General features: G+C 38.4%; 9 protein-coding genes and 3 long non-coding RNA genes across 14 annotated transcripts in view; 6 read left to right on the top strand and 6 right to left on the bottom strand.

Moving 5' to 3' along the window:
- The window catches only part of LOC116698498 (guanine nucleotide exchange factor VAV3-like), a 49555-nt gene extending 3306 nt beyond the window's left edge, over window positions 1–46249 (bottom strand). Inside the window, 27 exon segments of the mRNA XM_032530442.1 lie at window positions 1757–1810; window positions 5332–5461; window positions 5848–5891; window positions 5894–5934; window positions 8434–8550; window positions 8701–8735; window positions 8986–9051; window positions 11432–11562; window positions 12868–12892; window positions 14604–14626; window positions 15443–15538; window positions 15999–16096; window positions 18521–18630; window positions 24805–24937; window positions 25138–25223; window positions 27209–27295; window positions 28435–28503; window positions 30580–30675; window positions 31434–31533; window positions 32180–32283; window positions 32376–32444; window positions 32896–32988; window positions 33484–33601; window positions 34297–34362; window positions 34684–34742; window positions 41849–41965; window positions 45770–46249. Coding sequence (XP_032386333.1) covers window positions 1757–1810; window positions 5332–5461; window positions 5848–5891; window positions 5894–5934; window positions 8434–8550; window positions 8701–8735; window positions 8986–9051; window positions 11432–11562; window positions 12868–12892; window positions 14604–14626; window positions 15443–15538; window positions 15999–16096; window positions 18521–18630; window positions 24805–24937; window positions 25138–25223; window positions 27209–27295; window positions 28435–28503; window positions 30580–30675; window positions 31434–31533; window positions 32180–32283; window positions 32376–32444; window positions 32896–32988; window positions 33484–33601; window positions 34297–34362; window positions 34684–34742; window positions 41849–41965; window positions 45770–45973 — 2371 coding nt within the window. The 5' untranslated portion in view covers window positions 45974–46249.
- On the top strand, window positions 20159–36708 carry LOC116698501 (uncharacterized). Its single transcript, XR_004334225.1, has 3 exons — window positions 20159–20229; window positions 23358–23365; window positions 36696–36708. It is a non-coding gene; the product is annotated as an uncharacterized LOC116698501 (long non-coding RNA).
- LOC116698499 (uncharacterized) lies at window positions 25588–27567 on the top strand. The gene is made up of 3 exons (XR_004334223.1): window positions 25588–25600; window positions 26458–26464; window positions 27466–27567. It is a non-coding gene; the product is annotated as an uncharacterized LOC116698499 (long non-coding RNA).
- Window positions 46250–48920: 2671 nt separating the features above from the next.
- Window positions 48921–56702, top strand: dcaf8 (DDB1 and CUL4 associated factor 8). 2 transcript variants are annotated; one of them, XM_032530435.1, is made up of 13 exons: window positions 48921–49191; window positions 49678–49751; window positions 49908–50003; window positions 50265–50911; window positions 51487–51627; window positions 51797–51891; window positions 52085–52195; window positions 52327–52457; window positions 52999–53106; window positions 53306–53436; window positions 53713–53832; window positions 55893–56009; window positions 56450–56702. In XM_032530435.1, exons 2-13 carry the CDS (start codon window positions 49715–49717, stop codon window positions 56555–56557), a joined length of 1842 nt encoding a protein of 613 aa, XP_032386326.1. In that variant the 5' UTR covers window positions 48921–49191; window positions 49678–49714; the 3' UTR covers window positions 56558–56702. The 2 variants fall into 2 exon arrangements, with proteins under 2 accessions (XP_032386326.1, XP_032386327.1); XM_032530436.1 differs by lacking the exon at window positions 48921–49191 and adding an exon at window positions 49233–49511.
- A 2546-nt stretch (window positions 56703–59248) lies between these two features.
- Window positions 59249–68310, bottom strand: ndc1 (NDC1 transmembrane nucleoporin). 2 transcript variants are annotated; one of them, XM_032531148.1, is made up of 18 exons: window positions 68147–68310; window positions 67426–67546; window positions 67244–67345; window positions 66375–66549; window positions 66159–66285; window positions 65377–65485; window positions 65088–65139; window positions 64785–64917; window positions 64301–64393; window positions 64136–64217; window positions 63844–64005; window positions 63482–63742; window positions 63077–63192; window positions 62501–62551; window positions 61843–61906; window positions 61470–61570; window positions 59965–60125; window positions 59249–59849 (listed from the first exon to the last, which is right to left on the bottom strand). In XM_032531148.1, the coding sequence occupies exons 1-18, from the start codon at window positions 68183–68185 to the stop codon at window positions 59786–59788; spliced, it is 2013 nt and encodes a 670-aa protein (XP_032387039.1). In that variant the 5' UTR covers window positions 68186–68310; the 3' UTR covers window positions 59249–59785. The 2 variants fall into 2 exon arrangements, with proteins under 2 accessions (XP_032387039.1, XP_032387040.1); XM_032531149.1 differs by lacking the exon at window positions 62501–62551.
- A 168-nt stretch (window positions 68311–68478) lies between these two features.
- Window positions 68479–70571, bottom strand: LOC116698914 (uncharacterized). The gene has a single exon (XM_032531150.1). The coding sequence runs from the start codon at window positions 69691–69693 to the stop codon at window positions 68716–68718; it is 978 nt and encodes a 325-aa protein (XP_032387041.1). The 5' UTR covers window positions 69694–70571; the 3' UTR covers window positions 68479–68715.
- Window positions 70572–70856: 285 nt separating this feature from the next.
- yipf1 (Yip1 domain family, member 1) lies at window positions 70857–74985 on the bottom strand. The gene is made up of 10 exons (XM_032531152.1): window positions 74745–74985; window positions 74313–74436; window positions 73933–74090; window positions 73746–73826; window positions 73531–73618; window positions 73310–73426; window positions 73030–73196; window positions 72658–72840; window positions 71858–71964; window positions 70857–71440 (listed from the first exon to the last, which is right to left on the bottom strand). The coding sequence occupies exons 2-9, from the start codon at window positions 74344–74346 to the stop codon at window positions 71878–71880; spliced, it is 915 nt and encodes a 304-aa protein (XP_032387043.1). The 5' UTR covers window positions 74347–74436; window positions 74745–74985; the 3' UTR covers window positions 70857–71440; window positions 71858–71877.
- Window positions 74986–75046: 61 nt separating this feature from the next.
- Window positions 75047–78663, top strand: lrrc42 (leucine rich repeat containing 42). The gene is given in 9 exon segments (XM_032531153.1): window positions 75047–75807; window positions 75894–76025; window positions 76076–76079; window positions 76115–76232; window positions 76370–76455; window positions 76536–76649; window positions 76782–76866; window positions 76971–77018; window positions 77021–78663. Coding segments are annotated over 9 exon segments (1221 nt in total). The 5' UTR covers window positions 75047–75418; the 3' UTR covers window positions 77266–78663.
- A 644-nt stretch (window positions 78664–79307) lies between these two features.
- tmem59 (transmembrane protein 59) lies at window positions 79308–83117 on the bottom strand. Its single transcript, XM_032531151.1, is given in 9 exon segments — window positions 79308–79864; window positions 80755–80872; window positions 80992–81016; window positions 81019–81111; window positions 81567–81639; window positions 81757–81909; window positions 81994–82088; window positions 82545–82650; window positions 82866–83117. Coding segments are annotated over 9 exon segments (972 nt in total). The 5' UTR covers window positions 83022–83117; the 3' UTR covers window positions 79308–79711.
- A 1023-nt stretch (window positions 83118–84140) lies between these two features.
- On the top strand, window positions 84141–87862 carry tceanc2 (transcription elongation factor A (SII) N-terminal and central domain containing 2). Its single transcript, XM_032532228.1, has 4 exons — window positions 84141–84604; window positions 84701–84842; window positions 86394–86587; window positions 87360–87862. Exons 1-4 carry the CDS (start codon window positions 84506–84508, stop codon window positions 87546–87548), a joined length of 624 nt encoding a protein of 207 aa, XP_032388119.1. The 5' UTR covers window positions 84141–84505; the 3' UTR covers window positions 87549–87862.
- cdcp2 (CUB domain containing protein 2) lies at window positions 87648–97824 on the bottom strand. Its single transcript, XM_032532227.1, is given in 8 exon segments — window positions 87648–88219; window positions 88345–88403; window positions 88406–88522; window positions 88686–89039; window positions 89865–90206; window positions 90934–91281; window positions 91530–91632; window positions 97708–97824. Coding segments are annotated over 7 exon segments (1593 nt in total). The 5' UTR covers window positions 91597–91632; window positions 97708–97824; the 3' UTR covers window positions 87648–87913.
- On the top strand, window positions 97058–105019 carry LOC116699567 (uncharacterized). The gene is made up of 4 exons (XR_004334455.1): window positions 97058–97389; window positions 97620–97757; window positions 102849–103081; window positions 103784–105019. It is a non-coding gene; the product is annotated as an uncharacterized LOC116699567 (long non-coding RNA).
- The last annotated feature ends 39160 nt before the right edge of the window (window positions 105020–144179 follow it).

The following is a 144179-nucleotide window of genomic DNA, read 5'->3' as shown; positions in this document are numbered from 1 at the left end:
ATATGTATACGGTGCTGTAGCTATACAGTTTCTCTACCTTTAATATACAGTGGTATATTATCATTATACAATATTTCTTTAGATTTTTGTAGTTTGTATATGGTTTACAATGGTATGAAACACATTTCCAACAAGTGTTATGCACAGTGAAATGCCTATGGCTTTTTTGTAAGAATAATAATGCAGTAAAGAGTCTTGACTTCTGTGCCTGAGTCATACTATGTGTAAAAGCAAAACCACAGAATCACAGACGGAGATATGAGATAGAAAATATAGATGACAGGTTATGGGTTATCATGGTGATGTGTTCATTAAATGTTAATGTTCAACGTAACACTTATCAGGTTATACAAGTTTATTCCTACATATGCAGGTCAGGACTCATATCACTTGTGAACAGAGGTGTGCATATTTGTTTCCCTTATCTGTGGAAAAACAGGTGACACAACTGGGAAGATATGCAGGATAAAAGGAATAAATCTACTCCCTCATGCACATACAGGCCTATCATGCAAAGAAGAAGATCAAGCCCACACATACATGCATGCATATGCTCGTGCACACAAAGGCAGATACAAACAAAGTAATCGCAATAGACTTTTGAGCTGAATTCATGCCATGTTGGCAGAATAAGAAAAATTGTGAAACCTCCCGCTATTCTAACTTGGGAGCATTTACTCATTAATCCAACATGGTTACTGCCATTGCTAACCTTGTAGTCAAAAAATGATATCCAATTAAAAAAACAGATGTGTGTGTGTGTGTGTGTGTGTGTGTGTGTGTGTGTGTGTGTGTGTGTGTGTGTGTGTGTGTGTGTGTTGGTGTGTGTGTGTTGAGAACCGTTCATTGAATCTGCTTCACACTTGACGGCTGTATTTCTGGGTACCAAATGAACTCGGCGTTGAATTTTAACAAACTGCTAATAAAACTAAGCGACCATATAATAAAGGTTGAAGAGGGAAAAACAGCTACCTGTGTGCAGATGCATGTTTCATGGCTCTCAACCAAGCATGTTTTCCGCAGTGGGGCACTGTTGATCAATACAACTATTTGTAAAGTCACTTTTTTGAGCTTGCCAACTAACTTATAACATTAATTATGTTAGCACCATCAAAATACCTCCACTGTTATCCATGATTTAGCCTTACTTTAAAAGATGCTATATCCATTGTTTTCACGGCCTTGGCTCCTTTAGAGAGGGTGGAACGATGGATGTGTTAAGAGAACAGGAGGAACAGCCTACAAACTACCCTACATACAAACGATGAAAATAAATGTACACAACACATGGTAGATTAACACTAAGGATCTTGGTCTCTCAAGCATGTCGTCTTTTGCCGGCGGTTGCACAAATTCTTCCGGCTACTCTGCGCGCTGTGTATAAGCAGCTTCCCAGCAGGCCTAAGCCAGGCTCCCTGTTTCCCTAACGTGGGCCACAATGCCTACTACAAAATTAGGCGACACGCCACAACTATAGATGATTATTGTCTGTTCAGTTTGGAGAATCCAACTCTAATATAATGCTGAAGAAAGCTGCAGCATTGCAACTGCTAGTTATTTTATTGTTCCACAATAAAAGTGTTTGTCTCTTTTTAATTAGCTGAATTGATATGTTATTATCAATTGTTATGTTATAATCCCCCCCCCATCATTAAATTACATTATTTAACAAAGATAGGAAAACCTTTACGGAAAACTGGAAATGTGGGCATACTGCAAGGGAGATCCACACAGAGAAGAAAAGATGTACCTGTACCTGACCAGAAAGGCGAAGAGGAAGGCGGAACAAAGCTGCAGCCGCCAAGAGGAACTAAAGAGAAATGGAGCAGGGGGGGGGGGGAAGAGGCCGTAGTGGGAGCAAAGAGAAAACATAAGCAAAGTAAACACAAGTTTGACGGGAAGAGATTATGACAGAGGGGAAAGGAGAGAGGGGAAAAGTTGACAAAGTTAAAGAACAAGGAAAAAACAAGGACGGGTAGGAGAGGAGAGTGAGTGAGAGAGGAATCAAAACAATGAAAGCATCAGACAATTAGTCGTTTCACCTGGCACATGTTTTTGTGTAATACTGACCAATAGAAGGTGGGTTTAAAGTAAGTAGTTAACATGCATAATTAACTTACTTTTGGATATAAACAAAAGTATGCGGACATTGGTTTGAGGAGTTTTTTCACTATTTGGGCTATGCTTCTTTGTACCAATAAAGGAAGTCTTAATGATACAACACACACTGATATTTCAGACAATACTGTGCTTCCATTTGTTTGATAACAGTGTGGAGAGGGCCTTTACTGTTTCAACATGACAATGACAATGCCCCCTTGCACAAAGCCAGGTCCATAAAGAAATACTCTCTTTAAGTTTGATGTGGAAGAACTTGTCTGGCCTGCACAGATCCTTGAGCTCAGGCGCATCCAACACCTTTGGGATGATTTGAAATGCTGTGACCCAGGGCCAACTCTGCATGAAAAAGACACTGCCTCATCGTTCCTTTGAACAAGGCCAGTCCAGCCTTGCAGTGGCATCGCCAATGCAGAGGGCCCTGGGGGGAAAAACGGGTCTTCCAGCAAAAATAGTCTAACCAAGCTCTACTTTTGTTGCTATGCAACATAATGTCACCCTACAAGGCTCTGCAGTGGCCAATCAAATGTGAACATTACATGTCTACAGGTCTTCTTGCCATTATTGCGATGAAAGATTGCATTGGTGAAAACTTTCCGGAGTTGTAAAAAAAAACCTGTCTCAGAGTATCATAAACATATGTGCAGTGCGCAGAGCCAACGACTTATGCTCCCATTCTGAAATCCCAACTGAGCCAGCAGACCCTCCGACTGAGAAAACCACCTGCTGTCATCACAACAATATGGTTCCTTCTTCTGTCTCCCCCAGAGGGATATGTAAATGCCAGGCCAGTATGTTTCAACTGTTTGTCTGACCAGAGTGCATACAAACAACTATAAACATACCTGCAGGAAGTATACACCGTATAAACAGTCACATAGGCTACTGTATGTGTACATACATAAATAAATAGTACTGTACATACTAGCATAAGCTAGCACTAGGATTTGATACAAGAAGATGATAGAGTTCAGTGTGGTCAAACTAAATAACCTATAACCTATATTTTCAGTATTTATCTAATGAATCTAATAATTTCAGATCTCATTTTGACAGATATTGCATAACTCATGATCATTAACTTTAGACAACAGAATTGTCTAACCCGATAACACTGATAATTTACTACAAAATCAAAAGCACTAAGGGCTAATTAAAAATGCTGGCTGGCGTTTCCACAAACAAGTTACTCAATAATTCTGCATCTTGTGATTGTTTGCTCAGCCTTGCATTCTGTTTTCCTTGCTAAGAGGTATCTGTTTTGAAATTCAAACCATTTTGTGTGTGTGTGTGTGTGTGTGTGTGTGTTTTGTTTTGGCATGACATCTGTCTTTCCACGGAGGCTGTTTACCAGACACAGAACGTGGTGCCCACACTAAGTCTGTCTATGGGGGTGGACGACTTAAGGCAATAATAATCTATCCCAGAATGTACTGAGGCAATGGCGGGTCTGTCAAGGCTTCCTCACATAAGGAAGCACGGTGAATGGCAGCGATGCACAAACACACCTCTTGCAGAGCTGCTTTGAAGCCTGATGCGCTGGGAGACCGACGCCGCTAAAGGAGGCAGAGGGACAAGGATGTAGCAGAATTTTACATCCGAACAGACAGAAACGGCTAACTTTTAACTTTGTTCCAGCGTTCGTCTGCTTGCGTCTGCTGCAGCGGCTGTGCTTGTTTACACAAACACCTTCTTTTTTAGTTAAGACAGTTTACCTCCAGCTGCTTTATGCTCTTTTACATCAGATCATATTTTCAAACTTTTCCCAGTTTTGTGAAAACAGGCACAGTTGGACCAGGGGTATCCCCCAGGTATGTGTCAGCAGGCGGCTGTCACACAGTTTTCTCCGCTACCAGCCCAAGTGAAATGTCATGTCCTGTCAGGAAAATTGTGAAGCCATCTCGGAGCTGAGCAGCATGCTCATTGTGACGTTTGGAGTAGCAGGCTCCTGGTGCTTGCCTGGGGCATTGAGCCCTGACTGGGACCTCTTTGCCAAGCCTGGTGAGCTGCCGAGGCTCCTTTCTCTTTCTTTTACCCCTGTCTGTCTCACTCCCTCCTTTGTCTTTTGCTTTGCCTCTCTCTCTCTCTAATCCCATATTTTCCCTTTGTACCCTGTGTCTCTATTTTACCTCATTCACACTTGGCATTAACATGCCATCTGTATTTGGATATCTTCACTGGGTAAGGAAAAACACATTTATTCAAAGCACAAATGCACATGAAATACATTGCAATCTACGTATATAGGATTTGATCAGCTTGATCTTAGTCTGGTTTACTGGATGTACATTGTGGGTATAAAACCATCTTGATTAGAGTTTCGCCCCATAATGTTAGCTACAGTAGCTGTATCGGGATTTACCTCCTCTAATAGTAAGATAGAAAGTTAGCTAGCTAGCTAGTTTTTGAAATGTTTGACATCTTACATCACTGAACAAAACTACAGTAAGCACTTTTTGCTAGTTAGTAAAAAAAACAACTAAAAAAAACAATAGTAAACATTTCTTGTACACCACGTGCCATGTCATAAGGAGATGAAGTTTTGTGTTTGTAGTCAAACCTAAAGTACATTATACATAAAAATGCTGTATTTGACTTAATTGTGATAAGGAAAAGATGATCAACCAACAAAAACGGCTGCTTTCTTCCATCCAGCATTGTTCTGCAGGTAATCATGTAAGGTAGGCCTAATTATGCCGTGATAAATATTTCTAGCATGTCACATCTAAAGACACGACTGCCTCCGGTATAAAGACACAGTTTCAACTGGAGTGTTGAATCACCCAGCAAATGCTCTGTCACCATCATTTTGTAATGTAAGGTGGGACATTTTTCTACAGTTCTGTAGAGGTGAGGGCATTCAGTACGTTAGCTGGTCTGTAGTAATGACATATAGCATGGGAGAAAGGCCTACTGACTTCAGCAAACTGTTGTGTTCTGTTGTTTCTAATTGATGACCTGAGCAATATCAGTTCCCATTGACTGTTTTGGTCATACAAAAAGGCTTTACATGAACGTCTACTTCCCAGAGAAAAAACATCTCACCTGCCTTTATCCAAATTGAACTGTTGTAGCTAAACCCACCCCTCCGGTACTGCAAACAGGTCAAAACAAATGCTTTTTACGTTCAACTGTAACCTGATCAATATCTGATCTGGTAGCATTTCCCTCCGTCTCAGGAAGGCAACCTGAATGTTTTTGAAGCAGACTCACCACTGCCAGCCTTGGTAATGGCATTGGGCATGTTTCCATTGGACAGTTCCTTATAGGGGACCTGCAGAGTGGTGTCAAGACTGCTGAAACCCTCCTTTAGAGAGTGCTGCTTGTAGTATTCCACCAAGTCCTGTGTAAAACAATCACAATAAAACAAAACACACCCTAATCATTGATAATCCAGGATAAATCTAGATGGTATTGTGTACAAACATATATAAATAAAAGTAAATACATGTGCGCAGGTCTTTGTGTGTGTGTATATATAATATAATAATAATATATATATATCTAATATAGTTATATATAACTGTAGTGTGTGTATATATATGTGAGTGCATGCACAAATTTAGAAACTAGTAGACAAATTTTTTCACTGTATAAAATAAAAGTAAACCTTTAACTTGCATGCTGAGATATATCTCAAGGGACTGCAATGCAATTTCAAAATTATACTTATTGATATTTAAATAGTTTATAGGTCACAAAAATCCATACAAAGTTAAAAACCTTTACCAGCACAGTCTTGAAAAGCCGACTCTCTGCGATGTAAAAGCACCATCCTTGGTCAGAATCTTAATGTGCTTGACTTTATCGTTGAACCTGTGGAGGATGAATAAGACATGGGCTGCTAATCAACTATACATGCTTTCACATCAATGCAGTCCCAATGGTGAACCATCACGAAGGTCTGTCTGAGGTGACTGTCGGTTACCGCACTGAGATGAGCCAAGTAACTTTGTTTGACAAGAACACCTTGGGTTTTTGCTGCTGTGGAAATCAGATCCAATTCACTCACATCAGATAATAATAGAAGCATCATGGGATTACCCAGTCTTACCCTGTAAAATGAATTCATACTGTATACCACTGTACTTGTGACCCTTCTTCGCAGGTAATGCGGACATGTGACACAGGTAGTGGACATGATTATAGGCATTTTAACAAACCATGTTTTCTTCTTTGTTTCATTTGAAATCTTTTTATAGGAACACAGTTCAGTACATGTGAGCACCAGGTGAGGTCTTTTGTAAAGCAGTGCCGTATGTATAATCCCTAATACACAAATATACTTTATACTGCATGCCTCACAAACGGCGATATGCTAGTTACACCAGAGATATATTTGCATTGTATATCTCAATGCAGTGTATATAATTGTGTCGCAATTTAACAGGTACATTATGAATATAGGGCGAGTAATACATGGACAGATGAGCCCTGTTTGATGAGTCTTTCCTTCTTACTATAGGCTCCAAGGCCCCCACACACACACACCAGACACACACAGTGTTTGACACTAGGCAGTTCCAGTTGATTAGTAGCAGCTCTCTTTATAAAGCTTCATTATCTCAAACGGCCATCCTGATAATGATCTTGAGCAGTGAGACAAGCTATTAGGATTGCAGTGGCCCTGTACATCAAAGCTTTGAATGAGGGACAGTATGAGTCCACCAAACCAAATGGGCTGGAATGGTGTGTCACTGGCTAAATAGTCCAAAACACTATTTCAGAGTGCACACTCAATCGTTATAATCTCCTAGAGCCGTCATGCCAGGTCAGGAGGACTAGATAGTCCTTTTTTTTAAAGATTGAACAAGCTTTGATGTAGCCTGAAAGATAGTCACTATTTAAATGGCCAGTGTTGTATTTCAAAAGACAGATACCAAGGCACTCAACTTGCAGATAAAGCAGCCACTTATTTAGGCCTAAAGGGATGGATGTTTTATCTACAATTCAAGTGCGTTGCTGGCCTTCTTTTGAAATGCATTTCTAAGACTAATAGCCAAAGAGGAGCAAATAGTATGATGCAAAGCTGCCAGGCTCTCCTTGAACATATGTCTGAGACACAGAAAATAGATAGATGGTGAAATAGATCCAGTTCAACTTTTTTCTCATGCTGCATTCAGTTGAGATGTGTGAACTAATCCAACAATCAGGGTAAACTAAAATGAACTGCAACAATGTTTAGGTTTAATGTAAAGTTCAAACAAACTGTCACAGGAAGGGCAAATTAGAAAAAAAACTTTTCTCAGTTACCTCAACCTCTTTGCCCAAGTTAGGGGATATTTACCTTTTTGTACCTGAGCCGTAATATAATTTTGGATGTATTGATTATTAATTGATTAAAAAATAACAACAGCAACATCAACCATTTTTATAGAGACTATTTCTTCTGTGCTGGTTAGTTCAAAATGAATCAACAATTATCCAGGGCAAATATTAACTTGAAAACATTTTTCAAGGGCCACATTGAAGGAATAAAGCTATGTGTGTCTATACACAACAATGGCCGATTCATTGTGTTCTCATAAATGTGGATGGTTTTCATCCTCTGACGGCCAAAATAATTGAAATGTTCATTATGCACTGTATTTAACAAATCCAAATGTCATTTCTTCAACAATGTTATCTGTTAACGTTTAAAGTTATAAATGCACATGATGCATGCAAAGCCTTGAATTTCATGGGCCCCAAGTTTAACAAACAGAACAATGGTTTAAATCTATTCATGTTTATATAACAGAATATGATGAAATCTTACACCGGGTTTGGTTCCTCCTTTATTTATGCAGCTCTGAGACAGATATCTCAAAACTTGGGCAAAACTATTTGCTTGCTACAACTAGACAGTGTGAGTGAGAAAATGTGTTTTTTGCAATTTGGGTGAAACAACCCTTTAAACTTTTTCTCTGTCCCCCACCATCTACATTTTAGGATCGACTGTGATTCATCAGACCAGGCATACTTTTTCCATTCTTCATGATTATGTATTCACTATAACTTCTTGTATTTCATTGGCATGAGTGGAACACAGTATGACCTCCTCCTGCTGTGGCCCATTCACTTTTAACATTTGATAAGCTGTTTGTTTTCAGATACTTCACAATTGTTATACAGAGCTGTTATTTGCAAGTGGGCATTTTGTTTGCTTGAATGATTCTTGCCACTCGCCTCTCAAAATAAGGAGTTTTTTTCCCACAAGACTGCTGTTGACTGCATGTGTTTTGTTTATTCCACGTTCTTGGTAAACTGAAGTGAATGAAAATTTTTAGAGACTTGCTATGAAAATAAATGGAAAAAAGCAACCATGTCACGTACTTTATGCTAATGGCATATTCAGTGCACTCTTTACTCCTGTGTCGAACCAGATAGGTGCTGCTTCCTCGGTCCAGAAGCTCCACCTCAGCCTGGTATCTCTCCATAGGCCCTGCAAACCTGAACCACCCATGAACAACTACTGCACTTACACTGCAATCAATCATTCTGAACATGAGGATGAGAACAGTCAATACAATCAATAAAATATAGTAAGAATGACTTGTGGCCACTGTTAGCAATCTTCAGTCATTTGTTTTCATTGCTTACCAGAGTTGGGCAGAGTAATCGACAGGTTTTGGAACCTGGCATAGAAAAGAATTGCGGTTATTTTGTGTTTTAATGGAGTTGATGCACAAGGGTGGAGATCATTTGTGGTAATGCGGTATTCAAGCCACATCTAAAGGGCTAAAATCATTCTTCTATAGCAGAAAAAGTGCAATTTAAAAGCACTATATTTCTTTGCCAAGACATCAATAGTAGCCATTACCCACTAAATGCATTGTAATCTCACCAAATTTGTCTTATTGATTATAAAAAAATATGCACACTTACACATGGGCAAGGCCTCACAGCATCACTTGGAAAGAAGCCAATCTTGCTTGTCGCCAGAATTTTCCCCTGCAATGGCAACTGGCTGTTAATCGCATTATATTTGTCTCAAAGCAACTACTCTCTCTTTCTCTCTCCGTCCCTCTCCCTCCCACACTCGTTTCAATAAATCCTCAGCAATTAGCACACAACAAGCAGTGCATCTAATTTGCAGCCCAAGTTAATTATGGTTCAAACTCTGCCGGCAGTTAGATTTGTACTGCATCAAAACAAGAGCCTCGTTTAGCACTAAATAATGGATCTTATTCTAGTTTTTGAATATCCAAACAGCGTGAGCTCTATGGCTTGCACCAATGACTAACAATTGAATTTTAGCTAACCCGCCTCAAGCACAACACAGGCTTTATATGAAAATCATTAATTCCTTTAACAAACATTAAGTAGACAGACTTTTTTTTTCTCCAATTAAATAAAGCACTTTGGTTAAACAAATTACTTAATTGTTATACAAACTTGCTCCTATGTAAATGTTCAGTTTATTGCCTAACTGTAATTCTCTATAATGTACATTATCTCATAGACAGTAATAAGTATCAGTATATATTGTATCATCATTAGGCTCAAAATAATGTAAGTTTCGAGATCTGAGTTTGAGGTCAATTTGAAGTCCATTGAGTCAATCTGAGAAGACAGTGAGTGTTGAGGGCATGTGGAGCTCCTTATTCAGCTTCCTGCCCTGTTTATGCTTTCCTCTTCACTCCTCTTTATTAGAGTATGAAATGCTTTTTGGGACCGTGCAAGTCTCGGCAGTAACTAGATTGGAAAGCGAATCTTTGCCTATCTCTATGATTCATTCTGTGTAATAACATTTCATCAAAGGTTTTTTGAGAGCTCCTCTCTATTTGTTATGCCTCCGATAAGCGTATGATGAAGATTAAAGTTATTACTCTGTTGGCATAAACAGGCAGCAACCAAAGGATCAAATGAAATTACAGTGATTGATTGTATTGTTCTGCCAGTGTGTTGGGGGATAATTGCCTCCTGGGAAACAGGGGATATGAATTCTCAATGTTCTGTAATTCCATCCTCTGGCGCCACTGGGAACGCCAAAGATTACAGGTACCCTGTGGAGTTTTCATTGTAAACAAACAGGGTTTTCTTTAGATTCCGTGTTTTTCAATACCTAACAAACTTGTTGAGACAACTTGCAAAGCCTTTTTTTCCATGCTTTTTTTTTTTTTTTTTTTTTTTTTTTTACTTCATTCTACATTTCTGAACTCACTCTTACCAGCTGTTCATATGCCTTACTGTGGTCAATTTTTGCAGAAATGTACTTTTTTTTTCACACAAATGGACTCTAAACCATAAATACATTTAAACAGACAACATTTTATCATGACGGATACAGTGTCTTAAATACATTTGTGATGCAAGTGTAATTGCAAAGTCAAAACAAATAAGCTAAATGTACTTTTTGGTGGATGGCCTTGTTGCAGGATCATTATGCATACGACAGGAATAGACACAAATGTGTATTATTCAATTCCTTTAATTATCCCCTCTCAGCATTCATTGTAACCATGGTAGCAAACAATGCAGTGCCATCAGGTCTGCAGCATGACATTCTGCTAGCTGCTCTATCGGCTTACAAGAAGTCTCCTGGCATTCATGTCCTCAGTCTCCACCTTGTGCTCTGTCACAACAGAGAGAAACACAGAGTATAGGAAATCAGGCTAACCGCCAACTCCCAGCCGTGCCATTGGCAAAGACTGCAGTCTGATTGGAGCCAAACCAACAGGAGGACGAGGCTTTAATGCCGCCGTAAAGCAGAGTGAGAAACAGCTAGGGAGGCTGCCGGAAGACCCCAGATAAATTGCCCATCCTTTCAAAAATAGATAAGGTCAAGCGCTGTCAACCTTTGGCTGACCTCATGAGATGGTTGCTAAATGTGCCTGTACATGAGGTTGTGCACCAACCATTAAAACATCCTCCAGAGGCTCCAGTGTGTGCTGTTTTATTGTCTTACTGTGGCACTCAATTAATCAGCTGTAGCCACTAATTGGTTAGATCATCTGATGTAGGCTGATTCAATCTGAGATACAGATCTTCAACTGATATTTCTAATTACTGTGACCTCATAATAATGTCATATTTATGGCTTATCTGACAGGACACAGAATGTGATAAAACAACCACAATGTGATTTATAAACAATAATGGCCAAAGGGAGATAAATTGTTAATGTCACCTCATTAATATATTTTGAAAGCTTTTTCAGATAGCGTGATATCCAGCATAAAAGAGAGAAGAAATGACATGCACCAATTTAAACTCATGACACTGCGAAGACATCGCATGCACCGAGCCAACCTAGTGAGTTGTAACATGGGATTTTTTCATAGAGTCACAGATGTTGAGATAAAACGAGGATGAGCTGAATGACACGCACCTGCCACCAAGAGCTGTGCAGGTCGGCAAACATCAGTTCAATGACATCACCCTCATGAATGTTTAGTGGGGGCCCACACTGGGGACAGGGGATGCCACTGTAGTCTCTGATCACAACCATCCGGGGTAAACCTAGCAGACAGGAAAACAAACACGTTTATACTCAACTTTTTAAACATTTTTTCAGAGTCCTATACAGAGGAACATACAGCGGGTCAGAGTCCTATACAGAGGAACATACAGCGGGTCAGAGTCCTATACAGAGGAACATACAGCGGGTGCGAGAGCAGTAATACCACATGTAGCCTGATTTATCATTACTCTTAGGTAATAGACAAAAAAAATCTCAGAGACCCAAACTATCTGCATGATATCAATTGAGGTGGGTGGGATAATTTTGGGGTGTTTGTTTCCATAATTATTTTCATTTCTTGCACTAATCATATGTACAAAGTGAATAATCTGACTGTCATTGTCCTAAAGGTTTTAGTACAATTGATCTCTAACATGTACATAAATGTGGGCGTCCTGACAGTCAGTTTTATTGAGGTATAACCCATAAACCATCCTAAAAAGCAGCTATTTACTCTTGCAGGAAATTAGTCTCTTTGATTCCTGTGTGGTGCAGCTCCAATCTTTCCTTAGCATGGCAGACAAACACACCCACTGCATCCAGCTAAGGCAAAGACTAAACACCCCTGCCAACTTAAAAGACACAGTCACTTACTCTCGACAGACTCACACATCTAGCCCCCTCAGACACCTCTCCCTTCCAGCCATGGCTCCCTAATGACCAGCCCGAGGAAACTGTTAGCTGCCGGTGACCTCAGATTAATGGAATATCTCACATTCATGTTTTTAATAAGAACAATAAGCATGGCTGTCTTTCTCACTAAGCCCCTTATGAAAATTGATTTATCACAAAGGCCAAGCTCAGCGGTTGAGGCAGAGGCATATAGGCTGCTGGAAGTGCTATTCTGCCAGTTTTTCTCCCGCCATAGTCATCATAATGATTCCACCCACTCCAATTCATCTCAATGCCGTCTTGAGTTTAGGCATCACGGTATTTTTGTGCATCGGTTAAGGTTTGCTTCAGCATCCTATTCTTCATTGGTTCCAAAAAGGAACGAATGTTATAAGGAACTGCACATTTTCTCCTTTGAAGCCTGTCTGTGAGCAGGAGAGATATGTGTCAATGCAATTCTAAGACAACATCTTTTTGAGTAATATTTGATGAAAAAGGTGAGGGGAAGGGGGTTATGATAACATGGGTCTATCTCTTCTAGGTCTCACTCTGGCCTCTGACTAACTATCTCCTTTTCATCCTGTCTGTTTCTGTTTTGTGACAGAACTAAGACGAAAGCAGCTTAATAAGAGGTACCACGTAAAACCCTTAGCAGGTTCACGGAAGTGGTGAAGAGGTCAGGCCATACTGACCTGGGTCTGGTGGTGTTGTGCCTTCCTGTGGATGGAGAGAGAAAGTAAGCAAGACAGAGAAAAAGAAAGAAAACAAGGAAAGAAGGAAGAATTATTTAAAAAAAAAAAAAAAATATTGAGAGGCTATTCGTAGTCCTTGTGCATGGTCATCCTGACCTGAAGAATGAGTAATACTCCTAATACAATCATCTGTGAGTGTTGCACTCACTGTTAGATCTGTGGTATAACCATTTTAAAAGGGAAAGACAGACATCAAGAGTCACATTTAGAAGTTCTGCTTCTAAACATTTTGTCTTTTTGGGAAAAAAAAGTATAATAAAAAATACATAAATACTTGTATCCTGATTTTGTCCACAACCCACCTCGGTAGAGTGTTTATGTTTGGCTGTGTACAAAGGTTGCATTTTTAGTACAACTTCTGTGACACCTTTACCAAGATCAGAGGACTTTCCTTCCCATTAGATCATGAGTTCTGCTTACGGGGGTTTTTTAGTGTCAGCAAATCTATAACTAATTCCAAAAATAAATGTATTGAAATCACTGTATGTGTCCAGGAAATGCATAGTGGTGACATGGAAATCTCATTCCCCTCTCCCCACTGATAAATGGTCTTTGGAAATGAACAGTTGTATTTCTCTTGAAAGAAAGATCACATATAATCATAGAAAAGGATACAACACCTTTCTGAAAATATGTCAGTCTTATTTAAATATATACTGTAGGTACATCACTGACACCACCATAGGGATGTGATTATTTAGGCAGAAGGCCTTTTTAAAGAATATAACACTGTGTTAGTGCAGTCTCTCTTTAGCCCATTCCCAATGTCCACTTTGACAGACTCATGCACACTTTCCGTAAGTCCGCATTTCTGCAGACTTTTCCTAAGGGAACACATAAAATTAAATTGTAACGTTAAAACACGGGTTACCAGTAGAAGCCTGGAAGAATAAAAAAGGGTGTTCGGTCTGGCATATTGGGTGCGCTTAAATGCCTTAATTTACCCAGATAAACTACATTAACAAGGATTTAAGATGGTACATTAAAACATATTAAATCAGAGGAACGCAAGCATAGACAAAATTACACTTGTCTATTTATTATTATCTATATATTATTTGTCAACCATTTATCAAATGTTCCTTAATTATGTCGTTTTGACAAAAACAAGTACATTTATTTTATAATTACCTCTTGTCCTCTCTGTTGGGCAAGACCCTGGAAGGCATTAAAATCAGGCAGTCGGCCCTTTAAAGCTACAGTGCCTAATTTCTGTAGGCCCCATGAGGAATTCTAAGTAATGACAACAAAACTGTCGCCGCATCCACATGATGCAAGCCATCCATGGCCGTGGGTTTATATTGGAAGGATAAGGAATCAGGGTTTCTTTCTTTATTTTGTGTTCTGTAATTTGCTAATTATTCTGAAAATAAAGTATGAAGTATTGAATTATATACTGTATACTTTTTTGTTTAATTATGGTTTATAGTTTTATTATGATTTATGTCAATATCTGCAAGCTCATTTAAAGACGTGTGTCACCAAAAAATGAAATGATAACCAACCCCCAGAGCAACAGCAGGAGCTCTGATTGGCCAGCTGTTAAGTGTTGACAGGGATTTGGCCAATCAGAACTCCTCATGTGTGGGTGCATATTATCTGATCTGCTATGCTATGCTTCACAGTATGTTCACATTGGTGCCCCATCCAAAGTAGAGAAACAGTCCAGGTCTTACCTTAGGCTTTGGCTTGGCAGAATCTGCAGTCAGGTGAGAGACAGACACAGAGAGAATACAATATGAGTGTGTGGTGGCTTTTTGACATACAACTTCAACTGTCAACCTCTGCTGGCCCTTATCACCTCAGAATGCATAAAGACCACAGCACTTCGGCTGAGAAAGCTTGTCAAAGGCCTGAGCTGCCTTTAGCTGTCTGTGTATTTAGGGAGGGTGATGTATGCCTGGAATACAGCCCCAGACTGGTGATAAAGCTTGACACAGGGGTAAGATCTGGTAAATATAACATAATTTAGCTAGAACAGCTAAACATCATGTGTAATTGGCAGTTAATCTAATAACAGAATTTAGATTTTTTTTGAGTTGGAATGTAAGGGGAGTTACATCATCCAGAGAGATACCATTTTTTGTAGAATATAAATATTTACAACGAATTCCATAGTTTTTAGATAAAATGGTAATACACAAATGTGCTCAGTATATTTCATAATAATCTGCCGTTTAGATTTTTAGATTTTGCGTGATTAAGTGGAATGTGTGGCCTGATGTTCTTTTCTACAAAATAAAATGAACATAATGTACTGTGCAGTGAGAGGCAGAAAACCCAGTTGGCTTATTTAAAGCCTCCACCTAAATAATTAAAAAAAAATTACAATAGTATAAAGAACACACAATTAACATACAGAGAAACATTAGAGGAAAGGGCATCAGGTCATGTCCTCTGAGGGACACAAATATACAAAGCGAATATTGAAATGTTTCTAATAATTGTCATGATAAGTTGTTACAGTACAGACAAAAGTGTTAAACACAATCAGTTTTGGAAGCATCTATCTCACCTGTTTTCCCACAGATTCCCAGTCGACCCAGGCACTCCTTATGAGCCCCCAGCCCACATTTAAGACAGAGATAACCCTGGTTAAAGATGCCCCTGGACACAACAAACCACAGCATATATTTCATGTACAACTGTGTCTTTAAGAGAAATACCTTGGCATTTAGAATTTTTCAGGCTTCTGAAGATAATAAAAATGAAATGTCCTTCAGCTTTCCAAAACCATAAAACTGAGACATGCAAATATTCTGTTGCAGTCCTTAGTTATTTCAATTAAACCCAGTGTTAATAAGCCATTTCCAGTTAAGTTAGAGGCTAAATTCAAAAGAGTGCCTCAGGAAAACTTATAAAAGACTGAAATGTAAAATGTCATTGTGGTCCTTTCATACCTTCAATATTGAAAAAAAGTATATTTTCCTAGGAACAGTACAATAACACATGAGGTCTATGATTTATAATATATATTATATATAATATGTGTAGTACAGTTCATGTACACCTTGTCTCAGCCTTGGTCTGCAGGGACATCATCAAGTTCATATGCCCAAATATTACCTGAGCAAGAAAATGACAGAAACTACAGGAAGTGATCCTTTCAAATGTGTGCAGCTTGAACTGGTGGGTGTTGTGGTTAGCTTTCTCTGGTCGAATGTTTGATCTGAGACAGGAAATAAAAAACAAAAATGGGTTAAAAGGAAGTTAAAAAAAAATAATAATCTGCAGCCATGCTAACAACTCTGCGATGCTGTTCGTTGGCACAGGTGTGGTGTGATCTAAATGGTAACTTCAATATGCTGTCATGCTCCCACTGACCATTCTAAAATGTTTACCATGTTAACAATCTTAGCATGTCTTAGCATGCTGACATTTGCTCATTAGCACTAAACACAAAGTACTGCTGAGGCTCATGGGAATGTACACAGTAATTAGGTAAAATATTGAACAAGAAGAAATCGCTAGATGAAAGGTCAGGGATCAAAACTACAAATGTCAACTAGAGAAAAAGTCAGGAGATCACAAAAGTCATTAAGATGCATAATCTGGGGCGCACCTGGTAGAGCGGGCACCCGTATATAGAGGTTTACTCGTCCATGCAACAGTCGCATGGAGCTACGATTTGTTTCTTTATTACATGCGAGAAAATAAATGATCTGAGAGAAGAAAAAAATGTGTGTGAGAGAAAAAGTTATTACACTGATTACACTGAAAGCATTTTATGAGAGAAAACAGATATTTGAGAGAAAACGTTGTCATACCAATAGCAAAAAAAATCTCTCTCAAAATACTTTTTTAAAACTCTCAAATATATAGTTTGCTATCAGTGTGAAAAAAAGATTCTCAAAACTTAAGTCTGCCGGTCTGCTGACTTTGACTTGATCTGATCTCCAGCGGGACACAGAGAGCTCCAGACCCGGTAGCAGCGGCACAACCCCCCTGGAGCTATATTTGAGAGTTCAAAAAAGAATTTAAAAAAAGAAGTATTTTGAGAATGATTCTTTTGCTATTGGTATGGAAACTTTTTCTTTCAATTGATGTTTTTTCTCTCAGATTATTTATTTTTTCCATGTAATAAAGAAACAAATCTAGCTCCAAACAGCCGCGGGTATGACTCCGACCCTTTGCTGCGTGTCATTCCCCCTCTCTCTCCCCTTTTCAAGTCTAAGCTGTCCTATACAAATAAAGCCCTAAAATGGCCACACAAAAAATCTTTAACGATGCATTCTCTGGAGACCACAACTGTCTGTAAAAAAAAAAAATTGTATGGCAACCCCATTGATATTTGTTGAGATATTTTAGTCCGTCAAAGTAGTCTGACGATGTCTCAGGGGGAGAAATTGACTTTCAATTTGCTTAATATACAAAACATTCTTAGTCACGTCTTAATCAACTAAATAACACTACTTTTTGGGTCAAAAACAATCTGCAATGTATTACTAAAGTAAAACCAATTTTAACCCCAGCACAAAATCCAATTTTGAGCTGCATGTGCTCAAATGTGAAAGGGGAAACCTGCACAACAGACATAAGCAGCCTTTCTGGAACATTAACAAACACAACTAACACAAAAAAAAACATCTTTTTGTGTTGAACACACCATCCAAACACCACTTATACTGAGTGCTCCCATAGGTGAGTCCTTCATCAGGAGCGCACATCCTCTTTACAGATACAATTTTCACTTATCTGAATGGACCCTTTCTGGTTTCATTACCCAATGCACAGAGGCACACATAGCTATTATCAGACACAAATCTTTTATCTAAGCAAAAATAGGGGAAAATGGTGATTTCTTCTTTAACTTTTGGAAATTACACATTTGAGCTGGTGTCAAGGTCCTAGTGGTCATGTCAGTTCTGTGTACACAAAACCTAAACACTGCTTTACTTTGCTACAGTGCATCATCAAGTATTTTATCAGGTATAATCCAGAACACTAAGGGAAAATATATTCAGGAGGGCCATGGCAGTTAGTCAGCATGCATATCAGGAATATTGTTTTTATACATATCCACCCCAAACACAAAAGCATTTGTTCTGTCAATCAGACTGTAATGTAAACACAACACTGTATACTCGTGAGTCAAAATAACGAGGGATGCAGACAGCAAATCTGCCTGAGAAAAACTACCCACTGTTACAAAATAATACAAAAGATATACCTCCATAAAGCACTGATTTGAAGAACCATCAAGGTAGAGTTGCATAGAGTTCTATGTAGTTTTTTTGCCAGCCTCTTTGGAACAGTTTGTGTCTGTCTGCATGACTGCACTATTTCACACCGTTTGTCCTTGATAACAGCAAAGACCTGATCAAACAGTGCACAGGAGAGAGTCAACACCTCTATCGGCATTGGAATAACATGCATGCAAAACAAAGACAAACCACACACCAACAACACACCACAACCACACCACACCACACACACACACCACACACAGCACAGAACACCACACACCACCACACAACACACACACACAACACAAACACACACACCACAACACACACACACACACACACACACACACACACACACACGATTAGAAACTGTCCTCACTGTGGTGTTCATGTCTCTGTGTACTTACATAGCCATTTCAAACTGATCCAGCCACTTCTTCTTCAGCTCTCCGGTCTTAAAGAAAAATTCAAAGCCTGTGTGCCCCTGCTGGTGAGTCACGTAGAATCCGTAGCACCACTGTGGAGGTCAAGAAGAAGACAGCAATCAAACTGAATGCATTTTCTTATGAATGTCCTAACTTATATTTTTGATTTATATAGACCTCTAAAAAAGTAAAATACTTGGTAGCCTACAAGTAATTATACTTTCAGAAGACATACATCTTTCTAACATACTGCTTGTAGCATGTCATGAAGCAGGTGACAAGGAAAACAGCCACATCCACCTAAATTAAATTAATGTCTGTCAACAATGGAGCAAACTTTAGACAACGATTAACCTTTACAATCAGAGATCACACGTACAAATGAAATAGGATCTACCCCAAAGAAAAAAAAAATCAGTAAAATAAAATCTCAATTTAGCACAAGACTATTATTGATTAGATATTTATTTATATGTACATGTATAAAAAGAAAAACGTATAAAAGTGCATTCATATACATAGAAGCGGAACTACCATGGCTACATTTCTACTGTAATGAGTATCTCTCTATCAGAATGTAAACGGCGGGTAGCTCAGTAGCTCAGTGGTTAGCACCGTTACATCACAGCAAGTACAATCTGAGTAAAAACTGAGTTTGCATGTTTTTATTTGTATCATAAATCTCAGATACTCATGGCAGGTTGTGTGTAGGTTTAAATGTAAACAGTACACACTACTCTGTAATAAGGGGTTACATAACTAGATACACTCTTTCAAATACCAGAGGATGTCTACCGATCTAAATGCTATGTGTTGTGAGGCTATAAAAAAAGAAATAGCTTAATGTGTAAAAACTGGAAAGAAAATATGCCCAAAATAACGTGTAATTGCATGTTGATTCAATGGTCTTGACATACCAGCTACAGTTGGTAACTTATGAAAAATAAATTATTTTCATATTTGCTAAAACTGTCACTATATCCTGACAGTAGAATATGAATCAGAAATGTTTTTTAAAAATCCCGTTCCTCTGCCTTCTCATGGAATTACATAAAAGTAACTGCCAAACAGTCAAGTTGCATTTTACCACCATGTCAGTCCAGGCTCATAATATATGTAGTGAAGCTTTTGAAGCAATTTAATGAAAAGGTATTAAGTGTATTTTTTAGCAAAACACAGATGCTTCACATACAGTACATATTCAACCCGGCAGCACAAAAGAGCTATACAATCACCACAGTTTGAAGGTAGACACCCAATATTAGTGTCACCAATTCAGTATCTGGGCAAAATGTAAAATGTGGTCACAATTTCTTCTTCGGTTTCTGAGTTGTGTCATTAAATATTGACCAGAAATGTTTTTGCAGAACATTGTAATGTCATAGTAAAGTTGACCTTTGACCTTTAAAAATTAGCATAAGAATGCTTGAGTTATGGCTAAAAATGCATTTTCTGAGGTCAAAGAGACTTTGCCCTTTGACCACCAAAATCTAATCAGTTCATCCTCGAGTCCCAGTGGAAATTTGTTGGATACAGGACAGATTCCTTCAAGGCATTCCTGAGATATTACATTAATAAGAATGGGACAGACTTGAGGTCACAATCACCTTGACCTTTAACCATTGACTTCCAAAATCTAATCAGTTCATCCTTAAGTCCCAGTGGATGTTGGTGCCAAATTTGAAGAAATTGTCCCCAGGGTTCCTGAGATATTGCTTTCACGAAACTGGGACAAACACACGGACGTATGGACAACCCAAAAACATTATGGCCCTCATTTATGAAACGTGTGTGTGACCCAAAACAGGTGTAGGACGGGTGTACGCCGATTCCCATGCAAAGCTTGGCATTTATATAAACTTGAGCGTAGGCTACAATAAAAGCTCACGTCTGGTCTGAACTCGTGTACGCAAGTTTTTGAGTCAGTGTGGACTTGCAGTGCAGCATGTAACAGGAGATGAAGAAGCTATCAGTTGATCACTTATCGGCAAGATCTTGCTCTTTTAGAAGACCTCTATGCCCCGGTACAACAGTGCACACATACACACACGGGCCACGATGGAACGGATTGATAAAGGGCAGATGGCTCCGTCTTGCATCAGTGGGGTGGACCCTACTATACAAGCCAGAAAAAGTCTGCAACAGTTTTAGCCTGTAGGCCTCTACACAACATCGCACAGCAAAACAGGGCGCCGTAAATGTAGTGAGTGAGCCAGAAGACCCGATGCCCAGAGAGCAGTGTCCAGCACAGCCCCAACTGGGGGCGATTCTAAGGAGACAGTTATGTTTGGCAAGGATATTCATTAGAGGAAACATGACAATGTACAACTCTTTTATTTATTCTTCAGGTTTTCATTTGTCTTCATTAATGGCCAAGTGATTGATTTCTTTCTGCCATCAACAGACATATTTCGGCTCGTTTTTCCAGCTCCTCTGCTGTCAGGAGACAGGGTCGGCGTGGTGGTCCAGAATGGGGGGTGGAGGACACGCGCTCTCCCTCACAGCTTACAGTTGCCTGGCTCTGACTCATGAAAAAAACGTGTAAAATAAAAACACTGCAAAAACTCTGCTACTGTGTGTTTATTTTAATAAAGGTACACCTACATGTAGGCCTAAGAGATTGCAATATAAGCGCATATATATTATATATATTTTACTATAGCATACATATGTCAAGGATGTATAAATTAAATAAACTTCAGCTGGAGTCCGATTTACTATGGCAACAATGTTAACCGCATCAGTAATCTCTTCATTCTGCATTCTTCCTACAGCCTTCAATTCCAGTTTTTAGGCTGTCAAATAGCACACACGTTAGTGCAAATGAACCTGAGATGTTAGGGTTTCAATCTCTACCTCTAAAAAGTGCCGCTTAGCTGGATTACGTCTCGCCATGTCGTTAATAATAGGGGAAAAGCCTCAAAACCGAGAATATATTGGGGCGTGATATTTAAATTACAATTGCTTCCAGCCACTGCATTTATTAATGAACGACCATTCTTGCGTTCTGACTGGTGTGATACGACCGTTTTGAATCCCACGTGAAGGCTGTTTAAGATGATTTCTGCGCTCATATCTGCGCTGGTTTCTACATTAGGTTGATAAATGAGGGCCTATGCCTTCGGCCAGAGGTGCCAAGTAACGAAGTACAAATACTTTGTTACCTCACTTAAGTTTTGGGTAAAATAAATTTTGGGTATCTATACTTTACTGGAGAAATTATTTTACAGCAGACTTTTTACTTCTACTCCTTACATTTATTTTCACACAATTATTTGTCTACTCCTTTCTACTCCTTACATTTTAAAAATAGCCTTGTTACTCCTGTTACAGTTTAGCTTGATTTCATTCCGGCTTTCATTGTTAAAAAACAAACAAAAAAAAACACCAAAAAAAATACCTATCTAGATAAATCGTGGCATCTGGAAAGAATGAATTTGATTGTGGTGGGATGAGAAGTATAAACATATACCATTCCGACACCCTTCTGTTTTGTATGCGATCCATTGCACCTGCACATGACACAAATCACGTCACACTCAATGTCCGCGGCAGAGACTCAAGACAACTTGAGCGAAATTTCCCAGCCAAGCACCAGCAATGAGGTTGGTATCCAGGAAGACCAGCCAACCCCTCTACTGTACATCCCTGGCTGTACCTGGAAGAATTTTTTTTTTAATTTTCAAAATGGTTGGATGCAAAAACAACTCCTTTCGAATACGTTGCAACCTCCGTGCACTTAAGTACCAAGAGCTAACTGTTTCCAAAACTCGTCTAATTTGAAAAAACATATTGATAATTTTTTCTCCCCTTTACATTACTTTTACAGTTAAGTAATTTTGAAACCAGTACTTACTTGAGTAAAAAGCTTGAGTTACTAGTTACAGAAGTCTTTTTAAACCCTAGTATCTATACTTCTACCAGTGTAATGAATGTAAATACTTTGACACCTCTGCCTCCAGCCATAATAACCATTTAAAGCAGAGGAGTCTCTAACATAGCATCAAACTAGGCAGCACTGATCAAAAAAAGAATCAAGATTATGTTACTGTATTGCCCATTTCTCATCTCAAATGTTTTCAGAAACATTCTTTAGTGTACCGTTTAGCTGTAAAATAAGAGTTTTGTCCGGCAGTGGGCAGTGCTTGGTTTTGGCTTGACTTGGTCACAAACAATCTCATTTTATAGCCAAACAGTACACTAAAACATGTTTCGGAAAAGAAATTGAGGTGAGAAATAGACAATGCAGTAACAGAGTCTTGGATGATATTTGATTGCATTTCCCTGACCCTGCATTAGAGACTCACCGGCTCTGATTGGTTGTTTATCTTTGGGTGTGGTGGAATCTTGCAATTGGCATTAGGAGCTCCAGGGGGAGGCCAGAAGAATGTGATTTTTTCACAGATTATCTGTCTCATGTACTACTGTGAAAATAGACTGGCAGTGTCAGCAAATATGACAAAAAGTTATTTAATAAAAGTTATCTACTGAACCAAACACCGTCAATAATCGCCACTGGCACCAGGCTCACAGGTAAACTTACAGTGAGTTGGCTGCCGTTTTTTCTATCAACATCAAGAGAGCAGGGGCAACAGGAATTTAACCAGAGTTCTGTCCAAAGAGGACTTAAGCTGTGATGACAGCGTATACTTTATAAAACAGGATGACACTGAGGAAGAGTCTGCTAATCTGCCTCAGAGGAAGACAAAGAAGCCGCTCAATCTTTCTTTTCCAAATACAGACCTGCTCCACTGCCATAACCCCCCCACCCCCACTCTGACACAAATCCCCTCTCCAGTCCCCACCACTCAGGACCAAGCTTTTATTGTAAAGTGTTTTGAGTACTTTGAAAAGTACTATATCAATTAAATGTATTATTGTAATTATTACATCCTAAATTTAGGAACACAAACAACACTTTTAAGCCACAGTTGCATACGTCCTCAACAAAAATTCTGGGTGTAAACATAACCATTGTTTGCTTGTTTTTTTATTCAACAACACATTCACAGCTTGGCAAGTTCTCCAACCACTGGCCACCAAGTACCTCCTACCACTGCATCACTTAACTTACATGCCTTGGGCATATTTGGTAAAGATTTTTAATCAATTCCTAAACCTCTCCATTTGTGTCACCCTAATCTGTTCCATCTTGTTGTGTCATATCTAATAACAGGGGAAGTGGTGGGGTTTACCCATCAGTGATTGGCCAGCCTTGCAAAGTCCTGAGTGTTTTAGAGCTCTGCTGAGTGTTAAATCATTGATGACTGTGTGGGTGCTCAGTGGCAACACATTCACACTCAGAAGTTTCATTTAGCACAAAATGATATATAGCTATAAGCAGCCTTGAAGGACTGCACACATTCATCACCTGATATTAGCATCTCTGTCCTGCGGTCGATTGGGTGTGTGTGTGTGTGTGTGTGGTGTGTGTGTGTGTGTTGTACACACATTTTTCTGTATCTCTGTGGATATGTGTCTTTTTCTTTGTTCCTGTGTAGTACAAATGAATTCTTACATGTCTGTGTCCTTTTTGTGCAACAACATTTTGGAAGAGAAACAGGAAAAAAAATAATGACGTGTCTGAACTGGTTTTGTGTTGTTACATGTTAAGTACAAGATTGCTAATTTAGAAATAATGATAGAGACAGCTCTGGATAATGCCAAGCACACACCATCAAGACCATCGCCATATATGTTAAATACAAATCACTCCATACACATGTCCTATACAAACGCACAACACCCAAACACACACACATTATGATTAGACTACATGAGGATGATAATGGAAACCAAAGAACCATGCCATTCTGGCACACTCTCAGTTTCACATTAGCAATCAGCACCAGAGTGAGAAGACACCATCTGTGGGCATACATCAACAATCAATCAATAAGACATCAAGTCCCCTCCACAACAATCCAGCCTGCGAACGTTCCCACAAGGTGAAAAATAGCATACTGTATAAACTGTGTGGGGTGACTGACCCTACACCAGAAAGGGAGATAATATCATTCTAGATTACTCTTTTTAAGCATTTGACATTTCATTTTGCAATAAAATCTGCAGCCAAACAGATGTTTAATAGCAACATTTACATACAGTAGCTTGCTGATATGAACCATAAAAACTAATCAAAATGTGAGGCAGATAGAGAGCCAATATATAATGCAACGTAAAGTGCAAAAATACCAATATACAACTGCAGCATCTGTGTAATTATATGAATGTAGAAATACATTGTGTTTTTGCAGCTAACTGACCTTTTTACTCTCTCTGTCCGTGGTGGGGTTGTTTGTGATCTTGAAGTAGTTGAGATCGAGTATGTCCTTCATCTCATAGTTGTCTCCTCTTCTCTTGCAAACAATGACAGCCACATCAAATAGAAAGATGTGTCTGTAAAATAAGAACACAATATGTTATATAGTTATATATACACACACACACAACATTCTGCTTTTGCACTCTATCAATACTTATGGTAAATTTATTCAAAAGCTTAGTTTCAGTAAATCAACATTTAATGTGTGTTCTTTCCTGACTGCAATCCTAAATCTTTTTTTTTTTTCAAAACAATGAAGTTGAAGTAGAACAACCTGTCCTGTTTCCTCTTGTCAACACTGGAGACCATACGCACTTCACCGTCACCTTTTGGTCGACCATAGCTGATTAGATTCTGATTCTGAAAGTAAAATAGGAAAAGGTTAACATGAATATAAAATATGTATGAATTATGAAATGTATTAAATAAATGCATTTAAAACAAATGTTTTGATATGTCAAAAGCATAAAATATTTATATGCTGCCTGGTTACACTTTTGTTTAAACCAGCTCCTGGTTCTGTCAGCTGATTCCTTCCTTTACCGCCGCATCTCATCCTGTTCCACTTTCTTATTACCACATTTTGAAATGGCATCTCTTTCCTTATGTAGGAGGTGTTTTCCATATATGTCACCATATTCACTATATGCTTGTGGTGTGACCCTATAGACAGGGTTACGTATTGTATTCCATGCTGAAACCACATTGTCAGAATGTCTCTCAGAAATATAAAAACTGTTTAATTTGATATTTTAATTCCTCAGAGTTTTTCTTCAATCCTTAAGCACTATTTTGAAAACAGGAACTGGAAATACATTACAGAAAATACTAGACTAACCTGAAGCATTTTTATAGTGCTTACACCTGATTGGTGTGTCTACAATTACAGTTTGTTCCAAATGTTAACACACTAAACTGACATGTGTAGCACAAGTATTTAAACTGACACACAGAGAGCAAAACCTCTTCTAAAGTTTCCAAAAGTCTAAACACATGTTCTGCTTTACATCCATTTTGCAATTCAAAATGGCACTTTCTGAATGCATTGAACACGGTTCTCTGCATAAGACACAACAATCTGACATAAAGTCGCATGTTTGCCATTTAAAAACACCATCATTCAAAATGACACTTCATGAGGTAATTGGCCAATATACGTATATGTGCCACCTGGCCAAACACCTCAATGGTTGATTAAAAATACTTTTTTTCTATAAATATAAATCTGCTGTGCATATGTTGCACTGACTTTTTTGGTGACAAAAAAAATGTTTCAACGGCATGTTTGTGTATCATCAAATAATGCATGTGAACAATCTGAAGAATTTTCTACACTTTTAACTGTTTTAGTATTATGGCAAAGCATACTAAAGATGAGTGTTTTTCATTATACCCAACAGTGTGTAGTTGCTTGGCAAAAATCTGGTAATATGAATAAAGTATGTGCCATTTGGTACAAAAGTTTGATTTTGATTATGCTATATGTAGTTTTGGTTGTATTGCTTATTTTACAGGATATATGAGGTATTTTGCAGTTTTGGTGTGTGGTTTTGTGAATTTGTGTGAAGTTTTTTGATAAGACGAGCTTAGTTAGCAAAATTGTGTTTTAGCGATTGGAAAAAAACTGTAAGATATCATGTGTTTACCCACCTAATTGCTGTTTTTCACAGATTGGCTCATAGGTGTGTTAATTTGACAGTCAGTGCTTTGGAATTGTAAGGAAGTGACATCATGATGAAGTTCTGTGTCTAATGTATACAAGTTTGTTTAGTGTTTTGCAGTGTTTTGTATTGTATTGCAAAACATGTGAGGCTAACATTGTGCTTACAGTGGTGCACATCTGGGCCAATGTTCTGCTCCTTGAGTGAAAGGTTTTAATAAATGTGTTAATGTGGCAAAAACTGTAATATGCAGCTGCTATGAATAACTCATTTAAGTGGTTTAGGGCTGCAACTTAACAATTATTTCCATTATTGCTTAATTTGCTGATTTTTTTCAAAATTAATTGTTTTCCTCAAAGCCTTAAGTGACGTATTCAAATGTCGTGTTTTTGTCTGGCCAGCAGTCTGAAACCTAAAGGCATTTGGTTTATTATAATATATGATGAAAAAAAGGAATACATCCTCACATTTTAGAAGTTGCAACCAGGGAATATTTAGCATTTTTAACTAAAAGGTAAAGTTTAATTTTGTCTTTATTTTGCTTAAGAACTAAATTCTTAACAAGGAAAAACTTGACTTGCAAATCTGACCGTCTACAAAAAGTAAATAACATGATTTCCTGATATTTTGCAATCATATAAAGTCAACACAAACAGCTGCTGATAGTAACTATTTTTGATTTACCAGGTTTTCAATAGACCTCTGGTACTGGTCGATCTCCCTTAAGGTCTCGTTATCTCTCTTCACCTCGTTGACAAACTGAGCCAGATCCTGGGCAACACACACACACACACACACACACACACACACACACACACACACACACGAAAACACACAATTTTGTTAGGTTAGTTCAATCTAGAGGTAGTGAAATATGTTGTACATTTGGACATTATGGGAAATATTCAAAACACTAATTTTCCTGCTGAGAGTATCAATAGATAGAGATTTATTGATCCTTTCCAAAATTCATCTTGCACCATACAGCTCGTCAGATAGACAGACAGAAAGACAACACACAACAACAACAGGACCACTATTGAAATCCCACTCTCATATCTGATTGCTCAATATAAACCTGGAGCCAGGAGACCAGTAGGCTAGCTTAGCATGAAGACTGGAAAAAGCAGACCTGTTCAAACCAAAGTGTAAAAAAAAATGTAAAGTTGTGATTTTTTTTACAGCGATTAGTTGAGCAAACATTGCAAATTATTTGGTTCATACCAAGATTAAAAAAATAAAAAATAAAAACTTTTTGCAGTGTACAACCCCCTACGAGCCACAATTTGGGGTTTTTCCACTTAATATTTGGTACAGATACAAACAAGATATACTGTGTTAATCAGTGAGCTTTAGAGGTGCTGGTACAGGTGTATTTTGTAGAGCCAACCCAGTTGTTTCTCCGTTTCCTTACTTTATACTAAGCTGAGATAATTGGCTGCTGGCTAGCTTCACATTTAACATAATACATAAAAGTGTTTATCGTTCTCATCTTAATCTTGGCAACAACAAAAAAGAAGCAAATAAGCGCAATTCATAAAATGTTGACCTATTCTTTTAATTTTGTACCAAGCTCCTGTGAGCTGAGCACACATGTAAATTATATAAGTATGAATCAAGCCTTCAAGTTGTCTAAAGCTCTGCATTTCCTATATTTTTGTCTTCAAATCAGCAGCCTATTTGGCCCTGGCTACCTTCAGGACTGAAAAAGTAAGCGCTCACTAATGTAAATGTGTTATCAATTCCCACCCATTTGTAGCAGACAAATATGAGTGATGACTTATATTTTTGTCATCCAATACAACTTGATAGTTGGATGGCAGAGACTGTTTCCACTAAATCAGCCTGCTATTGGTAACAGACTAAAATCACAATGATTACAGTCCATTTACCATAAGCACTGCACTTACTTTCATGGCATCAAGAGCAATCTTCAAATTGTTCTTATCAGCAGCATCGGGAGTGTGTTTGACTAGTTCCTGTTAGAGGAGGACAGAAAGGAAAGGGTAAATCATGTTCACACACAAAACTCACTCAGGCAAACACATTTAGCATGGGTAGTCATTATGAAGATTACTTTTATATGCCACCATGTAGTTTTTATAATAAAAAGCACCATGTATACTCTTGTAATCAGAAGACAGCTAATGTTCTTAAATTAATCTTATTTGAGGGCAGAACAAGGATCAGTTGGCCAATGTGCTTCAATATTATAGTCATTCATGTTTAATAAACTGAAAAATAAAGCTAAATAACATAAATAGGATTTCTATATGCACTGAAAAATTACTAAAATGTGTAAACACATTTTTTTTTATTTGTTTTAAGCTATACAGCTTTGTACAAATACTGTCAAATGTAATTTTACAGCCAAGAACAGAGGAGAAAAAAAGGACGTTTTGACCACATCATCCAACACCCACATATATGTCTGTTTTATTAATCAACGCATGGCAGTTATTGTAGGGAGTGTAACCTGCACAGAGGCTTCCTGAAGTCTCTTGTGGACATCTTTGGTTCCATTAGGATGAAAACAGCAGTCAAACAGAAAAATAGACATGAGACTAATAAGCGTATACTAGTCCAAACAGACATTTCCGCAGATAATATTACATATCATAAATATGTAGCAGTAACTTGATATATTTTTCCTATGTGTGGCACCAGTTCCACCACTGTATCAGGATAGTATATTTCAGCAGCATTCTTTATTTTTTGTTGGAGCTTTATTCTTTTTATTTTTGTTGCTTAATTCTAGACGGATGCGGCTTGTTAATGGCATGCTGTCAATACTGTATTTGCTGTGTTACAGGTGCAGTGCATAGTAGAAAACTATATTAATCAAATTATAGCAATATGTGCATTATAGATAATATAAAAGTTGGGTGGTATGTTTGCCCTTCATTACCTCTCTAATAACATTACAAAATGGAGAGAAGAACTATTTCTCCACAGTGCTACAGTGCTGCTTCCTTGCTGAGCAGTATCCACCGTCTCTTCATTTCACCTCTTGCTGTTCCCTTTCTATCTTTATACCCACTTCCCAAAGTCTCTCCTTAAGAGGAGACTAAGAACACACATGGTCCCCACCATTTACCAAGGAGGGCTATCCCTCCCTATACCCTCCACAACAATTTCAAAACAGTTCTCTAGTCATTGTTCTCTCATGTACCCTGCCAGCTATAGTCTAACCTCTGCATTATCCAAACCGGGGAGATGGTGCCACACAGTTATCAGTGAAATGGGGGAGGGGGTAGAAGAATCAAGTAATGTAATGCTAATTTTACTGGTAAATCTATTTCAAAAATCAGGTAACTGACACTTTCCTCTTGTTTGAGGAAAATTCTGTGAGCCGAAATATATTGAGATATATTGACATAATGTTACTTCATTCATTAATCTAGAGGGGTAAGATATGAAGAGTGAATGCAATACCTAAATGACTTTTCGAAATAGAGGGCTTTTTTTTCCATGTGAATCTGCTGAGAAACTGTAAAGGGAGACGAACAAGAAGCAAAGTTGTGGAGAATGTCGCCCTCAAGTGGTCACTTTTCTACTTAAAGAAGGCCATCAAGTTGAATCAACTGAGATACTATTAACAAAACCTCTTAGAGGTCAATCTCAAAGCAGTAAAACGTCCTCTCATTTATATATATTTCAAAATACAATAAAAGCAATACAATAAAATTGGCATGTATGTAATATCCTTAGAGAAGGCTGCATGTTTGAATTCCTTCAACAACAGGTCAAATCTGGGCAACGTTTATACTTATTATATAATTATTCATGCCTCAACAAACACTGCTGCCTTGTCCTGGAGTTAAAGGCAGTAAGGCCCAAATGTTCAATGTGCTTCCACTTGCATATTTATGCAGTATATGTATAAAGATAATACAAATACTGTACATTACCAAATATGTCTAAGTCCAACGTAATTTCAGTGATTAACACCTTTATTTAGTTGTCTGATCTCCAAAATAAACTGACTTTTAAAAAGACTCAGACATGTGGTCTGACACTCTTTTTTTCAAATCAGCAGATTCCAGTATTCCTACCTGTAGAAGTAGATGGTACTTGAGGACTCGCTGCATTGGGACGACCAGCAAATCCCTCAGCGTAAACTTCCCATTGTTGGCTCTCTTTGAGCACTCCTGCAACAAATAGACACATATTTACAACAGCGTGAGCAATAGTGCATCATTGCACAGATAACTTAGGTGTTGTTGAGACTTTTTTTTATAAGGACAGGTCAACCAAGAGACAAAACTATGTTTAGCTTACATCTGTTCCTGTTTGTTTTTTGGCCTAAACTTCAAAACTTAAAATTTTCATTTTCAAATTGAGTATGCAATATTTTTGTATCCTATTGTGTTTCAAAGGGCATGCACCAAGCTCACAGCTTACTGAGAAAACATGATTCTACCCATTTTAAATCCATATTATTTACTATCTTACATTTTATTTTATTTTAAATCCATCACATAAAATCAGCTATTTAACTCTATTAAAAATATCTATTTTAAGGGTGCCCAGACAGCTCAGTTGGTAGAGCGGGTGCCCACATTTAGAAGTTTACTTTTCAACGCAGCGGGCCAGGTCAATTTCGACCCGCGACTCTTTGGTAAATGTAATTCCCCCTCTTTCACCCCTTTCATGTCTTTGTCCTGTCAAATAAAGGCCTAAAATGCCCCAAAAACTATTTTAATAGTTTCTTATCTTTCTTTTTAAAGCTGGAGAGAACATAATGTGTGGTATGGTATGTGTAATGCACAAAATACACACTAGGGGCTGCTGGAGAAACTGGATGTGTGTTTCAGAGGTGTGTGTGTGTGCGTGTGTGTGTGGTGGGTGTGTGTGCTGTGCGTTGTGTGTGTGGTGTGGTGTGGTGTGTTTTATTCAGGTGTCTCACCTCCAGCTTTAGGCGAACATCTTCTTTCTCTTTGCAAATGAGATCTAAAACTGCAATAGCTATCTCCACCCGACTGCAGTATACCCCATAAATGAGCAGTCTAAAATTAAAAAGAAAGACAGTAGAGGAAGCACAGTCAGAGTCTGGTTAGGACAGTGTGTGTGGTGAGCCAGTTACTCATAAGGTGCTATCTCAGAATTACAAAGTGTAACTCATGATAAATTGCAATCTTGTTGCTTGCGATACAGATTATATCAAATGATTCTCTGAATGTGTTGCAAAAATGTCATCTACCATGATACGATCAAGACGGAAATCCTTCCTTTTATGTGGGAAGAACTATTTCTAGTAATTTCCGTTTTAAATGAATTTAATAGATAAATTAAATAGAAAAACTGGCCTTTTTAAACACATGTAACAACATGCAGAGGATTGTCATGAAAACAACCTGCATGCAGAATATATCCACAATTCAAAATGTCTGATGTAAATTAAGTATATATGTCTGCCTCAGTACTGCAAAACAATGCATGGTAATGGTCCTGGCCAGTGAATGGATGGCAAATTATAAGGGGAAAGTACAACGATCTAATGAATCTAAAACAAAACCTTCTGTACATGTAAAGCTGAGAAACATGACTCCACAAAAGGGAAATACATTTCTGGAAATGCTAAAGCAGGGGCAACTTACATACTGTAGCGTTATTGCAAACTAACAAATATAAATAGATGGCGTTCATGTATACCTCTCTTTGTAGCTGATAAAAATCTGGTAGAGATTTAAGGCATTTTTGTTTAAGATGGAGTCCTGCACGTCGACCATCAGGCTCTTGTGAACTTTAACCAGGTCCTGCATTAGAGAGACAGAAGACATAGATATCTGCACATATATATATTTCATTTCCATGTCATGTGACAAGAAGGGAAACGTATGGGACTTACTGGAATGTTGACAAAAACTTTGTCAATTTCAGCTGCAGAGAAAAACATCCTCAAAGGATTCAGGAAATACTGGAGAGAAAAAAAAAAATTGGAAAACTGAATGAAATATCTCAGCTTTTCTCTTTCATAAACTGATTTTATAACTGGATAAACCATATCAAAAGGTAATTGTAATATATAATAATAATAATAATAAATAATAATAATAGCAGCTGGGGTGTTCACATACTGAAACTAATAAAAGTCATCACAACAAATGTCAGATAACAGGACCATAGCAGGGCAACTTGAGAGAAATGCTAACTGGAAATGTTCATAAAAAGCCCCTTTTAAATGCCATTTATGATGGTAAAAGATTTGTGCTATTTCTTAACTTTGCCCACTCATCACAAATCAAAGATCTACACCAAAGTTGTACAGAAAATTTTATCAGATTAATTAACAAAAGAAAGCCATGTGTTTGTCATAAAACAATGTATGATTTAAGTGCACTATAGAACAGGATGTTTGTGTACAGTACCTTCTCAATAGACTCCAAGGTCTCTGTGTATTTCTCCTCGGTCTGTTTGATCTCTGTGAGGCAGCAGCTACGGACATCCACCTCTGCCTGCTTCAAGAAAGACGCACAACTTAGAAAATGTTGAAAAAACATTACTTCCTTTACTTTCGTTTATCTGTAAAGACTATTGTGAGTCGGTGTATTCAGAATATGCACTCAGGATACTAAAATTAAATATTTGCATTCAGATCACATCACCACATTACAAATCTTTGATAAGTTTTCTTTTTTTTCTTTTTCTTTTAGTGAATCAATTTATTTACGGGTGACATTATTTTTAAAGCAGCATGTGTGCACCGTTCCTCCTGCTTGCATCACATACAGCACTAAGATGCAACAGGAAGCTGATGAATAGATGGTCCACATCACTCCGAGATCTCAGCTGAGTTCCACCCCTGCAGGTCTGGGCAATTTTCAACAAAATAATTTCAACATAAATTACTGGGAATGGGAGTATTTCCCTCTGGTGTGCATAGTGTCTATATTAGTTTTTTCTAAAGAGTGGTGTGTGTGTGTGTGTGTGTGTGAGTGTCTGACTCATTGCAGTACCAATGGGGGTTGATGTTCAGTCCTCATGAGGTCTTCATAGATCTCTCCACCTGCATAGTCTTCTTCCAGCCCGTAGATGGCTGCATACAAGTCGTCCTTATCCTCGAGGGCATTCTCACTATCATACACACGCACGCACACAAATTAACATTTATAAAATGTAATGATTATCATTCACAATTTACTTCATGTATTGTGAAAGCTGTGGGACAACAATTTTTGGATAAGATAACAAGATAAGTTGGTAAATGGTATACAATTAGAAACATACAGATGTAAACCGAAAGCAACACACTTTCTGTACAGTGTCTACGTGATTTCAAATTGTTTTTCTATTGTTTTGAAAAATTAAGCAATGCAATCATACATGAAGAATTAGGACTTTGGCTGATCTTTTTCTCATGTTCAATAACTCATCATGAACAAATGTGTTGGAGATTGAAATACTTAGAAAGGTATAATGCACAATTCAAAAAAAGCATGCGCTTTAATGTGACATAAAAATAAGACATGTATTGGTTCTATACATATTAGATTACTCTTATTAATCTATATCTATTAAAAAAATTAATTGTCAACAGCACCCATCCAGAACCTTGATGTGGGTGGTATGCAAGCACTCAGCAAAAACATTACTCATTTGTTCCCTCTGACAGTAACAGAGAAATGGAGCCAAGCCTTTTACCAGACCATGTGGGTGTCCAGACCCCTGGAGAGCATGGATGATGAGCAAAGCTGATTCTACTACAGAGTGAAATAACCATGTTCTACCAACACCAGTAATGGCCCCACAGAGAGGAGTCTCATACATACTCAATCAAGTCTTCCAGATTATTGTAAATGTCCTCGTCTTGTAGACTCTCCTCTGTTGGAAATGGCCTGGAAATGACAGCAAAGCAGCGTGAGGCTCAGTGTGTTTGGGCTGGAAACTAACTTTTGATGTGACATAGAATAGTTCATTCCAAGGAAAGGTTACAGTCTGTTGAACATTCCCATATCTTTCTTTTCGGTCTTTCAGGGTATACACTCTTTAATTGCGTTCTCTCTGATATGCGTTTCTATTACTCTAAAAAGCTAAATTATTTATTGCTGTTAGTGGTGACAAGAGTGTCATTTCTGGTGACAAAGTAAAAACCCTGGTTAAACAGGAAATTTGTAAGTGAGACGTGGCTGCAGTGTCAGTAAGGTAGGTTGACTTACTTGAATCCTCTTTGCTGTGCAACTGCTGTGTAGGAGAGCTTGGACAGAGTGTCCATAACCTGTTGAAGAAAAAAAAAAAGCTAAGTTAATTTCTATTTGTGAATGGCTGAGAGAGAGAAAGTGAGTGGCAAAAGGAACAGACAGTGAATGCTATAATGGCTAAAAATTATAAAAATGCAAAGTGGTAACTAATGTAATGTTTTCAACCTTTCATCAATAAAAAACAAAACACATGCTAATAAGGAAGGACGCTATTTTTTATTTAATTGTAATTTGAGATATACAAAACACCTCCTTGACCCTGATAAACCTATAAGCACCAGATGTAGATATTCTGTCATTTTTTAGGAATGTTTATGTAGTAATACCTACTACCTTTTAACAGTGGGAAAACTCCAGGCCCAGATGGACTTCCAGCTGAACTTTACAAGAAATGTAATGATTGTCTTTCGTCGTATATACACAGAATGTACACACATGCCCAACTCAACGGTATTCTCCCCCTCAACCCTAACAGAAACATCACAGTAAATTACAAAAAGGGAAAAGTTGCACAGGAAGTAGGCCAATCTCCCTTTTAAACTTGGATGGAAAACTATTTGCCAAAATCTTAGCTAAGAGGACAGTCCAAACTAGTTCACGTAAATCAAATATGCTTCACACCCAATAAAAACTCAACTTGTAATCTGAAGTGATTCTTTAATATAATTTACACCAAAAGACGAGGAAGTTAAGACCTGGTCATACACTCCCTTGATACCGAGAAGCCATTTGACCCGATTGAATGGCCGTATTTGAGGTCCTACAAAGACTTAATATTGGAGACAGGTTCCTGGCGTGGACTGGTCTTCTGTATAAATAGCCAACAGCACAAATCCTTACCAACCAAACAATATCTCCCTCTTCCAAGTTACTCACAGGAATGAGGCAAGGTTGCCCTCTGTCTGTATTAGAAGCACTTGCCCAGTGTATAAGACTAGATCCCAAAATTCATGGCTACAATGCAAGAGCCACAAATAAGATTTCCTTATGCAGAAGAGATCTATATAAAACAAACCCACAAATATCCCCCAAAAAATTAACTGTGTGGTACATTTGCTGGATCCAGAATTAACTTGAGTAAAAGTATGTTAATGTCCATCCATTCAACTCCCACAAATACACTAGACCACTTTCCATTGAAGATATCAAGAGAGAAAAAAAAACAAAACAATCTAGACATTGAGGTCACAAAATGCCACTCCTCTCTCAAGTCAATTTGCAACCTCTGATAGATTTACATTTTGGTCTTAACCTCAATCACTTGTTTTACCAATTGACAAAAAAACTGTTACGGTGGGGTGCAGTGAGGACCCAAACGCAGAGATGAGGAGACAGTCAGGAGCAGGTACACAGGGGTTTATTATAACACAGTTTAGAACAAAGGGAGCACAAAAGGCAAAACCCCAGCAAAAATCCAAAAGGGCAAAAGCTAGGCAAAAATCAAAACACGGACAAAGGTCCGGGAAAAAAGGGGAGGAAAAAAACAACATGAGGAACACTACATAAAAACACTCACAGGGACTCACAGGGACTCTCAGGAACATCACTGGTACATGCAGACAGGCCAAACCAACAGGGCAAAAGGATTTGACAAAAGACAAAGGGAACATAGAGGTTAAATACTAGCAGTAACGAGGAACAGGTGAGACGTCAGGTGAATCACATTAGGGCGGGGCAGGACAATCAGACAGGCACAAAGCAAAACTAGACAAGACAGGAAACCATACTATCAAAACAAAACAGGAAGCCAAACAAACAGACACTTATCGGAAGCTTTCAACCCTAAACAGGTCCCTGTCTACGTTGCCATTTACCAATAGTTTTATCTCCTGTACATATAAATCTTTACTATGGATAGCCCTTCCATCTTCTGAAAGCTTAAAACTTACATAAAATTAAATGGGTATTCAAATACCAGACAAAAGAAAACTTAAACATATACAAATAATGCCAGACACTGCCTTTTTCAGTTTAAGATATTGCACACGCTTCACTTTTCTAAAGTGAAAATACAGAGTATCTATCAAAATACATTGCCCATGTGCAATAAATGTCATACCTCAGAAGTAACCCTCTTTCACAGTTTTGTATCAAGTCCCAAAATAACTCCCTTCTGGATCTTCAAAACCTCAGACATTTTTAATACTCCATTAGAACCAGAGCCTTTACTGATTGTCCTTGGAACATCAGAAACATTGTAGCAACAATTCTTTTCCTACTCAATATGAGAGTTGTAAAATACATATACCGGTACCCACTGTATTACTATATCTCTTGATCAAGTAAGATGAGTAGAAGTAGTAGACTGAGGAATGGGTAGGGTATGGGGGAATGAGGATAAAAAAATGTTATGCTCATTTCTTTATTTTATTTTTTGGGTTTTGCATTGTTTGCTTTAATTCTGTTTTTCGTACCAAATATTATCTATGTATAGATTAGTAGTTGTAATTTTTACTTTTACTGTTTTTAAAAAGTGAGCACTGACTTGACTAATTTACTGTCTGTACAATAATCTTTGGCTCAATAAAAACATTTTAGAGTAAATGTTCATGTACATGCCAAAAGTTTGGAACCACCTTCTCATTCAATGAGTTTTCTTTTTGATTTTCATGACTATTTACGTTGTAGATTATCACTGAAGGCATCAAAACTATGAATGAACACATATGGAATTATGTACTTAATAATAAAGAGTGAAATAACTGAAAACATGTCTTCTATTCTTGTTTCTTCAGCCACCCTTTGCTCTGATTACTGCTTTGCACACTCTTGGCATTCTCTTGATGAGCTTCAAGAGGTAGTCACCTGAAATGGTTTCCCAACAGTCTTGAAGGAGTTCCCAGAGATGCTCAGCACTTGTTGGCCCTTTTGCCTTCACTCTGCAGTCTAGCTCTCCCCAAACCATCTCGATTGGGTTCAGGTCCGGTGATTGTGGAGCCGCAGCACTCCATCACTCTCCTTCTTGGTTAAATAGCCCTTCACAGCCTGGAGGTGTGTATGGGGTCATTGTCCTGTTTAAAAATAAATGATGGTCCAACTAAACGCAAACTGGATGGGATGGCATGCCACTGCAGGATGCTGTGGTAGCCATGCTGGTTCAGTATGCCTTCAATTTTGAATAAATCCCCAACACTGTCACCAGCAAAGCACCCCCACACCATCACACCTCCTCCATGCTTCACTGTGGGAACCAGGCATGTAGAATCCATCCAGTCACCGTTTCTCCGTCGCACAAAGACACGGCGGTTGGAACCAAAGATCTCAAACTTGGACTCGTCAGACCAAAGTCCAGATTTCCACTGGTCTAATGTCCATTCCTTGTGTTTCTTGACCCAAACAAATCTCTTCTGCTTGTTGCCTCTCCTTAGCAGTGGTTTCCTAGTTGCTATTTGACCATGAAGACCTGATTCGCGCAGTCTCCTCTTAACAGCTGTTCTAGAGATGTGTCTGCTGTTAGAAATCTGTGTGGTATTCATCTAGTCTCTAATCGGAGCTGCTACTAACTTGCGATTTCTGAGGCTGGTGATTCAGATGAAACTTATTCTCAGGAGCAGAGGTGACTCTTGGTCTTCCTTTCATTTTAGCGCTTGATGGTTTTTGCGACTGCACTTGGGGACAGATTCAAAGTTTTTGCAATTTTCCGGACTGACTGACCGTCATTTCTTAAAGTAATGATGGCCACTTGTTTCTCTTGCCATAATATGCATTCTAGCAGTTGTCCAATAGGGCTTTCAGCTGTGCATCAACCTGACTTCTGCACAACACAACTGATGGTCCCAACCACATTAATGAGGCAAGAAATTCCACTAATTAACCCTGACAAGGCACACCTGTGAAGTGAAAACCATTTCAGGTGACAACCTCATGAAGCTCATTGAGAGAACACCAAGGGTTTGCAGCGCTATCAAAAAAACCAAAGGGTGGCTACTTTGAAGAAACTAGAATATAAGACATGTTTTCAGTTATTTCACACTTTTTAGTTAAGTACATAATTCCACGTGTGTTCATTCATAGTTTTGCTGCCTTAAGTAATAATCTACAATGTAAATAGTCATGAAAATAAAGAAAACGCATTGAATGAGAAGGTGGTTCCAAAACTTTGGCCTGTACTGTAAACAGATAAAACATAAAAAAATAAACTGCTTCGAAAAGTTTAAAGAAAAAAATGCAAAGTGGTAGTAGCTGTGGTGGTGGTGGTGGCGGTAGCTATTGCATGCACAACACGATAGCAACAACAGCAAAGAAAAAAAAAGTGAGAAAAGTCTGATCAACAGATAATTATTGCAGCTGCTACACAAAATTACACAAGATTATACATTGTGTGTATTTTATGTGTCATTACAAACACAGCAAATGTAATCATTGTATGCTTCTATCTCCAACAAATGTCCAGATTACCTTCATAATCTCTCTGGTTGGTATGAAGACTTTTCAAGTAACAATGCTGCAAAATAATTACTCTGTTTGCAGGATTTGGATTTACAAGCGTGGTTAAAAAGGATAGTTAATGGGGTTAGCTATAACAGCCTGTCTATCTGCAGTTTATCTCCTCTTCCTGTGTGAAGGAGTGCTGTGGCTTTGGCTTAACCCAGGTGTGCTTGTGACTTAAAAGAGTCGTGTTTGTAGTGTGAGAGACCAGCTTTTAAACAGCAAAAGACTTCTGCATTTTCAAAAGTTATTTACAGCAGTCAAAACTTCAGTCAAAGCAGTCTTTTCTGCAAATAAACAAATATTCTGCCTTTTTAGTGATAAAATGTCACTTCTACTTGCAGCCCTAATATTTTGTTGTGTATACCATAGTTAATCCACAACAAGATACCTGAAACACACTCTGCCCCAAAAGGTCACATTCATTCATTTAAGAAAATGAAATGCTGAAAATTGATTCTCCATTATAATCTCAATTGGCTTTTTCTTTGACAACATTTTGAACTGAGAGTTAACATTACATGAATGGTCAGATTTATGTAATACTGTATATTCCTGCCTGCCCCACACATCACACCTGTCATAACTGATTTAACACGAGTTGAGCTGAAGTCCAACCGTGTGGTGAGTGTGGCTTGTTTCGTGAGCATCATGAAAAAGAAAGCAAAAGGAAGGAAAGTTAAAAACACCATTTCGATATATGACATTGCATTTTAACTTTCCTTCATTGTGCATGCCTGACTCTCTGCTATTTTGTTATCTAAATTTGACATGCAGTAGTATTACCAACAAATTACTTAAAACTCACAGGGTCTCATGTTTAAGAACATTACACACTGTGTGACACAGCAAATTAAAAAGTATCTTGTTTGTTTAATCTGTACAAAAAAACGAGCAGACAACTAACAAAGACTCCAGGATATCAGACAAAGAGTGTATAATATTATAATTATTGAGCTTTAGGAACAGGTGGATTTTGTAACCTTTGGACAGAGCCCGGATAGTTGTTTTCCCCCTGTTTTCGGTCTTTATGGTAAACTAAGGTCATCATCCCTGTGGCAGTAGCTTCATATATAATCTATAGACATGAGAGTGGTATCAATCTTCTCATCAAACTTTCAGCATGAGACTAAATAAGTGCATTTACCAAAACACTGAACTATTTCTTTAAGAAGAAAACAAAAAAAACACCCATTCCTACAATGTAAAATGCCCTTCTTTATTCACTCTGATTTAATAAGCAAAGATTTTGCTTTTACAGTGAAGGTTGACATATTTTTATGTAGAGGGCTGAAATAAACACATTACTGGCCTCCAGGCTGCTGCATGTAGTAGGCATGGCTGCCAGGGTGAAGCCTGTAGTAACTCAGCAGAGGAATGTAGGTTAGAGAGCTCTCATTAGATATTCAGTGGACTAATACTCAGTCTACGGGCAGAGTTGGCACAATTCAACCCCAGTGGATTAGACTGGCTGAGATTTGAGATGTTCTCTTTTGGATGTTTTCTGGAAAATAGGGAAGTGATTGAGCATTTCTTGTTTAGCCTCACAACCCTCCTTGGAGCCAATTCAACCCAATCGCTGAACCTGCAGACACCCAGTTTTTAACTAATGATGGAAAAAATGTAATGATGTGGCACAATCTTCCCCCTCCAGAAGCTTATTTGTTCAATGGACAACTCTTGAACATGACTGTGATTATGCAGCCCAGCTTGGATTTACTGTACATATTTGCAGGCAGCACCTCCCCTGCGGGATTATCAGGAGCCAGATTAACTGGAAGCTTCTTTAGAACACAACACACTGAACTGAAAGAAAATGGTTTGTGTGGGAAACTGCACGAAAAGCTCAATATGCAATTCCTCACAACCAATGACCAAGAGCACCAATAACAAATGTCTATTCTCTGCAGGGAAGTGAATTAAAAACTTCAGTCATGTATAATATGCCCGATTAAAGGACTTTAGATATATAGTACATGTTGCTTGGAGAACATTTCTTTTACAATTAAAATTTGCTTAAAAATTAACAAAATATAGCTGGAGTTCTCAAACCACCTGCCATACTGTATTCATTATTTAAAATAGATACAATGTCTGCTCTGACAAAATCATTTATAAGAAGAGAGTATAGTACATAAGGAATAGTAGTTTACCCAAACTAAGCCCCTTTGAAAGGACGCTAACACTTTTACAGACGAAATGTTCTGTTTTTGAGATGTTCTAAATTAGAAAATATATAATTCAGTCCAGAATAATACAAAGAATATAATACAACTTTTAAATTATATTACTTCTCCCTTCTCCAAAGAGATGCTCACACAACTCATAATGCTCCTAGGCAAAGTTATGCACCAAATGCACTGGACTAAGGAAATGTGGAAATAAGGCCTGTTCAGAAGGATTGTGCTTTTTTCAGTTGACTCAGGCTCCTGTGCTGCAAGCAAGAGTCCACTGAGTAGCAAAGGAGCGCACTACACTACAAACCCACTGACCTGGTACACCGTGTACACACCATAGAAATTTCAAGTTTTTAGGCACCAATGTTTTTTCATGTAAGAAGAGCTTTGACAATATAATACTTATTTGCTGTTTTGCAAACTATGACACAGTTTTGATGTTTCTGTCACCAACTTCCCCCTACTGTTTCTAACTGTATAACATCTGAACAATGCAGAAAAATGGATATGCGTGTTACCTTTACAAAGTCTCGAACATCGAAGAGATCAAAGGCTTCAAATAAGTCACTTTTCTTCATCCCAAACACCTCACAGCAAGATGTCAGGAATGTGCGGATGTTCTTTAAGCACAGGAACTGCAAAGGGCACAAATTGACACATAATTTTAGCATCCCTCATCGCCATAGAGCATTTTTGCATTTCCTAGAATCATGTTGAAACAAAAACATATGTATATTTTTTTTAATTAATTAATTAATTCTATAACTAACATTAATAGGTCAGTTCCTCCAGTTTTTCCATGCTACGTTTTTTTTACTTTTGTGCTGTAAAAGGAAATTTTGAAATGCCTCAGATTTCTTAATGTCCACCGCATTGCAATAAGAAATTGCTAAACTGAATACTGTATACTGTTTTTATTGAAGTATTTTTAATTAAAGAAATAGTCCCTTTATCTGCTGAGCTGGTATCAGCATGGTATATGGATTCTCCATACTGTAGTAGCAGTGACATCATTTGTGGAAAGAGATGTTGCTTTTCAATGTTTTAAATGTAATGTTAAGTACCACAAATAAGCACATACAGTATGTGCCTAAATTGCAGCAGTCTCAGACAGATATCCGCATAGCAAGATACCACTGACATAAGTTGCATGGAAAGTGTGTTTTGTCATTTGGAAGAACCGAGACTTTAGTTCTGTTTACCCTTAATTACCTATAATAACACTAGAATGTGAGCACAGAGAACTTGAAGTTGCCTTAATAAAAGGGAACGTGTACCACACACACACACACACAGCTAACTGAAAGTGAAAACGGAAAGTTTCACGGTGCGAAATGAAACCACTAACGATGTGCTCTTTAGGTGTCACTTCCTATTAGGATCTGTATCTCAGTGGGAAGAGTGCAGTCCAACAACAATTAGAAAGACAATGTGCTTATGGTTATGGGTTCTAGCTTGAGCCACTTAATAATTTAATAATAAAAATCCATCTACACAAATAGCACTGTCAAAAAACACCTTATAAAGCATGCAAACAGTAAACAAGTGTGCCAGCATTTGCCTTTTGCATCATTAGGTGATGACTAAACTAGGAACTGCGTGTGATAATGTGAAAGGAGAGCTGATTACTGTGAATACATAGGCTCCTTTTTATCACATAAGCTTATCGTGGAGACGCCTGTAATCACTCCACCGCCCCCCCCCCCCGGGGCCCAGTTTGTCTGTAGAGGAAGTGTATGAACATGATGGTTTTGCACCACTCCTGATTACAGCCACAGCCCTTTGAATGTTCACTTTCTTCAGTTACTTTGACAACAAACAATTCATCCTTGACTTCAGAGATGAAAAAAGTAAAAAGTGCAGCCCTTTCTTGGTGCAGTATGTTTAAAATGATGGAAGGAGGGTTAACATAGGGTTGCTTGATGCTGTGTTTAGCGAGGATCCTGTTGCTGTTAATTTGATTTTGCACTGATTATTAAGCTTTTATTTTTATTTTTTGACATTTTGTATTATTTTGTTTGTGTTCATATATATTGATGTTTAGCAGCATGATTTCTCTGGTGCTGAAGTCTGTCTTGAAAGATTTTCTTTGAATATTAGCTTTACTTTACTAATAGCAGATATTATATAGAGTGCCTATTTATTCATGATCCATAGGTATGCATTTTACTGTCACACTTTATGTTTTGCATTGGACCAAGGCCTAAAATGAGAAATCTAGCACTTCTGGGTGCATTTTCAATGGACGGTACACTGCACTCTTCACTGTCTTCCACTCCGTTACCTTCATGGCCTTGTTTCCATTTCCAAGATCGTAGGTCAGCAGGGCACAGTGAAAGGGCCATTTAAAATCTGGAGCTCACTGGCATACATGCCTTTTTTAACCATATTCAGATGGCCTACAGCTGCAGGCCAAGGCTATGCATTGTTCGGCGCATTATGCCCAGGGTTTGCTTTTACTGTCTCTCAAGAAGATAAAAGATGAGTTGATGTGCACTGACAGAGGACATACACAGCAGTATGTAAGACAGAGCACAATCTAATGCCCAGTTAGGAAACTGGCTTTTACTTATTACAAAGCAGAATGTTTGAAGGCTAAATTGGTCATTTTTACTAGATGTCTTAATTTGTTCATGGCAGTTTGTGGAAGTTCAAATTAAAAACTGTTTGACTCTTTTTTTGTTTACTAAATTTTCTAATTTCTCAAAAAATAACCGTCTAGTTACAAATTATCAGACCTACCTATGTTAAAACTTTTTTGTGTGATTCTTTTTTTTAATGGGTCCTTTTACCCTAACAGGTTGAGATGCCAAGATGTTGGAGATTACATGAATCAAAAAAGAATCAAAAGAGTCTGACTAGATGATACATTCGTCATATGTATCATACTTGTAAGGCCTGAGTATTTTGTGAACTACAAAATATTTTAGTTGAGTTTATCTGCACCTATATGGAGAAATATTGCTATAAATGTCTGCCTCACTACGCGTTTCACTGCGTTTAGTTATTATATATTTTTTGTTTTATTAAACCTATATTTAACCACTGTGATAAATAGTATATACCACATTTTGGTAATGAGGCAATTCAAAGTGCTTTACATAAAATGAAAGTTCCATTAAAAAGATTTTTAATAAGAACAATTAAAAGAAACTCAAAGAACGTCAATTCAAGAGCAGTCCCAAATGTTTAAAAAATGTTAATGGGAACTGGAGGTGTATTCTACAATCCAATTAACCATGTGCTTTGAAACCAATATCTTCACAATTAACCACAATACAGCCTATAATCAATGCAAAATACAAGTCTTACTTGACCACTACAGTACATACTGAAATCATGCTGACCTTACTTGCAAATGTTTCTTTAATTACAAACAATTTTTTTAAGTTGTTTATACAAAGACAGTCTTGCTAAATCTACATAATAATAGTAAATTTTAGTTTATTTTAAGTAGTTTGAGTACGATATTTTTATCACTGTGGTTAACTTCAAATATTGGGCTTAAAACTCAGTTGCAAGCAAACTACGAGTTGCAGCACACATAGTTAAAGTTCCCTAAATAATGGGTGGATCAAAGCCAGGATTTTATCAGGCCTCTCCAGTGACAGAGGGAAGAATTAATTGGGTATGGTAAATTGGGTAAAGAGAGGTCAAGCCTGGGACCATCCCTTTGGGTTTCACAGTCTGATGGGCATTTAGCATTCCCTCAATTGCTTAAAAATACAGACATATATAAATGGATTATTTATCATATATAGAAAGACTGATGAAGATGTATCCACATTAGATCTCCAAAGAGGTCACTCAGAGCCTCATTTTGTAAAATGTTTACAGTGAGTCAGTTTGACACAGCGCTAGATGAGACCGGATTTATGGTCCCAAATTCTGGACTTGAATGCAATGTGTGTGACAGATGCATGGGAAATGAAGCTTCCCATCCTGCAAATCCTCACTGTTTTAATGAAGTACCTCAAAGGGACAAAAACTCCCCTGACATATATATATATATTTTAGAAATTTAAATCTTAAGAACTCTGGAACAAGACTTCCAAATTAGTGTTGTTCCATGCAACACAAAAATGATATGCTGATACTACTTGTTTCTGAGGTGGTGTGTTTAGATACCTTATGTGGACTTATCATCACTTGGTAGCACTGCCTACTGGTTTATGTCTACCTCACACACTTCACAGTCTAGTGTTCATTAAGTGCCAATGATTTGGCTTCTTCTACTAAGAACTAAATTGATTCTGGAGCGAGTGATTATTAACTAACCCAAATCAACTTGCATTGACATATAACACTATTACGGCATGACTTTAAATCCCATTAATGTCTGGCGACACTAATTTGGATTTCACAGCAGTTTTACAGTTCCTCTGCACACGTTGCAACCACAAGTTGATTTGAAAGCAGCGTAGAAATGCTAAGTCTACCTGTGACATCTGTGGCCTGAGGTTGATCTCCTTCAGGTTAATAGTGTGAGGTCTCAAGTTGTTCAGCAGCTGGCACAGCAGCACCCCGTCCCGCAGAGTTTGCGCCAGGTCGAACACCTGCGCAGTGTCCGCAGTTACCCGGTGGTTCGGGGGCAGCACTTTGCAGCTGATCAGCCACATCGCACACTGCCTCCAGTACTCCATGTCGTCGGTGAGCGGTGAAAACAGAAGGTTAATGCCAAATGTCAAAACTTCGTCCCTATTGTAAGTCTGTGCACGGCATGGTAGCTGCGCTCCTGCTCAGCCCCGTCCCCTCGTCTCTCCAAACTCCAGCATCGCCTCTGGAGGACAGAGAGAGCTGCTGCAGTTTAAGAGGGTGGGCTGCCGTCAAACCTCCTCTGCTCGTATGTCAACTTCCCTTTCTTCTTCTGTGATGTCTTCACACTGAGGTGGTCGTAAAATAGTTCCGTTATGTTGATACTTCGGAAATGAGTGGCCAACAATAGTCTACACCTCATAGCTACTGAAACAAGTCCTACCTTCCCTTTCTCTGTAAATCTTCTAATGTTTTTTCAGAAAAGTGAACGCAGGTTATTTCCACTTTTTATATAGGCTACGTGCAAAAGTTTCCCTGATTTCACGGTTAACGTGCATGTTAAAACTAGCCTATAGGCCAGGCCTAGTTTTTAGATCGTTTGTAACCTTTATAGAAGGCTCCTCCTGTAGGCAGCAGTTAAGAGTAGGCTATCTTTTCACATTCACTTAGGCCTCGGCTGAATGGCTGTTGGTTTTATTTCATCCATAGGGCTGCAACTAGTGGTTATTTTTATTGTCAAATAATCTGTAGATTATTATTTAAATGATTGCTCCGTAAACTCTATAAACCCCTGACAATTCGGTTGATAAATGACTCAAGTGATCAGCTGTTGTGTTTTGTCAGTTGACTAACCGGTGAACAGACTAAAGTTTCAGCATTTATTTGATCTTTCACATACAGTGTATCTCGATTTATTCAATAAAAATGTTTGTGTTGCAAAGTAGGCCTAATCATTTTCCCTCACAGTCTCTCACGCTCATCTGAAATTGTATGTGGATTACAAACAGCTTTGACAGGTGACTATAATCTGAGTGCTTTGTGGCGTGTAATGCTAAATTGTGATCTCTGTTTCAATATATAGTAGTCATATAGCGTGTATTTCTATGAGTCAGATAATAAATAATCAAGGGGATCTGACAGAGACAGGGAGGACATCCTCCCTTCATGGGATCCACTGTGTCATTAAGCCCATGACATAAACACAGGAAGGAAGCTGGCATGTGTGTGTGTGTGTGTGTGTGTGTGTGTGTGTGTGGAGGGGGGGAGGCCCATCTTGTTTCACCCTATAAGTAAGGGAGCCAGATGTTTCCTCAGTCATTGCATGCTCATAGACTTTAACTAAATAAGAGCAACTAAAGCTGACAACATGGTTTAAATACAAAAATTCCCTATGATACAATGCAAATACCCACCCATAGGACACATCCGATTCTGTCAGCAGTATTGTTTTTCAGTATCAAAAGAAATGGAGGGTAGTCCATATTCATAATTAAGGACTAAAACTCATGGGTGTACTCTTTGCGCAAACACTATACAAAACCAACATCTAATCTAATGTCAGCATATCATTTGATGAAATCAGAGCTGTTGTGAATTGTCCTGAAACCAAGGTTAGTAAGAAAGGATTAGACATCATTTGGAACATAGGCAAAATGTTGCAATGAAGTTGAAAAAATTAAAAAGGAGGCCAGCAGCTCCTTTTTTGCCCAGAGCACCCCAAGAAGGTTTATCTGGACATTAAGGGAAATATAAAATGACACAAAAAGCTTCACTAATTCACTAAGTCACATTAGGCTAGGCTACACATAGTCATTTCATCCATCCATCCTAATCCGCTTATCCGGTCTCGGGTCGCAGGGGCAGCAGCTCCAGCAGGGGACCCCGAACTTCCCTTTCCCAAGCCACATCAACCAACTCCGACTGGGGGATCCCGAGGCGTTCCCAGGCCAGGTTAGATATATTACCTCCATCCAGTCCTGGGTCTTCCCCGAGGCCTCCTCCCAGCTGTAGACGTACCTGGAACACCTCCCTAGGGAGGCGCCCAGGAGGCATCCTTACCAGATGCCCGAACCACCTCAACTGGCTCCTTTCGATGCAAAGGAGCATGCAGCGGCTCTACTCCGAGCTCCTCACGGATGACTGTGCTTCCCACCCTATCTCTAAGGAAAACTGACCTGTAGATCGAGAGCTTTGTCTGTCTCAGCTTTCTTTTCGTCACAACGGTGCGATAAATTGAATGTAATACCGCACCCGCTACGCCGATTCTCCGACCAATCACCCGCTCCGTGGTCCCCTCACTCGCGACCGACCCCAAGATATTTTAACTCCTTCACTTGGGGTAAGGATCGTTCCCTAACTGGAGAAGGCAATCCATTGGTTTCCTGCTGAGAACCATGGCCTCAGATATAGGTGCTGATCATTTTAGTCATTGCATCCATTGTTATATAAAAGTGGTTGCTAAAAGTAAAACCAATAAAATAAAAAAAATGCTTAGGCCTTAGGCTACTATGCATTATTGCTTTATGACGCGTTTGTAATGTTTCCCATAACAACTTAATTCAGCACTAATATATGCAGCTTTTTGACAATTCCGGCTTCATTTCCGAATCCCAGTGTTTTGAAGCAGGTGAGAAAGTAGATTTAAGACAGTGATCATTATTGAGTTTTGGGCTAATGTTGCAAATTCCTAAATCACACATCTCTCAGAGAAAGGGAGTAGGTTCCCAGAAGCTATTTTTTACCCCCAGGGCCTGCTGAGGAAAATCGTTTCTTTAAAAAAAAATTAGATTTAGAAAGTAAATTCTTAAGTGATGAATTAAGATTAGGCCTAATTCATGCGGAATTTGTTCAGTTTGTTAAAATAAGTCACGCTTTAACCTATACAGTAGGCTACGCCTATTAACAAATAAGTGATTATTATCATTATCATTATTAGTAATAGAAGTAGCCCAGTACTAGTAGTGTTGTCATTACTAATTGTTATTGTCATTAACATTTGGCGTCGCGCATCTCTTCCGTAAACTTCCGGGAGGGACAACGAAGTGAGCACGACACCGGAAATGGAACCAAAAAAAGGAGCTGAACCGTCAAAACATAAACAACAGACCACTCAACCTTGTGGGCACGCAGTTAGCTTGCATTATATATCTTTTACAAAAAAAGCTTCATGCACGCATTCCTAATGTCGTGTATTTACGGTCAGAGAATTCCGTGTCGAGGCACTTAGCTCAGTGGCTAAGTAGTGAGGTGGAGAAAATATATCTGCAATAAAGATTAACGTTAGGTCTGAACTAAGAAGTACGCCTCGTCGGGCCTTCGAGTAGAGGTAACGCAAGCTATGCTAGTTAGCCACAACAAGCAATGCTAGTTGCTTGCTCGTTTTTTTGACAACCAGCTTTTTGGTTGTTTAGCAGGACTGACATTAGTATTTAGTTTTTGACTTAGCCTCGCGCAGGCTTGTTAGCATTTGTTTGTCGAGCACTGCAGAGGACATTGCACAGTTAAGCACCACAAAGCAAAAAATGGCATTACTCAGGCCTCTCAGCCAGCTAACGTCACCAAGCGAGTTAGTTTATCGTTACATGCAGTGGTAGGTAAGTTGTAAAATTAGCCTGGCTGTAAATTTGGAAGCTACAGAGCTAAAAGGTAACTTGTTCCCCGCGGCACACAGTGTGGCGTCAGTAACGTTAGTTGACAACAGTTCAGCGAGTGCAAGAAATGATGTCGTCTTACTTAGGCATGATAGTTGTTGTTTTTATTTGAGCCATTGTTGTTTTGTTTGTTGTCAACCTACATATTGTTCTGTCGATAGCTTCTCCTTCGAGTCGACGCAGGACAAAGGAGACAGAATGGCTGAGGCTGACGACAAATCCACTGCGCTTAATGGTAAAGGATCAGTGCAAGAAAATAACTAGTATTGGTCAGTTATGGTCAGTATTTGTACTGACCATAACTGGTCAGTATTTGTACTGACCATAACTGTGTGAGCTGTCATGCTCCTTAGCACAGACAGTTAATCGGAGACTTTTTTGTTTCTACAAGGTGGCTCTGAAGATAAAGAACCAGGAGAATATGAACACAAGGAGGCAGATGCCTCTGGAAGCAAAGAGGGACAATCCCAGTCTTCTTGTCAAGATGGTAACACATTTCTTGTAGTTAAACAGCTCTTTAAAAATCTTATGCTGCTAACACTGTTTGGTATGGTACTTTTTTTAAAATTATGTTTGCATTATGTATATCTTGCATACTGCTGAGATAATGTTTTTGCAGCCTGGCAGGATTTAACATTGTTACAGATTACAGTAGCAGCTGTAGGCTACACCTTTTGTTGTATCTCCCAGTGAGACAGCAATGTCTTAACCTTATTCTGCATGGTTCCAACTTTCACTATTTCTGTAGCTCCCAAAGAAACAGGAGAGGCATCTAGAGACAAGCCTACGCCAGACGTGGAAGGAGAGATGGGGCCAAACAGAGATGAAGAGGAGGAAGAAGACACAGACAGCATGGATGGCAGTGGTCTCTACTCCCTGACTGAGGATGGTGAGAGAGAGAGCGATGTAGGCAGACGGGAGAGAGCAAAGGATAAAGATGGTGGGAAAAGGGCAGCCAGAAAGAGGAATAGACCTGGCGGCGGCACCAATAACTCCACCAGCTCAGATGAGGATGATGATGAGGACGAGGAAGAAGAAGAAGAACAGAAAGATGATGAAGATGATGATGAGGCTATGGAGGCGTGGCTTGGAGCAGAGCTCCGTGACCTGCATGGCCCTATATGGCGGGCAATTCCCTCACTGCGCTCCCGGGAGATTGGCAGGAACTCACACCAGTTTGTAAGGCGTGTGTGTGGAGCCCGTGGTCTTGTGCAGAGGCTTGAGCTCCAGGGCCGACTGGAGAGGCACACGGGCTGTGTCAACACGTTGCACTTCAACCCCTCGGGCACACGCCTGGCTTCAGGCAGCGATGACCTGCGAGTGGTGATCTGGGACTGGGCTGTGCGTCGTGCTGAGTTGGAGTTTGACAGTGGCCACAAGAGCAATGTCTTTCAGGTAGGGAAAACAAAATCTTTACCTCTTATAAGCAAAGAAGCAGATGCATTAAGGACTAGCGTTGGTTAAAGATAAGAGAAAATTTAGCCTACACTATTAACAGTGAGAGTTAGCAATTGCTACATATAATAATCATTAGTAAAGGATGGGCAATATATTGATATATCGATATTGTGATATGAGACTGGTTATCGTCTTAGATGTTGGATATTGTAATATTGTGATATGACATATGAGTGTAAGAACATATGAGTGTTCTCTGTCCCAGGTTTTAACGGCTGCATTATAGTGACTGTTCTAGCTTTTTATAATTTGCCTTTGCCCACTTATTTATTATATATACATTAATGATGATTATTTATCAAAAATGTCATTGTGTAAAGTTTTTTTGTAAGCACCAATTGTCAACCTTACAATATCGTTGCAATATTGACATTGAGGTATTTGGTTAACAATATCGGGATATTAGATTTTTTTCCATATCACCCAGCCCTAGTAAATTATAAAATGTGACAAAGTGACCATTGTGGTCAGAAACTTGAAATGAGTCTTTGCCCCGTCCCTGATATGCGTAGGCAAAGTTCCTGCCTCACAGTGGAGACTCCACCTTGGCCATGTGTGCTCGAGATGGTCAGATCAGAGTGGCTGAGCTCTCTGCCACACAGCGCTGCAAGAACACCAAGCGGGTAGCACAGCATAAAGGGGCAGCACACAAGGTGAGTGTTTGTACTGTATTTGCAAATGAGAGAATAAGGATAGATTTCAGATAAATAGGGAAAGGATAGGATAAGTTTCCTCTGTAGTAAATATGTTTAGGACTCTGATAGACTGATAATTAAGTACAGTCTCCCATCACATCTGTGTGTTTTTTAAATTTTGTTCCAGCTGGCCCTAGAGCCAGATTCCCCCTGCTCTTTTCTGTCTGCTGGAGAGGATGCTGTGGTGTTTGGTATTGACCTGCGTCTAGACCGTCCCGCCAAGTGAGTGATACCATTATTAAAGTTTACCAAGTTTAAATTCAGTCACCCAGGAATTAGATTTGTTGTTGAATTGTGTAATAGCTGGGGAAAATATAAAAAATTCCTGTGTTAGCCATTTAACATCATAAAACTTTTCCCATTGCCAGATCTAATACCTGTTTTTCCATTGTGTCTCCTTGCATTTGTGTGGCAGTAAACTGGTGGTTGTAAAGGAGGGTGATAAAAAAGTGGGGTTGTACACCATCTTTGTCAACCCAGCAAAGACACAACACTTTGCTGTGGGCGGAAGAGATCAGTATGTGAGGTAAGAAGTAGGTTGTGGTTCTAGTGCTGATTATTTCACTATAATTGCAAAATGGGATGCAATGGTAATTGTATAAAAAATATTTGATATTGTTGCATACTGTCACATTCTCTTTTTCTCACCCTCTTTAGGATCTATGACCAGAGGAAGATCAATGAGAATGATAACAATGGTGTCTTGAAAAAGTTTTGTCCTTCACATCTGGTATCCAGTGAGTCCAAAACCAACATAACCTGCCTTGTGTATAGTCATGATGGCACAGGTAAAAAACTTGCACAATTTAAAAACACTTGCATGCAGTGTGTATGGAAATAATTTAAAATCTATGCCATGATTTCATTTTCTTGCAATCACCATAATCCTGTTTCATATTTATATTTGAATTACTTTGATTGTCCTAACTTAATTTTTCATTCTGTTATGAACAAGTTTTTTAAATATTGAAAATAATGAGCCCCACACTTGATTCTTGCTTGATTTAATGTTTCAAAATGCCAAAACCTTTGCCATTCTTAGCCTTCCAGATGCAACCCCAATGCAATATCAGTGACACGCAAGCAGATTAAGGTCCATTCTAGAAAGCATTAGTTAGCTCTCTTCTTTGCAGAACACGAGTAAGGTTGAGTTTAGAGCCAGTCCCAGGACTTTAATTATGTTCAATTAATATCTATTTTTATGAGATCAACAACTAAGCCGAGCTTGTCTAAATCTACTCTGTGTTATTTAAAAAATCCAGCCCATCTTCTGCCTTTATGGCATTAAAGGAAACTTAAACTAACACTTTTTGTGCATCATCTCTACAGAGCTCCTGGCAAGTTACAATGATGAGGACATCTACCTTTTTGACTCCAATCACAGTGATGGGGCTGACTATCGCAGGAGATACAAGGGACACCGCAATAATGCTACAGGTGTTAAATTCATTCCCAATTACATTAATCATTTATTACAGTAATACAGTAGTTCCCTTTGCATCTACATACAGCTTTAAAAATCAAACGTATCAGCTATAGCCCAACTTCACAAGCATTACAGTATGGCCTCATTTTGTTCTGAAGGTGTATCACACAGACTGTATCAGTCTCTCTCATCTTCACCTCTTTCTCACAGTGAAGGGGGTGAACTTCTATGGGCCATGCAGTGAGTTTGTGGTCAGTGGCAGTGACTGCGGACACATCTACCTGTGGGACAAGAACTCTGCTCGCATAGTCCAGTTTATGGAGGGAGACAGGGGAGGAGTGGTGAGTCAAAGAGAGAGCGAATAATATATATTTGGGTTGGGTTTAAAGATGACTTGGTCCTTAGTGGTCGGTAGCGCTTCTGTAATCTCGTGTCTTAGTGGTCACTACCCAGTATTTGTATACAGTTGCAGAAAAATACTATTTTTAAAAATTTTCTTTAACAGTATAGTTAGCTTTTCGCTGCGGAGACAACAATCTCATGAATATTCTCTGTAAAATCCCCCTTCTTCTTTATATTATCATCTCGGTCATTTTTTCTACCCTCGACAACTACAGGTGAACTGTTTGGAGCCACATCCCCATCTGCCAGGTATTGCCACCAGTGGGCTAGACCACGACATCAAACTATGGGCCCCTACAGCTGAAAGCCCCACAGGACTCAAAGGTCTCAAAGAGGTATACTATTCTGTTCTATTTTATTCCATTATGCTTGTTATGTTTTGTGCCATCATTCTATTGGTTGGGGTAGCATTCTACCTACATCTTTGTAGAAACATAGGGATGCAGTGACACCATTGAAAACAGCTTTGTAACACAGCCTGTGCGATATTGCAACATAGGTGAAGCAGACAGATATTTAACATATCCAGTTCACATTTTTTGGCTAAACCACTTACCGTATATGAAAAACATGGTGAATATCCCTGAACTGTCCATTGGCACTGCAAAACAGCTATGATAGCTCTATATTGTAATAGATGTTTACAATGGCTATTAGGGGTCATTTTATTTTTCACTTGCTGCTGAATAAAATCATCATCATCATCATCACTTTATTTATAAAGCGCTTTCACATCAGCAATAGCTGAACAAAGTGCTGTACATGAAGGCAGCAAACACAGATAAAAATAACAATCACAATATCATAAAAATAATAAACTGGGGGTGAAGATCTACCCAATAACACTATATAAAAACAGATAAGATCAAGTCTCAGTTTGGGTTGAAAGCCAAAGTGTAGAAATGAGTTTTAAGAAGAGTTTTAAAAATCGGTATTGAGGAAGCCTGACGAATGGTCAAAGGTAAGGCATTCCATAACTTAGGAGCACAAACAGAAAAGGCCCTGTCCCCTCTGAGCTTCCGCTTGGATCCGGGGACGACCAGGAGCAACTGGTCAGCCGACCGGAGTGACCGGGAGGGAGTGTAGCGGTTGAGTAGCTGAGTTAAATAAGACGGGGCAAGACCGTTTAAAGCTTTAAAAGTAATCAAGAGGATTTTAAAATGGACTCTAAAATGCACAGGCAACCAGTGAAGTGAAGCCAAGACGGGAGTGATGTGTTCTCTCTTCCGGGTTCCAGTCAAAACCCGTGCAGCAGCATTCTGGACTAGCTGCAGACGTGCGAGTAGGGATTTACTGAGTCCAAAATAAAGGGAATTACAGTAATCCAGCCGTAAAGAAATGAAGGCATGGATTACGGTTTCTAACTGCTGCCTGGAAAGGAAAGGTTTCACCTTTACCAGCTTCCTCAGATGAAAAAAACTTAATTTGACTGGGCATTGATTTGGCTGTCCAGTTTAAAATCACTGTCCAGTCTAAAACCAAGATTTAATACTGTTGGTTTAAGATATGAGGCTAGAGGGCCCAGCTCAGTAGGGGGGATCTCATATGAGCCACCAGGTCCAAACATTATCACCTCTGTTTTCTTTTCATTAAAATTTAAAAAGTAATATTCATAACTTCATCATCATAACTTAGCATAGTAGGAATGATGGCAAACACTGCAAGGAAAAAAATAAGATTCAAGACGTAAAACAAAGAAAAATTCTTATGTAATGACTGGCAATTTGTAATAGATCATGGTGTGACATTAGCTAATTATTTTTTGGGACTTTTCCCTTTATTCGATAGTGACAGTGGACAGACAGGAAAGGGGGGAGAGAAAGAGACAAGATGATACGCAGGAAAGGGCCACGAGTCTGATTCAAACCGGGGCCGCTGCTCAGGACTTGGTCTACATGGGGCGCACACTCTACTGGCTGAGCTAGAGGCCGCCCCTAGCCTGTTCTTTAGGTTGTCAAAACAATGTTTAGCTAAGTAGGGCTGCACAATTAATTGCACATTTATCGAACTTGCAATATGTACTAGTGCATTGTCCAAATTGCAGGGGGCACAATATTAGTTAAAGGCAAAATATATGTGTAACCATTCTGAATGAAGTATTGTGGTGCTGCAGAGATGTCCTGGCCTACAAATTGTATCCTACAGACTAAAGAAAAAATCCCACTTCAAATAATTTTTTTTTTTTTTTTAAATGAAATAATGATACAAAAATGATCAGTCCCTCCAGTATCATGAATCAAATCGCAATATCAGTCAAAATGATGATTAGATCTTTTCCTAATATTGTGCAGCCTTAATGCTACGTCCTGGCATAGTAATGGGATTTGTATCTAGGACGTGTTTGCATGTATGCGGCTGTTCCCCACATTCACACCCATTTTTCGTGTTTGTCAAGGTGATGAAGAAAAACAAGCGGGAGCGCGATGAGGACAGCGTGCGCCACGGTGACCAGTACGACACCCAGCTGCTGTGGTTCCTGATGAGACACATGAGGAACAGACGTCCACCGAGGGTGAGATCTCAAACACTACAACAAACCAAATGCAACAAATGTAAATTACGTTTTGGAGTGTGGTGTTGAAAAGACATGAGCATTTAACAGGCAAATAGTACAAACAAAAATATCCTGTCTGTTGCATTAAGGGAAATGTAGGATTCAGAGTGTTTGGAGCTTGACCCATAACAGGGACAAAGTGTCAGGATATTTCGGCCACTCCTGCTTAGTTTTTTTGTTTTAAATCTCTTCCATGAGTCCCTCAATTTTATGTAAAGGCAATACTATGTTGCCATAGTGCCCCTTAAATATTATGTAGGATGCAGTTGCAACTACACTTGGATTGCAGTGCAATTTCAAACATAAGGACCAGGTTAGCAAGATGTTTGTATCTATTTCCTCCCAAAATAGTCTGATTCTTACTTAACTTTGTTCTCTACTTCTTTCTCTGGATATAGGCCCGCCGTGAGGGTGCAGACGCAGACACAGATGAGTCCTGGAGCTCTCCAGATTCCTCTGATGAAGAGGAAGGAGGTCCAGACCACGTCCAGTGCATGTCCTCCTGAGCCACACATGCATACATATACAAATATATATATACACACACACACACACACACACACACTTTGTTGCCCTTGCATTGATGCACATCGGCAAGCACTATTGACACACTGGGACACTCAAATACAGATACATTTTTTTACACACATACAAAGTCAAACATATAAAAACACAAACTTACTTAAACATACTTTTGAAGCAGAGTGACCGAGATGCTTAACGCCTGGTTTCCCAGCAGTTGTGAGTGTGCAAATGACGACAACAGACTGCACACACACATAATTCTGACTTTTGAGGATTGTACAAAGAGGTTTAGTGAGTGCTTACATCCCTATAAACTACTTGGAGGCCCCTGCTTGTCCATACATTATCTATATGCTCTGTTTAGCCCCAGATCAATGTACTGTGCACGTATGGCAACAAGCAAGCACCTCTCGTTGAGGTACCCTGTAGGAAGCTCTACATCGACAGCATACGCAAACCCCCCTCTCTTAGAAACACCTCTTTGTGCTGATGAAGGGAGTTTCAGCCGGGTGTAATGGCGTAGAATCGTTCCCTCAAATCATCCCTAAATGTGACCTCCTTTAAGATTTGAACTTGGAGGGAAACCCCAGTGTGCCCTCAGTGCAGCACCACAGTCTCATACTGATTTCTGGCTCTGAGCTTGTGCAGCTAGTTGCATTTTTCACATTTTCTCTTCGAGGACTACTAAATCCCTACATGCTGCATCTCCGACATGCCCTCAAGCTACTCCCTCCCCGTCTCTTTCCCTCACTACTGAGTGCACTTTGAATCAGGGATGCTTTAGTTTAAGACATAGACAAAATGTGCACTGAGTGTGTGATTTTGGGGGGAGAACTGTTTAGTATCCTTCATTGGAAAAAATCCCCACAGAGACGTTTAGTTTATTTCTATTGATTTTTTGAGAGGGGAGATATTTTGCACTTAAGCGTTTTTTTGACTTAGGAAGAGGAGGTTTCTTTTGCTTTCACCAGCCTTTCCTCCTCCTCCTTCCTCCCTCACTCTTCATCCTGACACCCATCTTTGACAGGGAATCATAGATGTACGAGGTAGATGGTGTTCAGCATGTGCATTGGCTAAGGACTGATGATGGGATCTGTTGGGGAACTGTGTAATTTTAAAGAGCCTGTACCGACCTCAGATCAAATCCCAATTGAAACACCGCCCTAAGTGCCAATTGAGATTTGATGATAAAGGACTCCACTTATCCATGCGGTTCCTGAAAATCCTTCTGCGATGCTAAGTCTCAAATCAATTGCTGAATGACATTTTTCAGACACATTTTTGAACCAGGTCATGTTTGCACCGCAGCCAGCACACCACTTGGGAGGAAACTTCTCTTCTGTGCATGTATTACAACAACAACGTTTCAGAGTAGAGTGGGGTATCAACTATGTCTTTGCCAGTTATTTGTTTTGTGTTACTGAGGACGATAAAGGGGTCCAGCTTTCTCATCCCCTTCAGTTTTCAGGTTTCTCTAAGAGAGAATCCTAGGGAGTTGAAGTTTATGTACATATATAATATATATTAAAACTGTAAAAAAAAAAAAATCTTTTGTGCAAATGCGTTGCCTTAAGAAAATTAGAACAAAAGATGTCAGATACATTGATTGGTTATTGTGTGGCACCGATTAGTTTAGTATTCTATATATGGACAAAGTCTACTGATAAAATCAGAGAGAACAAAGGTTGACTCAATTACCATTTTCGTTCACATTTTGTCCTTTTATTCAAATAATCCTGTTTGACAAGAACGCGATGTTATTGAACGTGTTTAGTATCCGATAACCTTTTGTACAAAAAAGCAGTAATTTTCCTTTATCCAACCATTGGGAGTTTTTACAGAATTTACCCACGGCTGTTTGTAGCATCTTGTATCCTTCCAAAGCATTGATGACAATTCTTATACACTACGCAATAAATATTGGTTCACAATTCAAGTTGGCAAATGTATGTTCGTGCATAACAAAAGACAGTGCTCCTGATGTTGTCATTTATGGTCTTACTTCAGTGTTGTGTTTTTGTAACACACCAAGTAGTTAAAAACATTTATGTATTTCATTTGTGGAGTTGAGCACTTTGGTACAAGTTAAATGCACGGCGCTTCCAGTGAAACATAATCTTGCCAAGTGTCTGTCCAAATGATTTTGTGTGCCAATTTGACAACTCAGAACACACATTGATTCATTGCGATTTATTTAATATAAGAATAAGCAATTATTTGCCATTTTTCAAAATCAGTTTCTACTTTTCCCCTTCCTTTATCTTAACAGGGACTCGTAAGTAACTATTCAATTCAATTTTATTCATATAGCGCTAAATCACAACAACAGTTATCTCATTGCGCTTTCCATAAAGAGCAGGTCTAGACCGTACTCTGATGTTATTTACAGAAACCCAATCCAGTTCCCACCAAGAGGAAGCACTAGGCGACAGAGGCAAGGAAAAACTTCCTTTAAGAGGCTAGAGCGGTATTAAGTTTAGTTCTGCACTTTTTTGACTTAGGAAGGTTTATTTTGCTTCCACCAGCTTTTCCTCCTCAATCTTTATCCTGTGACTTAGGCAGAACGTGATCTATATACAGAATTGACATTTCTTAGAGCAGTTGATTCATGATCGGATTGTTTCAGTTGACAAATGACAAAAACCTGACAAATGATCTTGACATGTTTTTATTCAACAAGTCTGAGTGGGAATGTAAACTCAATACTTGTTGGCTTCAAAAATCAAAACATATTCCCCACACTTGTTACCAGTCACACCGCATCTCCATCTTGATCTGACACGAAAGGCAACGTTCGTTCACATGAACAAAACTGACAAATAGTTAACACAAACAGAGGTTTTGGATCTGTAAAAGACATATGATGAAGTGTGAAACCAAAAGGATCTGCATAATTTAGCACAAATGCAGCGCAAGTAGCCCTTTACAACTCATCCCAATTAACAAAAAGTAATTACTTGATATGATGTTCTTGTAATACAAAATGAAACAAATCTTTTGGAATGAGTGTTTTATTTATACAGTGAGCTATTTTACATCTGTCAAACACAGGAGGCAACAGTTGGGCTTCCAACCTGTTTCAGTCACTTGGGCAGGAAGCCCATGCCTCATGCATGTAGGGGATGTGTTCTAGCCTATCAAACACAATCTGCCATGACATAGTGCAGACATAAATATTAAAACACGCGCGCACACGCACACAGCGAGAGTTATTCCTTGTACTCCAGAAACTGCTGCAATCTTTTCCGGTGCTCTGCAGACATCTGAACAGCACTGAGGATTTAAGAATATATGTTAAAAAATTAAAATAAAATAAAAAATAAGTGTACTCAGCATGTTTTGTTTTTAGAATTTGAAAAAAAAAGTACATTTTAATGACAGGCCTTACTTTAAGTGATTTCCAAAAGTAGTTGTTATCCTGTAGATGGAAGTCTTGAGAGTGGCCCTGAGAGCGAAGCGCAGTGTTTTGTGGGTAGAGTCTCCCATGCTGCTGGCTGACCTGACTGGCTTACTGGAGGCGTGAGGCAGCTTGAAGTGGCGATCTACTGCCTGAGGACAAGGAGGACAGGACACAGCGGCTGTCAGTGTGTGCGCAATGATCTTGTGTCATTATGTACAGTATCTGTAATTCCCTTCGTTTGCCGGATGGCACTGCTTCTTGTAAAATATAAGAGGTAGTCTTATATGCACAAACACTTCAGAACAACAATTCCATCTACTAACTTGCAGCTACAGAATAAATGTAAATACAATTACATTTAAATAATAACTGAATGTTGCACGTATATTTACCTCTTAGAAAAAAAACTGGCATTTAATTTGTGTGGATCAATATAACAAATTTCATTTGATATGCTCTACAACATACAACTTTCTAAATAGCAACTCACCATAATACAATTATTATTCATGATTTACAATGGCTAGAATATGTTTACACACCCATGCTAAAGTTGATTAAAAAGAGGACCCTGATCTTAATGTCTTAATTCAAAAAGATTTGGCAAATCCAGCCTTTTAAAGACACCAATTTTTTTTGTGAATGAATAATGTATTGTAAATAAAGAAATGTTCTTTCTTAAAATACAGGGGGCATAAGTATACAAACCCCTGTGTTAACTTCCATAGAGGCAGGCAGATTTTTCTTATTGAAGGCCAGTTATTTCATGGATCCAAGATACTAAGCACCCTGATAAAGTTCACTTAGCCTTTGGAATTAAAATAGCCCCAAATCATCACATACCCTTCACCATACATAGAGATTGGCATGGTTTTATTTCAGCTAGCTTAATAGCTGGTTTGATTTGTCCCCATGCCTATCTTTTGGTATGGTGAAGAGTGTGTGATGATGTGGGGTTATTTTAATTCCAAAGGCCAAGGGAACTTTATCAGGATGAATAGTATCCTGGTCCATGGAATAACTGGCCTTTAAAAATAAAAATGTGCCTGCCTCTATGGAATTTAACATAGGGGTGTTTATACTTATGCCCCCTGTATTTTAAGGAAGAACATTTATTTACAATAAATTATTCATTCACAACAACAAAAACATTGGTGTCCTTTCCTAAATTTTTTTGAATTAAAAAGGCATTAAGATCAATTTCCAAAAGATTTTTTTTTATTCCTCTTTTTAATCAATTTTAGCATGAGTGTGTAAACTTATTCAAGCCACTGTAGATGAACTGGCCCCTTTAACTTTCTCAAGCCTTAACAAGCACAAAGCACTACACAGTTTGTGTTGTTTTCAAGACACTAAGTACAATACAAGGTGTGTACCTGCTAAGCCAATTCACACACTCTGTACAATGTAGCTGGGCTATAACATTTGATAAATCATTGCTGCTATGCAAATATGTGCTCTCAGGGTAGATGCGGTAAACCATGACAGCTTACCTCTTGTAAGCCCAGCATGCAACTGAGAATTCTGGGTAATGCTGTCTGTACAACCCCAAACTGGTCTTCTGAGAAGGAGGATTGAACAAGGTAAGACAGCCCTGGAGGAGGATGTTAAAAGGACACAGTAATGTAAATGTTTTTATTTTATTTAACTTTAAATTTAACCAGGTAGGCCGTAGAGAACAGCTTCTCATTTACAACGGCGACCTGGCCAAGAAAAGCATAAGCGTGCAACACAACATACAGTTTCACATTCAATACAATAGGCTACATGAAGTGCAGATTAATTAAGCATTATAAAGCAAAGTAAGTCTTTATCAACAGGTTGCATCCATATCTAATGAAAATAACGTCCACCATCTCTGCCCACCTTCTAAAGCCCAGATGTGAGCCTGGCTGTCTGCAAACAGAGCTTGACTGGAGGCCTCTGGAAGCTGTAAGAGACAATGTTAAGTAATACCAGTTCTCTGCTGAAAAGACAGATTCATATTTACAGTAGACTAAGGAATTAGGAAGTTGTTAAGGAAGAGGTTTTAGTGTGACTACACTACAACATGCATGTGTCATCAGAGAAAGATGATACATAAACCTCAAAGCAAAGCAGACCAACTAGTTTCTACAACTAGGAAATAGTGTAATGCAAGTACGATATTTAGCTGTGATAAACATATCAGTGCCTGACACGTCTGATATGATCACAGGGACATGCTTTTCTCCACATTTTGATTGTTTTTGTAGGAGTCAAGGGACTTGCAAGACACGTTACACAACTAATTAAATCAAGCTTTTAAAGTAATTAGAAGTGAGCACATTGTAATGGCTAGGTGGATGGAAAAGAGCTACATTAGTAATGTGTGCACAAGAAAGGTCACACACAGGAGTTTAATTAGTGATGCCTGCAGGGTGAGGTTGTTACTGTAGATGTGGTGAAACCAAATGAAAATATACTGTGTCAGATGAGAGAATGCAAGGGGCCCCCAGTGTTCAAAGTCTGAAGAAGACAGCATGCACATGCCACACATCCTTACCTTGTTAAACAAATACATAATCAGCACGCGCTTTGCCAAGACATTTTTAACCTGAATGGGACAATTAAATATAAAGTTGTTTTGCGTTCAAAACTGAACAACAAAATATAACACAAATGTGGCAATAAAAGCTTTTCACACTTTAACCCTAACTTAACCCTGATGTGACCTTTACTTTATTAAACAGGAAGTAAAAGACATCAGTATTCCGGCTACAAGATAGGACACCTGTTCCTAATTTTGTTGGCACTCCTCCCATCTCATCTTTCTGGTGCCAGAACAGAATTGATTGGTGTGGGTAAGCTGTGAATGAGCGTAGTGGAGGGAAAAGAAAAAAAAAAAAAAAATAATAGAGCTCTGTCCATTTTCACATGTGTGCACATCCTGGCCAATCACTGAGTAAAGTAGAGATGATGGTCAAATTGTTGGTTTAGGAAGACGTCACAGACCCGTCTGTGTGATGTTTGCCCGAGGTTAGTGAATGTTAAGTATGAAAAGCCTTTAGTCAATAATGTATAACAACATAGTAATATCAATATATTGTAATTCTGTATTGTATCAACTAGACTCCAGTACCTGTTCTTTTCTGTTCTGGAGGAACTGAGCCAGTAGACTTGGTTTGGACGGTTCCTGCTTGGGACTGGGGACAGGGGTGGCAGGGGAAGCCAGGGGACTGCCATTGACCAGTGAATCTGCACAAAAAGATGCTTAAATTACAAATGGGAAACAGCTAAATTCATACCCTGACCCAATGACAAGTTGATGTGCCATGCCAGATGTTCCAAAACTTCTGGCAAAAGCTAAAGTTAGCTGATGAATTGGTAAATTACACTCAAAATTTACTTAACCTACTAACATTTTCTCCTAACATTTTTTTCAGAGCTATAAAGCATAGATCAAACAAGGTGAAGCATTCTACTGGCTAAAATTGGTCCTTAAAGTTTCTGAGTGACCTGATTTCTTCTATTAGTCTCCTCTCACCTGTGGAGGTGGACCAGAGCTTTGGGGCTCTCCTCATGATGTGTGGGCTCTGCACTGTGCCGAACCACGGCGAGCATTGGTCCATAGGAGCAGTAAGACGCCGCAAGGCGGGAGAAGCAAAAGGGCTGTCCAGGTCAGGAGTGAATGGTGCCGTCAGAGGGCTCTGTGGGCAGCCAACAATGGAGCGTGCAAAGACCGAAGCTGGAGTTTTCATCAGTAAAGTAGGCCTCGGGCTCATTAGATCCTCTGTACCCGAGGTAACTTTTAAGAAGAAGAAAAAAACCAGACAGAAAGGATAAAGGGGACGGGTCATACAATCAAGGTCAACAATGAAGTTTCTTTATGGTTTCATAGCAACATACCCGATGACTCAGATGAAGTCTTCCTCTCACTCCCAGTAGACAGTGATTTGGCTCTCCCATTGGTTGCAACGGTGTCATGATAGGCTATGAGTCTCTGAGTGAGATCCGCCAGCAAAGACAGACACTCCTTACTGATGGCATTCCAGTTGTGGGGATGGCCACCTGGGAAAGACAAGAATGAAAAGCATTTTTTGTTATTTTAAATATATGAAGTTTGTCGAGATTTATTTTACACAATAAAAATAAAAACTGTTTAAGTAAGAACCTCTTCTGTGTAGACAACATAACAAACCTGGCTGACTCAGACTGAAGACCTCACTGCGTCTTGATGGGGAGTGTTGAGACAGCAAAGCCAAGTCCTGCAGAGCTAGAAACTAATATTTTGGAAAAACAAGTTACAACACCTGTATGTTATCTGTAAGTAACAATAAAAAGGAAAATCATGTGTCCAATCTACCTGTAATATCTTTGGCTGCTTGTCAGTCAGAACTTTAGGAAGACACTGGTGGGCATCCTCAGTAAACGATGACTGCACAGGAAAACTGTACACCTGCAGATAACAAGAAATATATTAGATAACATCACCTTAAAGTTACACCCCTCAAGTGCAACTTAAATTTATCATATGGGATTAATTCTGTGATGTTCACTATGAATATTATAATCCAGTTAAGTCTGGTGCCCTTCAGGTAAATTAAACATTCAAAGCAATGACAACATTGCCCCCTAGAGTCTTTAAATAATTAAAAAGGCTAACAGAAGTCGTGTCTGCAACACAACACTGGTTGTAATAGCCTTTGGATGTGCTCAGGTGTTGACCAAAAAAGAAAAACGGAATTTATTATATGGCAAGGGAAACCGAGGGGAAAATACAGCCTCTGCAGCACCATGAACCCTTTGGTTTTGCAATAGTAGGGATAAGATTTTATTGATACACATACCTCAGTGACAAAGATCCTAAAGAGCAGCAGTGTGATGTGCCATGTGAAGAGGAGGAAGCTGCCACTGATCCACAGGTGGTAGAGTAGGGACAGGTCCAGCAGCCCAGCTATGCTGTCAAGAGGGTGGACAGAGCTGGAGGTGGAGATCACAGACGAGTACATTAATGGAGTCCAGGAAGCATTACTGTGTGGCTGCAAGTAGGTTTGTTTGTACAGATTGTAAAGCCCCTTGACACAAACTGGGATTTCAGATATTAAGATATGAATGAAATTGACTTCACATAAAACAGAATCCATACTGACCTGTTCAAATCAAGATTCAATGTCTTACAAATCCATGCTTTTGGAACGTATCCTGTTAAAAACAAATTGAAAAATGTTGACTATTAGTTCTAAAAACTTTGAGCAAAAAAGATAAAGAGCAAAATGAAAACAGAGCTCAGATACAACATTAACAATAAATAAAAACATATCTATAAAAGCGACTAATAAGGGTGTATTTCTAAAAGATCATGAAAGTCTAAACTCCTCTAGCGGTTTGTTCCAAGAGCTGTGTTAATGAGGTTTCATTTCCAAACAAGAGACCACTTACCCAAAAAGAAATACACAACAATGTAGTTCCTGACTGAGTAAAGTGCTTGAGTGGCGCTACACTTCAGCACCAAAGATAGGGATCCCTTAAAGCGAAGGTATTTGTATTGCTAGGAGAAAATAACAACATAAATGGGTTAACATCAATGCAAACAATAAACTATGTAAAGGATAGTGCCAGTCATTTTGTTTTTCTAAGTCTAAGTTAGAGTCTGTGATGTTAGAAGGTTTAAAACACCTGCATGTATGCATGCTGATCCGAAAAAAGTGTAAACCAGATTTGACAGTTGTTGAATGGAGGCACACACTTTGCATTTGAGACTAACCCATTGAGGCAAAAATAGACCCTTAAGGTGCTCTAAGCGATGTTGGGTGACGTTACTACTTGTTGACGTTCAAAGTATTTTCAAACAAAACAAGACTAACCCCTCCTTCCTTCTCATCCATCCCCTCCCTTTTGTGCTTCCACGGACCAACCCCCCACCCCCAAATCCTTCTTGTTGGTTATTGGCTGGAACACTGTTTGTGTATGCTTCATGGTGCAGGTGGGCACAGTTTATTTTTGTTGCCGTTTGTGGACCCTGGGCTGTCTACAGAGACCACTTTCTTTTTTTCTACAGTGTGTTCAGGGGACAGGCAGCTCGCAGATAGTGAGGAGAATTTTGCTGTATGTGACAACAAATGTTGTAGCCTAAAACAAGCGTTCCATCGCTTAGAGCACCTTTAATATTCAGTCTTTGCAAGACCATCAGTCAGATAACTGAGTAAACTCATGTCACATACCTGAACAGTGTGAAAAGAAACATAGTTCATGTTGTAGATCACACCCAGCAGACTGTGAGAGAATCCAACAAAGGCTCCAGCCAGCAGAAGGATGAGGTGATACTCATTCAGGCACATCTGGGGGGAACTGTAAGTGTGAAAAACAAATTGAGGAAAACAGACTATGGCTTGAGCATGCACAGCTCAACATGATAGTTTTATGCCGTAGCTGCTTACCCATCACCCTGTGTGCAAGGGTAGGCGATTGTCTCATATCTGCCCCCAATGGTGATGGCACAACACCAAGCCACGATTATTCCCATGACACAGTGGGCCAGGGAGTTGACAAACTGACGAGGGTGGAGTAGCTGACCAAACAGGGCAATTTTTGAGCATGCAATCCTTGGGATGACTGAAGAGTAACAGAAGAAAAATAACAGTGTTACAACTAAAGACTAACATTCTGTATGTCTCAGCTGTCATCAAACTGTCACCATTTCCATTATATAAATGTGCCGGTATTTTAGTTAGACTCAGTGACAAGCAGTGCAAATGTACTCCATCAATGAATGAACTCATAACAATGACCAATGTATCAAATGATGTACCATGTACTAACTATTTAAATTATATCATATGCACACCCTTTATTTCCTTTTCCTTGTGCACCTAAACTTTGAACGGATGAGATGACGTAACACGTCTTTTCTCTGCTAAACCAGCAAGGAGCCCTGTCAATAACAAAGCGTCCTTGAAGACCAAGCCAGATATAAGTAAACAATAACAACTTCAAGGAAATAATGAAAGTATATATATATATATAATATATATATATATATATATATTTGCAGTTACTGATTGTGTTAGTCATTTTAAAATACATTGCCATGTAAAATAAAAGGCATATAGTGCCTTGGTTTATTTTTGAAGGAGACATGCATCTTTATAAATTTTGGAATTGAGATCAGTTTCAACTCATGCAATAAGCCCTTCACAGGATGATATAAACACAGGCACCCTGGAATATCCAAAGAGCACCTGTAGTTGAAGAAAGCCTCAGCAGCGCTTCCACTTTGTCTACATATTTGCAGTCTCCTGCCACTCACCTGTATAATACTCCAGGTTCAGGAAACCTACCATGATGATCACCCCACACAGCAGAATGAAGGAGAAGATGGCACTTGCACTCGTTAAGAAGGACAGGCATTCTGCATGTAAAAAGCAGTCCACAATGAGGTTCACAAAACGTCATAGCTATGAGTTGATCCCACAACGTGTGGAGACTGACCTGATACCGCCTGGATGGGGTGGAGCACACTGAACCTGCTGATGATTACAAAAACGGCTGTGATGGGTGGCAACAACAGGACAGCCCAAGCAATACTGGCCACAGCTCTCCAGAATACCACCTGAACAGAGCAGTCAGTCATCATTAACTCACCTTAACAGTTTTTAACAGAGCTGTCAATATGTTATGAAAAGGTATAATGTGCGATTCCATAATACCTTACTGGTGTTTATGCAGACCTATATGATCGATTTTCTTTTCAAAACCCTGTTGCAACAATTGCCTACTCCCAGTGATCTCCATCTGAGATGTTAACCTGAGTGATCGGGAGTTATAAAGTTATAAAAATAAATAAATTAATTAATTAAAAAAAAAAAAAGGAAGTAATGGCTCTTTGGTCAATTGATCTTTTTTTGCAGCACGGATCATTGTTTTTTCTGCGGGAGAAAGTATATCCGTTTTTTGTGTGTACATACATTTAGAAAAGACCTTAAAGTTAACTGACGTTATATTTTTATCATCACGTTATATGACATCAATATAATATAGATTTGAAAATAACGTTAGGTATTTTGTTCTCTTGTTTTTGTGTCGCTGAAACTGTTAGCTAAAGTTACGCTCTCATAAGCTAGCTAGCCTAAACAGACAGGCTACTTCAAGCACGCTAGGATACGCTATACATTTCTCTTTTATAAATGAAGACTTAAGTTCAAAGACTCACCTTGCGGACGAACCAACAACTTTGCTCTGCAGAAAACATGTTGTTTGGATCAATGGAGAGCCAAAGGGCAATTACAAGCTCTTCGGCTGTCCTGCTGTCAAACTATTTTCCACTGTTTCCCATATCGCGCCACATGCATTCAAAGGACCTCTGAGGACCCCGACAGAAAGTCGTCCGTGTTCCTGCCTGTTGCCAGTATAACAGCTACGTGACTTTAGTTTAGTAATGTGCTTGTTTAGCAACAACAAAAATGTATGTCAGTCAGTCTGACCAATGCAAACTTGGTTAAACGGAATAAGTTCACAAACAATAGCTTTTAAAAGCTGCTTTAGTTAAATGTTGCCTTAAACAGATCTATGTAATAAGGTTGAGTGATACAAATACTGAAGTAACTACATTGTCACAATTACACAACGCACCAAAACAATTCATACATCAGTTGTACATTATTAAATTGTATCTCTTTTTACTCATGTGTTTGTTATTTACAGACATATCACACATTAATAATGATTTGCTATTATCTGCTATGCTTTACTCTCCCAATGCAGTGTGTGTCAATCAATTAGTCAGTTCTTAATTCCTTTAGTTTCATCATGCATATACACTTTCTTATCATGATGATAACCATTTCCATAAGTCGGAAAACTGTGTTTATCCAAAACTGTCTTTTTATCATGGTCCCGAGACACTGGCTTGGTCTCAAAAGCACTGACTGGAAGCATTTGGGACGAACTGACAGACATCTCAGTTTGAACGGCTTTATGGCAGGGTGATTTCTGTATATGTTTCTGGGCAATTGCAGGGAGGGCGAGCTGCTCCCTCTGAACCTTCTTGTCTTCCCATAACTTCAGCAGGCGGCGTTGATTATTTGTCATATCCTTGAGATTTTGCTGCAATGACTGCACTTGATCCTCTAGAAGTGTTTTAGAGGTGACTGTATTTGCCAACTCTGCAGTTAAATCATTAATGGTCAGACTCAGTTTCCCAGCCTTCTCCACCAGGGAACTGCACTCACGGTCCTTTTCATGTAAGTCATCGATTATGTCCTTTGTGGTCTTACCATTGAATTTAGGGTCGCATTCAAGTCCAATCTCATTACGAAGAGACTTCACTTGTTTCCTCAGCTCCTTGTTGTCCATAGTCAAGGTCTTCAGTTTCTGTTTCACAGCCTCAGTTGAACGCATCCTCGACTCATACTGTCTGAGTTTCTCTCTGAGAACACTTTCTCTGTGCATGGCATCATCTCTTTCCTTTCTGCATTTCTCCAAGAGTTTCAATGTCTCAAATTTGGACACTTTTTCACCTTTCCCATTTGAGGCAGCCATCCTATGGTAAGATTCCCAAATCACAATAATGATTAGAAAAAAAATGAAAAAGGCATTTTCATATTTAAATAGTCCTTGAGCATGGTGTTGGTAATCCACTTCACAACCATGAGCAGCTACATGCATGCCTGAGACTGAGGCAGTTGACATTTCTCTAACAGGGTTATCCGTTTGACGGGCAGCTCCTGTGTAACTCAAAGCTGGGGCTTGAATGACCATTAATTAGGGCGCCACAATCCCTTTGACACCGTTTCAAGTGACACATTTTTTTTCTTCTATTTTGTTAATTAATCTGAGAACTTTACCCTTGTTAATCTATGGAAATATGAAAGACTTAACAGAGGTCCCTTCTGTGTAAGGTGCTGACCACACGCTGTGTGCCGGTAAAAAACAGGCTTTAGATACATAAGTAACTTTTTCCACTGCAGGTGATCTGTGCATCCAAACAGTGACACAGTAGATTCTATCAGTTTGCTCCACCACACGACAGATAAGATTGATGAGTTGGAAAATCAGTAGCCGCAGCCAAATGTCTGCTTTTAAAGTCAGACGCTCTCTTTGAAATGAAAGGAAGTTATACCAATTAGTTACAATCTCCCCCCTAAATATTTAAAATATCCAACTGTTGAAATGTAGTGGCAGCCTTTAATGCAGTCAGGAGCTGGTAGAAAAGAGACATGTTGACCAGACGTGTGGGAGTTAAGGGTGATTTCAGGTCGTCCTACTGAAAAACCTAACGTTTACCGAAATAAAAAGTTGAGCAAAAACAATTAAAGCATTTATTGAGGTGGCAGTAGCTCAGTTGGTAGGGAGTTGGGTTGGGAAATGGAGGGTTGCTGGTTCAACCCCCCGTGCTCTTGAGCAAGGCACCGTATCCCAGTACTAGTAAATTGAAATTTCCCCACACAATTTTAAACTAAATGAACAAACACTGCAGTGATAACATTTAGTGTGTGCTAGATTGTTTAAAAAAAAAAATATTAAAATTTCAGTTTTTTTTTTTTTTTTTTTTTTTAAACAGGTGGATTTTTGTTGGCTAGCTATCTGTATCTCCATTTCTAGTCTGTGTGTTAAGCTAAGCTAACCAACTGCTGGCTGTAGATTCATATGTATACTAAATAAATAAGAGTGGCATCTTCTAATACAACTTATGGCAAGAAAGCAAATCAGCATATTTCCCAAAATGTAGAATTATTTCTTTAAAGTGGGTAAAGACATTATGGTAATAATCTGCTCATGGTTTAATTTGTTCTTAAAAATAGGCTCTGGGTTGATGTTTTTTAATGATTGGTTTAATTAATTAGGGTGGGTCCCAGTGCCATGTTGCTTTTTTCACATGGAGAACAGACAATTGAAATGTCATAAATTGTATCAAATGCATTTTGTTACAATTAAAACCAATTAATAAAAGAAATAGTTACACAAGTTGTATGTGCCTTGGACAGTTAGAATGGGTCTTTGGCATTACATGATGGCACTTACGGTTATATCAGTTAGAGGAAAATACAATAACTATTTGTCAATAACAAGTCCAACCCTTAATATCTCGCGAACACTAAAAAAAATTTGCTGTTTTTAAAGAATATTCTTTACACAAAGTATACTAGCCATTTCCCATTAACTGAATACAAAATTCATATACAAAATGCCTTTGATGCCAAAAACATTACTACACAGACTGAAATATTTCAACATAAGAACTTTAAAGCAGAAAGCTACCATACTACAAGAAATTGTATGTGCTGCGTAACACAATATTTCATTTAACTTTAAAGACCTTTAAAGACGTTTAGTATCCATCGCATTAGACATGATATACCTGGTCCCAGGTTATGCAGTTAAACCAAGCATATACACTGGGTTTTAAGGTCTTGAGCCAGAATGTCCGAGTGCAGGTGAAATCCACACGACCCATGACTTCATTGCCACAGCAACCCGATTCTCTCTAATAAGGCAACAGGAGAACCTGCAATTTAAAAAAGAATAACACATGCTTTGAGAAGGAGAAATCATGTAAAGGAAGTCCGGTGTCAGATGTTCTGCTCTAGCAGGTCAAACACCCAAGCTCGAGCCGAAGCGACTGAAATAGGCCAACAATGTAGGGCTACGACTGAAGTAGGAGGTCATTAGTCTTGATACTATTGAATTCAATTCAATTCAATTTTATATAAATAGTACCAAATCACAACAACAGTTATCTTTTTATAAAAGAGCAGGTTTAGACCTTACTCTGTGATGTTATTTACAGAAACCCAATGTGAATTTAAAAACGGCCAAAAGGAAAGGCAAATAGAATAGGAAGGACTATGACTCGCATATATCAAGTTATCGAATTGTACTATGAGATCATGGCTTAAAAAGCTTCTGGGTCACTATTGTTTACCTTTAGACAATAAAAGGCTTTCATGTCGAAGACGGCGCCTTAGTCACTTCTGTTCCAGCCGAACTGTCAGCTGGTAGTACTGCCTCTGGTTTGCTAAAGAAATAGGCCTGAACAACCAAACAAGGAAAGGATATAAGACAAGTATACAACAACGCAGCAAAAAATCAATTACAGTAATAAGAGAAACCACTGATCAATGAAGAACTAAAGCCAGTGTGTCTATGAGTAAGTGTGCAACAAATATTCAGTTTAACAGAAGAAAATGCAATCCATTTATCCTAGTAAACCTTCAGACACAGGCTTACTTTGTAGACTAATAACACAAGACATACGATACTCTAAGCAACTGACGGTATTCACATTAGGAAGTGCACTAACAGCCTGTTCTGACACCAGTTAGCCAAAGTGGTCACATCTTCCAATGAAGAGAAACTCCCCAGAGGGAGATTACTTGACACTATCAGGTAGTCATTTCCCAGAAATACAAAGGGAGAAACACACAAACATGTTTGTGTAGTGTAGTGTCTGTGATTGACATTGACAAGTTGGGTCGAAGCTTGGCCATGCTACTGAGATCATTGAGGAAAAATGAGAAAGAGTCCATCTTTGCTGTTATCTACACAAAGATGGACAGGCAGCTTGGTTCTTCTGGATTAATGAAGATGTAGTTTGCCAAGGCAAGACAAATAATGTTGTATCTTATTTCCCCCAGATGTATTCTCCATATCTGCCAAATTTAAAAACATCCTAACAGTAAAGTGATGTAAAAACAGCATCATAACTATAGCGAGTATAATTACCTTACAGCCAACAGCAAGAAGAATGTTGAGCACAGCAATGGCCGACATTATTGCTATGATAACTTTGGGGTGATCATCCCTGACGGCAGGCCAGAAAGTCATCACCAGAACTGAGCCTGAGAGGCAGAGAGCCACCACGATGGAGCACCACCGCAGCCATTCATATGGGATTATCCACAGGACCTTTTGTAGGAAACAGAACATTATATACTGTATGTCTCATGTTCTGAGCCTTATTAGACACAATCAATGCTCAAAATGTATTCATGATACAGTATAAGTATTAATCAACTCCCAAGATTTGTAATTTGGAGCGGCCACATTTCATTGTGTTATCAATTGTTATGTTGAGATAAAGATTTCAGGTCTTACCACTGCTGGTATGTAAATTGCAAGAGAGTATCCATATACACAGACGATCTCCATAAAGGAGTATGACACTAAGTTCATGATCTTGTTGTTTCTCCATAGCAGGACACCCCAGAGTGCAAGAGGCACAAACCAAGCATAGCTGAAGATTGCTGTTGCAGCTATGGTCACTAGAAAACAAAGCAAATTAAAAAAATAAAAGTCTTTAAGCAAAATGTACAGTTTCCTTTTACATTGAACCTGAACAAGTTAGCCATGAACACCAAATAATAACAGCACTTACCTTTTCGAAACTCTGGGGTATACTTATAGTTGGGTTTGCCTAAGTGCACCAGAAAGTTGGATATGTTTCCACTGATGGCAATGGCAAACACAAGAGTGGTGCAAATCCAGAAGGGTCCTGAAAAGCACAAATATCAAGCATTGGAACCTTGTTAGTATGCCTTGTGTTCTTATTTTCCAAAACAGAAAAATGGACAAGAAGGTTACTGTTTAAATGCTAACCATAAAGATCAGGATTTCTGCGAAGGTGGACATGAACGAAGTTCTTTCCAGGCCATGGCAACACTGATCCAATTATTCTTTCCTTCACCTGAAAGAAATGTTCATAACCACTAAATATGTACACTAATTGAAGCTACATTTGTTCTAGGGCACTCCATATTACAAAACAAAATATGAGTGGTTAAAGTCATTAAATTCTGTTGTAAATATATTACGTGATGAGTCTCGATGTCAAAAAATCTTTGGTAGTACTCAAACGTCCAGAAGGGGACACTTTTCTTTGGCCCAGAGAGAAGCTTCAATTGAAAAAAGGAACAAAAATGAGAAAACCTCAATTAATCAAAGAAATATTTGATAAACAAAATGGAAATTGGTGAAGAAAAGTTGTAGTCTTGTGCAGACCTCTGTCTTGTCATCACTGGCAAGTGGGTCCTCGTCATCACCATCAGGAGTGAAACCAACAGCTTTTCTCTGCTTGTCAGGTTTAATATTGTCTTCTTCAATGCTAATGGTGGTTGCATCTCTGTTAGCTTCCAGCAGATTACCAGCTTCTTCAAATTCTAATCTCATAACATGGATAAATGGAAAATAGTAATAAAAAATGTTGACAGTTTTTTTTAGAGAACTATTTATTGTTACTGCAGTGCAGCACAGGCAGAGTTCTGACAGATGTGCATCCAGATAACATAGAGAGCGGGAAAGAGCACACAGTAAACTGTAGCAAAACATCACTGAAGCAACGTCATTTCATAATCAAACTAAACAGTGTGGAGGACACTTACCCTGGAATTGGAATGGATCATTTGTCGACGCCATTTACACGACTTCACTCTCCGTGACGTGATTCGCGTCACAGGAATTTAGGCAAGTTATGTTGCACAAAGGCTCCAACTTAATTTTAGAAAACTGTTGGGTGAAGTAAAGAAAGACATGTACAAAAACGTAAGATCCTTAGCCTAATTACTCTTTCCCCGTATGTTGGTTTAAAGTGTTGGAAACTATGATCAAAACAGGAAAAAGGAAAACGTTAACGTTATATGTTAGCTTAAGTTAGCTAGCAATTCCTTCCTTGACAGTTCAACTAACGTTAACATTTACAAACTAACGTTAGCTAGCCAACTGTCTAACGTAACTCTAAGGACAAGGAACAAACAGCCAAATCAGTTGCATTTAGAAATGTAGCTAAGCTAGTTCTTTAAACAATGCATGCTTACCAAATTATCTACCTAAACACCTAAAAATCATTTTGCTCCTCTCAGCTAACGTAGCGTTGACTGGAACCAACAGGACATCCTAGAAACGATGTAAACAAGACTTTTTCCTGTTACTAGATATTTTCAAAGTAAGCGTTTGAACTTCTTAAATGTAACATGTAGCTAATTAACTGTGTCAGGATAGGTTACATATTATGTTTTAGAAATATACTTAGGTGAATTATTTGCTTCTTAGTTTGTATGTTGGGATCTTAAACCGATTTCCTTTCAAGCAGTGGTCTTTTATTTTGAAGTTAGCAAGCAAAGACCCATAGACTATCCAAAGACCACAAATGTGTAACTTCTGCGGTACGCTACAACCACAGTCTATGGCTACGTCAACGAGGAACTCAAAATACTACAAAAAAAACGCGCTAGTGAAAAACTTCTTGGCCTGCCATATTGCGGAATGAACTGAGAAACGATAGCAGATACTAATAGTCTTACAGTACTGAAGACTCAGGGGTCCTTTTGGTCTGGTCAGTCAACAACCATAGCTAGCTAACGTTAACTAGCTAGCAGCTAACGTTAACGTTACCCTGACTTTTTGTAATGCTTCAGGTGTCAATCTGACTAAGATTGCAACTAAGAGTTGTATCAATCCCACGGAAAAAAACGTGACCTGTGACCTGAGTATGGACAATAGCGCCATTTATGTCCGAGAAAGAGGCAACCTTCGTCGTGTCAGTGACATAGTCCTGGCACAGCCAAAGCCAGTGTCATCATGCAGAAGGACAAATCCGTTTGTGCTGAGAAAAGAGAACTTCGTGTTCACCTACAATGCTGAAGGGAGTCTGAGATACACCACAAAATCTCTATTTGAAATCACTCTGTTATTCGTAGCTGACAACATCCACCATGTGGACTCGCTGGTGGGCTTTCCTGAGCAAATAGGAGACAGACTTTTTGCAGCAGCAGAAGAGAATCGTGTGTTTTTAAACGTAGAAATTTCTCAAAAAGCCTTGCAGTTATTCAGTGATGCATATGGGGAAATTGTGCTTGGATCCCTCTGTCTAAGAAATAGGTAGTTATAGTGCCAACGTATCTCCAGTTCCCCCAGTTTTATTTGCAAGACACTGCAACATCTATTGTCCCTTTTTATTTTTGCAGATTTCCACTTTTACATGAGAGATTGCGTGAAATAAAGACATTTCATAGTTTAAAGTCTCTGGATCTGTTTGGCTGCAGACTGGGTGATGATCATGAGATCTTTCAGCATCTGACATCCAGCGCATTGGCAAGGTAATACCTGATTCCTCAGTCCCAAGACATGAGGTGGAGAATTTAAGAAGCGATGTTGCTAACACTTCTTCACTCCACTTCTTCAGCAGCTAATTCAGCTTTTCATTGGTGGTAACAGTCTGTCAGATGTAGGCCTACAAAGATTGACCGCACCCATCCGGATGCTGAAGAAGGGACTGGACTGTCTTCAGTTACTTGATGTTTCTTGTAAGTAACTTAAATCGTATCTGCTTTCACGTTGTAGTGAAAATACAAATAATAATAATGTCTGCAAATACCACCACCTTCAAAGTTGACATCCGTGGTTGTTCAATGGTTGATACATTTTTCTGTTCCTTATACAGATAACCCTATCTCAGTGAGGGCTCTCAGATACCTTGCATGCCTCCCCAAACTTGAAAATCTTGATGTATCTGGGACCAATTTGAAGGTACGACGGTAACGGTTGTGTGTAACACTTGGCAGCAGCTTATTTTGATGCTGACATCTAAATGTAAAGTATACCTCCAGCTTGGCACAGGATTGAAGACAACCATGTGGGACCTGTTGAGGCTCAATTATTCAGAGAAACCACTGGACACCTTTGATCATTTAAGATGTAAAACAGAAGGTTGGGCACAGCAGGTAAATACTTTTTCAGACATTGCTAAGAGTAAACCTGTTTCTTTAATACAAGCACCATCCTGACATTATTTTTAAATGTTGCAGATGGATTGGTGTTTGATCTCACAAATACATTCATTGGTTTATTTTCAGATTGTAAACCAGTGGGAAACAAATAGCTCACAAATGCCAAAACAGAAGAAAATTGATGAATCCAGAGCATCAGCACTTCGCTTTTGTAAGTTTTTTTTACATTGCATTGACATTGTAATGGCCTATTTGTAAAAGTCAATGCTATGACACATTATCTGAGATAGTCTTGAAAGTATTTTTGTTGTCTAGTTGGCAGGCAGAAGTTTGTCAGAGAAGTCCTGAATACAGCACCCTTGGTTGTGAGAACGAGGAAGAGAACAAGAGAGAGAGACTGCATTTCTTCAGACCTGCAGCAAACAATCACATACCAGAGGAACAAGCTCCTTCCACAACAACAATTCAAGCAAAGCCTGCCTGGCACAATATCAAAAAAAGGCAGCGTCAGTTGGAAAAGTGTGACAGTTCACATCAAAGTCCTCCAACAAAACGTTTGTCCTCATCAGCTCTTACTGCAGAGGACATGGACTTGTTGAATAGCTATTGAGGTATGTGTCCATGTAGCATTCCACAAATAGCAACTTGAGTATGTTGGTTAAGTGGTAAGAATCTTACCAAGGAGGAGAGGGGAACTGTAAACACTTATACTTGGATACAGATGTTTATACGTTTTTTATAAATAAAGTTTAATATTTTGTATGTTTCCAATTTCTTGCCTGACATTATGTTGTTTGGAAACAATCTATATGATATGGTTTTTAGTGTGCTCATCAGACCTAGTATGGTAAATGCTGTAGACCAATTACATCAATCCTGGACCACTAACTGGGCAAAGCAGACAACTGCCATGAAACGGCTCCATGCTTAGTGTGAGAACTGGTTCCTTGCTAATTTAATTGACAATTTGTTTGTAAATATGCAGCACTGAAGCTAAAGGGCAACGGACGTGATTAAGACCTCAACATTGTTGCCTTATTACTTAATGTTATGGCTTTGGTATGTTCAAGGTTTTGTGTTTATATGTTGTATTATTTCCTCCCATAATATTGTTGGTCACAGAATGTGTGGTTAAAAAAAGTATCAAAAATGTTAGTCTTTTTTATTCCACACAATCTTCTGAGTGAATGTAGTTTAGGCCCCCTACTGAGGTCTGGCAAACTCAGTTCTTCTCTGCTCCTCACCCCTAGATCATTTTATTTTTCAGCCACAACTGATTTAAGTAACAAGTTACCTGAGGCAGTTTTTTAATACTTTGCACACTGCCGCTAAAGCCACTAAAGGGCTTTATACAACTTTTTTGTTCACATATGCAGTAGCACTCCCCAAGTCCTGTAAACAGCCTTTGATGTGTAAATCGGTGGAGTGCCACAGAAAAACAAATTACCACACAGCAAACCTAGAGTCAAGGTAGTATTCCCAACAGAGGAAAATTGTACATAGCACAAAGAGGGGGGTAATTGGAGGGGCTTGAGGCTCAGTTGTTGCCATTGGGCCAAGCAGGTTAATTCAGCCAATGAATTAGTGGGACACTACTGCATTGAGTCCTGTGCCAACAGGCTCAGGGACAGCTTCATCCCACCGGCTGCCATAAAACAGCTAACTCTTGAAGAGTCTTGAGCTCTGAGATTATCACTTGGCACTTTACCTCTATCACTTCATTTTCATACAGTTGACTTAAGATTTGTTTACACCTCTGTAAACATAATTCTCATTATGCATATATACGTTACTACATTCTATTTTACACTCATCAGTCTTATTCATTTGCAAAACAAATTAGACTTAACTTGCACCACTTTTTCCTTTTGTCTTAGCATTCAGATTTTGCTTGTATGTTTGCTTTTCAAAGTTGGAGCGTTGTTGGATGTGCCTGAGGTCTAAGATTGTGTGCAGATGACCAATACAGAACCTTGAACCCATAACTTGTAGTGTAATTTGGCTTTTTCCAAGTCTTTTCTAAATTTCTCTTAAATTAAGGCACTAGTTTCTGTAATCCTACAGCCACATTCTTGTGCTGAAAATTAGTTTATAAATAAACAAGTTAGCTATAGTACATGACTGAAGAAAGTCACACGAATGTCAACCACAGGACTATTGTATTTATTTCTGATCCATCATTAGGAGAACAAACAGCAAAGCAGGAAAGACTTACAGTGCTGCTCATGAGTATAGGAACCCCTGCTTAAGAAAAAAATTATCTCTCAATGCAAATCAAACCAGCTATTTGGCTAACTGAAATAAAACCATGATAATCTCTCGGTATGGTGAAGGGTATGTGATGATGTGGGGCTATTTAAATTCCAAAGGCCAAGGGAACTTTGGTAGGATGCATAGTATCCTGGATCCAGGAAATAACTGGCCTTTAAAAATAAACATCTGCCTGCTTCTATGGGAATTTAACATTAAGGTGTCTATACTCATGCCCCCTGTATTTTAAGGAAGAACAGTTATTTATGTATGATAAAAGTTGGATTTTTCCTCATTTTGTTTTATTAAGGCATTAAGATCAATTTCCAAGAGTTTTTTTTTTTTCCCCTCTTTTTAGTCAACTTAAACAGGGGGTCCTATACTCATGAGCAGCACTGTAACTGTGTGGATCGTCAATATTAATTAAGATTAAGGGTAAAGAATTTTATTGTAAAATTCAGTATCAGCTGTAAATCACTGCAGTAAAAACAGAACAAACAGGGAGAGTCTGCAATATTAGCTCTATCTATTTTTACCAAAAGTTGAGGTTATGGGTAGAAACCTGCATTACTTCCAGTCACTAACAGTTCATTTACCCAATATTCATTAAAATAAGCATACCAACAGAAAGCTAATGCACACCTTGAAAGAAAAATCCCAAAAGACATTTTACTCAGGAATACAAAATGTTTTCCAAGAAGTCACTCCTGTTCGGACCAAAAGAAGCACAGGTGTGCCTGAGTAAAAGAAATCAACAATATATTATTCCTAAAAGAGGAATTTCTTTCTTTGCTACAGCTTGGTTTCTAGATGTCTGACTGGCCCAGGTTGACTTTGGAAGGGAGTGGCCCGGCCTCCTCTTCTGGCCCTTTGGAGGTAATGATCAGCAGGGAGGATGCTGGGTATGGAGTCAGTTTCTCTTCCTTTACATACTCCTTGTCACCATAGATGCTCAATTTCTGAAAGAAATAAAAAAAACAAAAATGTTGAAATAGTGTTTTGGCTTTTAACCTTTTTTGGCATTGTCAACATAAAAAAAATCCTCAAGAGTAAAGATAACCACAAACTTGAATATAACTATAAACACTGACTTTATTATAAAGCAATAAGTTAAATATAGGTAGGAGAAGATGCAGTATGTTTCACATTATACAGTAGGTGTTTAGCTCATGCCTTAAATATGTTATTACGCCCATTTTGCTTTCTTGCGGAGAATTGGGATGATAAGATCATTGCTACTTCTGCATGTGTACAGTAAATATGAAACAACATTCAGCAGCCAGGTAACAAAATGTTTTATCTCGTTTGCTTAATTTGTACAAAAGTTGAAGTGTAAAAGGGAGAGACTCTAGGAGAGTTATTGATCTTGTCCAAGAAATGCGATAAACGTTTTTTTTACAAGATTGGTTTTTATTTGTGAGCTTTAGAGGTGCTGGTTGACAAATAATGTTACCTTTGGACAGAGGCAGACTAGCCATTTCCTGTAGCCTATGATCCTGATTCATTTCTTTATGCTAAGCTAACCAGCAGCTGGCTCCAGACACATATTTATACTACAGACATAAGACGGGTATTTAGCTTCTCATCTAACTCAGCAAGAAAGTGGATAAGCAAACTTCACAAAACACACGACACATACATTATAAGCAACTGCCCATTAAAATAAACAAACTTAACCACAGAGAGTACAAAAATAAGACTACAGCGACCTGAAATTACATGTAAACATTCACACACCTAGACTGAGTTTGTATGTTAACCAAAGTGCCAGGAATCTCAAAATAAAATACTACTAATACTAATAATAATAATATTAATGATAATTTTAAAAAAGGAGGGTAGAACTTACCTCAGCAGGTACATACTGGTCTACAGCAGTTGCCAAAGTGGCACAGCAGATCCAGATCAGGACCAGCACAGACAGGATCAGGGTTGTGGTTAGGATCCAACCTGGTAGCCAAGGGTTTCTGAGGAGAGAAGTACAAATATTAAGCTTGTGTGGCTGGTGCTGTTATGTCATGCTCTATGAAGCAAGTTTTATAATTAAACTTCTTTGAAAATGTAGATACACTTTGTGCCAACAAACCTTGAAAGACAGCTGAAGAGGTTATATCATCATTATAGCTGCGGTCCCCGGTCATGTCTCTGTCCCTCTCCTGGATTAAAGTGCGATGGTATTCTTTGTAAACTGGGCTTAACCCAGGGACTTGAAAAGGAGAAATAAAACGTTACTTGGCATGCACACTTCTAATCTACACGGTTTATTCCCCTTGTTGTATTATAGGACATGTGGATTGGGTGTAAAATAAAGCCTTGGTGTAGGCAATTTTAGGAGCGTTGCTTTTAAAGAAGGCTGGAATTCTATATTTTTCTTTTTAACTAATTGAATGAAAACACCAGCACCAACCATGTATTAGTTTTACTCGATACTTTTCAATGCACTTCTTCACATCTCTCTGACATCGTATCAGGGGGGCGGTCTCAAACCTTTTCTTTATGGCTCCAAAATCTTCTGACATTTACACCCACTTACATTGTGACTATACGTGTAAAGATACATTCATTGTTGGTTTTCCTAAGACTTTTTGACAATAAAGAAACCGAGAATATCACCAAAGTTCTACCTAAGTGTATTTTAAGAAAATTGAATGGAGTACTTACAGGTCTTCTGTGGGTCTTCTTTAATGTCGGTTTCCACTTCAAATTGGGAGAAAAACTTAACTTGGGGTTCAGTCTGTTAAACAGAAGACATAACTGGATTTTTAACAGTGTTTTTGGTTGCATTAGCATAGTAGCATGTTGTTTGCATAGATAATCCTAGACTGGATCACCTAGTAGTTCAGTACAATACCTGGAAAATTACAACTCTGCCATCATCAGCCTGGAGGTAGAATGTCCACGTGGAAGTGATGAAGCTGTGTGCCTGACTCATTACATCCTCCCAAAACCCTCTGACCAGAGTCAGGGGGTACAGCAGGTGAATCCTGGGCATCATGGCTTCCAACTGAAAAAAAAGTAATACTGAGTGCATGGTTCTTCATGGAAAGAGGTTTATACCCAATCAGGCCACCGAGTGATTCTTACACACCTGCTCATGACGTTGCTCAGCAAATGGAAGCTGATTCTGACAGCCCAGATTGCATGCATACTGCTCATCAGAACGGGTGTAGGCTTCATGACAGGCTGCAAAGGTTTTTTTCAAGATTTTTATTGTTACACTGGTTATACGAGTACAAACGTGAAAACATTATGTTGAGAGACTTAAGTATGGAAAAAAAAAAAAACAGTTTGTAGAAAATGTAAGGGACACATTTAAATATAATACGTAAATAACAAATCTAAGAAGCAATGAAGTAAAACGGTTAATATGAAAAGACAAAATATAACAATCATTCATACATACACATATAGATGCATACACACACACATATAGATGCACACGCACACACACGCAATGAAATTATTGTACATCCGAGGCCTATTTACAGGTTGTGTGTGTGTGTTGTCCACTTATTATGGTATACAACAGTTTAGCTTTACAGTAACGTTAGGTGATTTCATGGATAACAAGCGATTTCAAAGAGGCCTGGGCACTATACGTTATGAATTAAAAGATCTTAGGCTCGGTTCATGGCTTACTTGATTCACACTCGGACTTGGTCTGATTTAGATCTTCGCTGTCACGAACAAACTGACAAATGGAGAATAGACGGCAGCCTCTCTGACAGGCATAGAGTTCCTCCTCCTACAAAACAAACCACAGGACCAGTTGATTGCCTCGGCAAACAACACATGTGTGAAATCGGTTGCACTTTCACACAAGTCAAATACATTTAATTAAATAGAAGGCGTTGTAGCCTATGGTTGTGACAAAGTGAAATATGCAGGCCCACGTTTGCTTCGGCAAGTTAGCTAACGCTAGCAGATACTTTTCTCATCGAGAGGAGTAACGTTACTCACCCGTGGATACGTGTGCAAACTGTATGTCAGTTCACATGACTTATGGCAGGATACTGTGTTTCCCAAAACACTGTCGAACACATCTGAAGATGCTGAGGTGCTCGCAAGCAGGACAAACAGTCCTAACATACAGACAAAGGAGGAAAGAGTCCCCATTTTGTCTGCGAAAACCTAAACAAACAACACGCTCTTCTTCCTCCTTACTCGTACTGTTTTCTCGCGGGAATTCTGCATCACGCGAGACTGTTTCTAAATGTTTTGCTGTGTTTAATGCTCCTCGTAACTTCTTAAATACATGTTTACATTTTGAAGGTGATAATGCATTATTATAATTTTTTGAATTCAAACTTTCTTGTTATCGGGATTTGTTTAGGCTAGACCACTAGTGACTATAGTTATGGAAATAAGTTATGTTACCATTTAGGGTCCTTTTAGTTTCCTTTGCCACACTTCATAATTGTATGCATAGGCCTACAACTTTGTGACATACTGTATTATGTATTATGTATCATTATATATTATTTATTTTCTTTTGTGCCCTATGCTTGCTTAAATGCGTTGTGTTTTCTTTCTTTTTATCCCTGGTTTTGTGTATAATTAGAGCTTGTGTGTATGTTATTTCATTAGGCTTCTTTATCAAATCAAGGTGTATCGACTGCTTTTTGTAGAAGCATTTTACTTAGTTAAGTAGACAGTGTTAACATATACATCACAAAATGAAGACGGGCAAAAATAAATACATTAATCCCATCAACTGTATTTGATCATGAAACATCATTTGAACAAAAAATGTCCTGCAGTCCACTGGTTTTGCTCTCTGAGGTAAAGTAGGATTTCACTCAATTAGAACAAAGGCGCTTGAGTGAACATGATTTATTCAAAAAATTTCAATAAGAGTTGATGAGTCTGCGAATATGGCTAAAGCATTCAAAATTAGTGACAAATTATACACTGACATCTCACTGATTAAAGTTGTTGAATTGAACTGTTGTCAGGCTTTTAGATAAAAAATAAAATTGTTTAAATTATGTAAAAAAATGAAACTAAAATAAAGAAAGTCATGTAAAAAAAAGAAATAAATTAGGTCAATGGGGTGTTTTATCATTATGATTTATTATTATTTATTTTTCTGTATTTATTAAGTTGATTAATGTTTTTTTATTTATGTAATTTAGTAGGCTACCGTATTAAGGCCTAGTACTACGTTTTCAGACAAGTTCCTTATTTTCCACCTTGTTGGGTCGGGTATCTCGTACTGTGTTGTATGTCATTTCCGACAGCACCTAAAGGCAACATTAGTAGCTACTTGCGCATCTGTAGCGTTAGCGCTTGTACAGCTAGCTTTATCACACTAATTTGTCACAGTTGTGGTTATAAAAGGAAACTAATATTAATTGAGTATGAACGAACGACTTGAACCAAGCTAGCAGTGCGCTTAATATATTCCTTTTGAAACGATAATAACGTATCCAGGTAACGTAAGCTAATTTAGCTAATAGCAGTTAGCACTGGTTATCTGACCTGAACATTGTTTTCGGAAGACCAGTTCCCTTTAATTGAACAAAACTGAACTGTATAAGCACCTGTTTTTTGCTAAAACTAACCAGCCTACTAGGTGGCTTGCTACTTTGTATCTGAAGATGGACAAGTTTGTAGTGCGGCTTCCAAAGGGGGAAACACCTAAAAAATTGAAAAGCAACGAAAGAATTTACAAACAAACTACAATTGAATCGTTACGGGTGAGCTATTGTTACTACACGTGAATGATCAGGCAAAGCCACTGTGACTGTGTGACAGATTTACGTCGTCATGCATTGCCCATGTGTTTGTTTCAGAGGGTGGTTGTAATTGAGGATATCATGCGCTACAAGTCCATGTTGGATCTGCCAGAACAGAGCAAGGACAATCTGCTGACTGCCCTGACAGAGCTGAGCAAGAAGATCCCTTCCAAGGAGGTGCTCAAGTCCACTAAAATAGGTAGACTGACGAAAACTTCATGTTAAGAAGTTATTTTACCAATTGCTCGTTGCAATGCTGACATATGGCTGTGTAGACTAGTGGTGGGCGATACTGCAAAATTTGGTATCGATCCGATACCAAATACATATAGGGTCCGTATTACCGATACCAATACGATACTTTTTACTTAAAAAAAACTTTTGTGTAGGGGAGAGAATTTCAGTATTTCTGAGGTGAATGAATGATCAATTCTTTAGGCAATATTTTTTTATTAATGTATTGAAGTGCACACAATTATTAGTTATTAGGCACTGTAGAATGAATACAGCGAGTCACTGCTCCTCTGCGCGTTGTGTCAGTGAGTCACGTGATGACACAACAACGAATCACAGCAGAGGAGGGGGAGGGGGAGCAATGTGGGCCAAGATGTCAAAGTGGCGTTTAGTCAGGAAGGTGGAAGACACAAGCAAAGTATAGTGAACGTAGAGGAGAGATATCTAAATTAAAATATCGATTCAATTACAGTTGTATCGATCAAATACCAATACCAGCGTTGGCATCAATACTATCGATATTTAGATCGATCCGCCCACCCCTAGTGTAGACCACTGACACAAAACACTGGATGTGGAAAGCCTAAACATGTGATATTAAGTTTCCATTGTATTATTTCTGCTCATGATGCAGGAGAAACTGTAAAACAACCAAGGCAATTGACAGTCCTTAAAGTACCCATATTATGAAAAAAATCCCCTTTTCTTGGATTTAGGGTGTTATTTTGTGTCTCTGCTGCTTCCACACACATACATACAAACTTGGTAAAAAAAAAAATCTATCCATGCTGTTTTGAGTGAGATACGTTTCTGAATGTACTCTGCCTTCAGTCTCCGGGTAAGCTGTTAAAAATCTGCACGGCTTTCTACGTCACCAGCCGAGATGAGGTGGCTAACCATAGCACGTGCTAGCACGCTAGCTCGTTCTCAATGGCAAAACACTGCTACAACACACACTAGTTCACCATAATCTACAAAAGAACTACTTCCATGTCCCTGTTCTGCAGGTATTCCAAAATTGCCCCTGTTTAGAAGAAGTCTCCCAGCTAATCCTGCCTTGGACTGACCAAAGTTGAAGAATAGTTGTCTAGCTTATGTGATCTTACCTAGCTACTGAGCATGCGGGACTCCCAACAAAGATAGTATAGAAGTGAGATCTCTCCCTCTGTAGCTAAAACAGAGACCTAAACACACAGGGTGAAAACAGGATCTGCAGCAATGTGCAGTGCAACAAAATATGGTGTTATTTGAAAATGAAACCATGTAAACCTATTATGGTACAACCTCAAAATACAATTATGAACCTTAAAATGAGCATAATATGGGTTCTTTAAGTTGAACATACTGCATGGTTACAATTCCCTGAGTTGTCTTTCACTGCTGTTACAGCAGTATTATTACTCAAAAGAGCAAACAGCTATCAGAATATTGTTTACCTCATATATGCCAGGCCCATTATCATATGCATATTACACAAATTAGTTCAACGCATTATAAAAAACCTCTCTCTTCTAAGGTCATGCTGTCAACAAAATGCGCAAGCATCCGGACCCTGAGGTGAGTTCAATGGCAGCAAAGGTTTACACGGAATGGAGGACATTCATCGAGGAGAATTCCAATAAGCCATCTCTTGAAGTGCGCTCTGACAAACAATCTGAAGGACTCCGGAGCAACGCTAGAAGACTTATGTCTGAGGCCCTGGAGGTCAAGGTGAGACAGAGCATCTCAGTGAAGTCCAATGTGTTCTACTCATTCTGTTTACCCCATCTCTAATTTACCTTTCACATTATGTTGGTTGTGATATTTTGGCAATGGTGGAATATGTATTCTGACTACTACCCCACTGTAAAAAATACTATACAAGAAAAAGTCCTGCATTGAAAATGTTACTTAAATAAAAGTAGGTCTGTATCATCAGGAAAATGTACTTCAAGTATTAAAAGTAAAAGTACTCAATGCGGAAAAATCCTCGCATTTTAGAAACTGGAAACAAAACAGATTCCGTCAAGCGTTTAATTGGCTAATCGTTTCAGCTGGCCTTGTAGACTGGATATTGTTGGGTAGTTTAATTTATAATACACCATCTTATTTTTTAAACCACGTGTGTTTTGTGTGCAAAAATCAGAATTTGTAAAGTAACTAGTGACAATAGCTGTCAGATGAATGGAGTGGAGTAAAAAGTACAACATTTCTCTCTGAAATTTAGTAAATTAGAAAGCAAGAACAGGAAAAACTCATGTAAAGTACAAGTACCATCAATTTGTACTTGAGTAAATGTACTTAGTTACATTCCACCGCTGTATTTTGGGAGTATAAATTGATGCAGAATTCCAAAAGTGAAACAAATTGGACAAAAATGTCTTTTCTCATCATGTTACTTGTTACCAAAAATACAGTATGTTTTAGATGCAAGTCCATTGACATCTTTTTGTGTATCTGTTTGATTATGTGTGTTCTTTTTCTTTTCTCCTCTGACCTACAGGAGGATTCTGGTCTTATAGACAACATTGAGAGAGAGGTGTTTCACCAGAGCTCCCGGTTAGTCAGCACGTCATACAGACGGACTGTTAGAGCTCTGGTGTTTGCCTTCAGACACAACCCTGAGATCAGAACTCAAGTGAAGGCCAGCACTGTGTCAGTCAACAAGCTGGTTTCTATGTACAAGAAATAGCTGGTATTGAAGCCCTCTGGTGGTTTCACTTAAAAATTGTCAAAGGTTTTTTATGCATACACATTTTATGTTTTTAATAATTTTTCTTTATTTTCTGTGAAGGAGATATAAAATACTTTTACACTGTGGCACATCAGCAGCCTTACACTGTTTTATAAATACATGTAAATCACAGTCAAGAATATGTTATATTTATTGTTGATGGTTATGACAAAGCCATACCTTTTGTGCTGGACTCTGAAGTTTTTTTTGTTTATCATCTGTTTTTATACTGTTGGTGAACATTTTCATACAAAATATGATTGAAAATATGACAAGCATTTGAGTCCTTTCTTTGTTGGCTAAGACCATATGTATATTTATTACTAAAGCAGCACCAGCCAAACAATAGCTATCACCATGAGAATAACAGCCAGAACACAGATGCTAATGAAGACAATATCACTCAAATCATGAGCCACAGCTTCTGGATCCCCTATATTGTCATTACTGTTTTTGTCAGTTTGCTGGTTCTGCTCCTCAAGACGACGCTCCTCTGCTGAAATGATGGACACTGATGCTATCTTCCGCAGGGCGTCACACTGCACTCTATATTCTTGCACATTCTGCTGCTTCCCATCAGAGAAATCAATGTAGAGTTTGTTTACCAGCACAGTGATGTTCCGATATTGCTGTAAAGGATCAAGAGTTACAGTATTATTAGAAGCACATCACAAATGTCTTTAACGACGGAAGTATGATAAATCATTGCCCAATATGATGCACCAGTAAGTAAAATGAGACTTTGACTAGTCACCTGGCCAGCAGTACCACAGTTGACAAACTGAGCAAGTATCTTATACGAGGTGGCGGTCAATGGGCTGCACAGGTTGGGTCTCCCAGGTAGATGCTCTCGCGGTCCAGCTGAGGTAAGGACTGCTGTGGTATCAATATGGTGAATTCTGATCTTGTGCAGCTAACGTTTACAGGTACCACTTGGATTAGGGGGGAAAGACAGTTTTGTTTACATGGGAAAGTTTGTAGAAATTTTTTTATTTCAGGTATAGAGATTTTTTTTCAAGAGTATATTTAGCTGAGATTTAGACTGACATTGTAAGCAGTAGGGCGTGCTTGACAGCACCCACAGGGGACATTTACCTCCAAGATAAGAAGCAGTGAACCCTCTGTGAGCCACATTTCTGTCTGTGCTGAGGACCACCAGCAACTTGTTGCCCTTTGAGACGAGAAAGGGAGGTTGCTCCCTGCCACACCAGCGGCCCAGCAGGGTATCTGTCTGACTGTCCCCGTCGTAAACTGCAACAGAGTCGTAGTCACATTTGTCTGACAGACTGTGGCGGTCTTCCAATTCCATGACGGGGAAGTAGAGTTTGATGCGGTACCCAGCTGCTAGAGTGATGCTCCAGTGGCAGTTGATGTTGTTTGGGTAGATGTTTGGGAAATGTGGGCTGCTGAAGTTGCCACTTATAGCTGACAGGACCTGCTGACATTCAGCTGTTCAAGAACATTTGATCAGATGAGAAAGTCTACTTGATTTATATTAGATTAGTACAGTGAGTTCAATTTAGTATTTAGTTTTAGGATGCTGCATCCACTGTTTGATACAAGTGACTCTCGCAAAGGTTTATGTTTATAGAAATATTCAATTGATTAAAAAAACATAACTCTTTATACTCCATGAATTTCCAAAGATCTTAAACTATTTCTTTAAAAGCATTGCATTTTAAAGTTTTTAAACACTTCTACCAATACATTTTAAACAAGTGAAGATTAATGATTCAGTAAATTTGATTGTAGGTTCCCTTTTGCAACTGTGTTTTAGGATTTTCACCCTCTTGCCAGTTGGTCTATGCTCGACAAGGTCACATGGGGACAGATTGTGATCAGCTGTTATGTTATTTGAAGTTTTTCAATCAGGCTTTAGGACTTTTACTCTGAAGACTTTTTTCTTGTTCATGATAGGCATGGTGTGAAATGGATGATCAGAGATATGCTTTGCATTTTAGCAGAGGTGTTCAATTTTCATTTAGTCAGATGACAAGATCTTTTGCTTCATGTTCTAGGTTGTTCATGTGCCTTGTTTCAAACTTCCAGTATGATGTAATGTGTTTTTTCCCTTCTTCCTTGGATTTCATGGTAGCTTTTCTGTTCTGAATAGGTGAATGAATGGGATTTTTACGAAAAAGGTTGCTTTTTGTAAACCGGAAAGTGTAATAGTATGTCACATTAATAACTGTCCTTTTTTAATTTCCTATTCCTGCCATTACACCCCAAAACATGGAATGGTGGAATACAACTAATCACATGTCATTTTCCTACCCGAGTAATAATAGGCCTTGAACCCACGTCCACCAATGTTGAAGTCAGACTTGAAGATTACCAGAAGATGGTTGGAGGTGGTGACTATGTTGGGGGGTTTATCTGCTCCGCAGTATTTTCCCAGGTGGCGATGGGTCACTGTTGGGCCATCAAACAGAGCGACAAAGTCAAAATTACATCCCTCGTTGTTTTCCAGCTGGAAGTCCAAAAAGACTAAGGTGACCACACTGGTGTTGGATACGTGGATGGCCCATGAGCAGTCGGCATTATTGCTGTATTCCTGAGGGTAGCCTGGACTGGAGATTACACCTGATAGGCCAGTTAGAACCCCGCCGCACATATCTAAGGGGCATGGAAAGCAAACTCAGAACCATCTTATATTTGTCTTTTTGAAAAAGAATAAAACTAAAGAAGACAGTTAATGGGTTGCAATGATATTCAAGGTCTCTAGAGGATCCATTTTAATGACATTGATGATCCCCTGATTTTTCCTCCAGTACCACTATGAGATTTTAGTAATTTTTACTGAAATATCTCAAGTATTGCATGGGTTGCTGTGAAATTTGGAATTCACATTCATAGTCCCGGGAGGATGAACTGTAAGAATTTTGATCCCCTGACCTTTCATCAAGCACCATTATTGGGTCAAATTTAGCTTTTTTGACTAAATGCTTGTAAAAACAAATGACATTCGCATCAGCCTTAGCTGTACTTTGTAATTAGTGGAAAATAACATGTTAGCATTTCAAACTAAACCCAGAGGATGAACATGGTACATCACACCAGCTAAACATAAACATATAGCATTATCATTGTGAGCATTATAGCATGCTGATGTGAGCATTAAGCTCAAAGCACCACTGTGTACATCCTCACAGAGTCACATGGATGTCTTTAGACTCATAGTCTCGTTTCTCTATAATGTTTTGGTGAGATCTAAGTTCTCGATTGAGTTTAAGATCAAGAAGATTCAGCTAAAAGACTTGGATTGCCAGAAAAAAAATTATCTCAATATTAGGGCAATGAGCCCACTGATCCCTGTCATATTGCATCCAATATAACAAGTTACCTTTTCTGTAGCCAACATTGAAGCCTCTGTAGGCCACATGGCGGTCTGAATGGAAAATGATGGACATGACATTCCATGAAGAGGTGAACTGTGGAGGGGAGATGTCACCACAAAATGTCCCAAGGAGGTTCCCTTCATCCTCAGATTTGCCGTTGTAAATCTTTATGTAGTCATAAGCACAGTTGGCATGGTATTCCAGCTCAAAGTGATGAAAGGTGAGAAGAACGGAGGAACCCTCTGCCACCACAATTAGCCAGGAACAGTCAATGTTGTAGGGATACAGGCCTGGGAAGTTTGGACTGGAGATATTGCCAGATGGAGCAGAGAGGATCCCTCCACATTTGACACCTTATAATTTCAAAAAAAAGTTTCATTTAATCTCAAAAGGAAAAAGATACTCAATAAGATTCATGGCTCTTTCCTTGCATACTTACTTTACTTTTTTTCTAGAAACCTGGTACAACCTCTGAAAGGGCATTACAAGCTGACATTAAGCAATTGAGGCCCAACTTTCTCTATATATACAGTACCTGCAAGATAAAGCACTAACATCCCATTTAAGCTTTGCTCCATCAAGATAACAAATATGAACTCACCTTTTTTAGAATCAGCCTTGTCAACAAGCAGTAGTAAATGAATCAGCATAGCCACTTTGAGCCTCATGTCGTTATTGTTGATTCGGCTTTTGTCACGCCTTAGCTACAACACGAGCAAAGACAAACAACGGCAGTGTCAGAGCACGCAGCCTTGAGACATCAGCAGTGGTGCCTGCAGAGGTAATAGGACTTTGAAAAATTTATCCACAGCCTGAATGAGAAACCTGATACCAACATAGGCCACACTTTAGTCTCTTCGCTAAATTTTAATGACTGATATCCAATGAGCATCAGTGGCTTGTCAGGACACTGTTTGGAGAGATGCTATACATTTTTAATGATGGTCTCTCTCTCTACCACACACCACACACACACACACACACACACACACACACACACACACACACACACACACGCACACACTCTAAACACCAGCTGCAAGTAGAAAGAGACAGGAAGAAAGAGAGAGGATGATCACATTTGTGACTAATATAAATGGCCTCATTAGAGCATTGAAAGGGGGAAAAGATCCTAGAACTATTGATGTTGTGGAGTAAGGGGCACTTTGTAAACTTTGTTTTTCTTGTGTTGAATCCGACACTAAACATCCACATTTTATCTTTGAATGGGAATGTAAGTCCATGAAGAAATGCACTGTTTTTTTATATATGTATAGCGTAGGAACAAAATGATCAATATCTCACTTTCACTCCCTTTTACCAATGCTTTGTTGCTATTATAATAGCTGCTACTACAAGGTTTCTAGCAAAGTCACTGGATCTTAGAAGTGCAGTACATTATTTAGCATAAACGTTTATTCTTGATCATGGAACTACAGTAGTAGTTTGACAAAAAAAAGGTTCTGAGTTTCCCCAGGAAAAGACCATGAGATGTGGCTGAAAGTTCCAGAAAATGAAAGTTGACTTTGAGTTACGATTTGTTTGCAGACGTAGAATACATCCTTAAATCTGTCACTTAAAGGAATAGTTGACAGTCTGGGAAATACAGTATGCTTATTCGGTTTCTTGTTGAATGTTAGATAAGTAATTACCACCCTCATTTCTGTCCAGTAGGAAGCTACAGCCAGGAGACATTAGCTTAGCTTAGCACAAAGACAGAAATGGGGCAAACAGCTAGGCGGGCTCTGTCCAAAGGTAAAGAGACATCCTGGAGTCTCTTAATGCTAAAAGCAAACTGTCTCATGGCTGCAGCCTCATATTTAACAGACAGATTGGTATCGACCTTCTCATCTAACTCTCAATGTATACCCCGCTGTTCCTTTAAGTGTCAGACACCCCTCTAATTTTCCATTATACGTTGTCATCTTGCATTTAAATTTGACTTAAGTAAAAGTGTTAAAGCATTTGCATTTTAATGTAATAAAAAATACCCACTGTGAGAAATGTTCCCTGTTGCTGCTGTTTCTGTTAAAGCTGAGGCTTACACCCTGCAGCTTGTATTTGAGAAGGAGAAAGTTACATCCTTTGCATTCTTCCTCCTGTTCTATCTAAATTTGCAAAGGTGCATCAAACTGTGTAAATAAATAGCTCATCATACATTACGTTTTGCACACACACAAAAGTACCTAATTGAAGCGGACAGCTGCAACGACATAAAGTTGAATTAAAAAATAAAGTCTTACAGAATTGTACCCAGTACTTTCTACCTCAAACTGCTTATTTGACTCCACCTCTGTTCCACTATTTTTATCAGACAGTAGAAGTCACTGCATTGCGACTCCTGAGCAAGGTAAGCCAATTTTGTTTACACTTTAGTTGTTTCTGAAAATAATGCTGCAATGACTCTCAGAAGGAGATTTTGTTGTTTTTTCCAAGTGCCAATCATAGCTTCTGACTCATTCCACTTGGTTTGGCAGTCTTATAACTGAACAGTGCAGACACATGTAAGTAACAATGATCCTGACTCAGTGGAACATACCGGGAGATAAAGTATTCTTCGTAAAAACCTATTCTGCAAATAAATGTTTGCTATTTCATTAGTGCTGTGAAGGACGGGCTTTTATTGAGAATATCTAATGGCTTCAGTGAGCAAAGCTTATACCTACGGAGACCTTCTAGATGGGGCTGTTGCACTATGAAACCACAGTGAGAATCACCACTGGCTTTTAGAAAGCCATGCAGAACTCTAAGCTGAAATAAATAAGAATGTGATTAAAATCAGTCAAGTGTTTTTCACACGGCGGTTCCAGAAACTAAAATGAACTGCTTTGCCTTTGAATTTTAATTCTGTCCTCTCTCTGAAAGCTTGTCATTGTCTCAAGGATGTGAGCACTGGTTGTGTGGATGTGTTTCAGAAAGATATCATTTGTTTAGAGCAATTAAATAACCTATTAGCAAATAAATACTCCAAAAACAAATAAGGCTGAAACTATTAGAAACTTCCAGCAGAATAAAGGAGAACGTCAATCAAAGAAAAAGCAGGCTTTTGACCTGGGATAGCTTTTGAAACTTAATTGAATGATTCTGTTACAATTGGTTACATTTAGCAGTGTAACAAAATCCATTATTAACACCCTGAATCATAGGTAGATGGGGTTTACTGTGGGAGGTGAGAGAAGTGTCTAGTGTTTGTGTTGTTGTGGGCAGTTTACAGCTATGGCATCTGGCATCTTCTGATCCAAATAGTAAGAAATGAATGAATCTTGATATTTGTGTGAATTTGGAAACATTTTAATAAAACATAATCTCTTTACAAAAGATAATTTTTCACATCAAAACCGTTTATGTTAGATTCTGCTACGTATATACAGGGACCGCTGGTAACTGCTCACACTGATTAATGTTCTCTAAAGCTCCTGACAGTCAGGAGGAAATGAAACAAATATATAAGCATATGTGTCACAGGACAATAACAAGTTCATGTTTCTGACACAGCCTGCAGCTTGGCGGAATATCTCCACGTGTATTCGGGGTGATATGGTATCTTGGTTAGCACGATATGTCTTTCAATATTTTTTTATGCATGGTGTATTTCTGCAGAAAGAGCTTAGGGGTAACCTTGAATCAATTCACGCTGCATTCTGTTTAGATGTTTCATCCATTTGTTTTTGCATTGCAGCTGGTTTGAGTTTTGTTTGTGTGCAGATTGCAGTAAAAGCTAACTTTCTAACAACAGAGCTTTACTTAATGAAATTTAGAGTATCAAATCCCAATATGTATCACTAAGGGTGCACGATTCAGAAAAGGTCACGATTCGAGTCAATATTGATTTTTAGGCTCAAGATTTGATTCAAAATCAATTTTCGATTAAACGATTCTCAATTAAAAAAAGGATTCACAGTATGTAAATGAAGTTACTTTTCCCATGTGATAGTATACATGCCTTTACAAAAAAAAAGTATTTTTGGACTTCTATGAATCAATTTTGAATCTGTGGAGCTTGTATTGCGATACAAATGTGAATTGATTTTTTTTGCACACCCCTACATACCACAATCCCATTTCTATAGCATATTTCATTTATTATGCAGGAGTGGACCAGTCAAACTGAATGAATGCAGAGGAAACATTGTTTCAACCGTGTACCTTGTATTCCCAGCTGGTGCTCACTTACAGGCAGAAATGTTGTTGTTTTTCTCCTCGCAGTGATTTTCTCTGGCCACTTTGTTACATTTCCAACCTCTCTGTCTCTTGCTCTCTGTCTCTTGCGCTCTCTCTCTCTCTCTCTCTCTTGCATTCAACAAAGGACAATATTGATATGTCATTGTACCGCCAATTCAGGTAGTCCACAGATTGTATTATGAACTATAATGAGCTCAGCCTCCCTCTATAGTTAAGAGGGCATTGGAATCCGTTATCCAGGTAATGCAACAGAAAGGAGAAAACACTTCCCTTGACAACCTCTACTTACCTTTACCCTGCTGCATTAGATGAGATGACATTTGTTATGCTGCTGGTCGTTTTTGTCGTTAATTGCATATACTGAATAAGTACCAAAGCCTTACAGGAAATGGCCACAGAAACAAAGTAAAATGCAAATAATTAGACATTGTCAAGTCACTGCTTGTGGAGGCTTAAATAGAAGATTTAGCTGTTTTAATAGAAACTTCTTTTTTCTAAAAATAATGTTTTTTATATAACATACTGTATGTACACTAATTGGTTGTCACAGCTGCAGCAAAGATACATTCTCTCAAAGACGGGTGTTAGAAATTAGAATGGTAATCTTTATAACTAGAAAATTCAGCAAGAAATTTTTAACAGTGTGCTTACTATTTGGTGCACATCTGAATAACAATAAAACTTAATAAAAAATAATTAAAAGTGTTACGTGTCTTAACCCTTCAGAGATAGACCTTTTTAAAACCTATTTAAGACCTTTCTGTTACCCAGAAACAGCTATGACGTAACTAGGGCTAAACCAACCAGACTCCATTTAAAAAACAGTACTTTTAGCGTGTATAGACCCAACATATTTTTTATGTAAATCTGTAAAGTATGTGTTTATTTCAACCAACACTAAAATTTTGATGATTGGAAAAGTGTAGAGAAGACCAAAAAAAAACGGCTTTTCATAGTTTTATTTGGTTGCTTGCTACTTTGAATGAAGTGTGTTTTACAATGCTAAAATGACTATTTGTGACTATATAATGTTTATTTACGCATGACGGATTATGGAGTCTGGAGGGTTTAGCAACTCGAGCCAGAGCAAAACTGGGGTTTAGGCAAAACCCCAGTTTGTAAATTTTAAATACATACAGTATTGTTTTAATGGTAAAGTGTTAAGTGTCTTGACCCTTCAAAGATAGACCTTTTTATAAAAATACATAAAAATAGTTTTATTTGGTTTCCGACGATTTTCAAAGAAGTGTGTCTTACAATGCTAAAATAACTGTTTATTTACATGGAGACTGGTGGGTTTGGTCCATCGTGACATGTTAGCTGACAAATAATGCCTCTTATCCTTTCTTCATCATCTCCTCCTCCTCTCTTCAAGTCTCGTCTCTGTGAAAACAACTGTTGGTGTTAAGCCCTGAAGTCAGTTAGGAGTCAGTCAGTTGGTCAGTTAGTCCATCATGACATGTTAGCTGACAAATAATGCCTCTTCTCCTTTCTTTCATCATCTCTTATCCTTTATTTCTCTCCTCTTCTTGTCCTCTCCTTTTCTTCTCCTCCTCCTGTGGCAGTCCATGTTGCTAAAGTGATTTGACAATGGTTGAGTAAAGGTCATCGTCACCAAAGTCTGCATACAATCCAATCCAATAAATGAACAGTATAAAAATATAAAATATAAAGTACAATAACAATAAGTATAATTTTCAACTTTTTAAATTTTTATTTTAATTTTTACAACTGATGTAGGAGACATACTTTTCTACAACATAAATGTAACTCACCTTTAGCAGCTTGGTGGTATTTTATAAAGTGACCAAAATCAATTTTTACAATAGCAATGTATCAAGTAAAATTGGGAAAGTTAGAAGTGATGTTTTAAAAAAAAGAAGTTACCTGATTATTCTGGAATCTGCAGCTTCATACACAAGATGCGTTCAGGCACAGTATCAAGTGTGTGTCACCCGCAAATTGGCAGCGATCATGCCAGTCCGGAGACCAGCACACAACATAAGGCCCGCAAAACTGTATCTGTTTCCAATAACGACTGGAAAACGGACTAAAAGCCACCTGTGTGTAACGTTAGATACCCTGCTTCATCGAGTTTCAGCTCATTGTTTAGCTGGCCCGCAACTTTACTGTTTTAGTTCACTCTCACCGATGTCATTTTCGGCGGTAGCCTCCTAAGATTATAGTCTACGGCCGCAGCAGACGGACAAAATTAGCGGCTAGGCCAAGTAGACAGAAGAACAATCCCAAATAAATGTTTCTACCCAACTCCTGCATTTGTAAGTAAGCAACTGCTAAAAACGTTTGCTATATTAACTTAAAATATGGTGATGTGTTCACAACTTGTTCCATTGTAGCACCTTTTTTAAGTGGCCAAAAAAAAGTTTAACTGCAGGTTTGAACCAGCAAATCTTTGCAACATCGATGTTTGCTAATTTGCTAACTCCGCTCCTCATGTTGCATTGCATAAGAAAGCTAGCCTGCTAACGGTCTCAAAATGTCTCTTCAGGACCGCTTTGTGAAGAAATAACTGGATTGGTGGTCTCTTATCAACTGTCTCAAAGATGTGCTTCGAAGTTCGAATGGGGTTTTCCTACCTTAACTGTGGGACTGAAGTTGACTCTTCCCAAGCAAATGCCAGGCTAAGGTAAGTGCTTCTGCTAACAACGTTACATCTTAAGCCACAGTGCTAATTCTGTTCAGTCCAGCCAGAAACACAGCTAATGTGTCATGGTGTTGGATGTTTGCAAATTTACGCAATGTTGACGTTAGCTTTATGTGCAATTGTGAACAATTTTGTTCTAGTGGCTGATCATATTTCTTTGGGTTACTTTTTGTTTGGCATGTGTATTATGAAGCTTCATGCTGTTGATGTGTGAGGAGATAAAGAGTAACTTGGATAGGTTTCCAAGTTCTTTCCTATTACCCCATTGTACACCCAGGTCCCTAAAAGAGACTACTGTGTTGGTGTAAACATGATTGTTATCTTGCACACAGCCTCTCCACATAATTATTTGCCTGTAATATTGTGTTCATGGGAAGCTTTTGTAACATAGAGGATGGGTTGTCGTACTGTTGGTAATGCTGTTTATCAATGCCACACAACCTTTCATAGAAGAAATGGTGTCCTCCTACCTGTGACTCTTTCTGATTTTATACTGAAAACAGCATATTGTTGTAGGTGGCTGCGAGATTTGCATTGGCGTTCTGCTGTCAAGGCAGTGGTCTCCATTGAAAGATAAGATGGGGCTGGTTTTTCCGTGGTGCTAACACGACGGCCTGCTGCTGGATGTGAGATGGATTGATGGGTTTAAAAGGTTGCTGTCTTTCGTTTCGCCTGTGTCCCATTTGCTTGCTTCAAACCAGATCACTAGTAGACGGTAACATTGTAAATTGGCTTTAAACATTGTTGTCTTGCATGCAGAACATTTGCACGTTATTTTTTTGAAATATTGGCTTCATGGGAAGCTCAATGTGGCCTTTGCCACACATTGGTAAGGTAGGCTAGTCAGCAACATTTTCTCCACATGCTTTACACTGAGTGAAGCGTCATTGATATAACACATAAACATAAAGTCAAAGCAGTAGGTTTATGCAATAGGTACGAGACAAACCAGACACATTTTATAATAGCTGACTTAGAATCAAAGGCATTTTTGGGTGAAGAGGTTTAGTATTATCACTCCATAGAGTGTATAAAATATGAATGTAGTCTCTATGACGTCACCAAAAGGTTTCTAAAGAGCCAAAATTAAGCTCAAAATGGGTGGCTCCCGGTACCTCCAGTTGTTGCCATCTTGACAGTGCCTGACGTCGGCTAATCCAAAAATGGGCTAAGAGGTGGATGCAGGGATGGACCTGAGGCGGGCTGAATGAAGTTTACAATTAACGCTTGTCTCCTGTAAAGGAAGCCCACTTGTCACTCAAAGGAGAACGCTCCTAATTATGCAAAACTTTAACTTAATTTCAATTAAACTTTTTTTTAAATTTTTGGAATTCTATGAATCAATTTTGAATCTGTAGAGCTTGTATTGGGATACAAATGACAATTGATTTTTTTTGCACACCCCTACATACCACAATCCCATTTCTGTAGCAGTGGATTTTAACACGAGTGGAGAGATTAACTCCCTTTTGGAGCAAGCCTTAAGTGGCCACTCGATGAACTGCAGTTTTTGGCCCTTCTGCATTGGCTTTATCTTTTTTACACCTATAATGACAATCAGAGCCTGTCAGTGGCAAAAACAAGTGCTTTTAGCGGATGTACATTGACGGTGCATAATTGCCCTGTGTGATTACATCGCAGCCCGGTTCACGGCTGTCAGCTGCATTGCTCTCGCTCAATAATGGACCAATTTAAAGAAATGTTATCCCAATTAGTCACGTAGACACAAACACATGGGAAAATTTGGTCCAGGTTGAAAAAGACCAAAGTTTCCCTTTTAAGATGTCTTTATTTTGAAATTCCCCCTTTGTATTTCTTCTTTTTATTAAAAAGAATAGTTTTTTTTTTAATTTAAATGTCAAATCATATTTGCTTTGTCTGAGTTGATATAAATGTAACTCATTTTGTTAAATGTGATGTTGTCTTGTATCGATTGCAAGCCCCCAAATTGAATCAAATCGTATTGTGGCAGAATTTGAAATCTGCAAATATTCTATGTATAGAATCAATATTATATTGTGATTAAAAACATGTGATTTACACCGCTAATATTGCTCAAATTGATTGACAAGCCTTTTAATACAGACACTAGACAATTTTCTAGCATTTGCTGATGCTTTTTGTATACATCAGTGAATTCCTTATTAATCAGTTTAGCTAAGGCACAGTTTGAGGTGTACTTTCATCTGTGACAAGTGAAGTGTTTCTGTATAATAATAATATATATCATCTTTTTATAGAGCAAACACACATAAGTATAGCATCAAAAGCTGAGCTCTATAAATCAATTCCAACGGGGGCGTCTAGACGGCTGTGTTGTTTTGGGCAAAAAGCGACAGCTTTTTAATTAATCACTCACATAGTGATGCTGCCGTGTAAATACTCCAGATAAACAGGAACTCAAAGGGGGTGCAGGGTGGGGAGAGAGAAGAGCACCCTAGCACATAAACAGAGTACAATTATGGCCCTTAGCAAGAGCACTTGATTAAGCTGTCTTAGTACCCTTTACTCACTGGGTACTAAACATCTGACTCACAATGCATGAGCTATATCAGAAAATTGCTCTTGCTATGATCTTGCATGAATATTCACACAAGTAATTAAAGGAATGGAATGATGAAGTGGATGGACTGATTTCATTACAGGAATCAGTGATGCAAGATACAGCTCAGTTACTCAATGACAAATATGATGGCAGTGACTTGACAATATTAGAATTGTGTTACTTGTGTCTTATTGATGTTTTGATCCTTTTTAAGTGAATCAAGTGAGTCAGTTTAACATATTGAGATAGTCTTCCAAGAAAAACAAAAGCACTGGTTGTCTTATAAGATGCACCAAAACAACATATGTTTACTTACAAGTGACTAAGTCCTCTCAGGGACGTAGGAGTTGTCTCTTGTCGGCCGGTCCAAAGGAGCAAATAGTGTGACATTGTTATACAACCACAACGTCCGTGGAGGGAGAAGGTTAGGATGGTTGGATGGGTCAACAATAAATTGCTGTTTTTTGTCGTTTTCTGCTTTAAGTTAACATGGGCTTTCTTTAAACTATGACCATGATTGTTTTAAGACCAAATAATGCTGTCTCCCTAAACCTGACAGTCTTTTTTGTACCTGAAACCTAACCAAACCGCTGTTCACCATATCCTAAATATACTCATTCCCCTAGCGCACTACTCATGAGTGCCAGTTGTTTTCTGGTTAACATGCACGAAATGTATCCTGCTTAAGTTACAGATAAAATACAGAATACTAAGAACCTGTAACTTAAGGTCAAATATTGAATGCCTCACTGCTATGTTAACTAGAGCCGGGCAATATATGTATATTATATCGATATTGTGATATGAGACCAGATATTATCTTAGATTTTGGATATCATAATATGTGTTGTCTTTTCCTGGTTTTAAAGGCTGCATCACTGTAAAGTTATGTCATTTTCTAAACGTACCAGACTGTTTTAACTGTTATATAATTTGCTTTTACCCACTTAGACATTATATTAACATTAACGATGATTATTTATCAAACATCTCATTGTGTAAATATTTTGTGAAAGCACCAATATTCAACACTACAGTATCGTTGCGGTATCAATATTGAGATATTTGGTCAAGACTATTGTGATATTCGATTTTCTCCATATTGCCCAGCCCTAATGTCAACATAACTGATATGACCTTTGCCTCATTGGAGCTAGGGCTGCTTGATTATGGACAAAATCATAATTCTGATTATTTTGGTCAATATTTAAATCAATTAACAGGATAACTCATTGACTTTTGGAAAACATTAACGAACTCAAACAGTGGAAAAAGTTTAACAAATCAACAGTTAAAAAAACCTAAAAAAAACACCATGAAATGTGAAATTTCCCTTAATTTCTTTCCTGTTTTTACCTTCTTTTTTTTTATTCATAACATGACAAAATAAGAGCTTACTTGCAAAATGTAATGTGAAAAATAATTATTTTTCTCGATTACATAGTTTTTGTGATAGCTAGAAGCCGAAATTGTAATCTTTAATCAAATTTGATTATTTGCACAGCCCTAATTAGAGCCCAACCTGAAAGCACACAAACGACATGATGAGCAACATGGTATTTCAGTGTATTGTGATCTTACCGTATGAATACCTTAAGACCCGTCTTTGGCCACAGTTGTCCTCCCTACTGTTGATCCCCTTTGGCCTTGGTAGCCTTTTGGGTGTAAATCTGCTCATTGCTTCCTGACAGATGGCCTAGTGTACCCGTCATTTCCAGGTCTGTTGGTGGCACCCAGCTGTATGTACTGCCTGGGAACATGCAGAATAGCCACAATGCACCTTATTTAACATTCACACTACGTTTAGTTGCAAATAATGTGAAGTCTTGCATTGTACAACAATATTAAAACCAATTTCACCAGGCAAAGTACTGGTGTAGTACCGTTGGTGTTTCATATCAATAGTTTACATAATGTTGCATTAATCTGACAAAACAAGTTGGGGGAAAAACAGAGCAACCAACTTATTCTGTGGAATTTCTGTATTTAATATTACACATGGCTTTGTTCAGCAAGAACAGTATAATCCATGAGATACTTTCTTGCGTTCACAGCAAAACAAAACGTGTGTATTTTGTATGAGATACCAATTCAAAGTACTCTTGGAATAATCCACCTCACGTGAATTAACAGTTGGAGATAATCAACCCCTTATTGAGAACCAATGAAAACTCCTCCCAGGAGTCATTTGAAATGATGCCCACAACTATATTAATAGTTTGGGGGACAACAGCAGCGATGGAGACAGAAGGTTAACAGCTATTGCCCGGTTACACTCCTGGGATGCAGAATGGCCAATTACTGTGAATAATAGGGGTCTAATTAAATAGTCCCCCTCCCCAAAAAATCTTTTCAGTATATGAAAACAGTTAGAAGATGTTGCTTGTTCTTTCTCATATTTTATCACTCCTATGCTGTCCATATCTGTGACTCAGTGTTGGAAGATCGTCCAGGCCTTTCATAAGACATGATCATTACTAGCATGCAGACTGATGGGAATCTGTTTGTGTATTTCTGTTTGTACATAGGGTTGTTTGTGCTGTGTTCCCTCATCTATCGGAAGGCTGCCCTTCTCTGATGGCCACTGAAGCTCCATTAGTACCCACAGTCTTGATTGATGTTGCACAATACTGTGTTGGAAGGCCAGGATTGTTGTTCTGAACCAGCGGCATGCTTATTACAACATCTTTTCACCGTAGAAAAGGGAATTGCTATGCTAAATTGCCATGCTGATGTTGTGAGGCTCAGATTTGCATTGATGGTGAGCTCAGCAAATGTTAAAATGATTTACTCTTCAGGACTTTGTTTGCAAATGTACCATGTTTCTGAGTAAGAATAATGTTTTTGAAAACAGGGCAGTTTAGATAATAAGTTTTTTTTTTGAATGAAAATGAGGCACAAGTTATTTCATGCGGAACGGTTCTGGACCCTGACTGACAGACTGCACAAGCACTCCTTATTCAGATGATTGAGAGCTGTTAAGTGGTTTCATTTGAACCGGTGTAACAGTAAAAATGCTGCAAACCTGTGTGATTGTAAGGATGCTGGCAGTTATTGTGGAAGCTGCGACAGTCAGGCTCCAGTCCTCTTATGAGCCAACTGAAACAACATATAAGTAGATGAATTTTTCTTTTTTCAAATGAAACAAAAACTGCTAACTAGAAAGCCCACAAGTCAAACAGAATGACGTTTTCAGTGTCTGTGTTAAACATCCTTGATCACATGAAAATGCCAGAAGGTGCTATTAAAATAAAGTTGGTTAGTTCAAGAGACCAGACAGTGATACGTTTATCCTGATGAAAACATACCTTTTCCATGTGATCTCTCGTCCTGCTCTCCTCAGTGTTTTCAGTCTCTTTTAGTGCTGTCTGTGTCAGCAAAATTGAATCTCTTGACAAATGTACGCATAAGTTATGTTGCAACTTTTCAATATGGCCTTTGAATTCTTGTCTGCATTCATTAGTGGGAGGCAATGGCACCGTAAGTACCAAGGCCAGCTGTCAAGACATCCATGCCGCGAGACAATGAGGGAAATCGCCAACTCTGTAGCCTGCTGATGAGTACGTAGTCTCTTTGATTTTGCATTTTGAAACCGAGATGTAAAGCTTGTAGCCCGCTGGACTGTCAAAAAGAAGGTGATTTGAATCATTTAAGTTTGGAATTGCTTTGTGCCAGCTTTGCTTTTGTTCCTTCCACAGTGGCTCTTTATTGTCATTATCAAGGTCATGAATGAGTCAGAAATGGAACTGAAAATAGTTATCACATTGTCTTCTCTCTGTGTCTGAAGGGTTTATTGAAGGATTATTTGCCTAGTGTGGGCTGTTGATGATGATTAAGATGATGTTTTGAGATTATTTGTCTATACAGAGATGCAGTTAATATGAGAGAAAGGGGATGACATGCAGGAAAGGCTGAGTCAGATTCAAACTGACAGCCTTAACTAGCTCATCTTCCCACGCACAAACATTTCTGTTTTTATTGTTAAATTCATGCTGTTTGGCTGATGTTGTTGTACATTTTTTTTCATCGTATTTTCCTGCCAGCAGTATATGCATACCATTGCCTTCTGTACAACGACATGTGACAAAGTGCGTGATTGCTTTGCTGCATATTGAACGCACCATTTTAGTATTCCAACGCGACACATTATTACACCCGTATCCACACATTAACCTTTCCCGAGTTCTTTCCTTCCCGTTGTGCTCATATGTTCCCGGACTATGATTAATATGCCTTTGCCCTCATGTGATAAAATCTTGTGACTCTCCCTCTCTGCCTACAACACCAGTCACCTTATTATTTTCGAAAGGTTGTACGGTCACTGAGCTTAGATTATTCCATTCGCTGTTCTACATCTTATACCCCACATGTGCCTTCCTCATTCAAATGTGTTTTTTCTCCAGGAATAGAATATGGAAATGTCTTTTAGCTTATGTGTGGATGATGTTTCACTATACTGGATAGCCATTTCATCAACTTCCTATTAGAGCATTTTGTGTAGATGTCCTTGGTGTCTCTGAGCTGGTCTTTTTTTTTTTTGCATGTTGTTTTTGGTAAAAAAGTTTTCAGTAGCCTAAATATACTGTTTCCTTTTAAGGGTTTTGCCAGGTCTGTCTTTGCTGTGCTAAAGCTGATTTGGTTTTACATGTGTTAATCAATAGTTTTCTTTTTTTGGTTTAACTTCATGAAACCTGCAAGAACTCCACACACTCTGTGCGGGCTTTTGTGTCAAGACGTCATTACAATAAACATGAATAATTGACACAGCTCTGGTCCTATGAAATATTCATAGAAATGGATCAGCTGGATTTGTTATTTGCGCTTGCCAAACATCGGACATCTGGAATATTATACCTATTATTCGTTGTGAATAATGCACAAATAATCTTTTATACATGACCATCTATTATTTAATAATTGTGGTGTTTTCTACATGAAAGGGGATAAAAATGACTCCTGGACAACACTCATTGCTTCCCATTATCACATTTCACTAATCTGAACTACTGAAAAGGTCCTGCTGTATTATTCAAATTGATGAAATATGAAATAAGACAGAATCTGTTGTTTCAGAGTTTAACAACTAAAACATCGGTTATTTCTGACCTCTAGTTCTGGTAAAAAGACACCAGAATCTGTCCTAAACATGCCATGTTCTGTTTTGTTTTGTTTTCTGGCAATGTCAAAAATCTATGAAGCAAAGAATATATTAGCAGTTGTTCTCAAGGAGAGTCTTCACTGTCCATGACCAAAGCAACCTAACTTCTCCCTTGAGTCAGACACCATATTTCGATTCCAGCATGTGCTCAGACAAATAGCATTGTGCATTAACTAGAGTTAAAAGCCTAGCCTGACCAAATGGACCTCTCTACACACAGATTTAGTTTCAATTTAGCATGGAGACAATGATGAAAAGACCAGCCTACAGCAAAACAGGTTGTGGGCTGTAATGGATGTCTTACAACAGTGGCTGATCTGAAGTACGACTACAGGAGAACAAGAGAAAGAAGGGATTGCTGATGTCTCCAATGTTACTCTGGGGAGACCATTTTGTTCTGCCAGGCTGACTTGCACAGTATTTCTTTTTGAGCTTTCCAACACATCAGCCATTTCACATTTCCTCAAAGCACGCTGTTATTTTCAGAGCGATGTTGTGAAAGATTCAGCATGTCCACAATCCATCTTTACTGGAGTGCACTATTTCTGTTTCTATGTGGGTACTCTACACTGTAAGGTAGCCAAGTAGCACTGGTTGAAAAAGTATTTAGATCCTTTACTTAAGTAAAAGTACTAATCCCACACTGTAGAAATACTCTGTTGCAAATAAAACTCTGCATTGAAAACATTACTTAAGTAAAAGTATATAAGTATTATTACTTAAAGTATTAAAACTAAAAGTACTCAATGCTGAAAAATCCTCACAGAACTGGAAATAATCAAAACTGTTCTGTCAATCAGCTAAGTGTTTAATTGGCTAATCATTTCAGCTGGCCTGGTAGGCCTATATATTTTTTGGGTAGTTTAATTTATAATACCGTATTTTATAATCTCCAAGCTACCTCAAATTTGTACTTAAGTACAGTACTTGAGTAAATGCACTTAGTTACATGCTACCACTGCCAAGTAGCAACAAAATGTGGAACATTCTCCGAATATTAAGGATAATCCTGTTTTTATTACATCTCGGGTGTTATTTTTGTAGTTTTGGCCATCATTTCTAACAATAATATATGACATTTAGGAACATGGTCACATTGCTAAGAAGAAGTCTGCCAGGGCGAGAAACCCAAGCAGTAAGATGATTGAGCAAGTTTCTTTTTTAAAAACCAATCCCCAGGCTTAGAAACTCATGTTCGTTTTAAATCCATCACAGATAACATTTGCTTATGTTATGTGTGCACTGACATTTAGTTTTACCATCAAATAAATTGACTTGGATGATTTGGCTAAACATTTACTTGTTTAGGATTAGTCGATCTATTTGAAGTTGAATAATCCACAACTATTTTTCAGTTTTAACCAATAAATATTCACTAGTTCTAGTTTCCAAATGAGACAATTTGCTGCTTTTCTCTTACTTCATTGGGAATTAAATAAATGTGGGTTTTGTTCTGTTAGTCGGACAAAATAAGCAATTAGAAGTTGAGCTGGCACCCTGTGATCAGGGAAACTGTGATTTTCACTATTTTCTAGAAGAAGAAGAAGACCTCCTTTAATCGACATGGGGAAATTAAAATTTTATTCTCATTAAAATGTAATTTAATATTTTGTAGACAAAGCTATTCATCTGGAAAATAATAAAAAAAAGGAATCCAAAATTACATAAATTGTTAATCACAGCCCCTTTCCCAGATTTCAGAATCTTTTATTGAGTACATTGTTATTACAGATAGAAATAGTGGCCAAAACTACAAGAAATAAGGTCCAAGTTGTAAGAAACGGAACAAGGAGAGTTATTCTTTCAAGTCCTTTAGGAATGATTCGAGGACATTGCGGTATGCTCACTTGTGGTACTTTATCACTTCCTCCCATCAAGTTTGAACTATTTGTCCTCTTATCTCAGGAGGGCACTTTGTACTCCTAAATAACTGTGCTGTGTGTAGTGTGTTTTCAGAGCAGAGAGGGACCCTGCATCTCATCGTGTGTGTACTCACTCAAAAGTGGGTAAATGTGCGTGACTCTATCTGCGTGTCTGAACTAGGCAGAAGCTATTAAAAGATGTACATGCTGTGCAGATGCCCTTTCTGTCATGGCAGGATCGGCTCCTAATGTCACCTTTTGTCACTGTGACTGACAGTATCGAGGGCTGCGAGGGAGGGGTCACCTGCTCCCCAACACAGGACCACCTGTCAGAGCCAGCAGGCTCAAAAGTGATGATGTTTAAGATCAACTTGGGGGCAGTGGACTTCACTTCAAGGATGTACGCTTCATGAACTCAATGGTAGAGGATTCATTAGCTCCACTAGGCCAAAAGTTTCAAAGGGTAACAGTATCATTGACCTGAATAGCACAATATCTGTTGGAATCATCACTCACTTAATGTCCTGGATTCTGGATCTTTCCTCTGGGGTCCTGCTAGTCAACTTTCTTTTTAGCTGATGGCCCATATCTGCTTCATGACATGATTTAATTTGCTTTTGGTCAGTGTCCCAAATCCCCTTGTGTGAAATCACTATTCCTACATATTTCACACATGTCGTAATACTAGACATGTGATGTCACTTTGTAGGTGCATTTCCTGGGAATAGGTTTCCCCTTGCTTCCATGGGATGCTCAATGAAGCAGGAAATTGAAAAAGGTGGAGCACCAGATTCATAGACCATCACCTTTTATTAAGCCTTGTTTGCTCAGACAGAAGTGAGTGTGTTCATTTCACGCTTAAAGTTACAAGTGTCAGCTGTACACACTTCCTTCTTAACTGCGCAGGGGAGCCAAGACATATCTGCTGTTATCGTCATACGCCTTTTTAACAGATGGGGCAGATCACAGAACATAATCGCAGGATGCTTAGCTGTTGATGTACGGTGTGTTTGCACCTAAAGTCAGCAATCAGCAGAACCAGAGAGGAATTTATTTATGTTGATACACTGGTGAAAATTACCCAGTGATCGCAATGAATCAACCTCAGTTGAGGAGGATTTGGGATTTTTCAGAGAAATATAAATTCACAGTGGAATACGTATAACGTACTGGTGGGGGGGGGGGGGGGGGGGGGGAGGGGAATGTATTATAGTGTCAGTGTTAATATTCTCTTTCTATGTCTAGCCATGGAGGCATATTTGACAGAGTCACAATGGACGCCATTATGTACAAGCTGAAAATGGCCAGCTGCTACAGTAGTTCAGAATCACCGTAAGAAACAAATAGCCAGTTTCCCCTGCAGTGACCCCAATAGTCCTACTGTAGCATGGGTGGCCTAAAACACCCACACCCACAAAGACTGGGAGATTGAGTTTAAGAATATGCATGTACATTGTGAACCGTGGCAATGAAGAGAAGCCTGTGCTGCTTGAGACAAAAGTAGGTCATGCAAGAACATCTTAAGGGACTGCTGTGAAATTATAAAAAGTCATTTGCTGGGAATTGAATTTCTAATGATCCTAAATGAAAATGGAGCTGTGAAAGTGTTCCGCTGCTGTGTGAGCCCCACTTTCTACAACCCCACTGAGACACTGAGGCGACACGGGAGGGTAGTAAAGGCAGGGCTTATGAAAATGAATGGCACCATGTGAAAAACACATTTCATTGTGCTTGATTAAACTTTGTGGCTGCTTGACGAGGCCCACAGCTCTTAGATATGATGTAATTAGTTTACAGTGTTGGGGGATGGAAGGTTTTCTTCTTCATTTTCATATACAGTAAACTTTTAATCTGGAAAAGTTGACTACAATAATAGTAAGGGGAACGTTGTTACTCAAGGTCCAATTGTTGAACTGACGTGCACCTCCAAAAATCCCAGCCGTTCTGTGTTGAGTGAGCACTGAGCAGCTTTAACAGTTATTGATTAAGGAATCAGCAATAACTTCTCCCACCCAGTTATACCCACCAAGAAAAGTTATAAGAAACGCAACTTTCAAAGCTTTCTGATCTTCAGGCTACCACTGTCTGTAATGGATTAGTTCTGTTTGGCTCAACTAATGATTTCTTTCATTATTGATCAATTTCTGGATTCAGTGGTTGATTGATTTGTCCTATAAAATGTCAGAAAATGAGAAGTTTCTCAGCTATGAAGCGGTGACGTCTTTCTTGTTTTACAGCCCAAAACCCCCAAATATAATTGACTAATTGATTGAATAATATAAAACACAGAACACCACATTCTCACATTTGAGAAGCTGAAACTTTTTTTGTTTGTTTCATTCACATCAAATGCTGAAACAATTAATCCATTATTCGATTAGTCGGCAGACAAAATATAAACCACGATTTTAAGATTTTTTGGGGGGTATTTTTAGGCCTTTGACAGGACAGCTTAAGACAGAAAAGGGGAGAGAGAAGGGGAATGACGTAGCAAAGGGCTACAGGTCGGAATCTAACCTGCGCCCGCTGAAGTAAGGACTAAGCCTTTTATGCACACACTCAACCAGTTGAGCTACCAGGAACCCATAAACAGCAATTAGTTGTTTAAGTCATTGAGCAAGGAAAGGCTCTTTCCAGTTTCTCAAATGTGAAGACTTGCTGCTATAAATTCTTCTGTAATAAATAAAAGAATAAATTTAATGTGGTTTGTCAGAAAAAAACAGTTGATTAATAGATAAATTAATCTATTGCTTCAGCAGGTTTGGGGCCCTAAATTGACCATTTAACATAAATCTATTGTGCCTACTGATCAAAGTGCTAACGTATATTAAGACACTATCTGAAGCTGCAGCCTTTTCCATGTTAAGGCAGTCTAAAGAAACTATCTCTGTGGGTGAGGTCTATCTGGAATGCTAATAATCGTTATTTGGCTGTGGCAATGTATAGATTATTGGCTTTTGACCATACCCATTACCTTGTCTAGACCTTTGTCTGTGTTTGCCTTTCCCCTTTGTCCTTAGTTATTCCCTTTTCATTATATATTTCCTGTCCTTGTGCGTCCTGCAGCTGCTGCCCTGTAGAAGCACTCCGTTCTAAGTTACATAAGCACATGAAATGCTCTTGAGTGGCTAAAAAGCAAAAAATAAATAAATAAAAGCAAGTGGATTATCTGTGACTCATTCCAACGTTTGTGAACACTTGAAGAATTTTCTAATTTTTTTTTGATTATCTTTGAAGTGACAGTCATGCATACTAATCCCGATTTATGCTAATGTGCCGCTCCCATTCCTCCTCTTTGAAACCAAGGCTGAAGATATTGGCATCTGGTGGTTTGCATGCATGTGTGTGGCAATGGAGGGTCTAAAATATAAAATGAAAATAGACCAGTGTGATCTGTTGGTTTGAGTGTGTAAATGCTGTGCCATGGATGCCGCTCATTGGCCTAGTGTTGGAGAGGCTAATTAACAGCAAAAGCCTGCTGGTTTGGTTGCCAACACCAACAGAAGGGCATGTTCCAGATGCCAGCTGGTATCTGGAGGGTGACTGCTTTTAGATAAATGGAGAGGATATAGTAGAGGGGAAGCTGTAGAAGTACTCTTTTAAGGGCTCACAGTTATTTCATACAAAATTGGCAGCCACAAAGCCAACCCCTTTTTTAAGAAACATTTTATTTATTCCTTTTAGGAAGATTATTATAAAGTTGAAATGATATTTTAATTCTCCTCACTTTTTGTGTGAGAAAATATAAAGCTAGCAAGCTAGGCTAATTAGCTTACACCCAGTCAGTGGAAACTGTAATCTTATTCATGGGCCCAGTTGTGGTGATGGCAAATGACCAGACTGTCAAAACACGTCAGCAACCAACGCGACCGCTAATGTCTGAAGTGAAAATTGAAGTGATATTATGAACTTTTTGCACGCCCACACAGATACTGTACCAACCAAATTACCAGTAGCCTACTGTCATCCAAAACCAAAAATGCAATTCCCTTGGAAAATACTAATGTAGTGGAAACTTTACTGCTAAAATGGTGGAGTAAAGAAGAGTTGGCCCTGAGGTTTAAATCGAACAAATGCAGAGGGAAATAAATCTCTTTGGTGATAAAGAAGAAATTTAAACTATCAGTTTAATTACAAAGGGAAGCTTCCAAATGTTACCTACTTGACTTGTCTTTGAGTAAAACTCTGCATTCCTATCTGCTCATTTTACTGCAATTTATATGTGAGACTCTTCATCTTTGCAGGTACATTAGAGTCATTTTGACATTCTGGAAAGAGACTGCCAATGTCATTAAGTGAATATTAGCTAACTCTGGCACATTAACATTTTAAAGAGCCCCTATTATGCTTTTTTGGGATTCTTCCCGTCTTTCAATGTGTTATATAGCTTTTTGTGTATGTAATAGAAGTGTAAAGTAAAAAAAACAACCATAGAAGTATAAAGTAGTAAAAACAACAACAACCAAAACCCCTATTTTACTTAATAGAGCTTTCTCTTCCACAGACAGCACTTTTTCTTAACTTCCTAAAAATGCCTTGCTCACATCCCTATTTGGAATTACTCAATTAGTGATGTTACTGATTGAGAATGCCAGCCTAGTCTTCTTTTTTTTCTTTTTTAAGTTATTTTTTTGGGCATTTTTAGCCTTTATTTTTTAACAGGACAGCTGAAGATATGAAAGGGGAGAGAGAGGGGGGATGACATGCAGCAAAGGGCCGCAGGTCTGAGTCAAACCCACTACGTTGAGGAGTAAACCGCGTTATATGGACGGCTGCTCTACCAAGTGAGCTATCTGGTAAGTGAGCTATCTTAGCTATTTGCTAAGCAGGAACGAGAGATTGGAAAAACCTGATCTGCTCGTGCGTGAAATTAACCCATGTGCTAGCAGATCATATATCGTAAGACTATTTCACATTGTAATTTTTATTTTTTGCATGTTCGTGTGCTGCTGCATTAAAGAGCATGGTGTGTGCGCGCTGTGTACGAGCTTAGGCACATTTTAATAATGCGCTATTAATATAACAGTGAAATGTTGTGTTATTGACTTTAGACTAGGTTTTTGTTGGTCAACGGCGCGATCATTTTCCGCTGCCTCAAGATAGCAATACACCAAGAATGCACCTGAAAACCTCTCCCTGTAAAACCTGCACGCCCATGGGCGCACAGATGGGCGCTGGTGCATTTGCTATTTAAACGATGTGTATGCTGGACGACTGCGTCGGTTTAAACTAGCAAAGACAGTAGGGCCAAAATGATAATCACTATTATTTTTGATCCATATTGTGATAACGATTGTTTGATTTTAACCAAAATATATTTTATATTTTATATTTTTTTCACATAGGCTATTTATAATTGCTTTCACATCCATATTATGCAATGACTCATTATGAATGGGTCCAGCATGGGGCGAATGGCGGGTCAGCGGAGATACACACGTCGTATGTATGAAATGTCTGTATCGTCACTGCGCTGCATTTTTATGAACTATGATGTTCTGGCCATGGGTCACATCTTTCGCCCAGGTCCTGCCGGCTCCGTCACACACGCTATTACTCTACAAACTGAAGTTAGTTGCATTCAATAACTTCTTCTGTGTTTTTCGCCGTGGCCGCTGCGATAGCGGCTGTTTACCAGCGGAAATACCAGTTTGCCTCTCACGCTTAACAATATACAGCTTTTTTAGTAACAATTAAAACTGTAGACAAATATCAGAAGTGTGGACCGGCGGGGCTGCGCGGAGAGAGAGTAGAGGAGAGATCAAACACAGGCACGGCTTTACAGAAGAAATGGGTCATGGAACACAAAATGAAACCCTATCAATATAAACAACATTGCACCGGTGCGTTCTAGAAGAAAAATATTACTTGCACCCTAGAGCCTTGTGAGCTAACAGACACTAACTAGCACCAACTAGCACTGGTCAATGCTGTTGTCGGAAAAACAACACAGACGGGACAAAATGTTGCGTTTACTGGTAAACCTTGAGACCGACGTATCATCGACTGCTATCTGTTGGGAATTTTCCTCACGTTACTATGTCCTCCGTGACTGTCTACATCTAGAAACTAAGCTGTGCGGTGCAGGGAACAACCGGAGCGTTCTATGAAATGACGCATTTAAAAAATCGTTCGATCACGCAAATTTTATCATGGGAAGCCAAAATCGTGATTGTGATTTAAAATTTGATTAATTATGCAGCCCTAAAAGACAGTTGCGTCGGGCTTTGCCCTGCGCTGCGCCGGGTGCAACAAAGGGCCCAATATGTTTTTGAACATCAAAGCATGTAAACCTTTTTTAGGTTATTCTAAGAATACAAATATATGCTGAAAAGAAGTATGATAGGGGCTCCTTAATTTTAAGTTAAGTGCAGTGTCCATGACATATAAATTTAACTGATTTTTACCTATCTAAAGAAATGAAAAATTGTAATTTTCAGCTGTTTGGCTGATAAAGTAATGTTAAAAATCTGAATGGGATGTGTTTGCTTTGTTCATAATATATTGTGGGCTTGTTCTGAAAGTATTTTTCCCCCAATCCCAATTTTTTTCTTCAGTGTCCTCAATGCTACTAAACCTAGAAACACAAGACTCGGGATGGCCATAGGTCAGAAATGTTATTCGTAATAAAAAAATAAAATCGGGAGAGGATTTAAATAAACAGTGGATTACCAGAGTCCCTGCTAAATACAGTAAGTTTGAAACAAAGAAACAAAAAAGGTGTAACTACAGCAGACCTTTCAAATACAGTTAAGGCTTAAACAAAAAAAGATTGTTGTGGAGTAGAGATTGTATCACTTGAGGGTAAATGTTTCTTTCCATTTGCTTTTTTAAATCAATAATGGAACTTGGTAGTGAAGAACTTCTTACATAAATAATTCCAAGCATCTGTGCTTGCATTGAGATGTCAGTCAAAATATTTTGCCCTTGAATGTAAGATGAGTTAACAACCCTTGACAGAGTATTTGCAAACTCAGTAGAGAACAATGATATTTGTTTGAGTGCAAATGTCTTGCAGTAATACCATTTTAAGCACGCATACTTACTTATTTAGCCTGAATTGGGTCCATGGTGTATCTTGCTTACTTCACAGAAACAATGCCATATCAATAACATGCAGTATTGAAGATATCCAGTATAGTATTAGTAGCATGATTCAAAAGGTTTGCTTTTCAGGTTCAATTCCTGACCATTGTGCTTCCTCTGTGAGGACAGGTTGCGTGCTTGGTTTTCATTTCTGTAGTGCAAAGTCTTATGTCTGGTTGGGGAACATGAGCCAAAACTAGTTATCTGGGTGATGGCAAACAACTCTTCAGATTTATAGTCAAGCTGAATAACACTGTGGTTCTCCTGTCTAGCAAACCCAAGGCTTGTCTGACAAGAGAACTACATCTGATATGTCAGCAGAGCACTGTGCTCTCCCTCATGGCACTGCAGATGTAATGATTGCTTCTGATGATAGTTATGAAGTAAAGTAAACCATCGCTTTCACAGAATTGTTCAGTTTTCACCTTCTTCTGTTGTTTTCAAAGGTATTTTGAACAGCTTGAGTACCAACATTATCCTTTTTTTCCATCTGTTGTGGTCCTCATTCAGCTAATGATGACAACCCTGCCTACAGAGAAAGGGGCCAACACTCAGGTGGTCCACTATTGATCAGCTGAATTCGGCACATATTCTATCTTTGTCAGCTGAAGAAGCCATTTATAACAGCATGTAAAAGAACCAATGGCTGCTCTGGAAACAGAGTGTTTGACAAAGATTGTACTTGTCCCTTCAAAAAAACATCTAATTATCATGAAAGTAAGGCTTACTTCTGGTAACATTTTTATTAACTCATAAGCATTTAGCTCATCAAATTAGGAATACTGTAAATTAGTTACATAGATCCACAAAACAAGAGATAAATATCTTTTTGTGTAAACCTCTTCATAGAATGTAAAATATTTTAATCTTTGACAACAAGGAGATTTTAGCTAAATAACTTACAATGGAATGTAGTAAAAGTAAATTGTATACTGCCCTGGGTTGCTGTAATAAAAACCTTTACACTTTTAGTTGGGCCTGGTTACCTTCCTTGTCTCTACAATATGTACAACATATACATAATTTATATAAGATTATTTACAAATATGATCATACTATTTATGGGTAAGGATAGTGCTTTTAGTTGCATTATATATACCAGTGTGCCGTAATGGTTTGCTCAGGTGTTTGATTCATTTACACCCTAGGGACACTACAGTGGGGCTCAAAAGTTGGGCACCCCAGGTAAAATTTTTTATTAATGTCCATAAAGAAGTCAAGAAAAATCTCCAAAAGGCATTAAATGGCCGATTAGACATTTGTATAATATGTCACAAAAAGGTAGATTTTATTTCCATCATTTACACTTTCAAAATAACAGAAAACAAAAAAAATGGCATCTGCAAAAGTTTGGGCACCCTGCAGAGTTAATACCTTGAACTGCCCCCTTTGGCAAGTGTCACAGCTTGGAAACGCTTCTTGTAGCCAGCCAAGAGTCTGTCAATTCTTGTTTGAGGTATCTTTGTCCATTCTTCCTTACAAGAGTCTTCCAGTTCCAGTTCTTCCAGATTTCTGGGCTGTCTGTCACACACTGCTCTTTTAAGGTCTGTCCATAGATTTTCAATTATGTTGAGGTCAGGAGATTGTGAAGGCCATGGCAAAACCTTCAGTTTACGCCTCTTGATGTAATCCACCGTTGATTTTGAGGTGTATTTAGGATCATTATCCATTTGTAGAAGCCATCCTCTCTTTAACGTCAGCTTTTTACACAGATGGTACAAAATTATGGTCCAGTTTAGCGTCCAAAATTTGCTGACATTGAATCCAAACTTTTGCAGAATAAAATCTAACTTTTTGTGACATATTGTACCAATGTCTAATTTGTCATTTGATGCCTTGTGGAGATTTTTTCTATCTTGTCTAGGCTTTTTTATGCACATTAATACAAAGTTTTAGCTGGGGTGCCCAAACTTTCAAGCCCCACTGTATATAGTGTATATTCACTCTATGGGATTAAAGTGAATAAGAGAATAATTTATGATTTGTTTGTTTTTCTAGTGTAATGTCACATAGTTGATATGTATTTGAATGTTTGATTTAACAGACACTTTGCAATGCTTCTACAGTATATCAAGCTGTCCAAAATAGACATTTCATTACTCAAACATTAACTTGAGTTATTTACCACAATAAATTAAGCCCTGGCATTTGTGATTCTATCCGCGTTGCCTTTTTGACCTCTATAATTTATTTCTTAACAATAATCAGGATGGGTGTGGAATGACATTTTAAAAAGCAACATACTGTATGTTAAACTTCAATCATAAACATTATCTTAAATTTTTGTGGATGTTGTGTTATGGGAATGATATTAGCTTTATGGCAAACAATTCATAGAAACCTGAGAATTCTGTGGTTTACACACTTGACAACACAAGTTTTCAGCTTGTTTGCCTGCTTTTAAGTGGGGACCCTTGATCTATTCATCCAGCCCCAGGATCTGTAATATTATATGCTAGTTGGAGTGTAACCGTTTACATGGTCCTGTGCAGATGTAGTCATCGGTGAAGCTGCCTAGGGTATGCCTGTGTTTACCATCCCACCGATATTCATCTTTAATCAGCCAAGGCCACAGATGGATTAGCAAACTACATGTAGAGCTGTGTCCAGACATTAACATGCTCCCCTTTCACCGGTAGAGAAGAGATGTGGGGAAAAGAAGATAAGGTCAGCAGTTAAATATTATCACTAGCCACAAGAGAGAGGCTTAGATTTGGTGGAGGAAGGCAGGGAGGTAGCCACTATGCTTAAACTGCTCCGTAAACGCCAATAAACGTGGAATAACAAGGGGCCCTTTACAGCCACGGCGGTTTCCTTCGGGCATTACTCTAACAAAAACTATGACCAGGGTAAGGACACATGACAATAAGCATCTCACTTATCCCTTACCTACTTATCTCTATCCATGCCAAATAATACCAGACAAATGGGGTTATAACTGTGATTCACTGGTGATGCTTTAAAACATATTCTGAAATTCTTTTTTGGAATGAAAGTCATGGAGGGATTAAGGCTGAGACTTTCTTTTATTGACCTTTTTTAAATTGGATTGAAATCAGACGTTAACAAGTACAGTGTTGAAATGTGGCAGCAGAGCTGATATATATTAAAACATCACTGTTCAGACTGGGTCTTGTTTGTTTTTCAATCAGCTGTAACACCCATTCCATCTTCTCCGAAAGCCATGTTCACACTCCCATTACAGTGCAAAGCTCATAGTCTATTTCCGAAGTCTGCATCACGTTCGGTAGATCCCTCTAATAAGCACAGGTCAAATAGCCTCCATAAATCATAAAACACAGCACTTTTCCTCTGGTTTCACTTCAGCTCTGCTGTAATGGAACAAGGAGCCAAGATAAATTGTTATTACTGCTCCTGTAGCGGGAACCACTGGTGGAAAAAAAAAATCAATTGTATAATCACTCGTGGAGGAGGGGAGGAAAGGGCGACATTGAAGTGTTCCTCCATTTCAGGTTATTCCTCTCATGGAGGCTTAGCGTTGCTCAAAACCCGGGTAAGGGGCAAAACAGAGCGAAACACTGAGAAAAATGATTCATTCTCAACAGCTCTCATCCAACTCAAGCACCCAGTAGAAAAAACAGATATGAAACTCTTTGTATCTGGCATTTACAGTTCATTTGTTTTTACAGGAAGTAATATTCATTAGCAAAACCAATTTTCCCCCAAGTTCTCATCCTGAATAATAAACAAACTCTTGCAGAGGGCAAAAACATTGTTTCAGCTCAAACTCTTCTTAGCAGTGCTCCAGAAGTATTTTAGGATGCTGTCTTTGTTTGGGCTCCAGGTAAGAGGTGTCATAGTTTGCAGAGCGTGTCGTAATCACTTGCCTTAGGAGAATCCTTCTAGAGAGCTAATCATTACCAGTCTGCCAGCTTGTAGAAGGGGGGCACATTTCTCCTGCTCGTCTTTAGGCTGTTTTTGTCTCTGTGTGACTGCTGCCTGTCAAGCAAGCCACCACTGGCTGAAACGGCAAGTTTACATCAAAGCCACTCACAACACAAGTTCATTTTGAAGCTACAATGAAATATTCAATACTGTAACAAAATTCTCTGCAAAGCGTTTGTTTCCCTGAAAACAAGCTACTTTTTCACTAAGAGCTTTATGCTGCAGTATCATTGCTCACATATAGCTCTCTAAGTGCTCTTTTGTAAGTGAAATCTTGCAGAGCATGTCTGTAACATAGCATTATGATGAACAAATTATAGTATTTAGTAGGGCTGTAACGATACACCAAACTTAGATTTGATTCGGTTCACGATTTTAGACCCACGATTTGATACAAACCTTGGGGGTTCATAATACAACATTTTTTCTGCCACATGGTATCGTTTTGTCATTGATTGTATCCCAGTTTGCAACACAGTAATACAACAGATACCTTATTTATTGATATCGATTGATTTCAATGTTGTTCGATCAAACACAAAGATTCGACCCCATCCCGGTCAGCACTTAACTCCGGTGCTAAAGACGCTAACGGCAGTTTACTGAACCGTTGGGAAACAGACCCAGGCACTAGAGTCAGAACAGCGTCCACTTGTAATAGCTACACCTCCGTTAGCGTTACCGGTGCCCCCTCTTTTGCGTTTAGCCGTCAATACAGTAAGCTAAATTTACCAGACAAAACAGGAATAAGGCACCAAAAGGACTACTAGTTAAAGATGAGGTAGCACTGAATCTGGACAAGAAGGAAAGCTCTGGAAGTTGGAAGGGGCGTGTCGCTATTCTGCCTTCTCCCACCGCGACATAGGTTTTTGGAGCTGAGTGTCGTGATTTTGGTTTTATTTTCCATATTGTTACTGCCCTACTATTTAGTGCCTTTTATATGTTATGCCTAAATGTAAAATCAGTTTAAAGTATATGATTACTTGCAATGTTACTAGTTTCCTACTCTGAATGCCTTAATTTGGTCATAAATATAATATTTGATTTATGAATACATACCTGCAAACGTTATGACATGACCCTCAACCTCAGCTGTACTTTGTGTTTAGTACTAATTAAAGAATGTTAGAATTTTGATAGACTTAACTGAGATGGTTGAAGTGGTGAACTTAACCTGTTTAGCGTTGTCACTGTGAGCGTGTTAACATGCTTCCATTAGCGTTTAGCTCAAACCAGCGCCTTACAAAGTCACTAGCGTGGCTAGCCTGTTAATCCTGTTATATACTGCAGAATGCTGAGTGTGCATGAATGCCCATTCAGAAACAGTAGCTGTGTTTCTTTTGGTGTGTGATGGTTTGATTAATATACTTGAGATGTTTTAAAGGTTGTTTTTTTTTTTGTTTTTTTTTAAGACTTAATCAAAGTCCATACAAATGACTTTGGTGTAAATCATTCTACACTGTTTAATTGGCAGTCAATCATAAATGGATCATCAAAGCATACTTGTATTCTCACCGGGTTCTGAAGAGGATAGCAGCCTTCTTTCATCACACAGTTTTTATAATATTGCTGCACTCTCCAGATGTCGGAAAATATATTTTGTGGTTTATTTCTATCTCTGCTGACATACCTGAAGCTAACTATGTGTTCGCTGTGCTTAAGGAAGTGTGGCAGTTGTATAGAATACAAATCCTACAGAAAAGCATGTCTGCTGCACAGTGTGGGGGTAAAGAAGGAAGTGACCTAAAAGTAGGCCAGCATTTTGATTACTTTTGATCAAATCCTGATAGCTCATCTTTAACATTCACAGCAGCACTTTGTCCACCCCTCAGAGGGACTAGATCAAATTCTCAATTAGGCTTTTTGTAAGTGCGCCATCGACCTTGAGAAGGGCTTTTTTTTTTTTAAACGTGCTTCCTGGTTTGAATATTAAACCTTTGAAGCCACTTGAAGATAAATACTTTGTGAATCACATACAGCAACTGAAGACATGTAGAAAAACAAAATGGCAGATTTTATTGATCGGATTGATGTATGATATGCTGAGCAGCAGCACTTTGTTCTTGCATGTTTCTTATTGTAATAAATTATACAGCTAATCCAGGTAAAGCTATGCAGTCGCCCGATCATATTTTATTTACAACAATGAATTCCAGCAGACACACAAGCACAGAACTGATTCATGGCTCCTAATTTGCCTTTAATGGAAGCCCAGTGTATTAATAAAAGTCAACTGGTTGTATCTTTTTAGGAGTGTTGAACCTTGGGAGGAAATGATTAAATTGGTTATTAAACAGGTAAGATGCTCAAACACTGTGGTGATTAATTCCCCAGGGAGCACCTTTTTACTAATGCATCCTCTAAATAGATGAACGTGATTGTACCAATTTCCACCCTGAGCTCGTCTCTCTCCATCCTAATTCACTGTCAGTCCCCAGTGCAGACCGAGTGGACTAAAACAAAACTAGTGACAGATGTACTCTAGCTTTGGTGATGGTGGGAAAAAATAAAAACTGAAGACACTGAAACTGGAATACTTAGAAATTAATTAAGCTGAAGCAATCATCCAGTGTAGTCAAACGGTAATTACAGACAAATGATCGAGGGATTTATCTAAAAAAAAATATATTGACTAATGTTGATGTCTTTGTGCATCCTACACACCTTGCTTTCTAGCATTAATGCTTTTCAGAATATCAACAAATTAGTTAGAGATTCCAGCCAAGCAGTATCATGTAGGCACTGACTTAGAATATTGGTTTGGTCAGGCAAACATCTGAGCTTGAGCCCAGTAGATTCTTTTTTACAAGCTCATTACATATGGCAAAACGTACTAGCTGATATATTTTTCTAATCATAAAAATTTAAAGACATTTTGTGTTATTTAGCTACTACACTTCATATCAGTGTTTTCACAAGTTTTTATTAATCATAAATACAGCAGTAGGCCTGTCCCTCCCTCTCTTTATTCCACTAGCCTCTGTAACTTGGTGACTTTTACTTCTTTAATTGTTTTCTTCTGAAAAGCTGAAATATATTCCTAGGTTTTTTTGTCCTTATGATAAGCTAAAGGGCTGCTGTACCTACTACTGTACTGCTAAAACTATGCTAAGCTAAATGGCTACTACTAAGCTGTTCTTTGTGAAATGCGTTTTTAATAGGCTTTTGTTTACCTCGTCATCTTGAGTATACATATGCATTTCTCCTGTGAATCTCCTTGTGCGCTGCCAGTGACACAGGGAAAAATTACGATCAAAAGTACAATATAAAAGATTAGGTTTGAGAAATACAATATACTGTATAAAACATGTAATACTGCTTCTGTAAATGGGCCACTTTTGAACCATGTACTGAATGCAATGGGCAACACAATAAGCTATGATACAATAGTTCTGTGGAAAAGTGCAGTGCACTGTGCATATCATAACACTTACTTTAAGGCATATTTCACGAGAGCTGCTATTGAATAAAGTAAGCACTGTGTTAGGACTGTGAATGCCACAAGGACGTCTCAGATATTGTATTTTACATTTGACAAGACTACACTTTGATTTTGTCAAATCAAAATACTTGATGAGTTAAAAAAGAAGCTCTTATAAAACTGCACTATCACAGGATTGAGTCCTAGAAAGAAAAATGTAACTGAATGAATTGAAAAACTGATAAGAGCTGTCTAAGTGGATTGGGAATTTTGCAAGAAGTTCGTACTTTCCTGAAAGCTGAAACCTCCTATGCAGCACCTCAAGAATTCCTCAGAATGTCTTCAAAGGTTTTGGGCCTCGTTCAGTGAAAACAACTGAGAGGAGAATTGAGATTGATGCTCTTGTTTCATAGCTTTAAGAAAGTTATCACAGTCGTCTGTGACTTCTCATCATTTTTAGAGTGGGCGACTTGAAAATGCATACGCAGTACGCCAGGAAGAAGACACACTTTCCAAGATAGTTGGTTCATCAAAAGAAGCTTAGGTGTGTAATCATGGTGGTATCAATCGCCTTGTGACATAAACCATAAGCACCATTGCTTTGACAGCTATGACAGCTCAGTGCCTAGTCAACCTTTTTCAGTAGTGGAACCATTTACTCTAGTCCAGATTTTCATGAAATGCTCTGAGTCCATTGTGTTTTTTTATTGGTAGTTTTGTTTTCTCACTTGTTCCTAGAGGACCATATAATGGCATACTGGAATTGTATAATTGCTTTGAAGCAGTCTGCGTTTTTCTTAGGTAAGTTCAACAAAGTGTAACCAAATGGATGTCTTCCTTTGTGTTAATAGAGTGACTCCGCGTTTCTCTGTAGAGCAGTTTTTGTAAGATTAATGATGGGGGCCAAGCCTTCCTTAAGGCCCATTCATTACCTTGGGCTCATCTCCCTCTAACCAAATATAACATCATGAATCACTATTCTCTCATGCCATGTAGCTGTAAAGACATCTCTGGAACAGTTTACTGTTTGCTTCATTTCCTATTCAGAAAGGTTAAGAAAGAACGAATCGTTGTGACTGGTGATGTGTATGAGCTGTTGTGGATATTAAAAATTGCCTCTGCTACCCTGCCAGTTAAGGAGCGAGACCTGTTGCAAGACAGACTGTCCGTCATCTGTTGTCATGTGGCTCATAGCCTTTTGCTTGTGTAAATGTGCTGTCAGAAGATCTGCCACTCTTCAAAGCATTGTGTTTTTGAAGTGATCTCAGCTTTTGGGATAAAACAGAAGGGTGACATATTGAACAAAATGCCATCAAATTGCAACCTATATTGCATCCAAAGTGCTTGCAAACTTTTGCTGAAAGCAAAAGATGATTGTGTGATATATTTCTGTAGAGGTTTGTGATTGAATCAGGACTCTAGTCCAGTTGGCAACAACAATATTGTTACTGCTGAGTATTGGCTGGCTGCACCAGTTTAAAAAAAAAAAAAAAAAAAAAAAAAAAGGGAGCGAGGCAGAGATGTGATCGAAGTATAATGGAGTTCTTCATAGGTCAGCGCAGAACTATTGACCTCTCAGTGGGTTCTCTATGTCCTCCACTCTTCTGCCACAACATCCACCAGTCATCAGCAGTCCATCAGCCCAGGGTTTCCAGGAAGAGCTGCAGATGGTGAACCATACGTGTGTCCAGCTGCTGCCCTGTCGCACCAATTCCATTCCTCTTTCCTTCAACATTCAGCGTAAACTCTGGCTGCCAATGCTGTCTCGCATCAATCAAAATAGCGAATTGTTGTCTAAACAGATGAGACAGCGGCGTCCAAAATATCTGGGCAACTCCGAAGCGCGTTAGTCTCTGTAACAATGTTCTCTTTATCAGCAATTTCCCTTGCTTATCATGCTTCATTTATTATTCTTTCTTTTTTTCATTTGCATTTTACATTCTGGATATTGAAGGAAACACAGAATTAGAGGTTATCCTTAACATCCCACACAAATTGGATTGTTTTTTGCTTTTGCTGCATATTTTCACAGGAGCAGATTTGTATCCACTGGAGATGGATGCTGTTTTGCCCAGTGGTAAGCACATATTGTAATTCCAGTTGATCCTATAGGACAGCTGTTACATTGTGCGTTCTCTGTGTTTTTCTCTGACAGCACCTCTTTGCTGTTACATCTCTCTTGATGCTTGTTCTTTAGAGACTTTCAAGTGCACTGGCAGATAGAAATATAAATTATCAAAGTTTTTATATAGGTATAATTTAAGATATAGCTGAAAAAGAGGACGCAACCTCAGCATCTTTCCTGGAAGAATTTAAAAGGTGTATTTATCTGTGATTGAATTGTAGTAGATTACCTTAGATAACTCTGGTAACACTTAATAATAATAATAATGATAATACATGAATTATGTATCAATCATGGTAAATGAATTATGTACCATTATTGCACATGTTGTAGTGAGGCTGGTGTTACTGATGCCGCTATCATGAAGCCGGAAATTGCCGGACCAAATAGCAAATGCAAGCAAGCTAAACACGAGCTTGCAGAATTGTCTGGTTCTGGCAAAGTTGTGTTGTTCTGATTGGTTGTTGGTCTATATGATAGCGTCCAGAAGGTATTTTGGTCTAAGCCTGTTGATAAGGGCCTTTGGAAATCGGAAATGAACTGAGAGATTTCAGACTAATTTGCATTTGCGTTTCGGTCTGGCGATGTCTGGCAACAGAGTACCATTTAGCAATCAAATCTTTACTTTAATGTTGAGGACTTATTTTAGCTGTGGATCAATACATGTAATGCTCTAGTGTTTATTTACAGTGGCAGGACAGTGTATGTGGGATTGATTTAAAATAAACTACAGTGCCCATGTTTGCCTTGATTTAATTATCTTGAACAATCAACAATGTTGCAAAAGAAAACAGAAAAAAATTAAAACACAATCAGAATTTACCAAAGACAAAAATAAAATAAAGCACAAGCTCGAGAAGGAGCAGGTAGAAGCAAACTGCATATACAGCAGGGACTAAGGATGTAAATTAGCCTTTGGCTATAATCCTGTATATTTACATTCTTCGAAATGTTCGTTAATATACTACACTGCCCCTTTTTTTTTTTTAAATGAAATAAACTTAAACTTTTTAGGTCCTGCCCCCACTTCACAATATAATTTTATTACAAAACAAATAGATCTGCAAATGCAGCTTACAATATTTCAGGTCTTACAATAACTTAACAACTTAACAAGTCCCATAAATTTCAGCAAATGTGAATTCAAAAACAGATGATTTGTGTGCACATAATACCCAGTGTGATTTATTATCACGGTTGCTCTTTTTTGCAAAGTGCAAATATTTTGTAGGGTTCTTTTGTTAAGCACTCCTGGCCATCTTCATGCAAACATGTTTAATGTGGGGCTTCCAGCACAGTTTATGGTCAAGTACAACACCCAGAAATGTACTTTTAGACTCCTTCAATTATTTCGTTATTATTTACTATTTTAACATATGTATAGTACAATATCCAAATAGTATGCATTTAGTTTTGTTCAAGTTTAAAGATAACCTATTTGAGTCAAACCAAAGTTTAAATATATTAATTTCTTTTGTGACCATTTCTAGCAACCGCTGCAAGTCACCATCATAATGCAGTGCAGTGGTTTGGGTCAATATAAAATTTTGCTGCACGATTATCAACTACTGTTGGAAGGATTGGATTTTGTGCAGACATCCATGTCTACCTCAGAATGAGGCTTAATACCTGTGGTGATCCTCTACCTTCGCTGGTGCCATCATCAGGGCAAACATTTAATTTCAGTTTATGACCAAATTGTTTGAAAACCGACATTCCCGTCAGCCTCAAGTGTACTTTGAGGTTAGTGCTAATTGGCAAAGCATGCAAACAGACTAAACTCATGGTTAAATGGTAAACATTATACTTAGTCTTTTGGACAAAAGTTGAGGTCTATCACACAGGAATAACCTCTAATCATGTTTCAGCTAAACAAGAAATACTTTGTAGTCAGATCATTGTTGGTTTTGATTGCTTTCATGGGATTTGTTGACAATATGTGAAATATAGAAACCAACCTTTTCTTTTTTCTGTGACCATTTGTGCTTCTCCAAGAATACAAAATGCCAGTGTGTTGTTTTATTTGTATTGAAGTGTTGAAGTCACTAAGCAAAGAACTCAAGCCATCTATCTCTGTTTACACTATTGCAACATGACCGTGTGACCACACATCTGACTGCTGCTTTACAGATATATTTCTTTCTGTCTCCCACTCATTCTCTCTCTTGCCTGCCTATTTACTATATGTTTCTGTCAGATTCTTCAGGCAATATCCCTCAAAATCTTTTATATTAGTGTTCCAAACCATTTCTTCTTGATTCACGCAAAAGTTTGTTTTCCCTTCCCTGTCCTGAGCCAACATATAGTTTAGCACAAGAAAAGATTAACTGGCTCTGCTGTGGCTGATGTTTGACAAATAAACAACCATTCTGAAGACAAATGCCATGTGGATTGTTTTAAGAATGAATAGTACAGTACATGTGAGTAAGGTTGTTCACCATTTACTGTCTGAGAAAATATGCGAGGACCTTGACTGCTCTGAAGAGCACCAGCAGTCTGTAGAGAGGATAAGAGACAGGCTTCTGTAGCAATTTGTACTGTTCATGCTACATTACACAAACAGCCGTTGAGCTAAAGCACTCTGAAGAACCTATTTTTATTCAATTGTGCCCTCTATACTGAAGAAGCCTCAGATTTTCTGTCATCAAAGGTTTCTTTTATTTCAAGTTTAGATAAGTTACTGCAGAGGATGCTGTGGAATTAACTTAAAGCAGTGCAGTGTGTCGCTCCCGTCTTGAGACAGAATCTTTGTGTTTGTCAATGAAACCTCAAAACAGTGTCACAACAACCTTGTGTCTCCAATTACTGTCTGTGGTTGGTTTTGGTATAGAAAGGGAAATGTTCTTGGGATGACAGAGTGAACTCATCAACACGGTGGCAGCAGAGGCAGCCAGCATTAATGAATCCTCAACATGAGACACAGAGCAATTATGCCTGATGTTACGATTGTGTTTGTTCTTTGCTGGTGAAGAACCATCCAATTATCAGTTGATCTTAGCATTTCCAGGGGATCATGACAATTGTCACTTGTAATTTTGTTGTCACTCAGATGATGAGAAATGTAACTAAGCAACAAAATGGATAGCTTTACAGGACTGTGCGACACTGGGCCGGTTTGTTTTTGCACTCTAATTATATCTGGCAAGCATGTCAGCATTTATACTTTCTCTTTTTCCTGCCATTGCTTTTTTAGAAATGAAAAGTGACAAATACACAGATGCACTTTTCAGTTGCTTAACAAGCAACAACAAATTAGAGAGTAGGTATTTTATTTGTTTGCGTAAATAATGTAAAATAAAAAAAGAGAGCCTGTATTAATGGTCTTGTTGATCAGTTTTATTTTTGATTGTAGGTTCCTTTTTTTTAAATCTAAAATTCAGGGTAAAAAACTTAAAGATGAAAAGCATGCCCTCATAGTTTTTTCAATTCTGTCATCCATAAATCATTATTAGGATTTTATAAAGAAATCAGCACAGGGTGCTAGTCAGCCCCAGCACTGGTGACTCCCCAGTCTCTGGATGATTCTGCACAGCAGCTTCTGGAAGTGAGTCAACCTTGGAGTGTCGTTGGCACAGTACCTGAACAGCTGCACATTCTCTACCGGCACAGAAGGCGAAAATCCTCCACCTCCTCCTGTGTATGGTTTTATTAATTTAATTTTCGTCTTTTTGGATGTATAAGCATAGGAACTTCTGAATTTGACGATTTATAAGGTGTTTTGTTTGCCTTCGGTATTGTACATGCATTGATAGTGGACATAAATGAACAGCAATTTGCTGAAGTGAGGAAGATCTGCAGTTGAGCGCTTAAGTTATTCAGGCTGTCCAATGACTCCTGTCAGTCTGACTGTCACTCAACTTGAATTCTCTTAGAAGTCCCAGCTTTTGGCTAACAAACCACTAGGGGGCAATATCTCACTTGCATTACCATTCCATTTGTGGGCTGGTTTGGTTTCAGTGTTGGGCTCCAGTTCTCTACACTGTACGCTGTGCTGTCTGTGACTGTTTCCATAGCCACCCTATGTGTGTTGGACAATTGTAGGCATACACCCTGAGGCCAGGCCACATTTCAGAGAGGCAGGAATTTGAACCCGTGGACTGCGAATTATCAGATCCACCCACACATGCATGATTAAATGAGGGAGATGATTTTTTTATTTTTTTTATTTTTTGGGCACATGCTGTCCTCATTCAGGCCTGACCCAGCCTTACTACAGAGTATACCTGAGGGAAATCAAGTGGTGTCACTTCAAAACACATTACAAAAATGTTGTGATATAAACCCTGATTATTTACTGTCAGAAACATGTACTATTATTTAAGCAAAGGAGGGATTGTGCTCAACTTTATCAGTAACTCATAATGTGATTTACCTTCACGCCAACAATTTCTTTTTTTTTTTTTTTAAAGTTGAATATTTCCCTTTTTTAAAATGAATCTCTTTAAATGCTCCCTATAAATCTGCCCTGCTCGTGAACCAATAGATGCTTGGCTTATTTTAAGGCTCTGCTTTTATAACCGGTCTGATGTAATAGCTACATTTATTTCTTTAGTGCCCTTTTTCAGCCGGGCACTTACTTCTTTTCCTATACATAAATGCATTGCTATTTAGATGCTTTCAAGCAGGTGTGCTATTCTAGCAAACAGGAGCTTCCATGTAACGACTACAATGTAATTTCCTCTAACATTAATCATTGTTCTCATATGGTGATCCCGGCTGATCCATGCATGAAAAAAAGACAGACGCGTGGAAGCGTGCATTCCATGTGTGAATATATACAGTGTGCGCTGTCAAGTGTGTCGCTTTGAAGGCAACTTAACTATGCATGCTGTCTCCCTTAAGCATCTCTATGCTTATTCAACTGAGTGAAAGAATGTATGGCATGGCAAGGTATCTACCATGTACTGGACATTTTCCAGGCAAGGGAACACAGTGTTCCTAGATCATTCTTATATTTTCAGTTGTTTTTGAATTTCAATATGTTTTGATATACTTTTGTAGCCACTGCCCTACTACGTGGATTCGACATGTTACAGTGTGTGCAGGCCACAGTAGAAGCAGCACATAGGCTTGTTGTCCGTGTAAAGCTCTTTTGTATAACTTGCACCCTCATCCCCTTGTGTTTGTCCAGATGTGATGAGGTCCTCCTCTCTATGCTGGTATCACAGCCACTTAGAGCAACAGTGAGATCTCATGAGCTGGTCAGTAAACATTGACATTTTTCAGTTTTACTTTTCTTTTATGGACCACAAATGTTGGCCAAAGTGCTTTTACAGAGAACTTGTAGAAGAAAGGAGAACTACAATCAGATACATTAAATACAGGAAAATACCACTAAAAGATTAAATACATTAAAACAATTATAAATACATTAATAAAATACATAAATACATTTAAAAAATATAACATACATTAACCCTTCCAATTCTGTGTTATTGAGGCAAACAATATTTTTTTTTTTATGGTTTAAATAATGATTCATCAGACAATTGAATCGCATAACAATCACATAAACCTTTTTTTAAATTATCCCTTATTTTTTGTTTTTCTTTTAAGAACTGTGACCTAGATGTGCGCAGAGCAAGACATTTTGCGACTGAGAAAAAAACTTGTATATGTTCTCTGGTGGACAAACCATGTAATGGTGACACAAACTGTTTCTACACTACCTCCAGTCTGACTCAAGGCATGTACATTGCTGGAATAATTGCTGACATCGCACCGGATGTCCCTCCCCTTCCGCAACTCTGCTATCTATTTTGCAAAGTTCCCGTTGCTGAACCTAGGGCGTAGCGCCGCTCCCAGGACGGTTGTAATTGGTTTGGAAAAAATACAAACAAGCCAATGCGCTTTTTCCCCCCTATCCCAGAATAGATTAGTGGTGCTTCAGTAATGACAAGGTACAACATTTCTCATTAATTATCTTATGACATACATTAAACTCCAACTAAATCAGCGGACATATATCAGCACTGCCATTTTATCAGTGTAGCTCTAATATTTATACTACATAGAAAACCAGACAATAAAGCCAGAATTAATTTGCTTTCTCTGGAACAAAGCACTGATCCCTAGAACATAGCTCAGTTTTTACAGTAGGCAGAAAGCACAACACATTTTACTCTATGTCGTCTTTTATTGAGGTACCTAACGAGCACAAAATAGGATCTTTTTACCACTGAAACAGTTTGAATAATTGACTTAGCAAAGGGCTGAAAAACAGTAACTTCACAGGGCTACTCTGACTTCCCTTTTTAGGTGTTAACATCCCATTTTATGTTGTCATAAAGGTGCACTTTTGGGTTGAGAAATGGGCACTGATTTGTCTTTGGTCACATTTTTTTTCTGATGTTAAAGTCATCGTAATCTTAGGACAGATAAGCATACAAAGTGACATTGTGCATTGTCTGTCAGATACGTGCATAATAGAAAGGGAATATAGTGTTCCTACTGTAAAGAGGTGTCCATAGTTAATAATGCTATACATTTTTTGGTCTGCCACATGTAGGGTTGCAACTAATGTAATCTAATTATTTACAGATTATTTTTATATATCGTAAGAAATGCCTAGATAAAACCCCTCACAATTTCTCAGAGTCCCCACTGAAACAGAAAGGAGCAGGTTGTCACATTTCCGAAGCTATAACTATTACTAGCTAAATAGCAATTTGTTTTTGCTTGATAAGTTACTCAATCATCCAGTTATCATTATCAGAATTGTTGTTGATCAAATTGAGTGCCCCAAAAGTCAAATCCTACCCACAGCAGAATATCCATTACATTCATCATATTTATTTCCAAAAACAACTACTGTACAAATACAAGAAACAAATCTCTGGAGAGACTCATTGTATTTTTCCCTGAGCAGAGCTGAATATGGCATTTACTGTACTAGACATACAGCATTTAGCACTAAACTTTTAATTCGTTCCCTTTACTTCTGTTAACTTTAACCTCTTGGTGCTGCTAAGCTCTTAGCTTACAGAATGATGAATTCACTACATCCTCTCCCTCACTCTTGCATCTTTTTATAATGGTGTTCAATCACCATGCAGTACCTGTGTTTTTTGCATGACTTCTCAGATTTGGTTGAGAAGGTTTGCTGCAGGATGCTCTGTATGCGTAGCTGAACCTTGTGCCATAGTGCGCTCATGTGCTGTGGGAACCTCCGACTTACAAAACTTGACAGCCAGCTGTAGGAGGAGCATCCTTTTTAATGTATGAAAAGCAGACAAAAGTTTTGTTTTGCTTTGTATTTTGTATTGTTTACTTGTTGTGCATGTTCTGAGTTTCATTTTCTGACAAAGTAGCAGAAATGCTGACACTGCCGTTTTGGATGTCCAGAACTTTATATCAGTACTAAAATACACGGCTACAAAGACACAGAGCAACCTGTGTTCTTTTTGTCTGCTTTTTATTCCTTCAATTCACAGCTTTGCTTCCAGATCCTGTTACTTGGCTCAGACCTAGTGGATATATGGATTCATGTTGTCAACTCAACATACTGACCCTGCTATGTGTACTACAATATTCACCGTGATTACCGGGCCAGGTCAGCTTTTTCTGCTCTTTATTTGGAAAGTGCTTGTGCACATGTGCCCAATATACCTCCTCATCTATCGATCGATCTGCTCACCATTGTTGTACTGGGCTGCTATTTACATACCTGGTCCCCCTGTGTGTGTGCGTGCAACCAGCCTGGAGACATGTAGCCCACAGCACTGAGGACAGACATTTTTGGCGACTTTTGGTTGTTTCTGAATTGTTGGAAATAACAAATGAAAGTCATATCACATTCAAGGTCACTTGAACCACACGTCTTGCCACTTCTGACATTTACTTGAACAGTAACCGCACATTTTATCTCTGCATTATTTGTACTTAAGCTTTAGTCACAGAGGGATCTGGAGGAGCAATGTTGGTGCAAAAACCAAGGTGTGCCAAATAAAGTGGTGTGTATGTGTGCTTTACTTATAGAGTGTGAGTGTTCTTGTTGCTCCCTCAGGGGTTGATGGCTGAGCTGCTCAGGAGGGGAGCTGCTGTATTTACCACCTGCTATGAAACAAGCCTTCTGTGCAACTGTGATAGTGTCATACGAAGTGAAATGAAAATGATGCCGCTCCACATCAATGTGTCCTTTTTTTAGAATAATATTTTCATTTTATGACATTCATACTTTTATTAGATTGTTTACAAGTGTGGAGTGGAGAAGCAAAGCGAGGGGACAGGGTGGGGATGACAGGCAACAATTGTCATGTTCGTTTCTGTTTGACAAGCTTTTGGCTCCCTGGGATATTTTCATCCAGGACAAATAGGCTCGACATTATCCGTGTCAATATCCATTTATGTCAACAAAATCTGAACTTTCTTTCTGAAAATATTTGTCTGTATACATACTGTATGTATTATATTTTTACACACACACACACACACACACACACAAGCTATCCAGAAAAGGACGTGGTTGGAAACAAGTTGTTTGCTCATGTTTGTCTCTTTTTTTTCTCTCCTTCTAATTCTTGTCCTCCATCTTCCACCTTCTCGTTTATTGGCTGCTTAATGGGAACCCAGTGCATTACCATCGCTAACTGCACTAGAGTCTTGTGTAGTTGTATGCATGTATGTATGTATTTGGGAAAAACTAAATTCTTTCATATTGAGTAGATCATTTTGACTTGGAAATTGTTGTGCATGCTCTGTTTTGTTTCTTTAATCTGTCACACTTGCACCATCTAGCTCTAAACCTATTCTTAGTCTTAAACTGCTGGCTTTGCAGCACTAACTGGATGCACATCATACACTGACCCCCTGGGATGCTCAGATCTGCCTTGGGTGGTCTCAACAATGAGATGAGTCAGTCAAAATGGGAATAAACTTCTGTATTTTTCATAATTTGAACCAAGTTGTGAGACTCTTCCAGAGAGAGACAATTTGTATAACAGATTTTTCAACTTACTGGTGCTCTGATTCCACATGGAGGATTACTTTTCTTTAAGCATGAGTGCTCTTGTCATATTTTGCATAGTCTACAGTATTTCGGGGCAAATCCTTGTCTCTAGTGTATGTTCCCCCATGTGTTTTTGTAAGGTCTTGGTGATTGGTGAAAAAGGTTGAGTAGGTGTATAAAAACTGCATGCTCTTTGGGATTTGCAGGTTTCCCAGTGGAGCACTCAGCTGCATGGGTAGTAGCCCTTTGACCCTGCGAAAGTGTTGATGGTAATGCTACATTGGTATCTAGGTTTCTTCCAATCTCTTCTAAAGAATCTCATGCAGGGACACTGGGAGTTGATTTGCTTCCAGCACTGAGAACTGCAGCAAAATGCAGTAAAGCTGACAGAGAACAAGATGTAAGCTTGGTGGTGAATGTGATTCATTGGACTGTTGACCTTCCTTTTAAAGGAGATGATGAATAACCTGGTACCAGACCCTGGGCCTCAGGCCCTCCTCTCCCTCTCAGCTGTCTGGAGCTTCACCTTCAGCTCACATTCAATCACTCTGGCAGCCGTTGGCTGATAAATACCCACCATATGGCTGCCTTCCTCACCTCTTGCTCCATCCTGCAAAACAAACAACAAAATGTCACCGCTACTGCAATGGTGCCACCTAGCCCCCCCCCCCCCCCCCCCCCTGAGCACCATATCTCTTCCAATTTGCCATCCTTGCACATAATAGCCTGCATTACTGCAGCTAATAGAGGAGATGAGGGCTCTTTTGCCCTTGCTCAAGTACATCGGCTTGAAAATGCAATATTAGTGGTATATTTGGTAGTATCTTTTTAAAGCACTTCTTAGAAATAAAGTTTTAGCTTTTATTTTTACATTGAGAATTATTTCACCCCCACAAAATTTACAGTCAATCATGACTGTTTTCCTTATTCAGACATGCATGCAAGATTGCCCCCAGGGCCTGCCCTGTTAAAGAGGGCTATATTTCTTTGTCTTTTGTAAAAGAAGTCTGTTGGCCTGCAGAGGCTTTCTCTCTTTCTCTAAGTAGAACATGGTGTGGATTGCTGCTGGCGTGTCTGGGAAAACAAGCAGAGGCAGTTATTATAAGTTCTGATGCATTTCTACCCAGCCTTAGGGATGTTACCTGGGCAGGAGTTGGCTCGAGGGTCCTCTGCAAAATTCATCAGCACACACCTCACGTTTAAAGTACAGAATTATTTCAAAATGTCAGATGAGCCTGCACAGTGAGGCGATATGACAAGACATTTACAGAGAATGGAGACATTGAAATACTAGATACAATGAGGTTTTGATTTTGATTGCATTCCTGGCAGCCACTTTCAGTTTCTGTGCTCTGGTCAACCAGACTGCAAAGCATTTTGTGTTCCTGCTATAATGTGACCACCCTGTGAGCAATTAGGTTACTTAGGTTTCCTTGGAAACACATTAATTACCATGCCCTGGTATGAGCACATTATTCAGCAATACCATGTAACATGTAATTGTTGCTATTTAAATGCAAATTTTGATGATGACCTAATGATCCCATTTGATTTGCAATAATTAGTTTCAATTTCAATGTTTGTATGCCTTTTATGTGCATGAAAACAGTGAAATTGTTCCAGCATTGCATCATGGTCACTAATTTCTGTATACAAACAACAAAAGGACAAAATAGCTGTGTGTGTGTGTGTGTGTGTGTGTGTGTGTGTGTGTGTGTGGTGTGTGTGTGTGTGTGTGTGTGTGTGGTGTGTGTGTGTGTGTGTGTGTGTGTGTGTGTGTGTGTGTGTGTGTGTGTGTGTGTGTGTGTGTGTGGTGAGTGTGTGAGTGTGAGAAACATGCCATGTCTTTATTATTCATGCAAAATAGCGAGTGTCATAAATATAAATACTCCTTTTGTGAATTGATTGTGGAATTAATTCTGTTTGTCACAATAATATTGTTATGAAACGGTCCCCACACAGTACTATCAATAATTAGGGGAAGCATAAAAGGTGAAAGAGACTTTTAAATAGTGTAGAATAGCTCTGCCCTCAAATAAATTCATAATCTCTCCCATGCCTGGCGTCATGGTGGGTCCCATCAAGACTGTTGAGCACATGCCTCAGCTGTAACCTTGGCCAATCCTCCAGTCCCTGCAGGGCTCACGCTGGTCAGAGTGGGTTGTAATACGACTAATCAGCCGCTTCAACTTTTATGTAAATTGCCCTGGCTTATGAATCTTTAAAGAGGTGATGTCAAAGACAAAAGGGGGCGGGATGAGGGTAGGTGAGTGAGCGGTGAACTGTCAGAGATGTGAGCTCTAAATCTGATTACCCATTGTCACTTTGGAAAGATGCTGTCTCACACACTAATGAAGTCATATAATCAGTCAAGTCAGGGATGCTGCTGTGGAGCCACATGTGCATCAACAACAAAAAAACTTCTTTACAAATTTTACATTAATGTGATGAGCTTTTCTCACAGCTATGACATTTACATGAGTATAAAGCTGTAAAAAATATTTCACACTCATCCCGTTGTGCTTAATGACCCAATTTAAAGGAAAAGAGTAATTGTTGTGCCTTTAGGTGCGTTGACGCAACATCCATATATAGACAACAGCAGATTAACAGTGTTGCTCAACTGAGCTAACCATAATTACTGACCTGCATTTCGTTTTACCCAAGGCTCCTTTTTAAGCATCTCACACATACGCACACAAACACGTAGACATACACAGGCACCCTCGCACACACACACACAGACACACAGACACACAGAGACACAGACACAGACGAAGTGTATCGTCGTTGTTGCTGCAGCAACAGAATGATTTCATGATTCAGGTCAACAACATGCCTCAGGCACATAAACCAAAGTCTTCCTGTCTTTCACAACTTAATTTGTAAGGAATAATGGCTCAGATGTACAACAAGGCCATAGTGCTTCACAAGTTTGGGGAAAATATATCAGCCTCGAGAACTGGGCTCCCACACTGAATAATTAGGCATCAATGAAACTCTATTTGTCAAGTACAATAACCATATATGAATTTGCCTTGGCGCCATTGTTCCAAAGATAAATAGACTGCTTAAGTTGTCGCACAAAAATATATATTATAATAAAATCAGATATTATTCAGGCACACTATGATAGGACCTCACATATGGTGCAACTGTAAAACTGTAAGTCATATTTTTTCTTATAATAGATGTGTAATCAGTCACTATGCACAAAAGCTGAAATGTCAAAAATAAATTGGCAGATATTCTGATAAAATGTAAATTGTTTGTTTTGTTAATTTTACATTCAAAAATTCTAAAAAAGCAAGTTTTAGCTTTTCACTTATGAAGATTTGCTTTTTTTTCTGTCTATCATATTAAATTAATATTCTGTAAATTTTAGCGTGGTCTAGACCTACTCTACTTGTGAAGTGCCTGAGATAACTTCTGTTATAATTTAACACTATAAATTAATTAAACTGAACTAAAATTGAATGAATATATTAAGCTTATATATATTTGACTGTTGGGTGGACAAAGCAAGCACTTTGAAGACGTAACCTTGATTTTTGATAAATTGTGGCATGATTTATTCCCCATTTGTTTTACTTTAGACTAATTGATTCATTGTTTAATCAAAAAAATAATGGGCTGATTAATCAATAATGAAACATATCATTTTTTTGTAGCCCTACTATACAAATTATGGCTTCAAATTAGTTTCAGTTCCATTACCTTTTTTTTCAGGAATTATCAAAATAGTTTTAAATGAAATGCAGTAAATATGTGAATTTACTCTAGATACATTTTTATCCAATCCCCTCCTCCCCTGTATTATAGAAATGACATTTATGAACAATTTGCATCACCACAATTACATTTTTTATTTAACATTTATATTGAACATATCTTCAAACTACATACTGTATATGTATGGTAAACATGACCTATCAATCTATTCCACTAGTTTCACCTACAATATATGTGTATTTACCGTTACTTAGGAAAAGTAAAATCACTTGGCTAAGGTTAGAGAGAGGGAAGGGTTTTGGTAAATATTTGAAAAGTCAATGCTGCGTTGAAACGCTCATTGATTATTTTAACCAAAACCACACGTTATCCCCAATCGTAGCTGAGTGTTTCACTAGCTAAAACCTTCCCTATGATCTCTGTGTAGGATAAAGATGTCACACTTTAACGCCGAACATAATCCAAGCAACAATTATATTTCCTCAGAAAGATAGGTTATTTTACAAAGCAAATTAATAGCATATAAACATATTTTCTGTGACATGAGGTTGCCCTCTAACATACAGTTATACTCTGTATAAAAAAGTATTTGGGATATGATGAGTGATTTCCTAGTACAAATCTTAAAATGTCTGAAAACAGTGGGTATATTTTGGTAGGGTGCGTGAGTGCGTGCGTGCCTGTGTGAGAAATAGTTTGCAAGTACTTTGTTCTTTCTCAAAGGCTCTGGTCAATCTCACTTTCCACTTGAAGTGTTTTTTTTCTGTTGTACTACTCTCCAGGTTTAATTTAAGCCTCTCAGTAAACTAGACAGATCGAAATCCTCACATTTAAATGAAGATTACCCTTGGCACTAAATGTGTTCATGTTGAGTGACTTCTATCAACAGACATTAAATGAGGATGTCTCACAAAGTTATTTGATAGTCAGTTGTACAATATGTTCAAAGATAAGCACCTGGACTGGGAAATTATTTTGCCTCGAGCAGAAATAGCTACTAAAAACAAATTCTCAGTTGCTCACAATTCAAATAAAATCGCGTCTATCAGGTCCCATAAAAGGTGCCTCTAAAAAGCAATATACAGTTACTTTTCCTTTTTTATAAAAAAAGATTTAAATTAAGTAGGAGTTAATGGTTTAGAGCTGCAGTTAAGACAACATTGTAAAACAGGAAATGCTCTTTGCATCCCTGATGAACCATCTTTGTTTTCCATCAGTGCTGCTCGGAGCCATCTGGTTATTCAAACGGTGTTATTTAGGATTCCATTTATTTTGTAATTTTATAATTGGCTGGTCCTTTTATTTTTGCCTATGTTGAAATAATCTATTCCAATTTGTGATTTTATTTCTCTCATCTGGGAAATGGTCGGAAACATATTCATGAAATTTTCCAATGCACAAGTGCTAAAAACTGCAGTTGAATGATGTGCCACTTAGGGCTGGTTCCAAATGTGAGTCAATCCCCATAGACCCCCATGTTAAAATGTCCAATTTTACAGCAGAATAAACATGTTTACAGTCTTGTACAAAAAAGGGTTTGGTCTCTATAGCCAAGTTCCCCCTTCATGACATCTGTATAAATTATATTCAGGCTCCATGTTCTGCATAATTAAGGGACGTTTTGCTTTGAGTGACAGGTGGGTTGCCACTAAAGAAAGTGAGTGTAAACTGTAGGCTTCATTCAGCCCACTTCAGCGCCATCCACCCTCCACCTCTTAGCACATTTTTGGATTAGCAGACGTCAGGCACTGCCAAGATGACGACGGCTGGAGCCACTGAGAGCCGCCCACTTTGAGTTTAATTTGGGCCCTTCAGAAACCCAAGATACTACGTCCATATTTCAAACAGGCTATGGTAAATACTCAAAAACAGATGTCATGAGCTCAGAAAACTAAGTGAACAGGGTGAATCGAGATTGCGATTTTTATAACAATTAATCGTGTAGGCCTAGTGTATATACGGTACTGTGCAAAAGTCTTAAGCAGGTGTGAAAGTCTTAGCCAGGTGTGAAAAATGCTGTAAACTAAGAATTCTTTCATAAATATAAATGATTGTTTATTTTTGATCAATTTCCAAAATGCAAAGTGAGCGAACAAAAGAAAAATCTAAATCACATCACTATTTAGTGTTGCTACCCTTTGCCTTCAAACCAGCATGAATCCTTACAGGTACACACGGGCAACGTTGAGGATCGAATACGCAGTGGTCGTCCAAGGAAACTTAGTGCAGCCGATGAAAAACACATCAAGCTTATTTCCCTTCGAAATCGGAAGATGTCCAGCTGTGACATCAGCTCAGAACTGGCAGAAACCAGTGGGACCCAGGTATTTCACCCATCTACTGTCTGGAGAAGTCTGGCCAGAAGTGGTCTTCATGGTAGAGTTGCAGCCAAAAAGCCATACCTCCGACATAGAAACAAGGCGCAGCGCCTCAACTACGCACGAATATCTAGTCTGAGGAATGGCTTTTTGGCTGCACTCTTCCACAGAGCTGAATTAGCACAACTTTCATGCATTTCTTTATCTGCTGCAGTCAGATTCACTGTGTTCACTCGGAAGAAATCTCATCACATGGGTAGGCACTTTTAATGACATTTTGCACATGTTTAGAGGCTAAAAACACATTTAAAACTTGCCCTGTTTAAGCCTATTGGATGCTAACTCTAGCAGGGGGATAACTTGGTGTAGGCAGCACCAATTGTTTTCATTGTTCTCTCTTTTTCCAGCACCCCAAATTTACAAACAGAGCTACGTGTTGATATTGATCGATTCTCCTTTAATTGTTTCCCTCTTTGACATCAAAGTTGTCAGTGTAATTATTTATTTTAACATTAATTAAGAAAGTCAAACTAATGTATATTTATTTTAATCACTAAACATAATATACAACTAATGGTCATATCTCAACAGAATTTAAGATATAAGATATTTTAGTGATAAATAGAAAACGTTGTGTCAACCCTTTTTATAGCATGTTGAAAACACAAAGGTAAGTAATTAACAGGCTTGTCATTCATTGAGCTGACTGTTGCATTTGCCAGTTAAAAGGACCAACGTCACCGGCGGTAAATTAAATCAGCTGTAGCTAATTAATGTTAATTTCATAATAGCTACACTAAAACTTTTGTCTGTTGGTTAAAGTGCTCTTACCAAACCACCGACTGCACTCTGCCAAAGATTGCAAGTGATAACACATCACTCTGTAACATCATACTGCAGATGTTTCCGAAATTGTTTGATCCACCCCTCAATGGATGTGCTGACGCAGCATCATTAGCCTACGGAAATTAGTTTTTGTTTTTTTCAACACATGGCATAACAGTTCCTTTTTAAAAGATCCAAAACAACATGAAAACTCACTACAGTACTAGATGACATGCATTCTTTTTTCTCAGCTTTTTTAAAATTCTTGGGTTACCGTGGAAGAGTGAAGCAAGACATAAGCGGGAAAAACTCCTGAAGATGGTTTATCCAGGTGTTTCAAAAGGACTACCTCTTCATGTTGGAGACATTCTGACTGATCTCTGACTGAACAAAGGCAGAATGAAAATAACCATGCTTCTGGCTCGGCGCTTCAGCCTAACTTATTTTAGGAAATCAGATGAACACAGAGGCCAATGTAAGTCCTCTGAGCAAAGCAATTATATTCTACGTATGTCAAAACAGAATCAGAGGTCAGATGTTGTGATGATGCTGTGGCTCATCTAGAGATTTGGCGTGTCCCTTTTTTTTCATCTAGCCATCACACATCCAGGTAGCGATGTGGGCGGGGGAGGGAGGAAGCCCGGTTAAGCCTGCTGCAGGAGCTGCCGTAGCGCGATATGCCCCGGCCCCAGGCGAGGGGAGGGAGGGAAGAAGCTCGGCTCGATTAAAAAAAAAAATAAACAGACACGTTTTTAACAAAGATGCATTCAACCAAAGTCATTCATGTATTTTCTCAGGTAATAAACAATATTTGAGATGTGTGAGACACTATTTGACTGAAATTTTTATCAGTAATAATCTCAGAAATAATTTATTTTAAAAAAGACAAACGTTTTGACTAAAACTTGACCAAGTTACCTGAGTTCTCTTTTGACTAAAACTAGACTAAAATGTGGAGACTTTTTGTCGACTAAAACTTGACTAACAAAAAAACATGTGAATGACTAAATATGACTGAAACTAACAACGATATTTGACACTAAGACTAAGACTAAATTAAAAATAGGTGACAAAGTTAACACTCTTGCACAGCTAGGTTAACACTGACTGGTAAAATGGCCCCCTGTCAAAACCCATTCACTCACTGCTAATTAATTCCCATCCCTTTCCTTTTCAGCTGAATGGAAGTTTGAGGCCAAAATGAGGCACTTTCCAATTTAGACTACTCTCTTCGTGGAAAGGGAGGTAATTTGTATACAAATGAATAACGAAGAGGATTTCTGATTTAACACACTCCCATGGGGATGCATAGAGCCTGAACAAATACAGTGGTGTACAAGCAAACTTAATTGGAAGTAATGAGGAAATGCCCAACTTGGTTTTATGCGCTGGGAGAAATTTATATTTATTATAAAAGGGCTCCTTAGTCGATGTGTGGGGTTGAAAATATTTAAACAAATATATGCAGTAAATACCAACTGCACTATGACTAAATTACTGTTGAATAAGATCTGATGTATGCGGTGCTGTGAAATACAATTTTCTTTGCCGCTTCCCACAATATTCAATAGTTTTTAATGTCCTCTTTGCCTGCAGCATTCAAGTCAGTTTAACATGCAAATGCAACCTTAATGGAAAAAAAAATAAAATCCTTGGACTCTTGCCCACACAAAAATAGTATACATATATCTAAATACACAGTGGTAGTCCTCTATTTTAGGTGTATTAAGAGTTTGTTGTACAGATGTTGGTGTATCCAACATGCTACATTTCCCAGAGTCCCCTTTGGCAGCCCAGAGAACAGAAATTATTTTAGATATAGGTCTTGTGTGTGGAGAGAGAGCAACCGTGATAAGAAAGTAACCGCAGGAAAGTTTTTTTTTTTTTTTTTTTTTTAATTTCTTTTTTTTAATAAGAGTTTTCACTTTCTATGCTTCATGTGCATCATGTCTTGTGGAGCATTGCATTCTAGACTAGTGTGGGCACAACTGGAGGAAAAAAAAATGTGTTTATTTTTTGAATTCCTCCACTTTACATGATTGTTCAGTTCCAGCACAAAGTTTTTCTCTAAAGAGCAGAATTAGATTGAACTGAAGTTTTAGAACAAACAATGCTGGTGATTCAAACACTCCGGCCTTCTTGAGGACAGTGGTGTTGACAGTTTACCATATTCTCTAGGCAATAAATCACATTTACTCAACTGGAAATAAACTCCCATTGTTTGGGATTGGCATTGTTATATTTTTTTCGTTTATACAATCTTTTACTAAATTGCAGCAGCAAATAATGGTTTAAAAGAAACCTAATGCCGCTTGGATTCAGTTTTTTTTTTTTTTTTTACTATAATATATATATTTAGTTTAACATAATAATGAAATGTTATCTAACATACTGTATGTGCGTTCTAAATGTAACTGTAACTTCATTGAAAATATGAATGTTAACGCAAAACAGGACACATTTACTTTTTCTATATTCAACCAAAACCACAACTCTCCTTAATCCAAGTGTATTTGCAGCCTATAACCATAAACCTTTACAATACAAGAACATAATACTTCAACTGGAAAGCATAATAGCAAATACGTTTCCGACAAAACATAATTTGCAATTACATTTTGTCAGTATTCGAGAGAGACAGTTTTAAGAGACAGGGTTGCATTTTTGGTCACTTTGATAGGCTAATTGGATGTGACTGGTGGTACCTTACTGCCTCTAAAGCCCTTCACGTGTACAACAGTTTTGTTCTCCACTAAAGGATATTTTTGATTTATTCTGAAGTGTTTGACCAACAGCTCAAATTTCTAATCACACATGTAGGATATTACAGACTTTTTTTTCCTACATATACACTATATGTGAAGGCTGTTTCACACATTTTGCATGAATAAACTGCTTGTGTCAACCCTGTGAAAGTACGTTTAAAGTAATCTAACTGCACCATTTAAATGTTCCCATGTGTCTGTAGCAGACAGATAATACTGGCCTACTAGCATTTGCAGGTTGTTGTCCAACTGGTGTGCTAGACTTGCAAATCTAGTAAAGGCAACATAAATGTATTACTGAATAATGAAGATTAACACTTCTTAAATCCCAGATTGAATAACAACATAGATTTCAATGTGGTATATTCAGAAGGCTCAGCAGAGTCCATAAGAATGTGTTATTATGTCAACAGTGCATTAGAGTGAATAACTATCAAGGTAGAGACATTGTTGACAGGTTGTTTGAGGAAAGATTGATGTTACAACTGACTGACTGCAGTCTCCGGAGCACAGTACATCACCTGCCAATTATATGCCATGTTTTCTGATGGCCACTTTGTCTTTGTTTTTCTGCGCCAAGGCTATTATGCTCAGCCAGACTCTTTGAGTTAACGTTGCACAGAAGCTTTTCTTTTGGTGACAAAAAATAAATAATCAAGAGGAATGAATGCAATGTCAAAGCATTGATTATATTTTCTATTTATTCTACACACCATAGTACTTCTGTTTAATTACAAATGCAGCACAGTATCAGTAATTCTTCTTAAACAGGATATTTCTTTGGACCAGTGGCTATATAAGATGATGGGGAAATTCAGTTTGAACTATCTACTGTTTTTACTGAGGCTTCATAACCGTTATCTGATCAATCTTAACACAGTTTGCAAGTTTCTGCTCTAGTTTTATGTAGCTGTCCTGGATTTGGTCCCAGTTATGATTCTAGTGCACAATTCAATCATCTTATTTTCTGTCATTTGAAAAAGCATCCCTGAATAAAATAAATCGTGGACTTGAGAAGAGATGCATTGATGAATCGCTCAATTGATTAGTTGTCAACTTTTAAATTAATTGCCAACTATTTTGATAATCGATTAGTTGATTATTAAATTGGTTATCTAAAATGTGAATATGTTCTAGTTTCTTCTCTCCTCTGTGACAGTAAACTGAATATCTGAATACCTTTTGAGAACGTCATTTTGGGCTTTGGGAATCACTGATCCACGTTCTTAACCATGTTTTGACATTTGTATAGATCAAACAACTAATCGATTAATCGCAGTCCTACCCTCGAGTTTGATTTAGCTCAAAACTAAGTTAAACTAAATAAGTAAGACTGAACAAATGTTTTCTTCTTCTACTAAAATAACTCTCCCCCATATTTGTGTAATAGTTGAACTTTGCATAACATCAACACGAATGGATGATTGAGATCTCTGAAAAAAGAAAATGTTCAACTTGCGGCCTCTTGTCACAGGTAGCATTGGTATACAGATTATAATTCACAAGAAAAGAGCAAAGATTAGAGGAAAGTCGGACAAATAGAACCTACTTAAGTGTAAGTGTACCACAAATATTTCTTTCTTACTTTGGACGTGTTACTTTTGAAATGATTAACAGTTAAATGATGTATTCCCATATTCAAGACTGTCACAGACTGATAGTAGACTGGTTTCTCTTACTTTCCCATCCTATGATAGAAATGCAATATTTCATA

The sequence above is a fragment of the Etheostoma spectabile genome, chromosome 12 (genome assembly GCF_008692095.1).
Source record: "Etheostoma spectabile isolate EspeVRDwgs_2016 chromosome 12, UIUC_Espe_1.0, whole genome shotgun sequence".
NCBI lineage: Eukaryota > Metazoa > Chordata > Actinopteri > Perciformes > Percidae > Etheostoma > Etheostoma spectabile.
The sequence above is the reverse complement of the archived record's forward strand: the minus strand, read 5'-3'. Positions and strand labels throughout refer to the sequence as shown.

Excerpts from the sequence above, each read along its gene's own strand:
- dcaf8 (XM_032530435.1), top strand. The coding sequence starts at position 49,715 with ATGGCTGAGGCTGACGACAAATCCACTGCGCTTAATG. Across the intron at positions 50,912-51,486 it reads ACAAGAGCAATGTCTTTCAG|GCAAAGTTCCTGCCTCACAG; the intron begins GTAGGGAAAACA and ends TGATATGCGTAG. Across the intron at positions 52,196-52,326 it reads GGAAGAGATCAGTATGTGAG|GATCTATGACCAGAGGAAGA; the intron begins GTAAGAAGTAGG and ends CACCCTCTTTAG.
- tceanc2 (XM_032532228.1), top strand. The coding sequence starts at position 84,506 with ATGGACAAGTTTGTAGTGCGGCTTCCAAAGGGGGAAACACCTAAAAAA. Across the intron at positions 84,843-86,393 it reads GCTCAAGTCCACTAAAATAG|GTCATGCTGTCAACAAAATG; the intron begins GTAGACTGACGA and ends CTCTCTTCTAAG. Across the intron at positions 86,588-87,359 it reads CTGAGGCCCTGGAGGTCAAG|GAGGATTCTGGTCTTATAGA; the intron begins GTGAGACAGAGC and ends TCTGACCTACAG.
- LOC116698914 (XM_032531150.1), bottom strand. The coding sequence starts at position 69,693 with ATGGTCATTCAAGCCCCAGCTTTGAGTTACACAGGAGCTGCCCGTCAA.
- yipf1 (XM_032531152.1), bottom strand. The coding sequence starts at position 74,346 with ATGGCGTCGACAAATGATCCATTCCAATTCCAGG. Across the intron at positions 74,091-74,312 it reads TGATCCATTCCAATTCCAGG|AATTTGAAGAAGCTGGTAAT; the intron begins GTAAGTGTCCTC and ends TTATGAGATTAG. Across the intron at positions 73,197-73,309 it reads TACCCCAGAGTTTCGAAAAG|TGACCATAGCTGCAACAGCA; the intron begins GTAAGTGCTGTT and ends TTTGTTTTCTAG.
- ndc1 (XM_032531148.1), bottom strand. The coding sequence starts at position 68,185 with ATGTTTTCTGCAGAGCAAAGTTGTTGGTTCGTCCGCAAG. Across the intron at positions 67,547-68,146 it reads GTTGTTGGTTCGTCCGCAAG|GTGGTATTCTGGAGAGCTGT; the intron begins GTGAGTCTTTGA and ends TGCTCTGTTCAG. Across the intron at positions 66,550-67,243 it reads GAACCTGGAGTATTATACAG|TCATCCCAAGGATTGCATGC; the intron begins GTGAGTGGCAGG and ends GTTACTCTTCAG.